General features: G+C 36.7%; 4 protein-coding genes, 1 long non-coding RNA gene and 2 pseudogenes across 5 annotated transcripts; 5 read left to right on the forward strand and 2 right to left on the reverse strand.

Annotated features, from left to right (window-relative positions):
• The first annotated feature begins 4,746 nt into the window (after nucleotides 1-4,746).
• LOC113342849 lies at nucleotides 4,747-34,273 on the forward strand (annotated as a pseudogene).
• On the forward strand, nucleotides 12,247-13,542 carry LOC113342869. Its single transcript, XR_003356890.1, has 2 exons — nucleotides 12,247-13,100; nucleotides 13,225-13,542. It is a non-coding gene; the product is annotated as an uncharacterized LOC113342869 (long non-coding RNA).
• A 2,627-nt stretch (nucleotides 34,274-36,900) lies between the features above and the next one.
• On the forward strand, nucleotides 36,901-41,727 carry LOC113342850 (annotated as a pseudogene).
• A 608-nt stretch (nucleotides 41,728-42,335) lies between these two features.
• On the forward strand, nucleotides 42,336-43,940 carry LOC113342851 (probable E3 ubiquitin-protein ligase ARI7). The gene has a single exon (XM_026587246.1). It carries the CDS (start codon nucleotides 42,336-42,338, stop codon nucleotides 43,938-43,940), a length of 1,605 nt encoding a protein of 534 aa, XP_026443031.1.
• A 407-nt stretch (nucleotides 43,941-44,347) lies between these two features.
• On the reverse strand, nucleotides 44,348-45,499 carry LOC113342828. The gene is made up of 2 exons (XM_026587235.1): nucleotides 44,555-45,499; nucleotides 44,348-44,489 (listed from the first exon to the last, which is right to left on the reverse strand). Exons 1-2 carry the CDS (start codon nucleotides 45,455-45,457, stop codon nucleotides 44,481-44,483), a joined length of 912 nt encoding a protein of 303 aa, XP_026443020.1. The 5' UTR covers nucleotides 45,458-45,499; the 3' UTR covers nucleotides 44,348-44,480.
• Nucleotides 45,500-67,772: 22,273 nt separating this feature from the next.
• LOC113342874 (cytochrome P450 94A1-like) lies at nucleotides 67,773-69,396 on the forward strand. Its single transcript, XM_026587267.1, has one exon. It carries the CDS (start codon nucleotides 67,801-67,803, stop codon nucleotides 69,304-69,306), a length of 1,506 nt encoding a protein of 501 aa, XP_026443052.1. The 5' UTR covers nucleotides 67,773-67,800; the 3' UTR covers nucleotides 69,307-69,396.
• An 848-nt stretch (nucleotides 69,397-70,244) lies between these two features.
• Nucleotides 70,245-71,153, reverse strand: LOC113342852 (metalloendoproteinase 1-MMP-like). Its single transcript, XM_026587247.1, has one exon. The coding sequence runs from the start codon at nucleotides 71,151-71,153 to the stop codon at nucleotides 70,245-70,247; it is 909 nt and encodes a 302-aa protein (XP_026443032.1).
• Nucleotides 71,154-144,179: the final 73,026 nt, after the last annotated feature.

The following is a 144,179-nucleotide window of genomic DNA, read 5'->3' on the forward strand; positions in this document are numbered from 1 at the left end:
TATCTGTATCTAACAGCAACTTTTTTTATATGCCCCGCGGTACAGAGTCTATAAGAATGCAATTTCTTGATTCCGTATAATAACACCAAATTTTATTACCCGAAATAACACCATTCCGGATTTTGGTAGGTTCAAGTTTAGGAAATCGAAATATCCATAAATACGGTTGTACCCCTACCACTCTGGAATTTTATTTACTTATGTTTTAGGTTTCACTTTTGACGGAACAGCGAAGAATTATACATCTCCCAAGATGAATACATACGGATTAAGAGAGGTTAGAGTTAAAAAATTAAAAAGATTACCAGAATATGAGTACGACGTTAAAAGCTTAAGGTCGAGAGAGGTTAGACCTAAAAGATCAAAAAGAGTCGATTCAGCCAACAAAAAAAAGAAGGAAAGTCGATTCAGAAATCAGTATGTCTGGAGATTCTGGTTTTATCACGTGGGGTACTTGGTTCAAGACTGGTTTCATCACTGAACCCCGATAAGACTTTGAATTTCTTACACTAAGTGAAGATTCAAATCCAAAAGATACATATCATTTATGTATTGATTTCTACGAAGATGTTTATTTCCAAACTAAGCGTTAACTACGTTGGCTTGATCCCACTCGGGTACGTATGCAGTCACTTTGGTGATGCGGCCACTCTGATTTAAAAGTTTTTTACTTTGTTGGATATTTTCGATATTGTTTGTCGCTATCCATGGGGCTCCGGGGGGGTGGGGGTGTCGTAGCTCCTAATGGATGACGACTTTTGATAGCGCCTGTTGAATATGAAACGACATCTCCAAAAGGCATGAAACCCTCTATAAATAGCGAAGGATTGTTCCCACTACAATCATCAAAAACTCTTTCTCTCTAAGCATCTTCAGAATCAATAACAGTGTGTTCTTGGTTGGATCAAATGAGTACAACCTTTGAATCCAACAACGTTGTTAGGGCTTCATTGTATCCTGACATCAATATTTCTATGACCGATTGTACTCGCCAATTTATTGGGAAGGGTCGAAATAATTGCTGAAAAGAATCGCAAGGCCTTGAATCTCCAGTGATACAACATTCTTTTCGTTCTTTGTTTTCATCCTCTATTACCCTGTATTTTCCAACAATCAATACAACATACCATGGGCCATTAATGGATAAATTTTGATGGTTGTTTTGAGCCATACTCAATAAACAAAAAATTGAGTCATTACTTATAGGGTATGGGTGCGCAACAGATGGGTGGGTGTGGATCTGGTATTACCTATGTCCAACTTATCTAAGTGGTGGATTTGAGATATTCACCCACGTCCTATTTATTATCCGTCGGATATAACACCCGCGGTTGAGCAGAAGAGCGCATTGGATACAGATGGATTTGCGGATCTAAAAAATTCTAAGCGTAAACGGATAAATTTTGAACATGAGTAATAACTTAGTTTTTAAAAACTTAGATTACTAAAATATAAGTACCTAACATAACAAGATTAACACAATATCTTTCCAACAACCAAAATTATAATATTATATGAAGGCCTCTGATTTGTTCCAAAATTGATAATATTGGAATATCACTGAGGATCTTTAACGCTTCTCAATAGAAAACGATAAATATTATCTAGGATTTATTTACATTAACTTTTGTGTATATATATATAATATTAACATTACCTTTAGGATCATGCGTCCGACGAGTGGAAGACGTCAACTCGTAAAACGACCAGTTTCAAAAATTCACATGCGTCCAACCCGTTAAGAAACAGATTGGGTGTCTGCCTGCTAAAATGTAGATTGGTTTGGTTAAAAACCTCAAATTTCGCATTTTTGCTCGCCCTTAATCATTAGGTAGTAAAGCCTAAAAGGAAGAAAATCAAGAAAGAATTTTTTTTTTTAAAGTTAAGTAAAAACAAAAAAATAGTAAATAACCAAATTAGTCAAAAATATCTAAGTGATTGAACTACTCTTACAACACACCTTATCTCTACGCTAGTGAGGATAATCATCTTGTATGCCTCCAAAGCTGGTAGCAGGGTTTCCCCTAAGATGATCACCTGTCCGCGGCAGGCTCGCATCCTGTATTTAGCCGCTTTGATGACTTCACATGTATATGTACACCCAATTTAATATAATCATCTATTGAAAGAGACTGAATTTTTTTGTATATGTATTGTTTTATCCGTATATATTCTTATACGAGTTTGTCCGTGATTTGTTAGAACTTGCAGTCACCCCACCGATTGTAGGAGATGTAAGGATTGATACATAGAATAACTTTTTAGCGAGACGAGCCGTATGAGATGAAAATCTCACGTACGATTCTGAAACGGGGATTCTTTGAAAAGAATAAACGAACTAACGAATGTCAGCTCAATCAACCTACCTTGGGGTAATTTCTTTTCTTTTTTTTTCTTTTTTTTTCTTGCTTAACTCTTATACATAGGGAATGAGTCTTAACCTTTCTACTGCTAATTTATGAGATATATTATTTCACTCAAAGAATTATCTGGTTTACCCACAAGTACTGGCGGAGGACCAAGAAACCACCCGACCCCGTGCATCTGTAACCGTTACAATGATATTGTTGAAACTTGCTTGAACATGAATAACTCACAAATGACGAAAATCTCTCTTTGCCTTCACCTATTCCTATGAGCCGAAACTAAAGATCTCATTTTCTGTTGAGTCATAGTTCGAGTAAGTCTTGAATGCGCCCCTCAAATTGTTGAGAAATTACATTCATAGTATATACATTTTAATGAGAAATACCATTAATTTTATAATGTATTGGCGCCTTAATATTTGAAAATTTGTTCGTGTTTGTGTCAGTGCTAGCTCCAATGTTTCGAGTATGCCTCAAAACAACCTTCCAAATTTCAGACATGACCCTAATTGCGTGTGAATGTGCGAAATTAATCATGATTTAAGGTCCAACTAAGGATGAGAAACGAGTAAAATACGTGGATTTGGTGTCGTCAGCACCCGACCCATCTAAATGACGGGTGCTACGTTTTCATCCACGTCCAATCCATAACCCACGGGTTTAATATCTGTGAATGCGCGGGTGGATAGATTGGATGCGGATGAATCCACTATTTTGTATTAAAAAAGTTAAGCTAATAAATTTTTTATTTCATTAATGAATTTTAACATCATAACTAAAAATCATCTTTGGATAAATATTCTTATATTCCCTATCCGCGATTGACGAGCATCATGTTGAACTAAGATTTTTACACATGAGGAATACGAAGTAGATACACTACAAAGTATAAATTAATAAATTTACCATCATACTTGCGTCGTTCAATAAAATTTTGAACCCACCAAATATCATGTCCAATGGATTTTCAAAAATGGATCCATATCCAATCCACCCATGAATGTGTTGGGTGTCCACCCGCACAATTATGGGTAGATTGGGTTGGATTCGCAGGGTTTTTTTTTTTTTTTGTAAATAAGATATTACATTAAAAACTAAGACTCCAAAAGAATCAAGGTTACAAGACGAGTAGAGCCATCCAATATGGGATGACGAGGGTTCCCGATATTAGATTTATCTACTAAAATTTATTGTCTACTACAAGTGGGAGGATGTAATCCCCATTCAAGATCAATTTAAATTTCTAACATGTTTGGTCAAAATATCCGCTACTTTGTTACCTAGTCTAGGAATGAAGTAAAAACCCAAAAAGTTGTCACAAGATTTGCTATTTTGTTAGCCTCCAAAATATAAGTTTTCGCTTTCCAAGAAATTTCTGCTTGTTTCCCATTGATGAAGTTGAATATACTCTCACAATCTCCCTCTATGCCGAAGTTCTGAATCTCTTTTTCTTTTGCCCAAAGAGCCGCTTGAAGTGTGCCTAAAGCCTCTGCGTCTTGTGGATCTGAGCTTGGTGTTTGTCTTGCTCTTCCTATTCCATTGTCTCCTGTATCATTTCTCAAGATGAAAGCATAAATACATGGTAGTGAATCAGAGATCCACGTAGCATCAACATTGATCTTTAAAGTGTCCTTAGATGGTGCCTTCCAAGTTGGATTTGGTTTTGTTTTCGTAACATGAGTTTTCTTAGGTGTTTTCTTTCTTCCCGTGTGTCAGAAATCTATGTGTCTTTGTATTTCTAAAGCTAAGCTCTTGGCATTCTTGGTTTTATGCTCAAAAATTCTATCACACCTTTCCTTCCAAGTAAACCACATCGTAGTGAATAAGAATTCAATAGAGATATCATTATTGGCATTAGCTAACCAAAATTTAAAGCAATCTAATATAGTATCGGAAGCATCAATATTAGGTATAACAAATTTTGGAATAAATTGCCAGACAGATTAAGCATAAGGACAAAAGAAAAACAGATGTTCATATGTTTCAATTTCATTATTGCACATGGTACAGAAAGGTGTTACTTCTTTAACTTTTTCAAACAATTTGGCATTAGTTGGTAGGGCATCCTTTAAACATTTCCATAGAAACGAGGGGTAGTCCAACAATTTGAATTCGCAAGTTAGACTACCCATACTCTCTCCCATAGGTACGACTATAAAAAGAAAAAAAAATCCACTGGTACAAACATCGTTAAAGAGTAAAGACGCACAACCCATATTATGACAACAACTTTTTTTTTATATGCCACGTGGTACAGATTCTATAATAATACAATTTCTTGATTTGGTTTAATAACACCAAATTTTATTACCCAAAACAACACCATTCCGGATTTTAGCGGGTTCAAGTTTAGGAAATCGGCATATCCATATATATATATATGGTTGTACCCTACCGCTCTGGAATTTTATTTACTTATGTTCTAGGATTCACTTTTGACGGAACAGCGAAGAATTATACATCTCCCAAGATGAATAAATACGGATTAAGAGAGGTTAGAGTTAAAAAATTAAAAAGATTACCAGAATATGAGTACGACGTTAAAAGCTTAAGGTCGAGAGAGGTTAGACCTAAAAGATCAAAAAGAGTCGATTCAGCCCAGAAAAAGAAAAGAAAAGTCGATTCAGAATACGAGGTTAAAAGATTGAAAAGAAAGGGTTCAGAAGACCTGTGCAAGGTTGATGACGGTGTTATAAAGATATTCGATAATGATGACGGTGATTATATTGATAAGTACGAGGTTAAAGGATTAAGAAGAACGGATTCAGAAGATGTGTTCAAGAGTGTTGACGGTGTTGTAAAGATCTTTGATGATGCTGATGAACGTGATTAAGGTGATGATATTGAAGATGAAGGTGATTGTAACGATGACGTTGGTGGTTTTGAGGAGGATGACGATCATGGGGTTGAGAGTGATTCAGATAAATCCGATGACGATCTCCGGGAGAAACGTTATACAGTTCTGATCGAGGAAGACATACGTCGGCAGCAGCAAGAAGATATCACACTGGCATCTAATACTCTTTTGATTTCAAGAGTATCAGCTACCATCTTGCTGCGACACTACAACTGGGATGTTGATAAAGCACATGAAGCATGGGTTACCAACGAAGAAAAAGTTCGCAAGGATGTTGGGTTGCTAGTGGAGCAAGTAGTTCGGATTCAGAACACAGAGAATATAACCAAGTGTAGTGTCTGCTTTGATGACTTCGATCGCGACGATATGTCTGCTGCTAATTGTGGTTATCTCTTTTGTAAATCGTGTTGGACACAGTATATTAGCCTGAAGATTAATGACGGACCTGAGTGTTTGATGTTGCGATGTCCTAATCCGTCTTGTCCTGTGGCTGTTGGTCAAGACATGGTTAATAAATTTGTTTCTGACGAAGATAAGGAGAAGTATTCTAATTACCTTTACAGATCATACGTCGAAGATAAGAGGAGGATGTCCAAATGGAGCCCTGGTCTAGGCTGTGAGTTTGCTATTGAATTCATCGCGGGCAGTTCAAATTACGATGTTATTTGCGGATGCGGACATAGGCATAACCAACTAGTATAAGATACGTCCATATTGATTGTGCAGATGATAATGCCGAATGAACAAGGCATAACCAACTAGTATAAGATACGTCCATATTGAGGAACACAAATGGACGTCAAAGAGAGGTTTCGTGGATGAAAAATAGTTTCGAAAAAGATTTTGAGGAAAACCCATTGGAATTGTGAATGGATTGTGATGAATAAATCCCTAACACATGGGACATGAGCAGGCTAGGAAAGAAACAAAGAGTTGAAGTTGATAACTCTTGAAAATAAAAATATGAGCACATGGAATAGCTGATCATGGATTTGGAAAGTATAAAGTATTCCGGAACTGTGAGCGTTCTTCACAAAGAGAAGAAACCAAAAAAAAATTCAACCGAATGTTCTTGACAAATTGAACAAACAAAAAATTTAACTACTATTGGAAATCAAATCCAAAAGATCACTACTTTCAGAGATGATAAAGGAAATATATTTGATATGAAATTATTGGACGTGTCATATATATATCCAACAAAAAATGGAGTACCAAAATAGCAAAAGAGAATTTGCTATATGCAAAATACATATGATATTGGATATAACTGCATCAAAACGACACATAATCATAGAAGAATTAACCTTGTTAAGGACACATAATCATAGAAGAATTAACCTTGTTAAGGAAAACGTTTGTGTTGCAATAATGCAAATGACATATTCATACCCATATTTCGGTTAAGACTTAACAAAGTAAACATTTCTGTTAAGACTTAACAAAGTAAATATAGGGAAACAAAAAACCGGAGAAATCAAGGTTAACAGATGATGTGCTGAGATATTGAGAGACATATACATGGTTTAATTAACCTGTGAGGATATCTGAAAAACCCCAAAGAGTACCATGTCTGAATGAGATAAGATAAAGACTTCTTTGTCAATGGCAAAAATGTGTAAACCGAACTTTGTTACTAACTTGGTCTTCTTTTGTTACCGTCTTCTTATGTGCACATGCCTTGAGTGCACCAGAGAAGGGTAATACAATTTTTTTTTTTTTCTTTTTTTTTTTTTTCTTTTTTGTCTTACCCTAACAGACGTGAGAGATATCTCAATCCCTTTGATTAAGATTTGCAGTGATTATATCGATTTTGGATAAAATAAAAACATCCTTCCAAAACGGATGATTATGAACGATTCTTGGAATAAAACCAACACCGAGAACATGAATACCATTTAGGTATTGATAAAAATAAAAAGAAATCTTGGGAATAATGGCAAGAAATCTTGATAGAAATTTTGTTGAAGCTAGAACTCGATAAAAACAATGGTGGTACAAAACAGAAACCACCAAGTTGAGATACACAGGACTTGCCTGGAACTTCACATCCTGTAGAGAAAGTGAAAGTTTCTGAAAGAACAGAACATGAATATCGCACAACGTATTCCCTGTTGATTGTTTGAGAACATGGAGACCCGTGCACAAGCAACTTTGATGAAACTTGATAAAGATGCTGAAAAATTTGATTTAGATGGGTAAACCCAGATGTTGATACCCTCTGAAAATAGAAGATCTGAACATCCAAATTATATTTGGAGAATAGAAAGATATAAATCCTTTCCAAATATCAATCATCAGTAGATAATACAAGAAGTTGACTGTATTGTACCCATTACAATAGGGTTGGATTGATTCGAACTCAAGTTCGAAAGAAATTGATTGAAACTGATAAAAAGAATCCCTGATAAAAATATGATCAGTAGATTATAATTTGATGATTAGGAAACCAAAGGTTCGTGATATGTAAGCCAAGTCTTGCCGTGAATAATGGCAAAGAATTTTTTTTTTTTTGTAGCATATTAACACATCTTGTTTCTCTCTGTGTTCACAGATCTCAAGAGAACACAAAAGGATGCCAATAGATGATATGATCCGTTAGGTACTGAAGAGCATAGTACCTCATGAAAACTGAAGCATAAGATGGATTGAAGTTCAGAGATAAAGGAAGAGTACAACTTGAAAAATCTCTGGAATAGAATTTTGTAACCCAAAACTATGTAGGTTGAACTTCGATCACCAATCACGGACATTGACACTTGAACAAAGGTACAGAAGCAGCAAATATATCTTCACAACCGTAGCACATAAAGTCTTGTCCCTCAGGGTTGAAAATATTGGCTGGATGAAACGATCAAATTGTTTTGTATAAGAATTGACAGAGAAACACAGATGTACATATGGGTATGAGAGTTTTCGTGAATGAAAAACACTGTTGTAAATGAGATCAGGAAACTAGAGAAAATCTTGGTATAAAATAGATTACCAAACTAAGGAAAAGAGACTACCATATATTGGCAGGATATCCTCGAAAATTATAGATATTTTCGGAAATAAATTCTCAGAAAAGAAGGAAAAGAGAATATTTAAGAAATAACCAAACATAACACATCTGACTTAATGGATTCCCATTAGTCACGGCTATAGATGAACATGAAATAGAGTTTTCGTGAAAGAAAACTGATCCCGAAAATTATGGTGTGTATAGATCATGAAAATACACACGTATATGGGAAATATTTGTAGCGAAGACAAATGACGATATAATTTCGCATGAAACAAATATTTGGAATACGAAAACAATTTTGGAAATAAAATCAATTTCCGTCAGTAAAATCTGCTTGACAACTCAGAGTGAGGAATTACTGGTTTTGACTGAGTAAACTAGAAATATAATAGATTTCGAAGATATGGAATATATTCCACAAATATTTTGATTACCAGAAATGGCAAGAAGTTCGAAAATAGAAAATATTTTCAGAATTGATTTGAATGTTCTTGAGAGAATGAACAAACAAATTTTGAGAACAAGATAAAACCTCGTTTAGATTGACAATCACTGAAAGTGATATGTACTGCATAGACTCAAAATCATACGTTGATGTACAGTACAATAATGATAAAGATTATAGAACCCACGAATCTTCTATGCCAAAACGTGAGTACTATACCACCTCTTTACTTGATACCCATTCTGATAACAAGGAAAGCAGATTTTATGAAGTTGCTTGTGATTTAAGATACTAACCCTAAGAAATCTGGGTAGTAGAGAAAGCACCATATAAACATCAAAATTAAAACAAAAAAGATGCCAGTAGATGCGGAATCGATGATACCCCATAATTATGAGAAAATCAATATGATAACAAAAAAGTATAGAAAGCGGAAGCATTTAAGCGGATCTCCCCGCTCTGATACCATAATAAATTATGAGTATCGAGACGGATCATCGATTACAGAAAACTAAATCAAAGACAAATTAAGAACACAAGAACTTAACGTGGTTCGGCACTAACGCCTACGTCCACGGACAGAAACCCCGTAGGGTGAATTAGATTATTGATCTCCAGAGAGTTTGATCATTCTGGGATAATTTTACATTTACATGTTGATCCTATTTATAGAGATGATAGAATCAGTAAACACTAGAAGATAACATCTTAACTATCTTATCTTGACTAGGTAACTTAAGCTTACCTAAGTATAACAACTAGCTACAAAATAGCTTACGGAGACTCGGTCTTCTTGACTATCTCTTCTGTTCAATCAACTTCTTTTGAACACGTCTTCTATCTTCTAATATTTCCCCCCTTAGTGCGGATTTTTATCTATCACACTTTTTGTGGCAGCAATTTTCTTTTCTTACAGGCGCAGCGCTTGCTGTTTGGGTTTTGCTAGTCTCAGAACTATGGGCCAAAGCTATGCAAATAATTTAAGCAAGGCTTGTGATGTGCCCATCTTTAGAGGTAGATCTATTTGAATTTAGGAGCTGCAAAAGAAAACCTGACTAACAAGAATAGACCAGGGTCGATTGAAACTCAAAATCCTAGAACTAAGTTCCAAACCTTTAATCAAGTTTGTGCGTATGAAAATATGATCAAAGGAGATGTCCTCACATTCCACTTGATAACTCGAGTAGTATCATCACTACAAGAAAACATGGCTTAAGCGACCAAAATCCCAGCAAGAGCCCATAATTTTAGTCACTTTAAGGGTTTAAGCATCCAAAGGTGCAATTGCCATAAAGTTTGGCGGCTACAAACCTGTGGCATCTAATATCTAGCCACGACTGAATGTGTTTGCTCGCTACATCACTCTTTCAAGTCATCTATAGCAGCTTGAAAAGTGCTCAGGTAGCTATTTACTTTGAGGCACCGACTCCTAGCAACTAACAAATGAATCGGTTGGTACAACCTCTCTATGAGCAACCAAGTTTAAGCGGCCACCACATGTTCAAAAGAGAAGTCAGTTTTGTAAGTAGGCATTTGAAACCAATAATGATCTCATTTTAGTTTCTTATTAGTTAGATTAGTGTCATACGGATCATGGTTGTTATCTTAGTTTACTATTAGGGGTGCACAATGGCATGTCGGTCTGGATTTTAGGAAAAACCATTGACCAAACCGTATACACCTCGGTTTTCGATTTCAAAACTGCCACTGAACTATTGATGGATCAGTTGCGTTTGAAACCGATCCCAGTCCGCTCGGTCATTTTCTGGCTACTACTGTTTTAACTGGTTTCAAATGAGAAGAAAAAAACAAACAAAAGAAACCAAAAAGCTATCCTACAACATGAAATAGATCTCGGAGCTTTACCGAACCCTTGAAAATTTAAAATTATATCGATAATTCCTTCGGTCAAAAAATATGTGGAACTTGGTCAATTATGCCGATTAACGCATCAGTTCTCATCTCGGTGAAAAATAGAAATCAGCTTGGCCAAGGTGAAATTTTTGGTCTCGGATAAATTAAGTGAACTAAATGGATATCTGAGTTGACTTAATAGTCAACCATATAAACGCATGGAATCCAAGAAAAATCGAGTAACTATTGAATAAATTTGATTAATAACGGGTGAAATTCGTTTGAAATTAATAGGCAATAATACAATTATACCCATGGAATCCAAGGAAAATCGTGTGGAGCGAGCGATGTTGGATAAGGTTAATATATAACAGGTGAAATTGACTAAAGAGTATGGACATTCGGTTAAAATTATCAATAACATGAGAAGCCGATGTAATACAAGAGAAAGTGGGTGAGGTCGACCGACATAAAGTAGAACTGACAGATAATTTTTTTTTTAAGTGTACTAAATGAAAATTCGATATGATTTAATAGTTAACCATATAAACCCATTGACTCCAGGAGCAATTGAGTGATATTGAATAAAATTGATTGATAACATGTGCAATTGACTATAGTCAATCGGCGCATACGGTTAAAATGATGAATAATTAGAAGAAAACCGATATATCTGATTGAAAATGAATGCGGCAACCAAATTTGGTACGATTAACCGGTAACAAATAAAATTAAATGAAGTGGACGGAAATTTGATTTGAATTAATCGGTAACCTTATAATTAAACCAATGGGAATCTAAGAGAAATTGAGTGAGGCCGAGAGAGATTGGATAACATTAATATATAACGGATGAAACCTTTTTCCGGCGACTTCGAAAAAGAAAGTGGCTCCAAGGTCGAAACCTAGTCGGGAGTGGACTACTATAAGTCGAAAACTATGTAAGAACGTACCAGTGTACAATATGCCAGAACATGATATTACTTAAAGACTTCTTGACGATATGTATTGAATCACTGCAAATTAAAAAATCGGGTAGGATCCATTGACATGGTTATATCGATATAATCTTCACATTTTAGCGTCATTTTTCTACTAAGCTCAACCTGCAATGAATTTGAAGCTAATTTTTTGTTAACATGTTCCTCATGCAAAATTCTATATTCCTACCAAAAATTAAAATATTCCGAAATACGAAACTTCACCATCCATAAATGAATGCCTTATGAAAGAAACACAAATCTACTTTAAAGAAACACGTCATTTTTTCTACTGAGCTCAAACGGAAATGAATTTGAAGCTAATATTTTGGTAACATGTTCCTCATGTAAAATTCTATATTCCTACAAAAAATGAAAATATTCCGAAATACGAAACTTCACCATCCACAAGTGATGCCTTACGAAAGAAACACAAATCTACTTAAAAGAAACACAAATCCATGAGGATCCACATGAGATTGTTCCAAACAATAGAGAACTAAAGTCTATAATCCTATGGATATCAACTTACAAAGAAATCTCATACGGATTTTGATAAAAATTAGTAGTGGACTAATGTCCCGTTGTTTCGAAACGTGGAAGATGAGATAAATCTCATCCATCAATTTGGTTTCTTCTCTATGCCATCCAACGGCCTGTAATTTTCCTTTCCACATAAAGTTTATAGGAAAACCTAATTCCTTTGGAGAACTCTTTTCATTCCTCTCTCTCGTAGAAGCAGCTGCGCCTCCTTCTCCTACTTTTCTCATCTTCTTCTTTCCTCCATCTTAGATTCTCAATAGATCTTGTTCTCATTGGGTTAATTGATAAAATTTGTTTGTTAATTGTTGTTCATTGGGTTGGATTTACTAATGAATGATTCAAAATTTTTGATTTTGTTATTAAGATATTTCTTTGTCTGCAATGATTGATTGTAGTAATAACAGTGTTTAGGTATTAAGGTTTCGTTTCTTATTCCTCTATATTGATCTGCATCTCTATGCCTCTCTCTTCATATCCATGTTTTCCTTTAAGATTTGTTACTAATCAGGGCTTCATGCTTTGATGTGTAAACAGAACAGTTATCTCTTTGCCGTTTTGGACCATAAATTAATTAAAATCTATATGAAATTGGTTGCATTAGGAGTTTTTGATTTTCTCAAATGGGTCTGATTTTTTTTTTCTATCTTTGAATAAATAAATTATCACAAATTATCAGATTTTATTGATAGGTTTCTTATTCAGTTGGTCTCGTTTATCCATTAAATGATTGAGTTTGTTAATTTGATTTTTATTTGTTTAGAATTTCTAATTCATCTTCCTCTGTATTAATCTGTATCTAGATGCATCTGTCATCTTTTCCATAAAGATTTGTTATTAATCAAGATTTCAAGCTTATTGTTCTCTTTATAAAGTTTTGTTGTCTACACTGATAATATGTCTTTGGTCGTTTGGACCATAAGTTACTTAACTCATCTATATATATAAATATGATTCTTTGATTTTTTTTTTCAATGGGTCAGATTTTTTTTTTCTTTGGTTCGGAATAAACAAATCAAGTGAAGTTTGCTCCTACGCATACTTTGAAGAAGGTAAAAAGTATCAGGTTTTGTTGATTTGTTTCTTAATCTAGTTTTTATCCTTTTTTTTTTCTTTTAGTTTGATTCCTGATTGTAGTTAGTTCCACTTTGAATTTGCTGGTTTGTATATATACAGGACCAAAGTTCACATTTTTGGGGAGGAAGAAACCAGATTTAGGATGAGTACTCTTATGATCTAGAAATCAGAGCTAAAAGAACAGATCGAAGGATGTTAGATTGCAGATCTATTTAAGATTGTCCTGTGAAATTCAAGAACTTTGATGGGTGCAGGTTGAAGTTGTTGTTTCAATGGTGCCATGTATCATTAGATTTTAATTTTCTTTCCCAGAGATTGTATTTCATTTTTGTAAAAATATGAGATTGTAAATTGACTAATAAATGATGTTGTAAATTGAATTTTGTGATAATAAATTAAAATTAATGTTGCATTAAATTTTGCTCATATTTGTCCCTATATTAATTTTAATTTTACTTTTATTCATCTGAGTCAAAATCTGTCCGTTGACCATTTATCCAATCAGAACATTCCCGTCGATGAAGAAAGAGAAACTAATCTCTGATAAGTTTAAAGCATTGGACAATTGAGTCTCCCTAAACCATTGTCAACTTAACATATTACTCAGTAGGATGGTTGAAATAAATTTAAAGCAATTATATTGGTTAGCCGTTGATGGTAGCTGAAACATATTTGGAGCGACTCATCTCAGAATAGTTGGAATAAAATTAAAGCAATCATATTAGTTAAATGCTGGTAGTAGTTGAAACATGCTTAGAGCGAGTGCCTAGCTGCTCTAGACTTGTTGAAATCCCACCTTTTGCAACTCCAGAACGAGAGCCAAATTAAGTCGCTTTAAGGGATAGAACGACTCAATATGGGCTTTTCCAACCAAAAATGCCTGGTCGCTTAATCCAACTTTTCTTGTAGTGCATATTGTAGCAATCAATGCGATCGCTAAACGAATTCTTTCCAGAATACTAAACACACAAGCTTTTCCGTGGAAAGACCACAGCAGTTAACATAAGCCAATTTGACTGAGAAAATCGTCTGGCCTGAATGGCGAAGCCAAAGGAATAATAGCCAACTTGACTGCACCATTTATCCTCCGAAACAAATATTTTGACAAATGATCCATTTTCCGTTTTTTCTATTTATTGAATCACTGATTTGGGGGACATAGAGATAGAGAAACAGTAGAGTCATAACATAACAAATTAAGGATCCATGATTAGATGTTCCCCTTTTTATCTTCACTGATAATCCCCGCCAGTCCAAGAGGTTACCCTTGGTGATTCATATCCGTGTCCACCCATATAGATCAAGGAAATCAGGAGCACCATTGTTTTAATAAAATAAGGAGTTTGACTATATGGAGTCTTTCCAGCCGACCCAACTTACCACCACGGGAGATGTGAATAGAAGTGTCAATTGGGCCGCGTCAGCACGACCATACCCACGCCTGCACGAGCATACCCACGTCAAAGTTTGAGCACAGCCCGGCACGGTCCAACACGTTACTTTTGTGGACTGGGCTAGCCTAATAAGCACAATGGCACAACACATTAAGTAATGAGTGGTGTGGCACAACATAGCTCATGGCGCGACACAATATAAGAAAAGTAGACGATAATATGCATAAAACTTTACAAAATACATCCAATTTTTGGTATATTTTTCAAAAGAGTCTTTGTTATTGTAGCCAAATTCTAACATTAGATAGTTCTTATATTGACTTATTTTTATAATAATATGTTAATATTTGAAAATTATTTATTTTAAGAAATACAAAATACATGTGTCCGACCCAGCACAGCCGACACAGTGCGGTACGTCTTAATAATCTCCGACACAGCACAACACGACATGCTAAGCACTTGATCTCGCGGGCTGGGCTGTGCTCTGCCGGCCCATTTTACAGCTCTGGACTTGAAGTTTGATAAGTACAGTACAGGGGTACAAGAATTTCGAATAACCACAAATTTATTGCCCAAATTAATAAATCCCGAATTTTTATAGATCTAAGGTCTTGGCTTCTTCAGGAAATTGGCACACACATATCAATACTTCTTCATATAAAGCCGAACGTTAATGCTGATGTGTCGTTCTCACATTAAATTTTGAACATTTGGTCCGACGTGTCATCACCATAATTTGCTGGAAAACATTGAGAGGAAATGTCACTTGGAATCATTTTATGAAGAGACACATAATGAGAATCCTCTGCCTCTTAGTTCCGAAGAGTTGCGTCCTATTGGCAAGTAACGAACTTTTATTTAACACAGGCAATCGTTCGACGCCATCTCAAAGTCAGGGAAATGTGTTGGAGAAGAATAAGATGAAGATTGATACGGACATATACTGTTTCCATACAAGTGTTTACCGTTAACAAAACTTTTGTTAAGAATTTTGTGTATATTATTTCATATCTCTTCATAACTGATTACAAGAATATATATATATGCGACCACATAATAGAGTCCTAATAGAAATACATTCCATATCAGTCTCGGTTTCCTAGAATAAGTCTTTCCTAGACTTTCCTAGTATAAACACATTCCATATCAGTCTCAGACTTTCCTAGTTTATGTTCTAAGAGACGTGTATATCTGAGACCTTCCTAATTAGTCTCAGACATATTCTCAATACCCCCCCTCAAGACGGAGCATGCAGGTCACAAATGCCCATCTTGGACAATAGACCATGAAACTGAGCTTTCCCCAACGACTTTGTGAATATATCCGCCAACTGTATTGTGGTAGGAGTATAAGAAGGTGAAATAATCTTCCTTATTATCGCATCCCTGACTAGATGACAGTCCACTTCAATGTGTTTCGTTCTTTCATGAAACACAGGGTTCTTCGCAATATATAACGCTGATTGACTATCACAAAGAAGACTCATTGCTTGTGTATGGTGAACTCCCAAATCTCGGAGTAATTGTTTCAACCATTTTAATTCACATGTAGCCGCCGCCATGGAACGATATTCTGCTTCTGCCGAGCTACGAGACACAGTTTGTTGCTTCTTAGTCTTCCAAGATACTGGTGAATCACCAAAAAGAACAAACCAACCCGTCAGTGAGCGTCTAGTTATAGGACAACTTGCCCAATCCGAATCACACCAACCTCTCAATTTGAAACTACTATCAGAGCGCAACAGAATTCCTTGTCCAGGATTCTTTTTCAAATATCTAACCACACGAAGTGCTGCTTCCCAATGCTCCAGTCTAGGTCGCTGCATAAACTGAGATAAGATATGCACTGAGTAAGCAAGATCTGGTCTGGTGACGGATAAATACATTAAACGCCCAACCAATCTTCTATATTTCTCTACATCACTAAGAAAATCTCCTGTTGCTAAGGCAAGACGATGATTTGTCTCCATAGGAAATTCTGCAGGTTTCGCACCCAATAAACCTGTTTCCATTATAATATCCAACGCATATTTTCTTTGGCATATGTAGAAACCCTTTTTACTACGTGCCACTTCCAATCCTAGGAAGTATTTCAACTTTCCTAAATCTTTCATCTTAAAACATTGACCCAAGTATGCTTTAAATTGTGTAAGCGCAACCAGATCATTTCCTGCAATAATCAAATCATCAACATACACCAGCACATTAAGTTGCATCTTTCCCTTTAGCATAGTAAAGAGAGAATAATCTGAGTACGATTGCCGAAACCCATAATTCTTCAATGCAGTGGACAGCTTCGCAAACCAACACCGCGGTGCTTGTTTTAGTCCATACAATGATTTCTTCATTTTACACACCATATTAGGATTACCCTTAGCAAATCCAGGTGGTATTTTCATATATACTTCCTCTTCCAAATCTCCATGTAGGAATGCATTATGCACATCCATCTGATGCACATCCCATTGCTTAGCCGCAGCAACAGCCAAAAACATACGAACAGTTGTCATCTTTGCCACTGGTGCAAACGTCTCATTGTAATCCAAACCTTCAACTTGATGATTTCCAAAAATCACAAGTCTTGCTTTTAAACGTACCAAAGTACCATTTTCATCATATTTTTCCGTATATATCCACTTACTTCCTAGAGCCTTCTTACCAGGTGGCAATTCGGTGATATCCCATGAGCCTTGTTCTTCTAAGGCCTGTATTTCTTCCTCCATTGCTTTCCTCCAACCTGGATGTGTCATTGCCTCTCTGAAATTTTTCGGCTCAGACTTTGCCGACAATGCAGCAATATAATTTTTATACATGTCAGAAAACCTGTCACAACTAACATAATATGTCAAAGGATAAGGTGTACCTGAGGATGATGACTGTGATGATTGAGAGTGAGATGGACTATTTTCTCGAATGGTGTGCGTCACAAAACCTTTCAGCCTACTTGATGGGATCTTCTGACGCTTGCCCTTACCCAAATCGTTGTTTACAGCAACGGTATTTGTGGGTTGTCCAACACCATTTACATCTGCCTTAATTTCTGACGCCGTAGACTTGTGCTTAACAGCGTTATCTTCAGCATATGTCGCAGTCTGTTCTGCTGCAGTTTCTACAGATGTCGCAGTCTGTTCTGCTGCAGTTTCTGCAGATGTCGCAGTCTGTTCTGCTGCAGTTTCTGCAGATGTCGCAGTCTGTTCTGCTGCAGTTTCTGCAGATGTCGCAGTCTGAACTGCAACATTTCCACCAGGCGCTGCAGTCTGTACAACGACATCTGCATCTGTCTGTCGTTGTATTTCTGCACCTTCTTCTCCGCCAGCTATTACTGAATCTTCATCACTATCATCACTCCATTCTTCACCAACACGATCTGTCTCATGTGTAGTGCCAACGACATCAGTCGTTATATGAGTTCTAGTTCCATCCAACTCGGTCTTATATGGAAATTGTGTCTCATAGAATTTTACATCTCTAGACACTATAAACCTTCTTGTGTCGAGATCGTACACTTGCCATGCCTTCTTACCGAATGGATATCCTAGAAACACACACCTTCTTCCTCGACTAGCAAACTTATCTCCTTTGCTACTTTGATCATATACATAACACAAACATCCAAAGACCTTCAACTGTTTATATAGAGGTGGTTTTCCAAACAATACTTCATATGGTGTTTTATTATTTAGGATAGGTGTAGGCGTACGATTGATCAAGTACGCCGCTGTCAATGCACACTCTCCCCAAAACCGTTTCGGCAAGCTTGCTTGAAATCTCAAAGCCCGTGCCACATTCATTATATGTTGATGTTTTCTCTCAACTCTTCCATTCTGTTGTGGAGTACCTACACAAGACGTCTCAAAGACTATTCCACTAGTCTTAAAATACCCACGTAATGCATTAAATTCCGTTCCATTATCACTTCTAACAATTTTAATATCCTTGTTAAATTGACGCTTCACAAGAGCAACAAATTCACGAAATATTGATTCAACTTCTGTTTTATTCCGAATTAAATAAATCCAAACACCTCTTGAAAAATCATCAACTATTGTTAGAAAATATTGTGCTCCACATGATGAATGGATCTTATAAGGACCCCATAAATCTATATGAACTAAATCAAAAATACAATTCGATTTACTCAAACTACTAGCAAAACTGCTTCTACGATGCTTTGCCCGGGGACAAATATCACAAGCATCATTATTCTTCTTAATTAATCTACTCACACCTTGCAATTTCTGCAAAACTTTTTCTGAAGGATGTCCCATACGCTGATGCCACAACTCATATGAATCTTCATGCACAGCCATAACTTCAACATGCGGCACACCACAGAAAATATATAGTCCACCTTGTCTCTCAGCCACTCCAATCATCCTCCTCGTAGACCGGTCCTGTATAAGACATAATTTGTTAGTACATTGAATAATACAACTCATCTCATCAATAAGTTGTGTGACTGAAATTAGGTTACAGGTTATCTGTGGTACATAAAGCACGTTTTCAAGTTTCAATCCACCAGGGAGAATCACGGTTCCAATTTTCTCAGAGTATGCATATTTTCCATTAGGCAATCCAACTGAACATGCCCTAATATCTCGTACACTCCTCATGTTAAGAAGTTCATACGTAACATGATTTGTTGCACCTGTGTCAACAATCCAGGATGTTTTATTCTTTTTACCTTGTAGATGAGAACCATACTTTCTTGAGTTTAAAAACTCCATCACCTCTTGAACTTGTGCTGCTGTAACTCCTACTAGACCCGTTCCATCAGCTGATGACGTACCAGCACCAGCACTCTCCCTTGCTGCCGAAATATGCAGGTTATGAGAACGAACAGGATTTCCTCCTTGTCCTCTACCTCCTCTTCCAGTACGTCCTCTTCCTCCAGCTCTTCCTCCTCTTCCATTCTTTGGTCTGTCTCCCCACCATTCTGGATATCCAATAATCTTAAAACATCCATCATCAGAGTGTCCTTGTCTGCTGCAAGTTTTGCAGTACTTGTTGGGATCATAAGCACTATTAAGTAGGCGTTGATCAGATTGCACCTTAAAAGCCATAACATTCTCTTGCATCTCTGTAGTCACTACTCCATCTCCAATTTTCAGGCGTTCTGAGTCCACAATTGTTTGATATGCAACATCCACAGACGGCAATGGTTCTCTTGCAAGCAATTATTCACGCAAAGAGATGTATACAGAATCTAACCCAATCAGAAAATAATGCAATAAATCTTCTTCTCTCAATAAACTTACCTGAGATGCAATATTACAGGTGCACTTTCCACACTTGCATTGGGGTATCTTCATATAAGTCACCATCTCATCCCATATTTTGTTCAATCTTCCAAAATATATAGCAACTTCCTCCGTTTTCTTCTGTTTGCAGTCACTTAAAGATGCTTTTAGTTGGCATATTCTTGTTCCACTAACAACGCAAAATCTTCTCTTCAAGTGTGCCCATAATAGACTTGCATCCTCATAATCTCCCAGAGTTGATCTCACTGATAACTCCAGTGTGTTACTGATCCATGAGACCAGCATTGATTGCACTGCTATCCATTCTTCCAACTGATACGGATCTTCAGGTCTTGTAACTGTTCCATCAATAAAACCAAATTTTCTTTTGGCTATTAACGATCTTCTTATGGCTCTAGCCCATTCATCATAATTATTTCCTCTCAAAGTTATTGGCGTGATGATATTTCCTGGTCCATCACTCGAACCTAGGTAATATACAGGGTTCTTCTTTTGTATATCATATTCCACCGTCTTTCCTTTGGATGATTCAATTTCGTTAACCATCTTTTTTTTTTTGTTTTTTTTAGGTTTCGAAACTGGCTCTTGATGCCATGTTAAGAATTTTGTGTATATTATTTCTTATCTCTTCATAACTGATTACAAGAATATATATATGTGCGACCACATAATAGAGTCCTAATAGAAATACATTCCATATCAGTCTCGGTTTCCTAGAATAAGTCTTTCCTAGACTTTCCTAGTATAAACACATTCCATATCAGTCTCAGACTTTCCTAGTTTATGTTCTAAGAGACGTGTATATCTGAGACCTTCCTAATTAGTCTCAGACATATTCTCAATAACTTTCTCTCTTTTGCAGATCATATCTTCTCTATATCAGGAAGGTTATCATCTATATGTAATAGATACACATATAAGGTTACCATCCCCATTGTACTGTTACATATTCTTAATAATAAAGAATCATCTCTTATCTCTTGTGGATGTAGGCTTAAAGGGACGAACCACGTTAATCCTTTGTGTCATTCAATCTTCACTTGTGCCAACTGAATCTTCATGGTATCATCGACCAAGAATCGGTCCTGTGATATTAATTTTTTATTTTTCCCTTCACTTTGTTCAGAGTACATTTTTTTTATAAGGTCTAAATGTCTGCAACGGAAGGCAATATCTCTTGGAGATTATCTCATGTGTTACTCAATAGTAAAAACTATGTTCTTTGGTCCCAAATAATATCCTTGGCTATTGGTGGAAAGAAGAAAGCGAGTTTTATCAATGGGAACTCCATTTGTTCCCGTCCAAAGAAGAATCCAAATATGAGGAGTGGGTATCAACAGATCAGACCATTTGATCTTGTTTTTTTAATTCCATCGAAGCTTCAATTTCAGAAGTTTTTACATTTTCTGATTCAGCGAGACGAAACTCATAAAAAATCTGTGAGTGCTGAGACGAAAGCTATTAAAGAGATGACTAACACAAGTGCTTTTCTTGTTGCAAAACAGGAAAAACGTACATCTTTTGCGACAGAAAAAGGTATGCAAATTTATTACAATAAGCACAAGAAAGAGAACTATCATTGTGATTATTGCAGGAGAACTAGACATACCAGGGATCGTTGCTGGTTATTACATCCTCATCTCAAGATTAGTTACGACAAGCATAAGAAAGATTACGCTGCCGTAGCCGACAATTTGATTTCGATAAACAACTTGGCTAAACTTTTCCTACAACAATTGAGTAAGTCCGTTCCATCTAAATTTGTTTCCTCTCCATTTACTGATGCTTTAGGTAGGTTACAAGCATACGTTATTTCATCTTCTAAAATTGATCCATGGATAGTTGATTCAGGAGCCACTGACCATATGGCTAATAACTCTACTGTTGTGCATAACTTTACACCGAAAGTAGGTAAGCATGATGTAGCTATAGCTAATGGATCGACTGTTCCTGTACAAGGGAGTGGAAATATTAATTTTTTCCCCAAAACCTCGTCTTCTGACGTTCTAGTGGTTCCATCTTTTCCTGTTCAACTCCTATCAGTTGGAAAAATAACGAATGCTTTGAATGTGATGTTATTTTCCACATTTCAGGATCGAAAGACGAAAACGATTATTGGTGAGGGAGTTTATTCTAATGGGCTTTACCTATATCAACCTCCTAATAAAGCATGTCATGCCACTAATTTAATTGAAAATCATACTCTCCATAAACGTCTTGGCCATCCATCAAATCGTATCTTACAACATCTTTTTCCTATTTTGTCATTTGAGTCTAGTGTTTGCGATGTTTGTCAATTTTCCAAGCAAACTCGTTTACCATTTCATAATTCATTGTCGGTATCGGCTAAACCTTTCGATCTAATTCATTCAGACTTGTGGTCATCACCTATTGAATCTTATGATGGTTTTAAATATTTCATTGTATTTGTTGATCATTACTCTCGTAGTACTTGGTTATATTTGTTGAAATCTAAAACTGAGGTTTTCTCTATTTTCCAAGTTTTTCATTGTATGCTAACTAACCAGTTTGATGCCAAGATTAAAATTTTTAGAATAGATAATGAAACTGAATTTTGCAAAGGATACATACCAGGATATCTTCGTGAAAATGGCATTGTGCACCAAACAAGCTGTGTGGGAACGCCACAACAAAATGGCGTGGATGAAAGAAAAAATAGGCATATTTTGGAAACAACACGGACGTTAATGCTTCAGACGAACGTTCCAAAAAATTACTGGTCTCATGGGGTGTTGGCTGCAACATATTTAATCAATCGCCTCCCTACTCGAGTACTTCAATTTAAATCTTCATTAGAAGTTTTAAAAGACCGGAAGATTGATTTGTCTCATTTACGAGTGTTCGGATGCGTCTGCTATGTTCATGTACAAGCACCTCGGCGGGATAAATTTGATCCGCGATCAGTTCGATGTGTATTCTTTGGGTACTCTTCCCCACAAAAAAGATATAAATTCTACGATGTTGCGGCACGTAAAATTCTTATCTCCAGAGACGTACGTTTTGATGAATGTGCACTATATTTTCAACTGAAAACAGACCAAAAAGACAGGCTTGGGGGGAGTATTTGTGTGATTTGGATCCTCTTGCACCCATGATAAATAGAGAATTAATAGCAAGAGATCCGTATATTGTGCCAACATGTTCGGGTTATCTCCACTTTGAATGAAGAGACGACAATACCTATTTCTGATCATCCTACTGAAACTAACGTTGAGGTTGACCCTGTTACTACTCCAGGTGTATCTCCTTATACACGTGGAGATGTTAATGCTTCTCAAATTAATGTACCAGCACAAACAATACCAACTGCAACTATTTCTCCAGCTGCTGCACAACCACAACAAATATCAATTATTACTTCTGAAGCTGCTGCACCAACTACTATTTCTCAATCTACTGCACCAATACAAAGAAGATCAACTAGACAAACAAAAACTCCAGAGAAACTAAAAGATTTCTTAACTTATCATGCAACCACATATCCTATACAAGAGCATTTATCATTTAATAATATTTCACAAACTCATTCTTCTTTTCTTACTTCCTTATCCAGGGAGGACGATCCAAAGAATTTCAAAGAAGCAAACGCACTTCCAGTTTGGAGGAACTCCATGGGGGAAGAGTTACAAGCTCACGACGAGAATGGAACTTGGGATATTGTTCGCCTACCACGAGGAAAAAAGGTTGTTGGTTGCCGATGGGTATACAAAATAAAGTACAGGAGTGATGGAACTATTGAACGACGGAAGTCAAGGCTCGTTGCAAGAGGATTCACTCAAACATATGGAGAAGACTATAAAGAAACATTTGCTCCAGTAGCGAAAATGAATACTTTTAGAGTTTTTAATGTAACTTGCCGCAAATCAAGGGTGGAAATTATTTCAGATGGATGTAAAGAATGCATTTTTACATGGAGATCTAAAATAAGAAGTATATATGAGTGTGCCACCGGGCCATCCTGCTGAAGGAAAACTAGGTGCAATATGTATACTTAAGAAGCGATATACGGACTAAAGCAATCACCACGGGCATGGTAAGCAAAGCTTAGCTCAGTTCTTATGATGAATGATCTCAAACAAAGTAACGCAAATCCAACATTATTTTTCAAACGAAGCGCGTCAGGTATTATTGTGGTTTTGGTATATGTGGATGATATAGTGATAACAGGTGATGATCATTCAAAGATTACAAGACTCAAAACTCTCTTGCACACCAAATTTTCTATAAAGGATCTAGGTATCCTAAAGTATTTTCTTGGTTTAGAAATTGCCTACTCTAAGAAAGGTATTTTTATAAATCAAAGAAAATATATATTGGATTTACTAAAGGAAACAGGAAACTTGGGGATAAAACCATCAGAGACGCCTATCGATTGTCGAGCAAAGATTGATGAAGATGGTGATTTGTTTCCAGATCGTGGTCAGTTTCAAAGGTTAGTGGGCAAGCTTATATATCTCACCATTACAAGACCAGACATTTCTTATGCCGTGAGTCTTGTAAGTAGATTTATGCATTCTCCTACGGTTCATCACATGAATGCTGTCCATAGAATTCTGCAATACCTTAAGGGCTCACCAGGAAGAGGTTTGTGGATGCGTAAAAATGAACATAGCTCTATTACTGGTGATTGTTCTATTTCCATTTCAGGCTACACAGACGCAGATTGGGCTGGATGCCCTGCTGATCGAAGATCGACAACGGGCTATTGTACTTTTGTTGGTGGAAATTTGGTAACATGGAGGAGCAAGAAACAAAATGTAGTTTACCGATCTAGTGCCGAAGCAGAATATCGAGCCATGGCACTAACAACTTGTGAAATAATTTGACTCCGAGCCTTATTGCGAGATTTGGGTTTTACATTGTCTCAACCAACCAAGATGTTTTGCGACAACCAAGCTGCTATGCATATTGCCTCAAATCCTGTCTTCCATGAGAGAACAAAACATATTGAAGTTGATTGCCACTTCGTTCGGGAAAACTTGAAAGTCAATGTTATCAGTACGCCTTTCGTTCCTAGTGCTTTGCAGTTGACTGACATATTTACAAAAGGACTATCCGCTGCTAAAATGAAAGAGATATTGGGCAAGTTGGGATCAATAGACATCTACGCACCAACTTGAGGGGGAGCGTTGGAAAAGAATAAGGTGAAGATTGATACGGACATATACTGTTTCCATACAAGTGTTTACCGTTAACAAAACTTTCTCTCTTTTTTACAGATAATATCTTCTCTATATCAGGAAGGTTATCATCTATATGTAATAGATACACATATAAGGTTACCATCCCCATTGTACTGTTATAGATTCTTAATAAGAAAGAATCATCTCTTCTCTCCTGTGGATGTAGGCTTAAAGAGCCGAATCACGTTAATCCTTTGTGTCATTCAATCTTCACTTGTGCCAACTGAATCTTCAAAATGCTATCATAAAATTATCATAAAACGAACAGGTCTAGATAAAGAACTTTTCATACAACACCGCCAAATGATTCAACTCCATCTTGAGGTCAGGGTGAAGGAAATTTGTAATTCGATTGCCATCTTAAGGTCAGGGTGAAGCAAATTTATAATTAGATCTTGAAAACAAGCAATCATGTTTGATTGTCTAAACGAATGGAGGGAGAAAGACACTGAAGGACGAATCACTTTGAAGGAATGTAATATTCCAAAATCCCATTATCTTTTTCCTTGGGACGTCAATTTCTTTATTTGAACTTACGTACCCAACTTACTCCACAGAAGGATGTTTCTTAATAGTTGACAATACGAGAAGACTGAGAGTATTCGTTTCCCTTCGCTAGAGAATCAGAGAAGATAAATGGATTTTGAAACGCCTATACGGAAAGATGCGTCTTTTGAACCCGTTTTTTAGGTTATTATCCATTGCTGATCTCATGGTTGAGATGGTCGGTATGAACATCCTGACATCTTCGTTGATCAACGTTTATAGTTCTAATTTGTCAGAGTTTTGATCATCTCGTTAATCGTAATAATTTGGATTACATGGTTTACTCTATCACTGACTGCATGCTACCTAATTTTATGTTTAGTTTTTTTTTTTTTTTAACATTGTTATTTGAAATCAATGGTGAAGATGAAATTTTAAGTCTAAGTTTTGGTAAAGGTAACGACGAAATATTTACGAGTGTAATGTTGTGTTGTTTGTTATGGCTAGGCTTCGGTTCTCAGGGAAGGTCCAGAAGAAAAAGAGAATAAAGGTTTGTAATTCATTTAACATCTACATGGTCGAATTGTGTGCACCGAACGATTGAAGGGAAAATGACTTGGATGTTGTTTGTCGTTAGGAAGTACATATATGAAAACGCCGGAAATTAACTTATCACTTATGCAGTAGTATTTCCGATTAAATGAACATGAAACGTATTGAATCAAAGGCGAAGACGTTCAATTTGTTTTTGAAAGATTGACAAGGCTTTACCATGCACATACATTGACTGGGAGACAGCCTTTACGACTTCCTTAGGCTACTCAACATACTAAAAGAGTCGCATGCTTTTGAGGAAATCAGGGGCATAAATGGAGCTGTTCATCAAACATTTTAAATTAGGTGTTTGAAGTTGGGTTTACTTGAGGATAACAATTTGCAACATGCACCAGTGGTGCATGGCAGGCACTTAAGGATTCCCTACATTTTTAGGGTTCTGCAAGACATTATTATTAACTTGCCTTAAAAAATCACAAGAGATTCGGCATGCTCACGGAGAGTCCTAGCTGATGATTCGGTGTGAATCGCGTGATTCAAATCTCTATAAGTTAATATGTTTTTCTTTACGGTTTCAATTCTAATCTGCTTCTTATAATTGCTCTTCCAGATACAGTGGCCAAAAAAAAAAAGATGTTACTGATGCTAGATTGTGGTGAATCACAAATCTATTACTCCCTCCGTCCCACTATTAAGTGACCTATTCTATAACTAAATTTACTAAATTTAGTTATAGAGAGGTCACTTGATAGTTATATATAATTTACTAATGTTATGGGTTTGTTTATTACTTACTATTTCACAGGAATTTTAATGTGGATTTTCTCATATTTGCCTTTTGATTTCCAGTTGTCTTGGGCCGAGCTGATAGTACAGATTTTATACTGAACAAAACCATGGTAAAAAGTTAGAAGTATCTTTTCTTGATAATCAAGTTTAAACGGTACTACGAGTACTTACCGGTAGACCACAAAAGAGAGGGTCCTTTAGCTGAGATATAGAATGCAAAGGATTTAATAATATTTGACAATCATTTTTCCTTATTCTTGAGAGTTCACAGTTTGGCGCAAGTGATCAAGGCGAGAATTTTAAGGAACGTAAGAAAACCTTTGGTTAGACTAGATAGGTGGTCTGTCACAAAATCATATGCTGGTAAGTCTCTTGGTTTCTTTTTCTATCTTACCACCAAAAGAAACCAAGATGTAAGGGCGGACCCACATGGAACGGTGGGTGTGAAATTGTCCACCCAGCCCCACCAACTCCCTAGCCGAATTATGATGATTTAAGCCAAATTTTCGGCATTTTAGCCCATTTGCACCAAAATATGTGCAAATTGATAACTTGCCCACCCATTTCATAAAACCTGGCTCCGCCCCATGCAGGACACATGCTCACTTTACATTAATGGCGTGATTTGATTAACATTTATTCTCATCTTTTATATGTTTACTAATATTTCCGTCTTTTTGTTTGCCAAGCAGTTTAAGTCTTACCTCATGAAGATTTCTTCCATAAATGCGAATCATTTGTAGATAATGTAATGTTTTAGATTGCGATGTATTTTATAGGCATAAGTAACCAACCACATATCTAATTTGTAAGATGATGAAATTGTTCAGATTTGCTATATCATGAAGTCAACAGAGGTTGTGGGCATCAAGGATGAAAATGTACACGAGGTTCACGGAACTGGAAATAAAAACATATGCGTTCTTAAAAATTTTAAACTTTTCCTTGGAATAGTATTGTAATAGTATTACACGTTTGATGGTCTGAATCTGTTGTATAAAATGTGGTCGCTCGAATTCGAATTGGGTTGACAAAATATTTCATGTAGGTTTTACGCGTTAACGGTCAACCCTAGGGGTTACATTTACCACTTTTCTTCTTGGTTCTGTTGGTAAACTATATACTAGCCCGTGCATTTGCACGGGTTTACATAACTTGTATATATATATATATAGAGTTGTATCCTTAAATTCAATTTACTTGTTACACTAGGTTTTAATGGCAACTGCAAGATGAAACTTAGCTTATATAAAGACAACTCTCTTTATTGATGTTTAGAAAATCTCTCAAAACTAAACACAAGCTCTAATCTTGCTCATATGATCAACCACAACTTTGGTGATCATATATATATAGAACTATGAATTCCTTTTCCTAGTCCTATTACCTTATTAAATGTCTTTCCTTTTCTTAGAACTAGATGACTTCTAATTCCCTTAGGATTACATCAGTTTCCTAATCTTGTCCTAACCAGCTTGTTAGTGACTTTTATGTTGAAGTTTAACCAACATTCTCCCCGTTAAGCTTCAACCTTACCCGTGAAATATCTTGTACTCCAATCAATTGTCTCATTTCTTCAAACTTGATCCGAGCTAATGCCTTTGTCACTATATCTGCTTTCTGCTCAGTTCCTGGTATGTGTTCAACGTTGATGATCTCCTTCTCGATACATTCTCGTCTTAAATGATACCTTTTGTGAATGTGTTTCGTCTTCCCATGAAACACTGGATTTTTAGTGAGTGCAATTGCAGAATTATTATCAATCTTGATGAGAACTTTTCCAGGTTCTCTTCCTTTGATTTCACCCAACAGTTCTTGAAGCCATATTGATTGTTTAGTTGCTTCTGTTGCAGCCATAAACTCAGCTTCACAGGATGAGAGGGCTACAATGTCTTGCTTCTGTGAACACCATGTAATAAGTGCTTCACCTAGATAAAATATATGACCAGTTGTACCTTTTCCATCATCCTGGTCAATATTATGATTGCTGTCACTATACCCAGCAATTCCTTTTGATCCTCCTCGACCATACTTCAATCGACAGCTGATTGTTCTTCTTAGATATCTCAATATCTGCTTTATTACATCACCATGAGACTTGCGTGGACTCTGCATATAACGGCTTGCTACTCCCACAAATAAAGCCAAATATGGTCTTGTGTGTAGTAAGTATCTGAGGCATCCAACATTTCTTCTATAACTCGTTGAATCAATCTATGCTTCTTCTTGTGCCTTTGAAACTTTAAGTCCAAACTCCATTAGTATCTTAGTTGGATTACAAGTTTCAAGTCCTGCTTCTTTCAGAATTCTCCTTGCATAAGCTTCTTGTTTAATCTGAATCCCATCTACTCCTTGATGGACTTCTATGCCAAGGTAATAAGTGAGTTTTCCGAGGTCTGACATCTCAAACTTTGATGACATTTCTCTCTTGAACTCATTGATCACCTTAAGGGAGTTGCCATTCAAAAATAGATCATCTACATAGACTACAATCACAAGAAGCGTTCCCTTTTCTTGTCTTCTGTATACTGATGTTTCTTTAGAGCACTTAACAAATCTGATTTCTCTTAAGATTTGATCTAACTTTGTATTCCAGGCTCGAGGAGCTTGTCTTAGACCATATAGAGCTTTTGATAACTTATAAACCTTATGCTCTTGTCCTTTTACTTCAAAACCTTCTGGTTGTTCAACATACACATATTCTCGCAATTCACCATGTAAGAATGCTGTCTTAACGTCTAAGTGGTGAATTTCCCATGAGTTTGATGCTGCTTCTGCTATTAAGAGGAGAATTGTCTCTAGTCTAGCAACTGGTGCGAAAACTTCATCAAAGTCTATGCCTGATTCTTGTACATATCCTTTAGATAGAAGCCTTACTTTGTATTTATTGACAGTACCATCAGCATTCCGTTTTATTTTGAAGATCCACTTAAGACCAATCACTTTTTCCCCACCTGGCTTATCAACTAGAAACTAAGTCTTGTTTCTGTTGATTGAAATAATTTCTTCTCTACATGCTTGTGTCCATTTAGTCGAGACCTTTGCTTCCTAAAAATTCCTTGGTTCATCATTAACATAAAGTAGCATAATCTCACATTCTTCTGCAGCTTGAAGAACATAATCCTCCAGATACTGTGGCTTTTGTATCTGTCTTGTTGATTTTCGCAGTGGAATGGGTTGAGTTATTTCATCGATCTCCTCTTCTTCTTCTTCTTATTCTTCTACTTCTTCGTTATTCCCAGTGTTTTCATTATTCTCTTCTTCTTCTTGATTAACATCATTGTTTCCATTTGTATTGATGATTATGGGTCCTTCGCCTTCATTAATTACTTGACCCCATCTCATGTGAAACATTCCTGGATCCCTACTTGGTCCATCATTAGTTTCTTTCCAGTTCCAGTTTTCTTTTTCATCGAATACCACATCTCGACTCACTATCACTCTTTTCGTTGTTGGATTGAATAATCTGTCAGCTTTGGATCCAGGCTCAATTCCTAGATTCACAAAAGTCTGAGATCGATCATCCAGTTTCTTAAGAGTTACATAATCAACTTTTGCGTATGCTTTGCAACCAAACACTCTTAAATGATTTATGTTTGGTTTTCTCTTTCGCAAAATTTCATATGGAGTCATGTCTTTCAGAGCTTTTGTAGGTATCCTGTTTATTAGGTATGTGGAGTGTCGTACAGCTTCTCCCCATAGATAATTAGGTACCTGCATAGCCTTTAAAGAACTTCTTGTCATCTCCATTAGAGTCCTGTTTCTCCTCTTCACCACTCCGTTTTGTTGTGGTGTATATGGTGTAATAGGACCACATAAATCAACATGAATAAATGGATTTGAGGCTCTGAATGTTGTTTCTTTTGGAATACCTTGACGCGTTTGTTTCCCAACTAAACATGATTCACAGATCCTTAATTCATCGTTTATCTGTGGTAGCCCTCGAACCATCTTGTTCTGAGACATAGTTTTTAAGGTTATGAAACTTATGTGTCCTAACCTTGCGTGCCAGTTCCATGTCTGATCTTCCAGTCTCATATTCAGACACAATGGATTTCCAATCATGAGACTTATCTTGTAGAGTTTATTCTGTGAGCGTGAGACTCTAACTAAAAGTCTTCCACTTGGGTCATGAACTGTTAGATAATCTTGTCGCATTCTAACATCACATCCAACTTCTGTAGCTTGTCCTAAACTTATAATGTTGCTTTGTAAGTTTGGATGAAGTAGATGTTTGTGACAAGCTTCTGTTCTCCGGTTTTGCTCTGGAATAGAATTGATCCTTTCCCTTCAATTTCTACAGAAGATCCATCCCCAAACTTCACTTGTCCTTTGATTTTCTCACTGAGTTCAGAAAAGCAGTGTCTCTTACCAGTCATGTGATTGCTGGCTCCATTATCCAAATACCAGATTCCTTCTTCTCCATCCTTTGATTCGTAGTTCTTTGGTATTAGTTTCCCCTCGTTTAAGAATACAACTTCGTGCATGAAAAGAGATGTATCTGCTTCCCTTGTTTCATTCTTGTTTGCTTCTTCCATCTTTTGTATTCTTTCAGGGCATACAGAGGAGAAGTGTCCTGGTTTATCACATCTGTAACAAATAATGTTTGATCTATCCTTCTTTTCTTTCCCTTGGTTATGATCATTCTGACTTGTTGTTCTATCTTGTGAGTTAAACCTTCCTCCCCTTCCTCGGCCTCTGTTTACTCTACCACCTCTTCCACGACCTCTTCCTCTTGTCGCAGAGTTTTGTTGGTAAGAGTTTGTGTACAAGAGTTTTCCTTGAGTTTCTCCATTGTTTTCTTCATCAAGGATTCTCTCTTCATATGCTTTCAATCTTCCAATTATATCTTCATAGCTAGTCTTCTTTAAATCTAAGACTTGTTCGAGAGAAGCTATGATATGAATATACTTGGATCTTGGTAAACTATTGAGAAACTTCTTTACCAGTTTATATTCATCAATGGATTTTCCAAGTGACGCAGCTTTTGGGGCTATCTCTGATAGCTTTCCTGCAAAGCTATCAATAGTATCAGTGTCTTTCATCTTCACTCTTTCAAATTCAGACATTAAGGTTTGCAAACGGTCTTCTTTAACTCGATTAGCTCCGAGATTACATGCCTTTATTGCATCCCAAATTTTCTTTGAAGTTTCCTGTTCACTAACTTGTAGAACAAGACATTCTGGTATTGCTTGAAAGAGTAATCCAATGACAACATTGTTTTTGTCTGGGTCCAATATACCAGGATCAATTGTTTCCCAAACTTTGTAGATTTTCATCAGTACCTTCATTCTCATGGCCCATACTGTGTAGTTTGTGGCGTTGAGGATTGGAACTTGTATTGATGGTGGCGTGAACTGTTTTGCACCCACAATGGTGGTTTCGTTTTCCATGGCTCAGAAACAAGTTCTGATACCAATTAATGGCAACTGTAAGATGAAATTTAGCTTATATAAAGACAACTCTCTTTATTGATGTTTAGAAAATCTCTCAAAACTAAACACAAGCTCTAATCTTCCTCATATGATCAACCACAACTTTGGTGATCATATATATAGAAATATGAATTACTTTTCCTAGTCCTATTGCCTTATTACATGTCTTTCTTTTTCTTAGAACTAGATGACTTCTAATTCCCTTAGGATTACATCAATTTTCTAATCTTGTCCTAACCAGCTTGTTAGTGACTTCTATGTTGAAGTTTAACCAACAGGTTTATCTTTATACGGCGCAATATAAATAGGTTTACGGTCAAGAATACTGGGTTCAGAAGATGAGTACTCGAGTGATGTAGACATGGTTGATGATGTTTCTCATGAGGATGATTATAATGATGGTGACCATTATGGAGATGATGTTTTTCTACCTAGTGATTCAGATGATGATTGTCTACCTAGTGATTCAGATTCAGATGATGATCGTTGGGAGAAACGGTATACCGTTTTGAAGGAGGAAGGTTTATGTAAGCTACAAGAAGAAGAGATCACAAAGACATCTGCTGGGATTTCCATTCCAAGAGTATCAGCAACCATCTTGCTACAATATTATAAATGGGATGATGATAAAGCGATGGACGCATGGTTTGCCGGAGAAGAAAAAGTTCGCAAGGAGGTAGGGTTGTTGGAAGTAGTTCCGATTCAAAACACAGAGAATACAATCAAGTGTAGGATCTGCTTTGATGAATTCCGCCGAGATGGTATGTGTGCAACTACTTGTGGTCATCTCTTTTGTAATTTTTGTTGGACACAATATGTCATCTCTTTTGTAATTGTTGAGATTATTAGTCCCACATTGTCTGGGCATCTAAGATCCTGCGATTTATTATCCCTTAGGGACTTTCCACTCATTGCCAATTGGTTTTGAGTTGGATGCCCGCAGACTTTAACATGATATCAGAGCAGGCTATTTACGACGAGTCATTGTACCGCGCCTTTACTCCGCGTCACCCGATTTATTCTACACGTGTTAGACCCAACGAGGCTACACGTGAGGGGACGTGTTGAAATTATTAGTCCCACATTGTCTGGGCATCTAAGATCCTGCGGTTTATTATCCCTTAGGGCCTCTCCACTCATCGCCAATTGGTTTTGAGTTGGATGCCCGCAGACTTTAACAGTAATTTCTGTGTTTAAGGTTGCTGTTGGTCAAGACATGGTTAATGCATTGGTTTCTGATGAAGATAAGGAAAAGTATTCTCGTTACCTTTTAAGATCTTACGTCGAAGATAGGAAAAACACCAAATGGTGCCCTGGTCCGGGCTGTGAGTATGTTGTTGACTTCGTCCCTGGTAGTTCTAGCTATGATGTTATTTGCAGTTGCTTACATAACTTTTACTGGAATTGTCTTGATGATGCACATCGTCCAGTGGACTGCGATACTGTGCACAATTGGGCCGTGAAGAATACTGCTGAATTTGAAAACGTAACTTGGATGTTGTCCAAAGTGCAAAAAACCAATTGAGAAAAATGAAGGGTGTATGCATGACATGCCATTGCAAATTTCAGTTCTGCTGGCTCTGCCTTGGAGATTGGAAAAAGCATGGGAAGAATACAGGGGGTTTTATGCGTGCAATGTATATGAGAAAGCAAAAGCATATAGTGAGGAAGAATTAATTAAAAAAAATGGCTAAAGATTACTTGGATAGATATATGTTTTACTTCGAAAGATACGCAGAAAACCAGAAGTCAAGGCTAAAGGCAGTAGAAAGCTTGAAGAAAATACAATCTGAGGATACAACGAAGCTTAGTGACAGATATGGCTTGCCTGAGACACAGCTTGAGTATATTATAGATGCTTGGCTACAGATCATCGAATGCAGGCGTGTTCTGAAGTGGACTTACGCCTATGGATATTACTTACCTCAAAGTGAACATGCAAAGAAAATCTTCTTTGACTACTCGCAAGGTGAAGCTGAGTCTTCGCTGGAAAGGCTCCATCAATGTGCAGAACAAGAATAACAAACATATCTCAAAGAAGATAAATCATCTTAGATTTTGATATGTAGATCCAAACTAAGATGAATATTATTATGGAAATCAGTGATTATGATAAATTAAACTACATATCAAAATCATAACATAAACTAAAATATAAAATGAGAGACAAACCGATATACGTGGTTCGGCACTAACGGCTACGTCCACGGAGAAACCCCGTAGGGTGAATTAGATTACATCTCAATACCTAAGATGATTGAGTGATTTACATTTACATTAAACTCCTATTTATAGAGTTTGCCGAGTTTACTAAACCTACGAGATAATAAAATGCGTTATCTCTTGTTTGACTAGGTATTACATTTGTAGATAACTGATTACGTAATTATCTAAATAAACTGCACACGGTCTTCACGGCTACATTAGCTCACTACACGTTCTCATCTTGATATATCCTGTAGATTGACTAAATATTCCAACAAATCAGATGATGCACCCAAAGTCTACTCATCCCAAGACTTCGAGCCTTTCCATCTACAGCTACTTAACCTTACTAAGGCCACAATTCAACGAAGTTTCAAACAATTGATGGGTATTTCATGACCGGATGAATCGGGCATACTTTGTAGATGATAAATTCTAAAGCTTCATTGATGACCAGTTGCTGTTAATTTGATGCCCAACAGTTAAATTTTTATGGTGTTGGTTATAAATGTATGTGAGTTGATTTGTTTGGCACGTTTGATTTGATTCACCACACCCAACATTCTGATTATTTTATTTGCGCTTCTTTGATCTAAGTTATTTTGTGTTTATAAAAAGAACATTGAATAGTTTTGTTGCTGTGAATAAAAAATCAACAGAAAAAAGGGGATGGAAATTGTTTGACACAACGTGCAAACAGATCACCTTTAGATTTTGTTTCTACAATGTTATTTTAGATTTGAATGAAGAAACAAAAGATTGTGGAAGTATTTCTGTGATTACAATAGCATGAACAACATTTGTCGCACTAACGGAATTGACAACTATCGTAACCGGTAAAAGGGCCGAGACAAGGTTAACTTTGTCCAACTCATACAAATTTATTAACTCGGTCCATATCAGTGAGTCAATCACGATTTTTCTCGGGATCCGTTTTTGCTCTCCCTCTAATAAAAATTTATTGGAGATGCCGCATATCCCATTTGACGCTTCTGTTGGAAGATGGATACCCAGAGGATGAAATTCCGAGAGCAGAAAAGAATGTCGTATCACTGACTTCGAGGACTTGTGGTTTTTTTAAGCAATTATTTAGTCCCTTCCAAAATACTTGGCGAGTACAATTGGTCAACGAAATATTGCTTTCAGTATATAATGAAGTCTTAAAAATGTTGTTGGATTCAAAAATTGTAATGTTTTTCCCAACTAAGAACATACAGTAATAAAAATTGAAGATGCTTAGAGAGAGAGAGAGTTTTGATGTGTTGAAATGGGAGAAAGCCTCCTCTAATCAAAGAGGATTTCATGCCTTTTGAAGATGTCTCTTCAATTTCAAAAGACGATTACAACATGCGTCAGTTAATGGTCTCTTCAAAAGAAACCCTACGGGAAGAGACACGTTAATAAAAATTTCTAGAAAACCGAAATAGATATTCAAATTCAAAACCTGAAAAAGTCTCTGCCAAGTGGCGGCCGGCCCCCTAGCCCTTTTTTAATAGCGGCGAATATTTACAGAAATATTCAATATTCTCTCCCTATTTTCAAAAATGAAAAAAAACGCAAAAACAAAGTAAACTTTTAAAAAAAAAAAATCAAAGTTGGGACATCACGAAAGTCAATGCCTATATACCGAGCGAGATAAAGAATACGTAGTTCACGCCCAGTTGGGAAATAAATGTCATCGAAGGAATCAATACATAAATAATAAGTATCTTTTGGGTTAAGACCTTCATTTATTGTAAGAAATTCGAGCTTTATGAGGATCAACGGTGAAAGCAGCTTTGAACCAAGTATCCCATGTGTTAAAAGCGATATCTCCCCGCATACTGATTTCAGAGATTGTGGGTTCTGCAGCCCTGTACATTAATGGCCCTCTAGCCCTGCACATTAATGCCCTTGTGCTTATCGTGGTTTCATGATTCTTCTCGTAGAGCGGTCTCTTTCTCTTTAAATCAAATTAATTTCTTCCTTTACTATATGAGCTGACGTACGCAAATGTTGTACAGTTACTTTTTGATATCTCTGTGCACTCCCTTTTAATCCTTCAGTTTAGCTCACGTTTGTCATCTTGGTGTGGCTACCGGATCTTGATCAGAACTTTACTTTTTGTTAACCACGAAACAAGAACGATACATTTGAGAATATTTTTGAATCCTTTACTCAAACTCATGATCGCGCTTTTGGCTCTACGAGGGTATCATTTTGACGAGTGCCCGTTGAAGTGGGTATGTGGAATCAATCATGATCGGAAGTCCATGATTCCGAAATTCAGTAGGTTTTGGTATTTTTCAAGTTTAGGAAATTGACGTATCCATATGGTTGTATCCCAATCACTATAGAAGTTTATTTACTTGTTACACTAGGTTTCACTTTTGACAGAGCAGCGAAATCCTATATATATATGCTGATAGATGCATAGGATTGAGATAGTTTAAAGATTAAGAAGAATGGATTCCGAAGATGAGTACAAGAGTGTTGACAGTGATTTCGAGACCTTTGATGATGTCGATAGTGATAACAGTGATTGTATTGATTCTGAAGATGAAAGTGTTTCCAGTGATGATGGTATTGCTTTTGATGTTGAGGAGGATGATGAGGTTGGTGATTTAGATGAACCTGATAGTGATCGCCATGAGAAGAGTTATACAGTTCTTGTAGAAGAGGATTATACGTCAGCAACAGCAACAAGATATTACACAGGTATCTAATACTCTTTCGATTTCAAGAGTATCAGCTACCATCTTGCTACGACACTACAACTGGGATGTGGAAAAAGCACATGAAGCATGGTTTTCTGACGAAGAAAAAATTTGCAAGGATATGTTGGGTTGTTAGAAGTAGTTCCAGTTCAATACAATGACAATACAATCAAGTGTGGGATCTGCTTTGATGAGTTCCCTCGCGACGATATGTGTGCTGCTTCTTGTGGTCATCTGTTTTGTAATTTTTGTTGGACACAATACCTTAGCATAAAGATTAGTGACGGACGTGGGTGCTTAATGCTGCGATGTCCTGAGCCGTCTTGTATTGTGGCTGTTGGTCAAGATATGGTTGATGAATTGGTTTCTGATGCAGCTAAAGAAAAGAATCATCGCTACCTTTATAAATCATACGTCGAAGATAGGAGAAAGACGTCCAAATGGTGCCCTGGTCCAGGCTGCGAGTTTGCTATCGAATTCGACACTGGTAGTTCAAGTTACGATGTTATTTGCGGTTGCGAACATAGCTTTTGCTGGAATTGCCTTGAAGATTTACATCGTCCAGTGAACTGCGACACTGTGCAGAAGTGGGCCGTGAAGAATACTGCCGAGTCTGAAAACTTAACTTGGATATTAGCCAACTCCAAATCTTGTCCAAAGTGCAAAAAACCAATTGAGAAAAACGATGGGTGCATGCATATGAAATGCACTTGCGGATTTCATTTCTGCTGGCTCTGCCTTGGCGCTTGGTCATCTCATGGGAAGCGTACAGGTGGTTATTTTGCGTGCAATGTGTATGAGAAAGCAAAAGCAGAGGGATTATACGATGAAGAAGAAAACTTAAAAGAAAAGGCCAAAAATTACTTGGATAGATATGCGTTTTACTTCGAAAGGTTTGTAGAAAACCAAAAGTCAAGGCTGAAGGCAGTTGAAAGTTTAAAGAAAATGCAATCTCAGGATTCAGGGAAGCTTATCGCCAAATACGGCTTGTCTGAAATGGAGATTCGGGTTATTAAGGATGCTTGGCTACAGATTATCGAATGCAGGCGTGTTCTATGGTGGACATATCCCTACGGATATTACTTACCTCAAAGTGAACATGCAAAGAAACAGTTCTTTGAGTACTTGCAAGGTGAAGCAGAGTCTGCGTTGGAAAGGCTCCATCAATGTGCAGAGCAGGAATTACAAACATATCTGGAAGAAGATGATTCACCCAAAGAATTCAAAGGTTTCCATACAAAGCTATTTGAACTGACCAAAACCACAAGGATCTACTTTGAAAACCTGGTTTGTGCTCTAGAGAACGGTCTTTTAGATGTAAACTCACACGACAATGGTATCGGCAAGAAAAAATGGCTCAATATTTCAGATAAAGGAATCGAAGGAAGAGGCGGGTCTAGTACGAGTTCGTGGCCGCAGCGATTTTCTTTTTGTACACGCGCAGTACTTGGTATTTGGGTTTTAGTTTTGTGTGTGCTAGATTTTAGAGGTAGATTTATTTGATTCCCGGGACCGCAAAAGAAAACCTAATTAACACGAATAGATTATGTGTCGATGAGAACAAATCAAAATATCAGAAATAAGTTCCAAACCTTTAGTCGATGACAGAATTTTGATTAAAACCATGGAGATGTCTCTACATCCCACTTGATTATTCTGGTACATCAAGTTTGTCTTATTGGAGCAACATATTCCACCTTCCGTCGCCAACTTGTTAATGAATTTCTTCCTGGTTTCTATGAATAAATATTTCAAAAAAATAGGTTGGTTTCCTAATAGGGAAAGTCAAGTGTTACTTTAATTTTCTGAAACCACTTTTGTCTTAATTTCTTTTGATGACAAGTGTCATAGGGACCATTTCAATTTATTTCTTTTGATGACAAGTGTCATGGGACCATCTCACTTCACTTCTTTTATTGACAAGTGTCACGAGGACCACTTTCTTAATTTCCTTAAATTTCTCTAAAAACAAAACCAGCCTATTAAAAAGGAACGGAGGGAGTATTATTTCAAGGTTACGATAACGGAAAAAGAGGTAGCAAATTTAACCAAACTGCTTCCTTCAGTTGAATTATTGTATTTTCAATTGGGATATACACTTTGTTTACAAGGGGTTAGTCCACGAGTGAGTTGGAGGGAGTTTAAGAGAGTATAGGGAGTTTAATGTATTTTGAATCTTGGGGATTTTGAGAGACTGTAAGAGAGTATATGGAGTTTGACAGAGTTTGGTGTTTTGAGTGTAGGGAGTTTGAAAGACTCTCCCAAAATCTCTACTTTTTTGAGAGATTTGTAGTGAGGCAAAAATACACTAGAAACTCCCTAGAACTCCCCAAAACAAACCAACTCCCTAGCATTAGTTTGTTTCAAACTCCCCCAGGGTTTTCTAGAGAGTTTGGGAGACTCTTCTAAACTCCCCCACGACTAACGGGGTTTTCTAGGGAGCTTGGGAGACTCTTCTAAACTCTTTTACGACTAACGGGGATTTTGAGAGACTCTTTCGAACTCCCCTACGACAAACGAGAGAAAAACCAACTACACCCAACTCCCTTGAGGACTAACACCCTATTAGTTTTTCTTCTCTTTCTTTTCTCTATTTATTATCTTCCACTTAAATGGGAATTACAGAGTTTTTAGCTGGTAGCCTAGCAACAAGCTGGGCACCAACCCCTTTTTGAATAACGACACCCAATCTGTGAAAAATAAAACTACCTAGACCACTACCAACGTCATGACTAATTAAACAATTCTTCAGACGCTTGAAAAAACATATAGTATCTTCACTAAGTTTCCTTAAGGTAGTTCCCCTAATGTAGGAAAAGCTAAAACACCTAAAGCATATATGATCTTCACTATCTTCCACTCCACCAATAAGGAATGTGGTAAAAAAAAAGGAATTACCTATAGATCCTATTATAATGGTATTAGTTAGTGGCAGGTCCACCCACTAAAGTCCAATAACCGGAGGTCCTTTTTTTATAAAAAGGAAAATTATGGACCCGTGTTTTTATCAACGGGTCCTCGCACACGTGTGAATTTTGGTCGAAATACCAATAATATCCTTAATATGTAGGAATATAAGAAAAATTCTTATCATAACCTTCTTTTCATTTCTCTCTGATCATTTTTCGTCTCGAAGGAGCTCTGGTAACTAATGTTTTATTGAGATCATGTGATTTTGCGAAATCAAGCTTCGATTGATTGTAACCTGTAAGTTGATTTTCCTATTATTGATCTTTAGTTCAGGTTTCTTCTTGATTCAATCTTAATCTGAGATCCAAATCTCTTGATTCCTTGAAGAGAAATTAAGAATTAAGATTTTCGGGTTGCGGAAAGAGGAATTGAACTCGGTTTTTTGTGTGTTTACGATCTTTATTCTTAATTCGTTAATTTTTTACTTCAATTTCTATAAAATACTTCGGATCTAGAAACATAACCATGTTTTAGGTTCATTTCATTAGTAGATCTGAATTTTTAGTTTCATTTTGTTGGTCTTTGGTTTGTTTTTAGTTTGCTTTTGTGTATTAATCATCAGTACGTATATGATGTACTGGTGGTTTTTGAAGAAAATAGTCCAGATCTAGTTATAAAATCATGTTTTATGTTCGTTTCATTTGTAGATCAGATATTTTAGTTTCATTTTGTTGGCTTTTGGTTTTGTTTCTGTTTGGTTTTGTGTATTAACCATCAGTACGTATATGACGTACTGATTTTCTGTGTTTACTATGCATCTATATGTTTTGCTTGTGTATTAACCATCAGTACGTATATGACGTACTGTTTTTATGAATCTTAATCGTAATTATTCGATTTTTTGATTAGATTATGATGTTTTTAACTTATTTGAACTCTCAATTTGATTTTCTTGATATTTTTGTTCTTTATTTTCTCAGAATGATGCTTGTTTATTGTTTCAGGGGTATTATCTAGCAGTACATATGTCGCATACTAATACAAACTACTTTTGATGCTGTTTTATTCTTAGTTTTATCATTTGTTGTTGTTTGATCCATAAGTACATATCTTTCATACTGAAATAATACTCTTTCGATTTTGTTTGTTTATAGATTCATTCCATCAAGTTGTTTTTTAGTTCATGAATCAGCAGTACATATGTGGCATACTGATACAAACTGCTTTTTGATTATGTTTTATTCTTAGTTTTATCACTTGTTGTTTCATCCATAGGTACATATATGCGATACTGAAATAAGACTCTCTCAAATTAGTTATTTTTCGTCATGGAGTCGTTTTAGACAGTGAATTAACAGTACATATATTGAATACTGAAAAAATTTCTCTTTGAATCTGTTTTATACATATATTTTAGTCAGTTATTTCTTATGATTTTGGCAGTACATATATGGAATACCGAAATAAAACTGAACCATCGTTAGGTAGTATTAATCTTGATGTTGTCATATTACTTGTACTATTCATTTTTGTCTGTTATTCATATATGGATTGTTGTTGTGTTTTAATTGTTACATTTTGGTCACATTTACAGGTTCAATATTTCTGATGTTAAGAGTGTTGGCGCTTTTGGGAGGAAGTGGTCCAATGAGAGCGGAGCACTAGAGAGATCCTGTTTTTCTAACCTGTAAGCAGTGTACCAGATATGTACTCAAATTATGTAAGCAGTGTAGAGGATATGTACTCAAATTATGTAAACAGTGTAGCAGATATGTACTCGATATAATGAGCATGTAGACACACACGTTTGGTAGTCAGGGTATTGTGGTCATTTCCATGTTTTAATTAATTTTGGACCTTCAGATAAAAGAAAATTCTGGTTGGACCCTATTATAAATAACCTTATGGGCTTAGGACCAAACAAGAAATTTACCTAAAAAAAAACTTTCTAGTGGACCCCATTTACAACCAGCTAAACCCGTGTAGAATGAGAGAATTGAGGCCCAAAAGAACTCCAATTAGGAAAGTTGATCTTTTGTATGTCAACCTCAAATTTATTCCCCAAAATAACATATTCCGAATTTTAGTAGGCCATGGTTTCATCGGGAAATTGCCGCATATATATAAAGTTGTAAAATCCCTCTGACTATCAAATTGTATTTACTTGTTATATACTAGGTTTCACTTTTCACGGCACAATATAAATAAATAGATACGTTCATAGGGTTTGTAGTTTTAGTTAATAAAAGAGATAGATACTAAGGTCAAGAATAATGGATTCAAAAGATGAGTATTTGAGTTCTAATGTAGAAGAGGAATTTGATGATGGTGATTGTGATGATGATCATATTGATTTTGATGATGAAGAGGATCAAGAGTTTGAAATTGATGATGATTCAGATGAAACCGGTGGTAAGGAGATATGTTATACCATTCTAAAGGAAGAAGATGTATGTAAGCGACAGGAAGAATATATTACACAGACATCTACTAGCCTTTCCATTCCAACAGAATCAGCAACCATCTTGCTGCAATACTATAACTGGGATGTTGATAAAGCCCAGGATGCTTGGTTTGCCGACGAAGACAAAGCTCGAAAGGATGTTGGGTTACAAGAAGTAGTTCCGATTCAGAACACGGAGAATATAATCAAGTGTAGGATCTGCTTTGATGAGTTCGAACGGGATGGTACGTGTGCTACTACTTGTGGTCATCTCTTTTGTAATATGTGCTGGGCACAATATGTTAGCATTAAAATTATTGACGGACCTGGGTGTTTAAGGTTGCGATGTCCTGAACCGTCTTGCGGGGTCGCTGTTGGTCAGGACATGGTTAATGAATTGGTTTCTGATGAAGATAAGGAGAAGTATTCTCGTTACCTTTTAAGATCTTACGTCGAAGATCAGAAAAACATCAAATGGTGCCCTTCTCCAGACTGTGAGTTTTCTGTTGAATTCGTTGCTGGTAGTTCAAGTTTCGATGTTGTTTGCGGTTCGGATCATAGCTTTTGCTGGAATTGTCTGGACGATGCGCATCGTCCAGTGGACTGCGACACAGTCCACAAGTGGGCCGTGAAGAATACTGCGGAGTCTGAAAACGTAACTTGGATATTAGCTAATTCAAAATCTTGTCCAAAGTGCAAGAAACCAATTCAGAAAAACAAGGGGTGTATGCATATGAGATGCCATTGCAATTTTGAGTTCTGCTGGCTCTGCCTTGGTGATTGGTCAACTCATGGGGACAAAACAGGTGGTTTTTATGCGTGTAATATCTATGAGAAAGCAAAATTGGAGGGACGCTACAAGGAGGAAGATAAACTGAAGGAGGCTAAAGATTACTTGGATAGATATACTTTTTACTACGAAAGGTTTGCAGAAAACCAGAAGTCCAGGCTAAAGGCTGCTGGAAGCTTGCAGAAAACCATATCTAGTGACTTTGCTAACCTTAGCGACAGATATAGGTTGACTGCTTCGAATCTTCAGGTTATTATAGATGCTTGGCAACAGATCATCGAATGCAGGCGTGTTCTGAAGTGGACTTATGCCTACGGATATTACTTACCTCAAAGTGAACATGCAAAGAAACAGTTCTTTCAGTATTTGCAAGGTGAAGCTGAGTCTGGGTTGGAAAGGCTCCATCATTGGGCGGAAGTGGAAATACAAAGATATATCAAGGAAGATGATGCACCCGAAGACTTCAACGATTTCAGTGTAAATCTACATTATCTGACCAAACACACAAGAACTTACTTCGAAAACCTAGTTGGTGCTCTAGAGAATGGTCTGTCAGAAGTAGACTCCGAGACTGCAGCAAGACAACCGGCTCATTTCGAAGAAAATTGTCAATGTAAGAGCAAGAGAGGCAGGAGACGCAAGTGAACAAATAACAACTGAATGCATAAATAGCTAACTGGTAGGAGTTTTAGCTTGATTTTCTACTTTATTATTGTTTTCATTGTCAGGAGTTTTATTGGAAATATAATTCTAACTAATTAGTAGCAATTGTACGATAGTGCATGCGTTTATATAATTACATAAGAAAACGTCCGTATTTTTAAAATTCAAGGAATTCTACATTTATATAATTACATAATGAAACTAACAATTAATCCAATCTCACCTTGCAAAGTTTACTCAAACAAAAATCTATACACAAAAATATACACATCACATAGACCAATCTAAGTAGTCCAAGAAAATGCAAAAAAAACTTTGATTGTTGGCCGGACGGGCATACCATGCCATCATGCAGATGCAGGAACCTGATATGTACAGGGATCTTTTAATTTATCGAGATAGTGTTATTTCCTTCTCCGGATCATTCTGTAAAGACCCGAAGCTTCCCTCGAGAAAGCTAATTCTCGGAAAGTTGTTGAAGCCCTCCCTTTATTATATAAGGCAGTACTCCTCGTATACTTCTTAACAGTTCTGCATACATTTAAAACAATTTGAGCATCCACGGCTAATTTATCAACTATCACTTTGCAACGTACCTTGTAAGCTGACATTGAAACAACTGGGTGATTTTCATTCTTAACTCCATAGGATATCCACATATAAATCACAAGAGGAGTCATCCCTTTACTTTGGCGATCCAATAAAGAATCACAGATGATAGGCGTTAGATTTATCCGCGAACCCATTAACACCGTCTGAATCATCGTTACATTTTCTGTTGGTTGCTGGTGGAAAGTCGGCACTAAATTATCCGATGAACAAAGAAGGGTGTCAGAGTAGTAGTATATAGATACCGAAAATCCTTTCTCGGAATAGTAACTTCCCGGTGCTCCTTTTGGGTTAGTCGCATTAATTGAGATGTTGATTTCTGGTGACACAATTAGATCATCAGAATATGTCGATGGTGTGAGATTCATACCTTTGATAGAGATACTAGTGACAGCATAGTTCGGTATATTTGGGTCCGGAATGATGAAACTGATAAAAAGCATCTGTATAAGTACAACAGGAACGGCTAAATAGAGGCCAAATTTGATGCAAATTTGACAAGTAGGATTAGTCCTACATGCATCTGCTCCGAATCGCTCTTCAAGATAATTCCATAGAGATCCGGAAGTAGGCAAACCTGCAACAACGTATGATGATAATACAGATTCAGAAATGGTTGAGTGAAGCCAAAGTAACAACCTTTGATCCTCATCTTGCCATTCAACATAATCTGGATTTACTGTTTGAGAACCCGGACTTTCGTCGTTTAAGAATTGGTTTGGAGTTCTGTATGATCCATCAACAAACCCAAGTACTTCATATTCATCCAAGACTGGTAGAACAAGAGACTTCCAAACAAGAAAATTGCCTTCTTGGAGCTTTACAGGAATGATAGTATTAGAAAGAGTATTCAATATTGGAATAGAATGCGAGGTCGGTGAAGAACCCATTAAAGTAATACTGGTGGAATCAGTAGCTCTCTCAAAATGAAATGTAAAGATGATATTGAATTTCGGTAGTTGTAGGCAACATGACAATATGAGAAACCGTCCACAAGGAATAGTCACTTAGACAGCTATCTGGGAACGGTTATAAGAATGTTTGTGTAAGTTAAGTCAAAACACAACTTTCTGCACAAGAAATAGTCTAAGATAAGAAAGTTGTGTTGCCTCTACAGAAAGCTAAAAGACTAATTAAGAGCCTTCTCCAGTAGATGTTTGCAGACGTTGGAACCAATAATTTTTTCTTTTACAAAAGAAATATTTTCTTATTTCAGGAAGTTTTTCTAACGTTTGACTCTTCCTACCAATCCTACTGAGTAAGCTGAAAAGCTATTTTTTATGTCTTATCTAGACATTTCTAGGCCAAACAAATAAATACATACGGGCTGTCACGTCTTGCATATTTCATCTGCTTGTTTTCATTCTAATTTCCCTGGTTACTTTAGGTAATCTAAACTTAAAAAAATCCGGTTCATGTCTTTTAGATGTTCTTATGAACATTGGGTTGGATTCGATCCAATGACTGCCTTGTGCTTTGATAGGCAAGAATTAGTAGAGCTACTACAACTTGTATGAACTTTTTATGATCTTGAAAAATCTCTGTAAGGTTTCTGATTTCCTTAATCCGCATTATCAATATATCTTACGAGGTTAGACTCTTTGATGGAAAAAAAACAAACAAATTAATTTAGAAATCTGACATTGTAACTTTTGTGAGAGTTGAGATTTTGAAAAGCTGAACTGAATTAATTAACTGACAAAGAATTCAATTTATTGAAAGGGTCATGGTTGACTATAATCACAGTAAGCCATTATCTTTAGGATTCTTATGTCAAGACAGATAGGCAAAACAAGAGGATGATGTTGTTATAAAATCAGGCAACCGGTTCGTAAATATGGGTGGTGTCGCAGTTGGCTAGCGTGTAGGTCTCATAGCTATACAAGTAATCTTAATCCTGCGGTAATTCAAACCTCTCTCACCCCACATGATCTTTTTGAATGAATTGAAACCTCATGCTACTATAGGAATAATAATCATGGAGAAGATGAAGAAGAAAGTTTACTTTTTTTGTTTACGATCCGCTGAAACAAACCTTCTATGGGTGAGTCTGTACGTGTTGTTCAACATGCAGATTTTGTCTGTTCAATATTTTAGAGCTCCGGAAAAAAGAGAAATTTCTTTTGTAAATTTAAGTAGAAAAAGTTTTTTTTTTTTTTGGAAAAAGTTATGTAAACTAATTTGAAGTAGAATAATACTCATGATTTTTCACCCAAAGACAACCATGGCAATTTTTTGGATACTAACTTTTCGACAACTAATAATATTTCAGTACAGATAACATGCGGACTGAAGAAAGATATCAAACGATAGTAATCATATAAAGCTTACTTAAATAAGATATACGTATTTAGGAGCACGTATACAAGCATCAAGATAGCGCACACTTCACTGATATAAGTCGTGACACCAACTTCGCGTTCTTGTTCTTCTTCTGTTTCGTTTTCGTCATTAACACTACGATCGGGAGAACTATCATCATCATCAGTACCTCCACCACTGAGCTTTCCTTTCAACTCATTTACTTCTATCTGAAGTAGATTGTGTTTTTCATTCACAAGTTCAATTTCAAGTTGTAGTTGAGTTACATTTTCTACCAACCACTCCACCTCTAATCCAAGGGCACTTTTCTCGGCTTCCTTCCTTTCAATTGTTTCATCACCAACATCCGACTCTAAGAGAGTTGATCTTTTTTGACCCTTCAATTCCATTTTGATCTGTGTTGAAGTGCTACAAGCAGTACGTTTGATCCCTTTATGTAGTAGTTTTCATAGTGTCGTATTATGAGTACATAACATGCATGTATGTTCAAAGTAGCAAATTGGGAAGATTCATTGGATAATCATATGCATCCTCCCGTACCATTCTTTATCGCTTGAAATTCCGATCCATTGCATGGTCTAATTACATCGAAGTCACGGTAATAGAGAGTTTTATTGAAACTAGATACTTAAGACTTTTGTTTTTCTGGGGATCGATTTCCAATAAAAGGTTCCATACATATGAAACTAGTTTAAGATAACCCCTAGTATAACATGAAGTTTAGAGAGGAAATCTTGGCAGCGGGAATTGTGCTTATGATATAGTATGGAATTTTGCAGCGGGAGTTTCACTTAAGATTATTTTGTTTTCTTTTGAGTATTCAGGCAAAATGGGGTAGTTTGAAGTTGAACGACTGGAGTTCATGGTTGTAACTATGCTTTAAAAAAAAAAAAAAAAAAAAACCTGATGGTCGTGCCAAGAGTTTGGAAAATATTAATTCTTTCTACATCTCAAAACCTCGCCAACAAAAAGCATAATCACAACAACATGTCACCGGCAACATGACAAGCCCAAGAAGAAGACCACAACATACGAAGAGTAATATCTCTGCAGTACCCATCCGATGATTTGGCCGTGGTGTATAAGATTCTTCCCTAGCAACTCCAGGTTTTAACTTTCGACCGCCGAGAATGGTATTGGTAGGATGATCGAAACTTTCCCAAACAGCTTCAGATTCTGAACCATATAATACAAAGTTGCCATTATCATGCATGATTGCATACGACGCTGGTTCTTGTATGTCAGGAGTTAGAAAAGGATTTTCTGGTGAATGCTTCCACACATTAATCGTGTAGATAGCAGATATATTTATAGGCAATGTATATCTCAATCTGTTACAATATACTTAACAACCTAAAGAGATTACACGCCATTATTGTAGGCTACAGACTTTGACAGAATACTTGGTCAGGGTCTTTTGTCTTGAGGCTTAATAGGCAAGTCTTATGGAGTCTTGCAAACACTCCCCCTCAAGTTGTACCGTGGATCGCGAAGTTGCAACTTGCTTCTTAGTAAATGAAACCTTGTCGCCAGTAACCCCTTACTGAAGATGTCTGCTATCTGATCTCTGGAACTGATGAACCTGACTTGAAGTTGCTTGGATGCTACACGCTCACGAACAAAGTGGTAGTCTATCTATATGTGCTTGGTACGAGCATGAAACAAATGATTAGAGGTTAAATACGTTGCTCCCAAATTGTCACACCAAAGTATAGGTGGCGAGGTTTGAACACCAAGTTCTTGAAGTAACGATTGGATCCAGATTATCTCCGAAGTGGCAATAGCAATGCCACGGTATTCTGCTTCTGTGCTGGACTTGGAGACCGTTTTCTGCTTTCTTGCACTCCAGGAAACCAGGTTTCCCCCAAAATAGACACAGTATCCACTAGTAGAGCGTCTGTCATCAAGACATCCATCCCAATCCGCATCAGAATAGGCTTGTAAGGAAATATCACTTGATGGTCGGAGATGCAGTCCATAATCAACTGTGTTTTTGAGATATCGAATGATTCGTTTCACCAGTTCCCAGTGCTCCTCATAAGGGTCATGCATATACTGACAGACCTTGTTGACCGCAACTGAGATGTCCGGTCTTGTCAAATGCAAATACTGCAGCGCACCCACAACGCTGCGATATAAACTCGAGTCATGAAATTTACTGGTACCTTGCTTCTGGATTTTAACATTTGCAGCCAATGGTGTGTTCACTGGTTTAACCCCATCCATCTTTGTCTTCCGAAGAAGATTTGTGACATACTTACGTTGGGTGAGAATCAGCTCATCTCCATGCCTGAGCACTTTTACCCCCAGAAAGAATGATAAATCACCCAAATATTTCAGTGCAAAGACTGCACTGAGATCAGCAATTAATGCAGATATTTCATCTGCATGGGATCCCGTAACTATCATGTCATATACATAACCAGAACATATAGAGTTGACCGTGATGATTGGCGAATAAATAGTGAGCTGTCCGCAATAGACCCCTTGAAGCCCAAACGAATTAGATAAGTGCTGAGCTTCGAAAACCAGGCCCTAGGCGCCTGTTTGAGGCCATAAAGATATTTTTGCAACTTGCAGACACGCGTGGGATAGTTTGCATCTACATATCCCTGAGGCTGCTGCATGTATACATCCTCCTCCAATGTGCCATGCAAAAACGCATTTTCCACATCCAACTGCTTGATTGGCCAGTGGTGCATAACTGCAATAGATATCACAATACGGATGGTGCATGGTTTAACCACTGGGGAAAAAGTTTCACCATAATCGATCCCCTGTTGTTGGCTGTAACCTTTGGCCACCAGACGGGCTTTCCTTTTGTTGATCGAACCATCTGGGTTCTGTTTGATTCTGTAAACCCATTTGGATCCCACAACATTCATACCTTGCTCATATTTGACAAGAGAGTAAGTCCCATTCCGAATCGGTGCATTAATCTGAACATCCATTGCCTCCCTCCAATCTGGATCTTTATGTGCAACAGAAAAGCAGGTAGGTTCCATGAAGGCTGCATCAGGCAAGGTATGTTTGGAGGAAATGAGACAGAGCTTTTGAATTGGCTTGTGGATGACAAATTTCGCTCGTGTCATCATTGGGTGCACATGGCCTCCACTGTGGTCTTCCTCAGAAACAAGAGCAGCTGTAATTGGCAATGTGGATTCATTAGGTGAAGATGGATTGGAGTGAGATGCAGCAGTGGATGATGAATCCAGCTCCATGTCAGGTGTATCAGCAGAGACAGAGGATGTAGCCTGAATTGGTGCAACTTCTGGAATTTGCTGAGCATGCACTTGTTGATGGTAGGCACCCTGTTGGACAGACCCACTACTATTGTGAAAAGGATGCTCAAAGAAAATACCCGTGCTAGAATGCACTATACCTGGATTTGGCATCGGTGACTGCTGCTTGAGGGATAAAAATGGGAATGTGTTTTCCTCAAATCTAACATGCCTAGAAGTATATATCATGTTTGTTTCTCTGTGTAAGCACATGTAACCCTTATGAGCAATACTGTAACCTATAAAGACGCAAGGAAGTGACCTAGGTTCTAGTTTGTCACTGTTATATTGCCTTAAGCAAGGATATGCCAAGCATCCAAAGACCTTGAGAAAGGAATGATTTGGTGGCCTGTTGAATAAAAGTTCAAGTGGAGTTTTTGAATCTGACCATGATTTTCGCAGTCTGTTAATGAGATAGCATGCAGTAAGAAAGGTATCTGCCCAGAATGATTTAGGCATATGTGCATGAAAAAGTAGAGCTAAACCAGACTCTGTGACATGTCTGATTCGACGCTCAGCCAGTCCATTTTGAGGAGACGTGTGAGGACATGAAAAACGATGTTGGATGCCTGAGTCATTTAGATAAGAAGTGAACTTCTTATATTCTAAAGCATTATCTGACTGAAATTTTTTTATTTTATTGTCTATAAGGTTTTCAACTTGCTTCCTAAACAGAAGAAATGTTTGCAATGCATCAGAACGCTGTACTAGCGGAAAAATCCATGTATAATGTGAGAATACATCCATAAACAAGATATAATAGCGAAAGCCAGTTCTTGACAATGATGGAGAGACCCAAATATCTGAGACAACTAAGCTCAAAGGTTTATTATAAGCAGTGTTACTAAGTGAGAAAGATAACTTCTTTCTTTTACTCACATGGCAAGAGTGACAGAACTCAAATTTTTTATTGCTAACTGGAAGGGAAAACTGATGACAAATTTTCGACACAGTGCTAAGCATAGGATGACCTAAACGTTGATGCCATATTGGAAGAGTTAAGGAAACCATTGCGGTTGGTTTTATTGAACACTTTGGCAAACTGACTCCATCAAACACATACAGCCCATTTTTATTGATCCCTTTTAGCAGCAGGCTCCCCGTGCGCTTTTCCTTTACAACAAAAAAACCAGAGTGAAACTCAAAAAAGACATTGTTGTCTTTACAAAATTGTGAAACTGATAGGAGATTAGTTTTAATCTAAGGAACATGATAGATATTGTTGAACGAAAAAATACGTGAGTTTAGTGTAAAGGAACCATTACCAACGTTGGAAATATCCAGTGCATTACCATTTCCCACATGAACTTGCTCAGTACCATGGTATTCATGGGGAATGGACAAGTTGCGCATGTCAGCTGTAAGGTGGTGAGTTGCTCCTGTGTCTGTCACCCATTCATTGTTTAGATGACCACCAGGGAAGGCAACATAGGCAGCAGGAGAACGATTGGAGTTGTTACTGGATTTCTCATAACGGAACCAACATATGTCTCCCAGATGTCCTTTCTTCTTACAAATATGGCACTTCTCTACAATCTGTTGATTGCGTTGATACTGCTGCGATCGATTGTTTGATGAGTTGTTGTTATACTGATAACCCTGATTGTTAAATCTCCTTGGATCTCCTCTGTTGAATGACCCTGTGTGGGTTACAGCCACATTTGCAACTGGGGTCTGTAATAATGATAACTGCTGCTCTTGACGCATCTCAAAGATAACTAGATGAGAGTAGAAGGAGTCGATATCCATGTCATCTACAATGCTTAACGTTGTGACAATGGTATCATAACTCTAATTGAGGCCATTACTGATGACTTGTTTTTTTTCATTTGTGGTAACAGCGCAGCCAGACTCTGCTAACTGAGAAAATAAGGATTTAGCATCATTCAAATAGGTTTTGTGTGTTTTGTTACCTTTGGACATGCAGTGAAGTTGTTTCTTTAGATTCATCTGATGATGAAACGTCTTAGGTGCATACTCCGATTAGAGTTTATCCCAAACCTCTTTTGCAGATGTGAGATGGGCTACATTGCTGAGAACTTCTGGAGTTAACGTTGAATTCAACTATCCAACAATTAAAGAGTCCTGATGTTCATATGCTGTGAACTCAGGATTAACAACATCACTGTTTGGTAATGTTTTTGCAGGAACTGGTTTGGTTCCATCCACAAATCCATTGAGGTCATACCCCTTTAAGATGGGTTTGAACTGTGCTTTCCACAGAATATGATTAGTTTCTGTATGTTTTAATGTTACTAAATGATGAATCTGGACCTGTCTGAGGGTATTTGTGGTGTCTGCCATAGATGGATTTTTTGTGTGTTTCTGGTTTTGTTGCAGAAGATGGCTTGGTTGGTTCTGATTGTAACAGCGGAAAGCGAAGGGATCAAACCCTTCTGATACCAAGTTAGAAAAGTATTTTCTGGTGAATGCTTCCACACATTAATCGTGTAGATAGCAGATATATTTATATGCAATGTATATCTCAATCTGTTACAATATACTTAACAACCTAAAGAGATTACACGCCATTATTGTAGGCTACAGACTTTGACAGAATACCTGTTCAGTGTCTTTGGTCTTGAGGCTTAATGGGCAAGTCTTATGGAGTCTTTCTAACACCAGGTATTAAGGGTTTCTCTTTATTATCAGGCATTATTCGCAGCACTAACTTTCCTTGGTTGGTGAAGAGAATTGAAGATGGTTTATATAATGGAAGAAGATTTTTACGATTAGCTGTCCAAACCAGGGTTTTTCCTGACCATATACCTACTGCATATGTATCACTGCAATCCAGTGAAGAGTATGTACATGGCAACTGGTAGAAGCCGAAAGCAAAGTTGCCGGAGGGAGAAAGCCAATAACGATTGGTAACATTCAAAGAAGTAGAAAGAGATGAACCTCTTGTTATGTTGCTGCTGACTAAAGTGTCATCCAAAGATGAAGAAGAATAGGATTCAACCATCAGTACTGATAATAATAACTAGTATAAAGTGAGAGTTACCTGTGAAACTTCATGTTTTGTCGAAACAAAACCAAAAGAGTTGAATTTTGGGAGGACAAGCATAATTGAAAAGTAGATTGTTTGTAGTTATAGGGTAGTCGCTTCCTTACTTATATAGGTTCCGATGCAATAGAACTTTGAAACTAAGACGGAACTACTAAATTCCAAGGATTATGAATAACAAATCGAATCTAATTAGGATTCAAACCGATGCTTGGGATTTAGCAGCAAAATTTATATTACTAGTAGGTGTTCGCCTGTGAATTGCACGGCCTCTGATTGGTTTTCAAAAGAATAGTTCTTGCACGACTCCTAAATTGAAACAAAAATATGGTAGCCTGTTTTGCATGGCTTAATTTAAAGACATAAATGCCTAGACAAAAATGCCTACGTTGTATAGTGAGGAAACCCTCGCTTTTGGAAAAATTATTTATGATTTTAGTTTTGTAAATCGAGCGTTTTGGTGAACACACTTAGCAACGTATGAGTGGTTTCAAAGAATATGAAAAAAATAAAAAACACAAACCAAATTCAATAGTTAAGTAAGGACACTTGGTAAACGTATGATTGGTTTAAAAATTACAAGCTTAAAAGGAAAACCTAATTTACCATATTTAGAATTTTGTGGAAGTCGGAACTCAAGTTGGAAATCGAATAACTATTACATGATGACTCTTTTTTCCTAATTAATATATATAAAGGAAAAAAACTTCACATATTTTCTGCTAAAATAAAAGTAAGAAATAAATAAAATCTGCACATATTCTCCACCTATTCAATGTATTTTCGACGCCACACAAAATAAAAAATATATCGTCACAGGGAGGGGGGAAGCCCTGCGTACACCAAGTCAAAAATGCATAGCCACGGGGCGGGGCGAAATGCGGCGCACCAAATTAAAACAAAAATAAATAAATAAAATACGCACTTATCCTCCACCTATTTAATGTATTTGTTCCGCCACAACAAATCTAAAATACATCGCCATGAGGCGGGGAGAAGCCCGGCGCACACCAAATTAAAAATGCATCGCCAGAGGCGGGGCGAAACCCCACGCACATCAAATCAAAAATATGTTGGCACGGGCAGGGCGAAGCCCTGCACACCAAATTAAAAGAAAAAACACGGGCACAAACCTAGTTATAGGTAAAAACTACTACTATGGGGTATCTTTTATCCTATATGTAGCGAATTCGTTGCACGGCTAGTGAGTGGCCACCACAATATTGTCAGAAACCTAGTTTCCGTTATTTACTAGAAATAACCCTTGCCATAACGGCACCTCATGAGAGGGAATGATATTTGGTCATAATTATTTAAATAAATACTACAACTATGATAAGACTTAGTTAAACTTAGCTATGAAACTCTTAAATATTTGTCATCCAAATAATTCTAAACTAGGCTACACTTGCAATTTCTTAAGATAATAATTTTTCTGATAAAAATGCTAGGTAAATTATTTTATTTTCCCCTAAAATAATAATTTTTTAGTCGATCCCAAATATTGGTGGTCTTTCATAATGATTTGTGTTGTATTCCAATCTTTATACTGAGTCTTTAATTATCGGATGAGCAATAAATATATTTACATCCTCCCGAAAATTCTTCCTCGATTGCTGGCACTATCGTCATATGTTCGTTATCCATACTCTTGTGATTTCATTTATGTATGATTCCAAATCATCTCCATTGCGTGCTTTTGGCGAAGCCACAAATTTATTCTCTCGTTCTCTTCATCGATCATCAATAGTTTCGTGTACATACAATGCATAAAGTATGGTTTTCCTTCATTTTACTCCTTAAAAGGGACCTCGATATTCTCTCGTCGATATCGTTGTTTCAATTACTCACAAAATTCTTCAGCAACCTCGATAAATTTCGTTATCCCTTTGTCAGATTTATATTTAGACGTCTCCAAAGGGTGTCAAGGTCTAAATTATAGCAGGAGAACCATTCTTTTTATCTCATCTTGGTTCACAGATTCCAAGTATTTGTATACCTCATTGTTCATTGCAAAGTCTTGGACATATAATTATCATAACCGCGGTTTCTTATTTGATATCTTTTGATTTCTTTCCGTCATCCTAGACACTTAGTTTATCTAAATTTCCGAGCTTTTGGGTTTTTCTAAGAATGTGTTAATCATAAAGCAGTCGTCTTAACTGCTAAGTATTTCAATGAAATAAATTATGATGGTAAATTAGTGAGTATAAGTGGATAATAGGTGTATGTGGGGAGGATAATTAAGGGGATGGGGAGTATAATCAAGTGAAGAAAACCGATAATAGAGAGAAAGATCATAGGAATTAAATTATGTTCAAGACATTGCTTTTAGCCTCAAGTCTACCCTGTCCTTATTTCGGCCATAAATATATGACCATATTTGTCTCTGATCTACTTAAAATAGGAAAATAGTGACTTTTATAAACCTTAATTATGCAACGCATGTCCTAAATTATGATTCCAATGTTTGTAACTTCTTTTGTGGAGTAAGTTCTAAAAAGGCTAGCATTCAAAGAGACCAAGATACAAAATGACCGATTTAGAGAAATTAAAACAGTTAAATGCAGAGAATCGGGTTTCGTTTCGTTCAATAATGCTTAGAATTATGAAGGTATTTCTTGTTGAATTAAATTTACTAAATCTCTTATTTTTCTCCCTAAAAATAATACCAAATCAGGAGGTGAATCATGAGAATAAAGAAGGATTTGGTGATAGTGGCGGGTCAGTATTTCAAGGTTTAGATGGGACACTCAATCGTGTTGTTATGGACGAAAATACAATGAGAATCCAGAAGATAAAAAAATAAATTTATCAGATGCAAAGGAAAAAGGAAACCACCCAAAACTGCATGATGGTTTATGAAAAGATTGCGGTTCAATTTCAGTGTAGCTTTGAAAATGAATGCGATTCCAATCTAGATTGTTGTCTAATTTGCAACGTTTCAAAGCTTCCAAGCTTGCTAGTCTTCATGGGTTGAAAATAGTATTTCTTTTTTCGCTAAAATTAAAATTAAGCCTGTGATTGAAGTGAAAAGTTTTGGTGATTCGTTGTTTGGATATATATCAATTGTATGTATTTTATTTTATTTATTTATTTATTTTTCTTTTTTTTTGTATTTTTAACATCATGTTCTTTGCAGGTTGATGAAGGGCAGTTAATTTATTTCAATGCGGATATAAGGGTTTTACATGTTGTAACCGCAAGTGCTCAAATATTATTTGTTGTAGGTTGATGAAGGTGGGATAATTATTATTTTATTTTTAATCTGAAATAGAAAATATGAGTTTTAGATACCATATATATGTGAGGAACCGATCCTAGTACCTAGTCAACCGAACTTTTGGGAAGCTAGTGTGACTATGCACAATACTCACATGGAGGTAGAACGGAAACTTTTTTTGGTAGAACCGTAAACTCATGATTGTGATTGAATGTTGGTTTGATCAATCACATAGTTCTTGAAAGTCATATGAACCAATTCTAAACTTGTTTGGAAGTGTGGCAAATCGGTTTCAAGGTTGTAAGTGTGAAAGAGAACATACAAAGTTAAGATGTCGACAAACTTTGAACACGTGCTATGAATGTTTATTTCTATGATTGTTCAAAGATATTCCTTAACGGATAAGGGAAGAGAATCCCAGGATCAAAACATAAGTAAGTTAAGAATCTTTTAATTAAGGTTATTAATTGCATTTTGTAGGGAAATTACAGAATTAGTAATGTGCATTTACTAATTAGATTTTCCGAGAGATTTCGATCGTTATTTTTGGACAGAGCATTTCCAGGAATTATGAAAACCAAATCTGTGCTTTTATGAATATCTTGAGAATATTTTCATTTTTGGAAATTCCTTGGTGTCCAAACTTCCTTGTCTATAAATACACGAAGTTTTCCTTTCTAGCAAACTAATCCTTCGTAACAACAAACTTCCTCTTTTGTCTTTGTTACTGGTGTAGACGCCTATCGGAGAGGAGAGTAATCTAATTAGGTGAAATCTCTAACGGACCCTCGTTTTAAAGTCTTATTTGGGATTGAGAAGCTCTAGTGCGACCCGTTGGTGGAAACTAGATAATTGCGGTTTTTCTTTGTTTTCGATTGATTTGATTGACTAACGGTGGTTTAAATCTGATTGCACCTAGTTTGTTTATTATTGGGAATCTTCTCTTCTGATATAAGATTCACTCAAACTAGTTCAGAGTTTCGAAATGGATCTTTAGACTGTTGTTAGTTCTAAAGACGATCTTGTGATAATCCATTGTTAACAGACTCCGTTCTGTGCGTGATTGATCACAATAGATTCAAGTGATTGTGTGCAGGTTTTTATTGAAGATTTAAGAAGATTTGAATACAAAGAAGATATTGAAGATCTGACTTGGGTTTTATAATCATTGGTGTGCACAATACTTGTTTCGGTAAAATAGGATCCAAATAATATTCGGTTTATCCTTGTGGTAGATTGGATTTATTAATTGAGTAGATCGGCATCAACACGATTCTTCGGATTAAAGATGTCGTTGGCTTAATCTTAAACAATTACCTTTGGGTGATTGAACATAAGATAGATCTAAGGACCTGACGAAGGAGTTTATGTTAAGATAAACGGAAGAGCCTTTGTCCAACTCATATCACTTGGTTGGATAGAATTTATACCAAAAAGATTTGTTGTTCCTTTACTGTTTGGAATACTAACCAAAGGAATTCTTCTAAGTACGTGACTTATTCATAAGTCGGAGGCGTGGGAATACGGACGGAACTAAGTGAACTATAGGGTTAGTTACTTGGTCTCAACTATACAAAGTTAGGTGTAATTTTGTGTAGCGGCTTAATCCTGAGAGTACCCAATTCTGGACAAGGTCCCGGGGGTTTTCTGCATTTGCGGTTTCCTCGTTAAGAAAATCTTGCTGTGTCATTTACTTTTATTTTCCGCATTATAATTTTTTTATTATAATTAAAGTAAATCACACAAACGTTAATTCCTATTTACTTGATAAGCAATCCTATTGTGTTTGGTTAAGTCCGAACCTTTGTATCAAGTAAACATACTTCGTTGTTGTATTGTCTCGATCTCGTATCCATAGACGATCACACGAAGTGTGAACCGATTAGTTGTATTGTCTCGACTCAGTCCATAGACAATCACTTTCGGAGAAAGGACTTATAGGTAGGAAAAGTTTTATCTTGAGGTATATTTGGGTACCCTCTCCTTTTCAATTGGTATCAGAGCAGGCAAACACGAAAAGATCTAAGAATCTGTGTTTGGTGCGATCCAACTATTAAGAATTGAATCTAATGCCTTTCAGTTAACATTATGAAAGAGTATGAATACTCAAATGTTGAAGATGTTACCACATCGTTAACTCATGATCCTGGAGTTACGATAGCATCTATGTCTATCTATGATGAAAGAGAAGAAGCTGACAAAGAGTTGGGAAGACTCCTAAAGCCTATACAGTCTTTGTCTTCTAAAATGCTCATTTTAAAGACATAGTCAAATTTTCTTAAACAGGAGATCATAGAAAAAGACATTCAACTGAACTGTCTAGCCAAAGAAAAAATAGATTTGGCTGTCAAACTAGAAGCTCTTGGTAAAATTCTTACAGATAAAGAGACACATCCTATGATTCTGACTAATGATGATGTTGTGATTTCTTCTGATGAGGAAACAAAAATTCCTTGCTCGAATTTTACAGATTGTGACAAAACCGGGTTGATCACATCTGAAACAGATCAAAATGATGGTAGTTTTCCTAACCACATCAAGTTAGAAGAGGATGAGAAACCAGATTCTAAATCTACTGATGATCAAACGAAATCTTGTCCGAAGGAAACTTTGAACCGATTCCATGATGAATCTAACGAGTACAACCTTCAGTCACTTGACAGGAAACTTATACTTCTTCAACATATGGTGGTAAAATTTTTGAAAGAAGTTTATTGTCTTAAAAAACTGAAAGATTATTCCTCAGTAGAAAGACAGATTATACTACATCCCAATAAGATCAACTCAAAGGAGTCAGAGGAAAGAGTTGATAATCTCTTCTGGTAAAAGGTTCCTCCGCACCCATATCGAAACAATTCTGGTTTTGATGAGAAACGACTTCAGAAGGAAGGGAAAGGGTGAATCTCTGCCAAAAGAAACAATTAGGATTTTCCGATAGTTGTTTCAGATGATCACACTAATTTGAATAATAAGGAAGTCCTTAGAATGAGAAAATCATATGAAAATCTTATTGAAAGAATTAAGAGAGATCTATCTATCTCCGAGAATTCTCACGTTAGTACATTTTCTCCACATGATCATATTTCTAGGGTTAGAAAAGATCATCATCTTGGGAGAAAATATTTTGGGCAAAAATTCCCTAAAAGAGACATGAACTATGTTTCTGATATTCACTGTAAGCTGGAAAAAGCGTACTCCGATGCAACTTAGTTGTATCATATGTTGTGCTTTCTCATCCTTTTGTGCTCATAATCTTGGATGGGAAAGGCACAACAAAACAGGACCACTTGTACCTTGTGTAGTTGTTCATCAGAAAAACTCTGTGATAGTATATGGGTTGCTGCAAATCCATGGTAGTCAAAAATGTTCATGTTTATCACGACTTTCCAAAATAAGTGATTATTTGGAATTTTCGGATTTTTAACAATCCTTCCATCTTGAGAATTTCGGATTATGGAAACGAAATATATTTTATATTTTCGGTTGTTCCAGAGGTCTTTTGGTCCGAAAGTTGTCCCTTTTAAAGGGAAAAACTTTCTATTGTATGTGTTCGAAACCCTGAGGATTATTTTTTATATTATTCATAACCGCGCATGCCTCCAGTAACTCGCAGTGTCTCAAATACTAATAAGAAGGTTGAGGATTGTCAGGGAACCGATACAGAGAAAAAGAAGAAAGACATTATGTCTGATTATGACTCTGATAGCTTATTTAGATCACAAGATGATTAATGTTTGTTGGCTTACAACCTTCAAGATCCAACCAAAACCATGTGGATTCGTTCTGATAGTATGTCTCAATATATCCAAGGTTTTGATGAACTAGAAACCAATCTTGCTATGACTATTCGACATCAAGATTGGGTAAAAGAGAAGTATGAAGGAACAAGAGAAATTCTTGCTGAGCTCAACGCTCTAATTGAAGATCTTGAAAAACAAGAAGTGGTTGCAGACAAGTCTATTGAGACATGCTTTAAGAGTTTCACCACTGAAGAGACCTCGGTGAACAACAAGAGCACCACTAGAGATTAAGTTATTTGTTGTATTACTTAATGTCGTTTAATAGACATTAATTTTGATTTCTTTCATTGATTATATTGGTCTATTATGAATAAAACTATTATGAATAAAATTATTTGATTAGTAATTTTTCTTGTGATAGTTTTCGGTTTACATAGCATGTGCTTAATTTCTCTTACCTTATTGCTATGTATGTTTATGGGATGTTTGATTTCGGTTTTACTACCATAATATTCGATCTCATATTTTGTGAACCCTCATGGTTTGGGTGACTTTATGATTTTGCGGGATTAAGTTCTAGCCCTAGTAGGTAGGCTTTATCAAAGGATTATTAGGGGTTTTAATAGAAACAATATGTGAAAAAGTCACAATATGTTGAATCGGTTTTGGTTTAGCATAAAAGCATATGTGTTTCGACGGTTTTCAACTTTTGCTTGCAATAGTTAAAACCAGTTTTCAACCTTTCTCGTGTAAAGGTTGAGGTGTGTTGTTATTCTTTTGTTCACGCATAAGGATGACAACGTAGTGATATTTCGATATCAATTCTCCCTGGACGAAGATGCAATCATATTGGAGAAGTGGATGCGAAATTTGAGGTAACAATCTTGTTAGTTAATTGTTTTCCTGTTTAAGAAAAGCCTGAGTTTATATTATATATATTTGTTGCTTTTTCTTAACAAAATTTCGGTTCAATTGATGTTTATTCCATGATGTGTGTGTGGAAGTGTGATTCGATTGGTTCCGGTTAAGAAAAACTATTGTTATCTTGCTTTATTGTGTGGTATCAATTGTTTAGGCTATAAAATTTCGGTACAATTGATGTCTGTGTGTGATTCAATTCGTTTCGGTTAAGAAAAACTATTATTATCTTGATTTTGTATGGTATCAATCGTTTAGGTTTACAAAATTACGGTGCAATTCCGGTGCTTATAATGTCTATGTTGTTTCAATTTTTCTCGGTTGAGGTGAATAATTATGCAAGTTGAATTTATTTTGGTTTGTATGAATTATTTATGGCTTAACGAAATAATATGTATATGGGATGAGTTGCTTAGTCCAATTCGATTTCGGATAAGAAACTAAGTTAATTCTAATCTTAGTTAGACTTATCGAAGTGATGTTTCGGTTATTCAAGTCTAATCGAATTCCTAAACAAGAAATGTTAGTTAACTAACCTAGTACTTGTCTTGTTTAAAATTGAAAGGTCTAAGTTTATGGATAATTAGAAACTTATGAGAAAAATGGAGTTTATCTTTATTTTGGTCTTATCGAATTAAGCGGTAGTTTTTGAAAAATCTTTTTAGCAAAGGAACTAATATGCTTAGTTGTTTTTGGTTTGCTAAAATAAATCGGAAAAATTGTGTCGGACAATTGTTTCCTTGGTAACATATCAAAATAAGACTACTTGTAGTTTCGTTTTTGATATTTGTTATCAGAACATGATGTGTGGAACCCTCGTGCCTAACTCTACAGGTTTGCAAGTCTATTCTGAGATTTGTAAGATTCTTTTCGTGTTTTCCTTTATTTTTTCGTTTATTTGTCATTTTTGTGACAAAAAGGGGGAGAAATATATGGAGTAAACATGTGATGCTGGCATTGATATTTTATATTGATTGGCATCGCTAGGGAAAAGAACATTGGTACTTGAATGTTTTATCTAATGAAAGAGTGAAAGCACAGACTAAGAGGGAGTCACATGTCATATGATTGGTATAACAAAGACGTGCGTATTGAATATCTAATTATCTTTCTTAGGGGGAGTAATAGCTTTGTTATTATAATGTCAACAACGACATTTTGAAGGATTGAATGTAAGCAGTTTCGTTGTGCTGTTGAATCGGGAACCAAATGGATTGTAATGAATTATTGTAATTTGTTTATCCATATGATGTAAGAGTTTTGTCACTAAAATTGACAAAGGAGGAGATTGTTAGAGCATGGATCAGTTGAACCCACCAAGCGTTGGTATGTCAAGTTTGGTTGTCATATTTTAGTGAATCAAAACTCATGTTAAGAGTCGCTTGATTATGTACTAGAGTTAAACTTCGTATAGGTTAGCTTGAAAGTATTAGGATATGAGACATTATTGCGAAAACTTGAAGATGTGAAGAGGCAAGGAGATACAACGACAACAATCATCCTTACACTTGAGGTTAGTGATATTTGACTTGAACTGTTTCATTCCCCAACGTATCTTTCAAGTCGTGCATATTGAAAATATAACTGCGAAGCATATTTGAAATCTATATAGACATAGTATTAAGGAATACAATACGAGGTTTATTGCTTAACCATTAAACTTTGTAAATAAGATATCGCCATAATTATTTGAATGCTATTGTGATTATGTATGGGTATGAGGTGACGATTTCACCCTAAGGAACAATGTTTAAATGTGTTCTAAGGAAGTAAGTTCATAAACTTGTTTGTGAACCGAAAAGGAAAGTGCCAGGTGTTATTGGTTTTGTTATTCATTGCTTATCTTATGAACAACCAATATGTGTGATAGAGTATAACCGCTCACAATTTGTTGTGTTCTTGGTAAAACTGTTGACAAAGGCATGACTTATGTATTGGTATAACTTTTATTAGTAAAACCGATCTTAAGTAATCACCTGTGGTATGATCGGATGTTGTACGTCTGACCTTGTAAGGGAAAGGGAACTGATACTAGTAAGGGAAAGGGAACCGATACTAGTAAGTGGTGCAGTACATCAAAGGGAACCGATCCTTGTATGGGGTGCAACAAGGTTTATAGCAGAAAGGGGAACCGATCCTATGGACATGTGCAACACATATAAGTTAGATACCATATATATGTAAGGAACCGATCCTAGTACCTATTCAACCGAACTTTTGGGAAGCTAGTGTGACTATGCACAGTACTCACATGGAGGTAGAACCGAAACTTGTTTTGGTAGAACTGTAAACCCATGATTATGATTGAATGTTGGTTTGATCAACCACATAGTTCTTGAAAGTCAGATGAACCAATTCTAAACTTGTTTGGAAGTGTGGAAAATCGGTTTCAAGGTTGTAAGTGTGAAAAAGAACTTACAAAGTTAAGATGTCGACAAACTTTGAACACGTGCTATGAATGTTTATTTCTATAATTGTTCAAAAATATTCCTTAACGGCTAAGGGAAGAGAATCACATGATCGAAACATAAGTAAGTTAAGAATCTTTTAATTAAGGTTATTAATTTCATTTTATGTTAAGATAAACGGAAGAGCCTTTGTCCAACTCATATCACTTGTTTGAATAGAGTTTATAGCAAACAGATTTTTTGTTCCTTTACTGTTTGGAATACGAACCAAAGGAATCGTTCCAAGTACGTGACTTATTCATAAGTCGGAGGCGTGGGAATATAGACGGAACTAAGTGAACTATAGGGTTAGTTACTTGGTCTCAACTATACAAAGTTAGGTGTAATTTTGTGTAGCGGCTTAATCCTGAGAGTATTCAATTCTAGAAAAGGTCACGGGGTTTTTCTGCATTTGCGGTTTCCTCGTTAACAAAATCTTGCTGTGTCATTTAATTTTATTTTCCGCATTATAATTGCTATATTATAATTAAAGTAAATCACACAAACGTTAATTCCTATTTACTTGATAAGCAATCGTATTGTGTTTGGTTAAGTCCGAACCTTTGTATCAAGTAAACATACTTCGTTGTTGTATTGTCTCGATCTCGTATCCATAGACGATCACACGAAGTGTGAAACGATTAGTTGTATTATCTCGACTTAGTCCATAGACAATCACTTTCGGAGAAAGGACTTATAAGTAGGAAAAGTTTTAGCTTGAGGTATATTTGGGTACCCTCGCCTTTTCAAATGGTATCAGAGCAGGCAAACACGAAAAGATTTAAGAATCTGTGTTTGGTGCGATCCAACCTATAAGAATCGAATCTAATGCCTGATTCAGTTAACGTTATGCAAGAGTATGAATACTCAAATGTTGAAGATGTTACCACTTCGTTAACTCATGATCCTAGAGTTACGAAAGCATCTATGTCTATCTCTGATGAAAGAGAAGAATCTGAAAAAGAGTTGGTAAGACTCCTAAAGCCTATACAGTCTTTGTCTTCTAAAATGCTCATTTTAAAAACATAGTCAAATTTTCTTAAACAGGAGATCAGAGAAAAACACATTCAACTGAACTGTCTAGCCAAAGAGAAAATAGATCTGGCTGTCAAACTAGAAGCTCTTGGTAAAATTCTTATAGATAAAGAGACACATCCCATGATTCTGACTAATGATGATGTTGTGATTTATTCTGATGAGGAAACTACATCCGGCATACTACGAATCATGTTTATAAAGCTATGTCCAGTTATTACTCTAAGGTACCTAGAAAAGTCTCTAGATATTGGCCAGCAAGCAAAATACCACTACATAAAATCATAGATTTTGAAATATTAAGAACATGATTCATTTTGGTTATTATCAGCATGAAAACACTACCCAATCGTTATAATCATACAAGAATCACATAAAGGGTTTACCTTGATCAATGAGTTTGTTTAACATCCTCATGAATAACTCCTTCATAAACATCACCCAAAAAATATAACTATATCACCATTAATTTCATTAATCTCATCATTTCCTTCTCTAGACAATCAACATCCTTCCTTAATTGGTTACTAAACTTCTGAGCATTCTCAAATATGTTACACTCTTTCTAATAACATCTCATAAATCACCTCCATCAATTATTCATACTAACTCTCATAAGAATCATATCTAACTCTTTGTATCACAACTTATTTCTCTTCCTTGCTCTCAAAACTCTCCTTCTCTATTTCCTTCTTCAAACCAACTTATAACGATACCACCTCCACCTGAGTTCGCATGACTCACTGCTTCATAAACCACATCACAACCCCTCCTCCTCTTTTAATACAAGATAAACTTGTATAGACCATAGAGATAAGTTTCCCTCTTTTAGGAGCTGCTAGAAATTACTACGGACTGACCTTTTACTTATCTAAATGTCCGATTAATTCACAGGTACGGTCAACTCAGGTTGACTTCGTAGTCAAGATCAAGAGAAGTTGATTAATTTCCGACTCCATTTTCCGAGCATCATATAGCCTTCTTTCGGTATTTGATTTGCGCGTTCTTGTAGTCCATTTCGCATAGTACTAAATTTGTGTCTATATTATTGTTAGATTAATTTCTATAAGTTAATATTCATGTTAAACTAATCGAGTCATTAGCGGCTAAATCGTCTCTTGACGGGTCTAATAGCGTTGACGAGCTTGAGGGTCTTTACAAAATGCCCTTCCGAACCCCCGGATAGCGATAAACATTTATGAAAATACTCAACAAATGCGTCATAGTTTTCCTAGGTCAACTTGACATTTTCTGGCGACGAGTTATATAAATTTTTTCGGCTGCATGGCTCAACATAGGTCTGCATGGAATATGCACGGCTTGTTTTTAGGTCATGAATTTTTGGTCATAATGCATATAGACCACATTGGAGTCCCGTTAATTGAGATTTTGGCTTTTTGTTCAAGGTGAGATCATCCTGGTGCATCTTGTTTCACGATCGAGTTTTAAACAGGTCTTATTATAAAATGAACTTTTTTTCCTCCTCTTGAAATTGCTTTAACTTTCTTGAAAAAATACCATCAACTATCTAGGGATTTCTGTTAAAGTCTACAGACATCCAACTCAAAATCAATTGGCAATGAATAGAGTGGTCCTTTCATATTATATTTAAGTTAATTAAGGAGATATTAACAATGTGAGACAATTGTCATTCCACAATCCCCTCACATGTAAGGTCATTAACTTGGCCTTCCACAATCTGGGATTTGACTCTAATATCATGCTAGAATCTGCGGGCATCCAACTCAAAACCAATTGACAATGAGTGAAGAGGTCCTTCCATATTAATTAAAGGGATATTAGCAATGTGGGACTATTTTCCTTCCACTCATTGCCAATATTTTAAATAATTGTGGATGGACAATAGTCTAACATTGCTAATATCCCTTAATTAACTTAAATATAATATGGAAGGGTCGGTCCACTCATTTCCAATTGGTTTTGAGCTGGATGCCCACAGACTTTAACATGGTAGCAGATCTAGGCTCGTACGCGGAGTGTAAGCCCGATTTTGGCTACCATGACCAAATTTGTCACTTGTGCACCCATGACCCGACTTTGGTCATTACGTACGTAGGTCCACGTGTTAGTCCGAGTTAATGGCCTTAAACGTGAGAGGGTGTGTGGAAGGAAAATAGTCCAACACTGCTAATATCCCCTTAATTAACTTAAATATAATATGGAAGGGTCGCTCCATTCGTTTTCAATTGGTTTTGGATTGGATGCCCGTAAACTTTAAGATGGTAGAGCCAAACCCCAGACCCAGACATGGTGTACGCAGGATGCAGGCCGATCGAGTTACTGGCCGAAATGTATCGATTTTGTCACTTGTACATCCGAGGTGTAGGCCGAATTACTTGTCGAGGTGTACCGATTTACTCAGCTGTACACATGTTACCAATTTACTGATCACTTATATGTAGGTCCATATATTAGGCCGAATGACTGGCTTTATAGTGAGGGGCGTGTGAAAGGACAACAATCCCACATTGCTAGATTTCGCATAATTAACTTAGATTCCGCATAATCACTCCAAATTGATTTTTAGTCGGATGCCCGCAGATTTTAACAGTTTCCCTTGCAAACAGTCGGACACGAAGGACCCAGGAAAAAGTGAAAAAAAAAAGTAGAATCACCGTACTTTCTTTGTATCTCCTATCCGTAATCCATAAATAAATCCTCCCCCAACCAACCACCTACCACACCATTTTGTCACTGAAGAAATCTTACAAAGTTACAAACTCAGTACTCATGAGTACACAAATGCCAGTAATGTGTGTCACTAATTTTCCTCGGTCAGCAAAACATTTTTCTGGCAATGCGACATATTTTAGGCTACATGGCTCACCATACACATATGTCATGCTACATCGCTTTTCAAGTAACTTGTTGCCCACAATCCGTAATTTAGAGTTCCAGGAATGCATGGCAGATGTAGGGCTTGTTTTTAGGTCATGCTGAATACTAGGCATGTATGCTAGGGATGTTGTTCTAAGAAGTCCGTCAATGCTATCCAAACCTACATTCAATACAGCAATTGTTTGGAGTTTCCCATGCAGAAAGTCGGATATGAAGGAATCACAAAAAGAAGCAGAATTACCTAACCGAAACCATACTTTCTTTTTCTCTCCTCCATAGATAAATCCGCCACCAACCACCATTACCACACAATTTTGTCAGTTTGGAAGGAATCATAAAAAACAGAATCCTACACCTCCCTTGTCTACTCATATATTGAAGTTAATACTTATTTTTGTGTCATGGTAGACCATGGATCTTTACTCTCATGGTTTCCTTACATCTTCCTCCCTTTCTTCACCTTCCTCTTGTTCTTCTGTAAGAAGTCTTCATCATCTTCGATTTCTAGATTGCCAAAATCATACCCATTAATCGGTTCTTCTTTCGCCCTTCTTGCAAATAGTGAACGGTATAATCAATGGGTAGCGGAGGTTCTTAATTTTTGCCCGACCAACACCTATGTGATTCGAAACCTCGGCGCTTCTATTGTAACCACTGCTTATCCTGAAAATGTTAAACACATTCTCAAGTGTCACTTCTCTAACTACCCAAAAGGTGGAGTCATGAGAAACATCCTTAGTGATTTTCTAGGCAATGGGATTTTCAATGCAGATGGTGATAGCTGGAAGTTTCAAAGAAAAATATCAAGTCATGAATTCAACACCACGTCTCTTCGTAAGTTCATCGAAGAAATTGTTAAGATCGAGATATTCCGCCGATTGATTCCCATTCTCTCGATGACAGCTGAAAAGAATTCTGAGCTAGATCTCCTCCAAAGGTTTGCTTTAGATAATATTTGCAAGATCTCGTTCGGCTATGATCCCAGCTACCTTTCAATATCACTGGAAAAAAAAGAATTTTCGGTTGCATTCGAAGATGCTACTAGGATAATGAGTGAACGTATCGGTCATATTATCCATTTAGTTTGGACACTTAAGCGATTTCTCGACATAGGATCCGAAAAGAGACTAAAACAAGCTACCGCAACAATCAGGGAATCTGCAAGAAATATTGTAAGGCAGAAGAAACACGAACTGAAGGAGAAATCTTCTCTAGAGACTAGTGATCTCCTATCAAGGTTTGTTAAAGACGATGATTTAGATGAAGATTTCGTGATTGATATTGTCATAAGTTTCATTTTAGCAGGTCAAGATACTATTTCAGCGGCCTTGGCATGGTTTTTCTGGTTGGTTTCTTGCAATCCACGAGTAGAGTATGAAATACTGAAGGAGATAAACCAAACATCTGAAGAACCTAGTTATGACGATGTCAAGGACATGGTTTACATCCATGCTTCACTTTGTGAGAGCATGAGATTGTACCCACCAGTCCCGCTCGACAGTAAAGAAGCAGCAAGTGATGACATTTTACCGGATGGAACAGTTATAAAGAATGGAATGAGAGTGTCATTTTCTATTTATGCAATGGGTAGGATGGAACATATGTGGGGTTCAGATTGCAATGAGTTTAAGCCAGAGAGATGGTTAGAAAAAGAAAATGTTACAGGAAAATTAAGCTTCATGGGCAAGGATCCTTATACGTATCCGATATTTCAAGCAGGTCCAAGGATCTGCTTGGGTAAAGAAATGGCATTCTTACAAATGAAGATGGTAGCCGTAGAAGTTCTACGCCGATTTCATGTGGTTCCAACTGCAAACAAGAATAATTATGCACCAGTTTATGTTTCTTATCTGGCTTCAAAAATGAAAGGTGACTTCCCTGTTAAGATAGAAAAGAGGACTACATAAGTCTATTGCTAAGTGTGACTTCGAAATCCCGTCTGTTAAAAATTTAGTGATTTGAAATAAACTAATAAGAACTAGTAATAGCAAAACTGTTTTCTATGGTACTTACAAATTGGTTCGTCCTATAAAGGTCATTTTTATGCTAACCTTGTGTATTCGATACTACTTCCGTCCCATAAAAAGTGGGTCTTCCAGTTTTTCTTTTCTGCCTCAGGGCCCCGAATAGTTTGTGCTACGGCCCTGTTTCTAAATCTCTCACATTCCCACCTATTGGTTTCTATAAAAATCTAGCATTGTTCACTCAGTTCCATTTTACCTTTGTACCTGTCTCCCTAATAAACCCTACAGTATGTTCCCATTCCCTAGTGTTTCTAACATTGCTCACACATTGTGTAGTGTGTGAAGACACGTTCACTGTTTGTATGATTAATGGTGATGCGATAACCATGTAAGATTCCTTGTTCATTAATCTGGTCCTGCTCATCAAAAGTCATGAAAGAAATTTTAAAGCGATTTATGATGTAAATATAATACAGACATTTTCCTTCATTTGCTATACGTATATATATGAACCTAATAATTCTTGTTTTGCTTGAAGAAACTGTAGTGCTCAAATTTTTGCTTGATGAAATTTATTTATTTATGATAAAGAGAACATGGAAGAATTTATTAAGAAGTGAACTCAACAGCCAAAAAACAAACAACAAAATTCAACCTAATTGCACGACAAATGAGTCCTGTAAGACTCGGTTGTTTCATAGGTACATACATCACTCACGAGTCATACTTCTCTAATTTCCAGTTTTATTCGTAGCATTTACTAGTTCCTGCATAGGATCACAAACCAATTTCCGTCGTAGATAAATTGGATTTGATCCGTATTATAACGTACTTATATATTATGATTCCCTCAATAGCTACTAACCTGATTATTTGATCGATCAGGAACCATATATAGCTCTTAAGGCTTTAACGTCATTGACCTGCACTTGCCTCTTAGTGCTTCCAGGTTGGAATACCGGGTACATGATTGCGTTTTGTTCGAAAATATGTTCTAGTCCTAATAAATGTCCAATTTCATGTGCAGCAACAGATTCTAAGTCCATTGTGTCTGATTCTGGATGGGTACTCCATTTATCCCCTGCGTCGAAGTAAAACCTTCCATCATTTGGTGGAAATGCATGTGCGACTACTCCCATTTGACCATCAAATTTAGATCCATCACCAAGATCACCTTTGTGGAACCCAATAACCATGTCAGCACCTATATCTTCATTGGTCTCCTCAGTGAACTTGAAGTTACTCACAGCTTCCCATTTCGCAAAAGCTTGTGAAATAGCATATTTAAGGGTTTCGGTGTCAACTTTGTCTAAGATTGTACTATTTGAGCTAAATCGATAAGTGAGGTGAGAGCTTGACCATTTTTCTGGGGCGCTAGCTGCAAGTACATCTTGGTCATTCTTCCTCTTTCCGGGTTCAGCGTGGACAACGTCTTCTCTACCACATCGAGGCATCATCATTTGTCTCACTGTTTCGGCGTCCAAACTCCCGGTGGCATTTATACCATAATTGAGTTGATAAGTTTTGATTTCATACTCTAAGACGTCATCAAACACGTCATCGTATGCATGTTCAGCACTAGGATTCACATCATTCAAGTATCCAAATCTTTTAAGATATTTCTTAACATTATGCAAACCTGGTGCGGTCTGACCAATGTGAACTCCTTTGAGATCTTGAAGAAACTCGAATGGCTCAGCAGATAGAGTTGGGTTTGGGAGAGTGGCGAACAAGGTGAGAAGAACAAATGGCACAAGTTGAAAATATTGAACAGCTTTGGTGGTCTGCATTGTGTTTACAATAAGTTTTCTTGTCTTTGATTTGTGCTCTATTCCTAATACTATCTCAACTATTTATAGAGAGATATAGATGCACTAATGAATTTCATAATCATACAGAACAAATTAAAACCATTAATTGAAGTTCCCTGCCCTAGAGATCTAAGGCATCACAGAGAGTGGTCCTTTGCATAAAGTTGATGTGATAAGTTCACCAAATTGATTTATTAAGCATCTAACAACCGAATCTAACACTTAATGATGCATACAGCAACTCAAAATCTTACTCTTAAATGGTTGAAAAGACCCATACATTTACCAATTTAAATTCAATTCAAGCTGTAGTTTCTTCTTCTGATAATGTAGTCCAAGGGTCTCTTTTTTTGTTTTCTAAATTGGACTCTTTTGATTGGTATATCGCGGATTGCATCATATACTATATGCCACAATACAACTCTATCACATATGAAGCTATGAAGGCGGACTGCGTACACTGAGACAATAGAACAATAAAACACACAAACTGAAACGGAGACAAGCTCCGGTCTTGAGTTTCCCTTGAAATCAAGAAAATCTGGAACAAAATCTACAAAAATTTTACGCGTCTTGGTGGAAAGAAGAATAGGGCATGTCTTTGCAATGAATACTCTAAGGTCTGTGGTTTAAGTTAATCGTGTGTGCCTAAAACTTTATACTTCTGAGTGAGTTAGATAAATAATTATTTTCGGCAGAAATAATTAGGATCGACATATTGCAGATGTGAAGTTGCTCATTAACATTAAAGCAACTCTATACAACTGGGGTTCCATTTATAAAGAGCTTAGAATCTTTACTTTTGATGAGTTCATGTGTAGATGGGAAAAAATTTAAGATAACATGTAATCCCGTCGCTCAACTATTGTTAACTCTTATACTTTGTAGTTTTCTTGTGCTTTCTCAGCACTCTTGGAATGAATTTTGCTATTTCGAAAAAAAAAAGACATATTGCAGATGTGAAAGATTATGAAAGATTAAAAAGATGCATTAAATATTTTTATTGCGTTTATACGATTATGAAAAATTAAATAGATTAAGTAGTCCAGCATTAAGTTTTTTTTTGCTCAAACATAAATGAAGATAAATATCATCATCAAAAGAATAAATATAGTTGTTAACAAGTTGGCATCATACCTTCATTTTCATGAACAACTATCTTTACTCATTGCACATGCACTAACATGTTAACAAGTTTCTTTATAAACCCGAATCTTTACAAGAATACAACAATGGGTCCTAAAGATTTTTTTTCTGGTTTCTTTGGTTAACATGTATTTATCCATTAACACCAAATGTTGCTCCGAGGATTGTTATCTGATGCAAACATTACCAAGAACGATTTCAAATTGAAAACCACAATCCACAATTAAAAAAGAACCGATCACTCAGCAATGCAGAAAGTAATCTAGCCAAGCTACACGTTCAAAAGCCAACAACTGTCTAGCACAGTGGTTAAGGCCCCCTTTTTCTCCATAGTGAGGGGAATCGATTTCTACTAGGGAAGGTTGGATCCCAATTAATTTTACCAAATTTTTTATAGGTAGAGTTGAAATTGAGTCTTTTGGCGGTTGGATTAGTATTGAGGCTCGTCCAGGTTGCTAGGTCTGCCCAAGGGATGAGCCTAGCTGTGCCGTACTTAGAAAAGAAAAGAAAATCATTTTGGGTGAATTTACAAATCACTGAAAATGATCATTTTATAATACGAAGTGAAAAGTCATACTCATCAAGTTTTGGATCAGAGGAAAAATAGTCATTTTACCAAAATTAAACCTAAAAGGGCACAACGATCATTTTGGGATTTTTCCACATTACTTGATTGTCAAAATATTTTACTACTATGTTCCCTAACTGAACTCCTAAATCTTACCTGACATTTATGTTCCTTCTCAGCTAGGGCATGATATCTCAATTCCTATTGATCGAGACTAAACCTAGCCAAGCTAGGAGTTAATCAATCTTGTAGTCAGTGGACACAAAACCCTAATCAAGGTTGAAATTGGTGCAAATTGGATTAGAGATAAAATTGTGGCAGGCTATGTCAGTCACGGAAGGATGTTGGCCGCGCCACTTGACCGGCTAATTTGAGTGGCTCTACGCCTACCATGCTGGACCAATCAGGTGTCATGGTCACTACTTATCACCCATCTACTTTCCAGAATAATAAGATCGCTTCTAACCTACCTGCTCCGCCCCCAGTAGCAGGACAAATAGGAAAGTCGAGCTTTCTAATTCTATTTAAAATTTAATCCTTACCTCCCAGGTCAATACCGGAGCACAACTATTTAACTTGGTCGGCCTATCCTACTAGCTTAGCCAACCTTCTCCACTCTCAGTAGCCGGCGAAAGTAGGCTAGCCGAGATGCATAATTTTATTTAAAATTAGATCCTGACTGCCGAGGTCAATCGCGGAAATGATCACGACTACCCAACTTGGCCGGTCAATCTAGCTAGCCCAACTCCTACCCTGCTCGACCAATCAGGCAGTATGACCCCTACCTATCGCCCATCTACTTTCCCGACCAATTAGATCGCTCATAGTTTACGTGCTTCTCTCTTAGTGGTCATCCGTAGAGGGCTAGTCGAGATATCTAAAAACCTTATTACGTTAAATCTTACCGTTCATGAAAAGACGAGGGTACTCAAATATACCTCAATCTAAAACTTTTCCATCTATAAGTCCTTTCTCAGAAAGTAATTGTCTATGGATTTGAGTCGAGATAATATAACTAATCGGTTCACACTTCGTGTGACCGTCTATGGATACGAGATGGAGACAATACGACAACAATATAACTTGAGTGATTGACTATGGATACAAGATCGAGACAATACAACAACGATGTATGTTTACTTGATAATAGGTTCGAACTTAACCAAACACAATAGGATTGCTATCAAGTAAATATGAACTGACGTTTGTGTATTTTACTTCTAATTATGATAAAAACAATTATAATTGCGGAAATAGAAAAGTAAAAAACACAGCAAGATTTTGTTAACGAGGAAACCGCAAATGCAGAAAAACCACGGGACCTTGTCCAGAATTGAATACTCTCATGACTAAGCCGCTATACAAAATCTAAACCAACTTGTATAGTTAAGACCAAGCAACTAAACTTATAGTTCACCTAGTTCCATTTGTATCCAAATTGCAATAAGTCACGCACTTGGAACAATTTCTTTGGTTCGTATTCCAAACAGTAAAGGAACAACAAATCTGTTCGATAACAACTCTTTTCAAACAACGTGATATGAGTTTGACAAAAGTATTTTCCGTTTATCCCAATAAACTCTTTTGTCAGGTTCTTAGATCTATCTATCAACAATTACCAAAGTAATTGTTTAGACTATGCAATCAATACTTCGAATCACAAAGAAATGTATTGACGTCGATCTACTCAATTAATAAATCAAGGTTATCACAAAGATAAACCGATTATAGTTGGACCCCAGCCGATCAAGTTTTGTGCACACCAAAGATTATGAACCCAAATCAGAAATCTTTTTTGTCTTCCAATCTTCTTAGATCTTCAATAAACACCTGCACACAATCAACTTGAATCTCTCGTGATCAATCACACACAGAACGGAGTCTGTTAACAATGGATTATCACACGAAATCTTTAGATCTACAAACAGTCTAAAGATCCTCATCGAAACTTCGATCTAGTTTGAGTGAATTTTATATCAGAAGAGAAGATTTTCAAGCATAAACAAACTAGGTGCAATCAAAGTTCAACAATCGTTACTCAATCAAATCAATCGAAAACTAATAATAAACTAAAATGATCTAGTTTCTCACCAACGGTACTCGTAGCGCTTCCCAATCCCAAAGAAGTCTTTAAAACGAGCGGTAAGAGATTTCGCCTAATTAGGGTACTTTCCTCTCCGAATATACGGCTCCACCAGTAACAAGACAACTAGGTAGTTTTACTGGCTCTGAGGATTAATTTGGTCGAAATGCAAACTTCAATATTTATAGACCAAGTAAGTTTGGACACCAAGAAATTTCCAAAAACGAAAATATTCTTAAGATATGCAATATATTTCCAAATTCGGTTTCCATAATTCCTGGAAATGCTTTGTCCAAATATTGATCGAAATTTCAGTAGAAAATCTCCCATTAGTAACTGCACATTAACAATTTTATTTCCTAAAGATATGCATTTTAATTGCTGGAAATTCAAAGCATATAAAACTAAAAACCTCAATTAAAAGATTCTCAATTTATTTCGATCCAGGATTCTACTTTAGCTATTAAGGAATATCTTTGAACAATAAAGGATAAGAGTTACTGCACATGTCCAAAGTATGTCGACATCTTTACTTTGTAAATCCTTTTTCATATTTACAATCTTGGAACCGATTTGCCACACTTCAAACAAGTTTAGAATTGGTGCATTTGACTTCCAAAAATTATGTGATTGATTATCCTATCAAAACACCATTAATGGATTTCACGGTTCTACGAAAACAAGTTTCGGTTCTACCTCCATGTGGGTACTAGGATTAGTCACACTAGCTTTCCAAAAATTGGTTGACTAGGTACTAGGATCGGTTACTAATATCTAAGGATCGGTTCCCCAATGTCTAGAGTTGGTCATACCAATTACAGCATATCGATCATACCATCTCAGGTGATTACTTAAGATCGGTTCCACTAATAAAAGTCATACCAATACAAAAGTCAGGCCTTGGGATAGTTTTACCAAGATACATAAACAAGTTATGAACGGTTATACTAAACAAACATATTGTTAGTCCAAAGATTTGCAATGAATAACAATACCAATAATCCTAGCGATTTCCCTTTCGATTCATAAAACAAGTTTATAAATTGTACTTCCTTTAAACGAATGTAAAACATTGTTTCCTAGGACGAAATCTTCACCCATACCCACACATAATCACAATATTCATACAATTATGTCGATGTCTTATATACAAAGTTCAAAAGATAGACGTTATACTTCGTATTGTAATTCCTTAATACTATGTCTAACTAGAGTATAATCATTCACAGCTTCGCAGTTATGTTTTCAATATGCACGACTTGAAAGATACGTTAGGAATGAAACAGTTCAAGTCAAATATTATTAACCTCAAGAGGAAGAATGATGTCGTCGTTGTATCTCTTTACTTCTTCACATTCTTCAAGTCTTCACGTAATACTTGTAAGTCTCGTATACTAGTTACTTTCTAGCTAACCCATACGAAGCTGGCTCTAATAAAAAATCAAGTGAATCTTTAAATGATTTTTGATTCACTAAAATATGGCAATGAAACTTGACATACCAACGCTTGGCGGGTTCAACCGAGCAATGCTCTAACAGTCCAAGTCAGACGCGGATCGATCCCAACCGCTCGACTTGGCTACTCGTCTAGCTTCAATTTTGATCGACTAATCAGGTAGCATGAATGCTACATACTGCCTCTCTTCTCAGTGGGACAACCAAGTCATCCATAGCTTACTTGTACAACTTCCAGTGACCGGTTAAAGAGAGCTTCTTGAAGCATGTCAACTGCACATGCGGCTTTCTATGTGCGTCGCATGTGACAAATATTTTTTAATTAGTAAAGGACCTGCGACTGATCCAAGCCTTTTGTAATACATGCATGGTCCATGAACGATACTTTACATGTATCGGTTAACTTTAGATGACTTATTTAATAACATTGTTTAAATAAGAGGATTCAATTAAATACCTTAATGGCGTATGTAATCAAGAGCACCAAGTGCTGGTTTATTGAGTACTTCTCCTGGAAAATCATATGAGATCTGACTTACTACTAACTACCGGCAGCATACCTCGTCCATGATTGGTCGAAACATACAGGTCTCACATACACGATCAACAACACATACTTAGTTATTGAATGATCATGTATCCTCTTCTCCACTTCTCATGACCAGTTTTAGCATGTCAAGATGTCAAGGAGGGGTGTTGGATAACCACGTTCCACATGACGCAACTTGCTAGCCTAGTCATACAGGTCAACCTACACATATAGGTCAGCCTAGTCATGCAGGTCAGGAAAGTAATGCAAGTCAAATACTTTTATAAAATCCTATTTACCCTTGAATTACATCTCCTTGGTGGGGAAGGTAAATGATCCAACAATCCTGAAAATGATGTAACGATTCAAAAACGGGATCGAAGAACCTTAAGAATGTTGTAGAAGGTCGATTTTCTACCAACCAAAAACCCCAAAAAATTTGAAATGGTGAACCTTTTTTGGGAAATGATATAACGAACCTGAAAGCAGTGTAACGATCCTGAACCAAACAAGATGAACCTGAAAAATGATGTAGAAAATCAATGTGGCAATAAGTAAAGGGCAAATATGTAAAGTAAATTACTCTTAACTAACACTAGATGGAGAAACTAACGTGGGGTTACTTTAACAAATTTCAAATTACGGGGGCATTTTTTTTAGGTTCCTAAAAGAGGGGTACTTTCTCAAAATTCTCTTTTATATTTTTTCGCTCGAGACGACAACAATGTCACAAATTCCGGATATTTATCAAGGTATTGGTCTGACGGTCTATAGCGTGTGGTGCGCAACACACCTTTTACGAGAAAGTGTCAGGAAGAGCGAACAACTGATAGGTAGAGGAGTAATGTGTACATAACCGTCTAGTACGTCCTATCAAAAAAATAGGGAAACGATTTCCATCATATTCACGCGATATCCACTCTGTATCCACTCCACAACCTCCACTTCCTATGAGATCAGGGTGTTCGAATGTGACTTGATATAAATAGATTCTTAGTCTATTCACAATCAACACAAGTATCTAAAAAATACAAAGAACATACAACTTACACTTTACAAGAAAATTCCAACTTTTGAAACATAGTCATAAATAACCACGCCTTACAGAATTCATCATTCTGATCTCAACATCTTTTCTGTTTCCCTCTCTAATATCAACCATTCACCTTCTTTTGTGACTGAAGCAAGACTGGATCGACCATTTCTTAGTTTAGGACAGAATTGCATATATTGATCTCTGGAATTTAAAGTACTTATGTGCAGTACATTTATTTAGGTTTTAGACTCTTTTCTCATCAACCCATCCTATTTTACCATTTTCAGCTGAATCAGTTTTTACCCTAATACAAATTAGCGAACATGGTGGGAAATCAATCACTTGGTTGTAAAGTTAACTTTCCAATGTCATAATTTTTCAAAGGTAGTTCGGATTAGGTTTGGTTCAAAAAATCTTAAATGGAAATACGATTCATATTTCTGCAATCAACAAGCAATTTTTGTCCATTCAGTTATAGCTGGGGAGTCAGTCTAATGGCGAAGAATGTGAAGCCGAAAATAAACTTAGGACTTGTTAGATGCAAGGGATATACAAATATCTTAAATAAAGAGATATAATTTTCTATATTCACGGAGTGGCTTCCATATGATGCCCAAATTTCACAAATATACGAAGAAATTTTGCAACCACATGCATTTCATCTTTTCTGATGACTACACCCAAGTAGATCTAACGACTATAAAACTACTAAAATTTAAGATTCAAAGATAAACAAGATGTAAAGAACATGAAAGTAAAGATGAACAAAACTAAATAATGTGGTTCGGCCTTGTATACCTGCATCCACTGAGAAGAAACTATATCTTTATTATTAGAGGTCTTACCCTTAAATGAATTACAAATATCATTTAGACTTCTCACTCTTTTTTTCTCTAATTAAATCTCTCTCTAGAATTCTCTTTAGAAAGACCATCTAAGATTACAATTTCATTTCCTTCTACATGGACATGTATTTATAGACAAATTAGACTCGTAAAGACATGATCCGGTACGGCTAAGCTGGTGACCCTATCATACATCTTTTCATCGCTCGGATTATTCTTATTTGGAAGGTATCATCCAATCCTTGCTTTCGAGTTATATCTTATCGCTCCATTCATCGCATTGCTCCTTCTCGGGAAGCACCATGTTGCATCTTCTTCGGATCGTAATGTTGATCATCTTTCGTTTGACCTTCCGACACGATGTACTTTCGTCCACAGCTGTATTGCACCTCTTCTGATTCTCATTAAATGCCTTGTTCTCTTTTTATAATTGATCGTCTGAGTGATTTAACTACTCCTTACATGTGTCCTTCATGCGGCTATGTAGCGGTTATCTTGGTTTAGATGCAATCATCATTTGAAACATGATTCGGTGCACCCTTTTTACTATCTTATCATGAGACCACCTTCTGATATGTTGACACGTGGAGATTGGCCATTTTTCCCTCACAATTTGCTCATTTTATTTTCGTCTTTCTAAGGGTACGATGGGAAGAAAATGTGTGACCGTTTCGTTTTTTTTGCCACATCCCGAGAATTTCACCACGTCCTCGCTTTTAATGTGCTTTTACCTGTTGGATTTGAGGCGTCGGTTGATTGTCCAAAGGTTTTTATCTCCTATAAAATTTTCTTAGGATAAAGAATCATGCTTTTATTTTTCTATTCCCTTTGCAAAGTTCAGAACTTTTTTGTTCCCTTTTTCCTCTGTCTTTTCCTGTTCCTCCTTAACTTCTTGATCTTCATAAAAATCTAATTATATCTGGAAGAAACTCTGTATCTCGACCTCCAAGATGGTAAAAGTTATTATTTTTCCTTTTTTAAGATTCTTTTTTCCATTAATGGCCTTTGTCACTGTTATTGGTTTGTTTTGTTGGTTCGTCATCGTCCCAGAACTTTTATAATTTGTAGTTTCATCATCTCTTTATTTTTAGTCTATGATTCTGATGTTTCTTTCCTTTTGGGTGTCGTTGTTTCTTGTTCTTTTTCGAACTTTATAGAGCTGATAAGAGGTCGGTGACTGTTAGACCTTCTAGTTCCTGTAGGGAATCCGAGATGACTGATGCTGACTATTTAGAGAATTTGAAGGCTAAGTACCGCATGCAGAGATTCAAAGTCTCCTTTTATAGCACTGAGGGACAAGCCGGTGTTCGGACTAAGAAGTTCGCCGAGCTACCTTGTGGCCCAAACGAGATAATCGTAACTGAGGGACAATTAGAGACGGTTCGTCTTCCCTTGTACTGTCCTTTGGATTCATTCCAGTACGAGGTGCTCTGTTATCTCAATCCTCAGCGAGGCGTGTTCTAGCCCAATGGTAACTTCTGGTGGATCGTACGAGAGTGTGCTCGCTGAAGTAAAGGTAAAGTTACTGAGCATGAGAAGAACGAATTTATTCCAGCTCAACGAGATTTATAAACTGTCGAGAACATCGTGGACAACTATTTGTGTCAGCAACTTGAAAAGTTTGATGGCTTCGGTGGATTTCAAGGTCTCGTCGTGCTTTGAAGGGTCCTCTGCTCATTTCCGATCTGGATACTCCAAATGCCAGCAATCTTACAATTCGTAAGATAAACGATCCGAAGTGGTTTTTAGTTCCCCATAGTGTTGTAGGTCCTTATTGAAAAAGTGGGGGTACAACAACCTCACCCAATATTTCTCTTAGCAATCTGTATGGACTAACTCCAATATTCTTTTAAGAGAATCAACTATACAGTCATACTTAATCTTAATATAAGTATATCAAAGAGTTATATCTCAATTTCCCGATTCAATCCTTACTCAAACAAATAGAAATCTGCAAGCCTGATTGAATACAAGAGAAATAACTTGAACGGTACCAAAGACCAATGTTCAAGGTTCAATCAATTTCAATCAACAACCAAAGGTTGGATTTACCAATTGATCGATTGAACACACAACTTGTGATATTTCAATTATATAAAAAAAATATAATGCGGAAAAGAAATAACACAGACACCAGAAGTTTTATTAACGAGGAAACCTCAAATGCAGAATAACCTCGGGACCTAGTACATATTGAACACACACTATATTAAGCCGCTACAGATACTAGTCTACTACAAACTAACTTCGGTATGGACTGTAGTTGAACCCCAATCAGTCTCACACTGATCCAAGGTACAGTTGCGCTCCTTACGTCTCTGATCTCAACAGGATACTATGCACTTGATTCCCTTAGCATATCTCACCCTGTAGATGGTGGATTTTCGACAAAGTCTAAATTCGTAAACTCATAATTATACGAAACTATGATTCAGAAATCGGACGTGAGTATCGAGACACGAGTCTCTCATCGAATTCTGAACAGAGAGTACTTTCTCTCATAGTACATGTAGATATGTAGTCTCACGACTGGACAACGGCATATCTCATGAATATGAATACTTTCAGTGATTATTTTTATATATATAGCATCACGAGATAGACGACTCCTAGACAGCTTGCTCTTCTAGTATAGAGCGATAACGTTTTCAGGAACAAACAACCAGTTTACCCTGACTATATAAAGTATATGACTTACCAGCAAGCTCATATTGGGATGATTAATGCTCCTAGACATCTTGCTCTGCTAGTATAGAGACAGAAAGTTAATTATTCCTAATTACAATCGCTCATATTCCATGGTCGAATCCACGACTGGTTCCATGGAATGACAATAACAATTGTTCTGATTCTATGATCGAATCCACAGCTTGATCTCATAGAATAGCAATAACTATATTATCTCATTACTCCGATTTCATGATCGAATCCACAACTGGTCTCATAAATGGTAATATATAAACCTTAATTACTCTAATTTTATGGTCGAATCTACGATCCCATGGAATGGTAATGCTCATTTTATTATTCTGAATTCGCAGTCGAATCCTCAGCTGATCCTATGAATTAATAATAAACATCTTATTACTCAGTTTTGTGAATTATTCTCCATTGAATTCCACAATTAGTGACAAATAATCAACAACCGGGCGTCTGAGCTACCTCTAAGTAAGCCCCGATTCAAATGATGAAGGTGTATTTAACGATGATACACTAACGGTCACAACACGATCGAGTATTTCAAAAATACAACGAAACGATGAACCTATGCAAAATAGAGAAGAAAATAATAAATAATTAAAAATATTGATCAGGATGCTGGGAGCACGGACACACGACCGACTGACCGTGTCTTGGTCAGTCCCACGCCAGTTTTATATTTTTAATGCATTTTTATTATTTTCCATGATTTGATGAAAATCCTCTCATTTTATCAAATCTCCTTCGTCTCGAGGAAACTCCTCGGTTTCATGGTACTTCCATAAATCCATAAAAAATAATATAAAATTAAGGAAAGGAGTGTGGGGCGTGACCATTGGCCAACAGGCCCCACACCCACGGTTCCTTATTATTTTATTATTATTATTATTATTTCTCTAATTTCATGAAAAAACTCCTTGATTTCATGGTATTTTTACACAAATCATCAAATAATAATAAAATTAATAAATTATGAAAACTTGTGGGACCGGGCCTTGGCCGGACAGCCATGCCCTAGCCGGTCCCACACGCCCCTTTATTTTATTATTAGTTTTCCTTGAATCATCAAATTCCTTGATTTCATGGTATTTCTCTCAAATTAGGAAAAATTCCCTCAAATCATCAAAAATACCTAACAAAATATTAAAAAATTATGAAAATGTGGGACCGAGCCCAAGCTGGCCGGTCATGCCTCCACGGTCCCGCACGCCCTTGTTTTTATTATTTTAATATTTTTTGCTTCCCTGAACTCATTAAAACTCCTTCAGTTCATGGAAACTCCTTAAATTCATCAAATTTCTCAAAATACATGAATTTTTCATAAAATCATTATAAAATTAGGGAAACTTGTGGGACAGGGCCCAAGCCGGACGGTCATGCCTTCCACGGCCCCACACGCCCTTGTTTTATTATTTTAATATCTTTTGCTTCCTTGAACTCATGAAAACTCCTTCACTTCATGGAAACTCCCTAAATTCATCAAATTTCTCAAAATTCATGAATTTTTCATAAAATCATCAAAATATTATAAAATTAAGGAAAAGGCACCACGGGACCGTGGTCATGACCGGCCGACCATGCCTTGACCACGACGGTCCCACGCCTCCTCATTCCTTATTTTTTAATTATTTTTTCATCATCTCATGGTGTTTACCTCAATTTCGTCGAAACCCTAATTTTGGCATATTTTCTCGAATGGATGCTCAATTGCATGCCAGAAATTATCAAAATTCTCAGGACTGAGACGCGGACACCTTGGGGACATGATCACACTATCTTGACCGACCAAGATTGGCTCTTCGGCTCACGGAATCCGGTCCTATCAATTTTCAAAGTTTTGACCTAATTTGCGCAATTACTCGTATTAGGTCCAAAACTCTTCCAAACACTTTGGATTTTCACGAAGTGATCGTCAGACGGTCACGTGACAACCCAGGGCCGGTTTCATGACTCCATGGTCGGTCCCTCGCCTCGTCATAATTAATTAGGTTTTCTCACCTAAGGCTCGGACGAGCATTTTTGAATAAATGATTAAATCAGCATTTGTTCATTCTTTCACCAACAAATCGTCAACTCTTCAGGAGTTCTTTGTATTTGCTCACGTGAGCATATGGACACTACATGGTTGATCCACGGTCCTATATAGTCGCTCCCTCCTTCGTGCCATGGTTAAAATTCTGACGAACCATGAATTGATCATCAATGGATCAAATTAGGGTTTTTGAATCCAATGATCATCATTCCATATTCCAACCTTAATAATTTTACGACGACCTCATGATCATTAATCTTATTAATTATGCTCGGTTCAAGAACCATTACTTTAATTAATATTCTGGTCACGCTGCCAATAATCCATCAGATGAGCAACACTTGCTTAGACGATCAAATATTCAACAATTCATCACATGAGCAACACTTTCTCAGATGATAAATATTTTCTCAAACCAAGGAATATTGGTTCAACAATCAATATTCAACGATCCATCGAATGAGCAATACTTGCTCACTTCATCATAAGAACTATACCTCTGTCTCATGACATGTTCAATTCATGAATTTCAGAACATCATGTTCAACTCAACAACTACATGGACTCATCGTCCCATCAAACCACGAAGTCATCAATTGACTAACAAACCACGAGATGTAAATTGTGTCACTTGGGGGGATATCACTTAGGGTTTTAGTCTGGTGGTCTACGGCACGTGTGTTCAAACACACGATGGAATGTGAGCAAGTCGTACAATCAGTTGAAGGAATTCACGAGGTAGTGGGTGGAAAATCGACAAAGTTTCCACACGTTGAGAAACTGGTTTCAAACACGATCTCCACTTCCCCACTCCTTGATTCCATCAACTGTCACACTTCATGGAATCATGGTGTCTACAATTCCAGCAATATAAATAAGCCTCTAAATCATGATTGAATCATCATCAGTATCATCAATCTCACGTCAAAATGACAACACGAGATCATGAACACATCAATTGAGCAACTACTCTCAATTGAGCAATTTCAATCACTCAGAGCTTATCGTGTTCATAATTCACACACCCACAATCTTTTATTATCATTGGTTCCTCTCTTGTGACCGAATTTACTCATGAACGGTCATTGTCTTGATTTAGGCCGGAGTACTACAGATTGATCTCTCGAATCTAAAGCACCCCCCTTTGCAGCGGTACATCTGTGTGAGGTTTAACATTGCGCTCGGTTCGAGGAGAATCCTCCGTACGGTCGTCTCCTCAATTCCTTAAAAACCAGCAAATCCATTTTCCCCATCTACAGATTGGAGACCACAGTGGGAGATCATTCTCTCGGTTGCAATCTCACAATTTCATAATATGGTTGATCTAAGATCAGGTTCAGTTACGAATCCTAACACAAACCGTGCTAGCACTAGCAACAACAACAATCAGAATATCCCAACGACAATTCCGACCTCCAACACTGATGGTGGTGACACTACTCCTCCTCACGCCGAAGGTCATCCACTGTCCGGACGACACCCTGAAGAAGTCAAAGGAGGTCCATCGCCTACCATTGCTGATCTTATCAAAGCGCAGGAGACTCTTGCAAAGAACCAGACTGACATGGCTGCTACACAGAAGGAGCTGTGTAATTATCTTAAAAATCTTACTGACAAGATGTCAGAGAAGACTCAAGAGAAGGGAAAGGAGAAGGAGAAATCCCCGTACGACGGTCCTGAAGTAATTCCAATCCATACAGTAGAAGACGACGAAGTCCACAAAACTGCTGCAGACAACTCATCAGCGAAGGGATCACCGAATTTCATCACTCGCGAGGATCTAGAGCACCTCTTAGAGAACCATGGAAAAGGCAAGACATCGCATGACCATCGTCATCAACCTCCTTATCCTGCCGCTATGCAGAGGATTCCACTCCCCAAGGCTACGTTTCTCCAAATTTCACCTTGTTTGATGGAACTGGCAATGCTCGGGAACATGTCTCTCGTTTTCTCGAAGTCTTGGGAGAACATGAACATAATCATGTCGTCCGTCTCAAGGAATTCTCAAAATCTCTGAAAGGCAAGGCATACATCTGGTATAACAGCATCACACCAGAGACCATCAACAATTGGGGAGAAATGGTTAACGCATTTTACAGGAAATACTTCTTCGTTTCAGAACAAGTCACCCTCTCCGACCTTGGAAGAATGTTTCAAAGGGTCAGTGAAAATCCCAATGATTATGTGAAAAGGTTCAGAGTCCAAGACCTGGATTGTCATGACCCAAACGTCACGGAACAACAACTGGTGGACTTGTGCATCAATGGCATGCTCCCGGTCTACAGGGCCTTCCTAGAAAACCTTCGATTCCAGACTTCCTCAGAGCTTCAAGAAGCTGCGAAGAGGTCGGCAACCACTGCACCCGCTCCTTTGGAAAGAGCAAAGTCTACAAAGACCAAAGATTCAAAAGACACTCGAGGAAGCTGGTGTTATAGTAATTTTTAATGCGGTAAATAAGAGTTCATTGCTCGTACTTGTAAAGATTTAAAAACATAAAAATATATACAAACATTTGTCACAGGATCAAGAGATACTGGGACTCAGGATTTCACCAATTCTTATACTCATGCGATTCAATTATTAATTCTAGACAATTAAAGCTTATATTGATAACAAATATCGACTCTTACTTTGCCAAAAATAGATTTTGTAAGTATTATATGTAAATCATAAGCATGATGCATCAAGAATCTCATGGATTAAGCATACATCATCAGACAAAATCACAAATAATCAATAAAAATCATAATTTCATTCATAATAGTGCAAATAGTCATAAAAGAATTAAATAAAAATTACTCATGCATAAAGAATGGTTTTTTCCATCATCCCAGTATTGGGGTTTAGCTATTCATATTAATCATACACTCAAAATATTAATTCAAAGATCAAAGTATGATCAAAAGAGTCAAAAGTTATAAAAAAGTGGTTCTGTGACCCACATAATACGTCCAGAAAGAAAGGATACCAGGGAACTGCAGTAAAGTAACGATACTCCGCTGCTGCTTTTGACGCTGAGGAAAATAAGACTGCTCTGTGCAGTCTGTTCTTCGTGTTCTTCAAGGTCCTCTAATGGCAGCAGCAACTACATGTGGGAATTGTTGTTAATCCTTCTTCTTCGCTCCTCTGCGTCCCAAACCTTCCCCAAACTCTTGATCCCCTTTCTCTGACCTCCAAGGACTCCATTTTAAGCCGAAGCATGCATCGAATCTCCTCCATAACTCCACAAATCCTCGGCAGTGAAAGAAAATATTTTCGGATATTTTCTTTCCTGTTTTAGCTTTTCACGCGTTTTCTCTGGTCCAGCACGCTCCAATTCGATTACACATGCTCCAACAGGTTGCTCGATGCATGAAACACGAGCAGAACACACACAAAATCTTCCAGAAGTCGTAGAGAAACTCTTCTGCATGTGTTTTACCTGTTTTGAGCCCGTGAATTGGCTAGCCAATTCTAGCCAAATTTGAGCTAAGAGAACACTCACAACATCTTTTCCATGTTAAATCACAACTTCTCACCAATTTTCAGCGATTGAATCGCACTAGAACACCTTCATTTTGCTGATTGAAAATCTGTCATGAGTGAAAATGGTTTTCCCGCCAAAACACGAATTTGAATGTTGAAGATGATATGCCCCCTATCCTTAAATGGGGTGCGAATAGAAGATGTCTTGGGGGTGACCTGGGGTGCCCCTTAGTAATTAGGTTACCCCTTATCCAAAAGCGAGAGTCCGAATAACAGTTGTCCTCCGGGTGCAAAAATCAACTTTTCGAGCCGAATTTTCCAAAAATGTTTAAACACCTACAAATAAATAAAACACCATCATAAGTACAAAAATGAGCACTAACATTATATACAAATGAGATATATTAAACACATAAATGCGTCTATCAAATACCCCCAAACTTATTATTTGCTAGTCCCGAGCAAATCAAAACTACAAAATAAAATCCTAACTCACTTTTACAGGCATCATCGATTGCATTTAGCATATGCAATAAGCCTTTAAACCCCTAGGTGTCCCTACTGGCCGAGTTATAGTCTCGGGAGGTCTTACCAGAGATATACCCACAAAATCATTACTCCAGACCCTAGCTATCTACGCAGAACCTTGGAAGGCACTAAAGAATCTCCTTGGTTGGCATACTTATTGACTACAAGAGGAAGTATCCTGATGCGAAATTCCAATTGATGTATACGAGTTTTCACTCAAGCATACTAAAATTCATATATAAGTGACAGAGATCTACACATATAGTTGCACTATGGACATCATATTCGGAGTCAAACTAATCACATCGAAAGATTAAGAGATGGATATAGAAAAAACATAGATGGTGTTGATGTTGACCAAATGATCGATGTTTCACATATCTGTCTGAAGGCCACTGCTAAAATGAACCTATCATAATGGACCGAGATACCAGTCTGACTAATATCAACACTGCTGGCATATACAAGGGAACCAGAGGCCGATAACCTAAATCTAGATCAACGAACTGGCATATACAAGGGAACCGGTGGTTGACTATATAAAATAATAACCTTTTTTCTCGATTTTTTTTTTAACGGCATGAATAGATTTTTTGGATCCAAGCGCATGCTTCTTGTCAGCATATTACACGATAGTTCCCACGGGTCCTGCATTCCACGCTTGCTTAGGCGACGGAAACAGGGAGAACACACGCATATTGCTATCCAAGTGTTAATATTTATTCCGATTGGTCTAATTGGTCCGGTCTCAACTTTTTTTTTTTTTTGTATATAGTAACTCCATCACACTAATTCACCCTAGCAGTGGTAACAACTTGAATCGTGTGCCCCACCTAATCACTTAGAGAAACATAGTTTAAAATGAAAAAAATAAGAAATAAAAATAGAAGTGAAAAGGACTCAACGAAATATGGTGAAACTATCATGTTATTTCTAACACCTGAGCTCTGTGCTTTTATGAATAGACTCTTTAGATGTTTCCATCTATTCAGATTGGTTCCTCAACTCCTACGATCAAAATGCTTCCATCCACTTAGATTAGTTATGCAATCCTAAATAGGCATAAATTTCTAAGCTCTGCTGTTTATTTATTGCAACTAAAAAGTTTCTCCCATACCCCTAAACTTAGACCTAATATTGTCCTCAATGTTCTAAAGATAAAATTAAAAACATGAACAAGGAGAAACTGTTACCAATGAAGCAAAAGAGATAAGGAAAGATATTACCGTGTCGCAAGAATATTGGGTTACCTCCCAAGAAGTGCTAAGTTTAAAGTCTTCAGCCAGACATCGGAAAAAATTAGTCACCTCATATAATCATATAGAAGTAGTCGGAATAACTGTGGGTCATCTGGATCAAAAAGTATTACCCACAAGAAGAGGAAACTGCAACAGACCAAAAAGATGTCGAACATACCCTTGTTTAAGACAACTACATCTAGTTGTGGCTCAGTTTCAGGTTCTATAACTGGGTCTAGATAACAGGTTTTCATCGGTTGGATTTCCTCATAGCTAAGATCCGGTTCAGGTATTAGAGTCTGGAAAAACTCAACTAAGAACTTATAAGAACATAACAACAACCTGAATAACTGGGGATCCTCTAAGTCAGTCAGATTTGACTCACACAGCTGACCACAACGAAAGAGGTGGTCTTCCTTAAGAAAATGTGTCGACCCTAATATCCTAAAGTGATTAGGTTTAGTCTCAAAACTTAATAACCGACACATCTTAAAATCAAAAGTTCCCATAATTAGTTGAAAAGTTTTTGGTGGGAAAACAAAGTCAATCTTGGTATCATAGACTGGGTTAACCACATCAACCAGAGGATGGGTTTCTAACAACTGAGCTTCTTTCTGGACATCATTAGGTTCGGGAAGACGTGTATGAAGATAATCTTGTAATATGGTTGAGACACAAATGTAAAGTCCTACAGGAGGGTACTTTCTAAGAGTTAAAGCACACGGAGAATGATAATCACCCCAAAACATAGAGTTTTATGTGTCTCTAGAAAGACTAGTCACAACTTCCCTAATTTCTAGGTCATCAGATTCCTGGAAATGGTCAATTGATTCTTCTAAGTCAAGTTCATCCTCACTCATCTCTACGAGTTCATATTCTTCGTCTAAGACTATTGTTTCTAAATCGCTAGACTCTAAAACATTATTCTCAGAATAAACTCGTTCCTCTAAATCATTATCGGATTTGTAAACAGGAAATACTACATCGTCTAAAACGAGGGTATCTCTAGTCAAATCCTCGTCCTTTTGAATAGGTGAATAATTATTAAAATTATTTGGATTTGAACTAGAAATAATATTATCATTGTAAATCTCAATTGGAGTAACCATTTCCTGATCACTATTCCTACATAAGTATGACTCTCCATCAACACTATCCTCATCATAATAACATGAAAAATATTGAACCTCATCAAAACAAGTAGTGTTACCAATTCTAACCTCGTCATCTTGATTATCAAAATAACTATCCTCATTTTTAAGGGTATTATTGGAAACACTATATTGGAAAGTAAGATTATTTCGAGCAAGTCTTTCGTTCGTCTCAGCCATCAGCTTGAGGAATTCCTCTATAGAAAGTTCACTCATTATTGTAGTTCTTTCGTCTATAATTACACTATTCATCTCAGCTAACTTACGCGTCGACTCAGCTAACTCCCTGAGGGACTCTTCTAAAGGAGGAATAGAAACAGAGGGATCATAAAAAGGACTACTTTTCAGTAGTTTGATTGTATCCTCTAGAGACGAAGAACTAGTACTATAATCTTCTTGCTCGTAAGACTGATGCATGTGTGGATAGTAATTGGGATCACTAGGGTATGACCCATATCCTTCCAAAGGATGGCGTTCCCAACCACTATTCCCAACATGGTCATAAAAAGGATGATGTCCATATTCAAATTCAGGTCGATAATCATTGTATTGGCTTCTATCATACCAGTTCGACATTCTTAATTGCAAGGGAATTCTACATAATCACAAACAAGGCTGACTCGACCAAATCAAACCTATAAAATCTAGCAAACAACAAGCATGATGGCTCCACTTAGATTGTTTCTAGACTTGGTTCTATCTCTCGAAGGGGAATTCGTTACAATTTAAGCAAACCCCTCTGGAATCAATCTGAGTCAAAGTAAGTTGAATTGAGGCGAGGGAAGCTCAGTGGAGCTTTGATACCCAAGGCCTCACCGCTATCACAAGGCGACGCAGTCACGCATTCAACTCACAGAAACCATTATGAACTTCAAGGTGTGCTTAAGAAAGTAACCAATATCCTTCGAAAATTATTCCTAATAAGCGCGTTACCCTATCGATCTCGTTCTAGTCAAGTTTTAAGCTTGGGTTCGCGTTAGGTTTCGTTTTCCTAAGGCAGGCAAGAAGGGAGCGGTGATGAAATCCGAAACCTTATCTTGTATTGTCCAGGCCTTTCCCTTTACTAGGAATTTAAAAAAAGTCCAAATTCGTCCTCAATCAATGAATCACCTTAAGGAATACAGTAACTCGCTTATAGGAGATTCGCGAGTGCTTCGATGGACTTACCTCCCGTACCAGACGGGGGATGAACCATTGAAGTCGACTCGGGCCACGACTCCTATGTCATGTACGAACCCGAGGGGCCGAGATGATATAGTAATCGTCGTCCTTCCCTGCACACAGTTTATATAATTTTTTTTTATTTTTTTTTTAATAATACCCTTCCGTAGGGTTAAAAAAAAAAGTCCTATTGTTTAAAGTCCAAACTCCAAAATAAATAAAAAAAAATTACAGTTTTCCTCACACACTCTAAAAAAAATTAAAAATTAAATCCTAAAATTGTCCTTTTTTCTTCTCTTTTCGCTTTAAGCTTTTTCCTCTCCAAGTCCTTAGTGATCCACTTCGAACCTGTAAATCAAAGAAAACAAAGACAAAGTAAAAAGGAACAAATAATAAAATAAATAAATAAATCTATATACAAGTCCGCGTCGGCGGCGCCATTTTGTTATAGTAATTTTTAATGCGGTAAATAAGAGTTCGTTGCTCAGACTTGTAAAGATTTAAAAACATACAAATATATACAAACATTTGTCACGGGATCAAGAGATACTGGGACTCAGGATTTCACCAATTCTTATACTCATGCGATTCAATTATTAAATCTAGACAATTAAAGCTTATATTGATAACAAATATCGACTCTTACTTTGCCAAAAATAGATTTTGTAAGTATTATATGTAAATCATAAGCATGATGCATCAAGAATCTCATGGATTAAGCATACATCATCAGACAAAATCACAAATAATCAATAAAAATCATAATTCCATTCATAATAGTGCAAATAGTCATAAAAGAATTAAATAAAAATTACTCATGCATAAAGAATGGTTTCTTCCATCATCCCAGTATTGGGGTTTAGCTATTCATATTAATCATACACTCAAAATATTAATTCAAAGATCAAAGTATGATTAAAAGAGTCAAAAGTTATAAAACAGTGGTTGTGTGACCCACATAATACGTCCAGAAAGAAAGGATACCAGGAAATTGCAGTAAAGTAACGATACTCCGCTGCTGCTGTTGACGCTGCGGAAAATAAGACTTCTCTGTGCAGTCTGTTCTTCGTGTTCTTCAAGGTCCTCTAATGGCAGCAGCAGCAGCAGGTGGGAATTGTTGTTAATCCTTCTTCTTCGCTCCTCTGCGTCCCAAACCTTCCCCAAACTCTTGATCCCCTTTCTCTGACCTCCAAGGACTCCATTTTAAGCCGAACCATGCATCGAATCTCCTCCATAACTCCACAAATCCTCGGCAGTGAAAGAAAATATTTTCGGATATTTTCTTTCCTGTTTTAGCTTTTCACGCGTTTTCTCTGGTCCATCACGCTCCAATTCGATTACACATGCTCCAAAAGGTTGCTCGATGCATGAAACACGAGCAGAACACACACAAAATCTTCCAGAAGTCGTAGAGAAACTCTTCTGCATGTGTTTTACCTGTTTTGAGCCCGTGAATTGGCTAGCCAATTCTAGCCAAATTTGAGCTAAGAGAACACTCACAACATCTTTTCCATGTTAAATCACAACTTCTCACCAATTTTCAGCGATTGAATCGCACTAGAACACCTTCATTTTGCTGATTGAAAATCTGTCATGTGTGAAAATGGTTTTCCCGCCAAAACACGAATTTGAATGTTGAAGATGATATGCCCCCTGTCCTGAACTGGGGTGCGAATAGCAGATGCCTTGGGGGTGACCTGGGGGTTCTCCTTAGTAATTAGGTTACCCCTTACCCAAAAGCGAGAGTCCGAATAACACTTGTCCTCCGGGTGCCAAAATTTACTTTTCGAGCCGAATTTTCCAAAAATGTTTAAATACCTACAAATAAATAAAACACTATGATAAGTACAAAAATGGGCACTAACAGTATATACAAATGAGATATATTAGACACATAAATGCGTCTATCAGCAGGTGTCTAATCAACAAGCAGTATAACCTGTAACCTTCAACAAATACTGTCGCGGAAGGGAGTAAGCGAAAAGCATAACCACAACAAAAGCAGACTTCCTCCACCCCTTCAAATATACACAAGAAGGATAATTCGAAAATACCTCCTCAGCATACGGAAGATCCAGAAGCACCTGATTTTCCATGTTCAATGGAAGAAGCTAATGAACTACTCGATGTCTGGATTCAAGACGCCGCAATCAAATTTCCTTATGTCAAGAAGGAACCAACTGAAGAGGCCATGGAAAATCCTCGGTATTGTCGCTTCCATAGATACGTCAGCCATCCCACGAGTGATTGCAAAATTTTGAAGCGCATATTCAAAGAAAAGGTCGAATCAGGAGAGCTCAACCTGGGGACTGAGGGGGTGCACAAAAACCCCCTCCCATTCAGAACTCTTACCATCTCCGAACCTCCTGTTAAGGAAACGGTCCAATCTCTGATCGAACATGTCTGCGAGATGTTGTATCTTTCGAAATCTCAAAGGAAAGACATGTTTGCTGCACTGAACCACATCGTGTCCGGAAGACGTCCGCTGATCCAAGAGACTACCACCGGACCTTCAGCCACCGACACAGAAATGTATGACTGGGGACTGCTCACCACAGTGCACATTAAAGGAAATGAGTTCAAGAGGGCGTCCATCGATTTTGGTACCGCCGTCAACATAATCCCTTTGAAAACTCTCAGAGCTGCTGGTATTACTTGACGGGAAGCCACCCACGCTCCCAAAGCAATCGGGGACCACGAAGGAATCTCCAGAAACGCATACGGCTTCATCACTCTCAAAGTTACAGAAAGATCGGTCTGCACTGAGGCCAAGTTTTTCATAATCCTGGAAGACCCTGGATACGACATGGTCCTTGGGAGAACTCGGATTCATGCTGAAAGGACAACGATGCCTTCAACACATCCTGTCATCGACAAGGATTCCGATTCGGAAGACGAAGCAGAGGACACACCACCGTTTGAGCATCTGGAAGAAGTAAAAACTCTGATGGGACTTACGCAGGAACTTGGAGATAATCCGCACACCTTTGTCAGAAGGTTTCGAGCTCAGGCAAGTTTTATTCCTCCTCTTGCTCCAATATTACCAATGTTCAAATACGCTACTATGGTCCATGGACTTCTCCCCATGAATAATTTAGCAGTCATCAAAAGCTACGAGTGGGTAACTTCACCTCAGCAACATTACACTCAATGGTTGGGTTCAGAACTTCTTCAAAACGGTCACTCCATCGAGAGGTTTATTGCTGGAGACTTGGCTAAACATGATCAACACTATGCTGGATACTCTCTTTCGCGCGAGTGTCCATACGGGCCACAATCCTGGAATTCCATCAAACAAGAAATTCCGAATCAGCAGAAGATATTCAAGGAACGATCGACCAAGCCCAGCAAGTTTCATGAACGGGACCTGGTTCTCAAAGCAGTTCAACGCGGTCTTCATTCTACAAGGAACTCCAATTTGTAAGGACCATTCATGGTCGCTGAGTCTGTGGCCGTAGGATACTACAAATTAACCAACACAGATGGCAGAACCCTACTAGTAATTCACGAAAATTGGCTCAAGGTGTTTATCTGAAATTATTGGATATTTAAGGTATTGGGCGTTTGAAGCACTCATGGCGTTGGGATTTAACATTTAGGATTTTCTTTCATTTGTATTTCAATTCCTCCAAAACATTTGCAATACTTGTAGTATTTGAATTCATCAATTTATCAAAATTCAGTTTAGATTTCGTAAAAGAAAATCTCTATCAAATCTACAAGAAAATATTTAACCATTAGTCAATCCAAAACCATTTAAATATCAAAACCCAAGTATAAACCTCACATCTCTCAGAAGTTCAGAAGTTCAAGAGATCAGCAAGAAAAGGCTTTCGCTCATTAGCATCCTTCAAGATTTCCAAAGCCGCCTTCTCCTTGTTCAACTCCTCGGTCAGCTTGGCAATCTTGTCCTCCTTCTCCCTCACAGCATCGTTTGGAAAGGGTATTTTCTTCTCACATGAATCCTTGATAACGTTTATTTGCTTACGAAGCCATTTAACGTTGAGGCCAAGTCTTTCTGAATTCTCCAAGTTAAACTCCCAATCAAAGAGTATATCTGGAGTCACGGTATTCCTAGGTCTCGTATGCATATCACTCACTACACGCAAGATAACGCCTACTTGCATGGTTAAAGCATAAGCAAGCCCAGGGTTCCTGTCAACGATCATGTGGACGAACTTCTTCCATATCGTCTCGTACAAGCATGCATATCCAATGGGAACACTGAATCCACCGACCAGGTCATGGTACGGGAGTGAAGTGTTAAATGAAGGATCGAAATCAACCCCCGCAGTTGGATATTCATACACTATTATACGGTTCTCAATCACTGGAGCGACTTCCACGACCAAAGCAACAATCCCTTTGGTATTCTCCGCTGCTATCTGGGTTTCTTCTATCATTGAGGAAACAACCATCTGGTTTTCCATAACATCAGTAGCGACCTTCTCATGGCCTCGAAGTGCGGGGATAGCCGTCTCTTCATCAATAACTTCGGACGGGTTAGAGTTATTATCATTGGCTCCAGTATCCTCAACTTCAGTATTTAGCACCTAATACGAAGATTACATGAGGTTAGAGTCACGAAGCCAAAGGAGATTATGAAACACAGTATACCCGCAAGGCAAAATCATCAAAGTTCATCATACTTCATTCAAGACACGAGCAAATAGTATGAAAGTCATGAAAACACGTTTTACGATGAGTCCGTCTGAAGAAACTGAACTCTTCCTTGTACTAAGAGACGTACTGGGAGAAATATAAATAGAATCTGAGGATGGGTCATATGCCATTCGCTTCATATGGATGTCCTCTATGACATGCCAAACTATCAAGTGATGCACAATCTGAAAAAGTTCTGGAAGTCTCCTGGAAGTTTACTATTTCGCCTTTTTCAAGCTCTGAACGTGCTCAAAACTTAAAAAGATTCTTTGTCAAAGCTTGGAAATTTTCCGGGCTTGAATTTGCACATGCAGATCATCAAAAGCCGACTCCGGACGAAGATTCTACAGCGTTTTTACTAAAAGCTGGGTTCTGAATTTTCTGACGACGAAGTTCGACTAAGTTTTCATATATTCACATGGGTTCTCATTCATTCATTCACAAGTCAGGACTTTTATACTTCTATGAAGAATATACAGGATATATACTTACTTGAGGAGTCTCCAAAGTGTCCAAGGGGTTGGAATTGTCCACATCAACGACAAAAGGAACATCACTTCCATCCGGTTCCGAATCTTGGGAATTACCTCCATTCCCCTTCCCAGAGGATGATTGAGTTCCATAATTCTCCATCTCCATGACGACATCCTCCTGTACACGTCCTTTACAATCAATATTTTCATCCATGAAGCACCACATTTGAACATGTGAAGAAATACTTACAGTTTCCTCGTCACTCAAATCAGCAATTTCTTGTTCAGTAGCAGAGAATTGAAGACCTTCAAGACTCGATGGAGTAAAATTCTGAACAAAATTAACAACATTGGCTTCATGATTCTAATGTTAATAGCAATGAAAGTCATGGTGAGAAATATGGGGAACTCACCAAAGTACCAACTGGGGACTTTACGGTGTTGGGTATCAGCTTATAACCTTTATGCATGCCTTCTCCGCCATGAATAACCGCCTCAATCTCTGAGAAATCGACACCGATTTGAGGTCGTCTATTACGACCGTCCTGTGGTGAAATCCAGTAATATAATCAGAATACAGTTCTTATATTTCGGGAAGATTATATAAAAAAAACACATACCTGAGAGCATCCTGGAGACGACTTTCGTTTATCACTAGAAAGATACTTCAATCTTGGTCGACTGGAAATCATCTCAGCCGAAGGAAGATCCTTGAATGGAGATCTGGGAAATCTTACAAAGCCACGCAAACGCCCAAGTTGCTGATCCCAGAACTCTACATAACCTGGGGTTACATAGGAGAATCTATCAGAACCAAGAAACCAGTAGCTACTCCCATCCACGTGGGTATGATCCAAATGAGTCCTGAGTTGCTCAACTGATGGATTCCTTCTCCGTATGGTTGGAAAACACTAATCCATACCCATTTGTCGAGCTGCTCTATCAATGTTATACTCCTACACTGAAAGCTCTCCAAACGTGGCTGATAGCAAATGACCAGGGGTGCAACTCAACATGAAACATCTTTCTCCATCACTCAGATGCACACCAGACGTCAAACTCGTGCTTTCTCCAATATTTAAAGTCATCGTCTGAGAAACATAATCAGGGACTGACACCCACGGGCGAAAATTGAACTCGGATTCTTCATCTAACACATCAATAAAGCATATTTTATAACGAGGCTGCTTTGTGGACCAACGCATGATCCTAGGATTATCTTTCTCAGGGAAAGTATGGCGCGCATCAGTATTCAGTCCTTGCAGAACAATACGTAGAGTAGGTGCATAATTCTTAAAATTCTCCCACATCAAAGCTTGAAGAAACATCGTGTTGGCATAACACTCAATCTTCATAGATCCGTTCGACACACTGGAGTCTATAATCAAGGATTCCAGGTTGTAATATAAGGAGCCTAAGAATAAACTACCTATCGGAAGTTGCTCACCTTGAGCCATCCTAATAGAAAAGGGAATCACAAAAGGCTTCAACAAGTGTTCACTGTCTTCAAAAACGTCTCTGGACAACCATAAACATAAGAAAGCAGCAATGGGTAACATACCGTCGATGGGTTTATCAGAAACCTCGTATTTAGGCCACCAGTGTGTCAACCAGGAAGCATAGCATCCTTTACTACCATCCTTATTCGCTTTCTCCATTGCAGCTGTCAAGACATGAGAAACGGCGGTCTCCTCATCTGAAAGATCCCCAGGAAGATTGCCCTTGATCGGGAGATGCATCAGAGACGCCACGTCTTCCAAGGTAATGGTAAACTCTTCCCACCTAATTATGAAAGTGTGAGTGGGAATGCACCAGCGAGAAAACAGAGACACAATACCACTTGCGTCATGATAAATGAACAACTCTCCAGAAGCTTGAATAGCTCTCGTCACCTGCTCCTGGTCTAGCATAGTCCTCACATGGGGAAAACCCAACATATGCCTCGCCCAGCCGGCAAATTTCTCCAAAGGTCGTCGAGAAAGATTGAACTCTATGATTGATGAGGCGAAGACCCCTCGTTCAAGACAAAATCGAATCATTGTTTTAGGAGTCACCAATTTATTCTGAGTAACAATTCTGGGATTTATCAAAAGACGATACACCAGAGATTTCAAATGTTACTCAGCTCCTGGGATATCTTTTTCAAGGATTTCGTATTCGTCTCCCCCAACGGAAGTTTCATCCATGCATGTCTCATATCTGGAGATACCATCATCAACGCACATCTCTTCCCTAGAGGCGCTGTCGACTTGGGAATTGGACATCTTTGCTAAGTGGCTGAAAAGGTTCACACTACATTCTACTTCAGTATGCCGTCCAGATATAAATCAAAGAAATACAAGAAAAAATGGTAACTCTTAACTCTTACCTTTTATACTTCCACTAACAATAGTGATATTAATTCTAGAGTTAACACCTCAAAATCGTTCGTCTCTTCGAAAACTGCAAAAACGAACGAAACTTTATTTAATTTCCGAAACTGATTTTTCATGAAATCACGGATACAATTTTCATAATGTGAACATTCACACAACTGACCTATGAAGTTTACAACAATAAAATATTTCATCATAAATATATTGTCTATCTTCAAAGGTTCCTCAAAACACACGCTTTGATTTTTCAAAAAAAAAAGCAGCAATTAATGCAACTTGCATACATAAACTCTCAAGGATTTTATTTAATGAAAACAAATTCATAAAATTAAAATATATCATCATATTTTGCACAATATATGTCACGGCTGCATATACATATATATAAAAAAAATATTTTTCCTTCGTATCGTCGTTATTTGTCTTTAGAACGAAGGTTTATTTCAAAAAAATATTGTGAAAGCTCACATCTCATACATATGATAAAGTTTTGTATTAACATGAAAGCTCATAAGAAAAATCTTATCTCTGGACACATGTTCATCATACATATTTTCCTTCGTGTCATCGTTATTTGTCTTTAAAACGAAGGATTATTCCGATTTCATGAAAATTCACTTCTTTTATGATAAAACCTTGATTCACAAGAAAGATCATAAACTAAGTTTTATCACTGAACCTAGGTTCATATACTAAAAAAAAATCTCTCTTAAATCAGGGATTATAGTTAGTTTACAAAACTAACGATCGAACGAACATACGTTTTCAAAAACGAGGGTTTTCATAAAACTCACACTAATATGCACACATGTATATAACTTCATCATGATCAAAGAATTAACAACTTATGAGGATTATAAACATCAGCAAAAAAAAAAAAATAGACGTACTTGGTCGGCCGGAATTTGGCCGGCGGCGAACGAAAGACGACTGGTGGCGGCGGGGCCCGACTGTCTTCTCCTGCTGCTGGCGTGAAGGTGCTGAGGTGGTGGAGAGCTGGTCATGTGAGGGAAAAAATAAGGATTAATCCCTTTTATATCAATTTTATTTCCAAAACCTAATTTTCTACGGATTTCCTTATTGGGCCCGACCCGCAAATCCTAACCGATCACGGACTCGTCATCCAAACCAGCGGTCCAAGACCAATTTATGCTCATCAAACGATGCTCCAATCATGACATTGAAGCCTTCATCAAGTCGTGGTTTGCTCATGCTCTCTAAATCCGGTAACGCCTCAACTTACGACTAAGTTCAATTACTGAAAAAGTGGGGGTACAACAACCTCACCCAATATTTCTCTTAGCAATCTGTATGGACTAACTCCAATATTCTTATAAGAGAATCAACTATACAGTCATACTTAATCTTAATAAAAGTATATCAAAGAGTTATATCTCAATTTCCCGGTTCAATCCTTACTCAAACAAATAGAAATCTGCAAGCCTGATTGAATACAAGAGAAATAACTTGAATGGTACCAAAGACCAATGTTCAAGGTTCAATCAATTTCAATCAACAACCAAAGGTTGGATTTACCAATTGATTGATTGAACACACAACTTGTGATATTTTCAATTATATAAAAAAATATAATGCGGAAAAGAAATAACACAGACACTAGAAGTTTTATTAACGAGGAAACCTCAAATGCAGAATAACCCCGGGACCTAGTAAATATTGAACACACATTGTATTAAGCCGCTACAGACACTAGCCTACTACAAACTAACTTCGGTATGGACTGTAGTTGAACCCCAATCAGTCTCACACTGATCCAAGGTACAGTTGCGCTCCTTACGTCTCTGATCTCAGCAGGATATTATGCACTTGATTTCCTTAGAAGATCTCACCCAGTAGATGGTGGATTTTCGACAAAGGATAAATTCGTAAACTCATAATTATACGAAACTCTGATGCAGCAATCAGACGTGAGTATCGAGACACGTGTCTTTCATCGAATTCTCGACAGAGAGTACTTTCTCTTAGAGTACATGTATATATGTAGTCTCACGCCTGTACAACGACATATCTCATGAATACTGAATACTTTCAGTGATTATTTCTATATAGCATTACGAGATGGACGGCTCCTAGACAGCTTGCTATGCTAGTATAGAGCGATAACGTCTTCAGGAACAAACAACCAGTTTACCCTAACTATATAAAGGATATTACTTACCGGCAAGATCATATCGGGATGATTAATGCTCCTAGACAGCTTGCTCTGCTAGTATAGAGCCACAAAGTTAATTATTCCTAATTACAATCGCTCCTATTCCATGGTCGAATCCACGACTGGTTCCATGGAATGACAATAACAATTGTTCTGATTCTATGATCGAATCCACAACTTGATCTCATAGAATAGCAATAACTATATTATCTCATTACTCCGATTTCATGATCGAATCCACAACTGGTCTCATAAATGGTAATAGATAAACCTTAATTATTCTGATTTTATGGTCGAATCTACGATCCCATGGAATGGTAATTCTCACTTTATTATTCTGAATCCGCAGTCGAATCCTCATCTGATCCTATGAATTAATAATAAACATCTTATTACTCAGTTTTGTGAATTATTCTCCATTAAATTCTACAATTAGTAATAAATAATCAACAACCGGGCGTCTTTGCTACCTCTAAGTAAGCCCCGATTCAAATGATGAAGGTGTATTCAACGATGATACACTAACAGTCACCGCACGAACGAGTATTTCAAAAATACAACGAAACGATGAACCTATGCAAAATAGAGAAGAAAATAATAAATAATTAAAAATATTAACCAGGATGCTGGGATAACGGACACACGACCGACCGACCGTGTCGTGGTCAGTCCCACGCCAGTTTTATATTTTTAATGCATTTTTGTTATTTTCCATGATTTGATGAAAATCCTCTCCTTTTATCAAATCTCCTTCATCTCGAGGAAACTCCTCGGTTTCATGGTACTTCGGAAGGGTTAGAGTTATCATGATATATTTAATGCAACTTGCATACATAAACTCTCAAGGATTTTATTTAATGAAAACAAATTCATGAAAATAAAATATATCATCAAATTTTGCACAATATATGTCACGGCTGCATATACATATATAAAAAAAATTATTTTTCCTTCGTATCGTCGTTATTTGTCTTTAAAACGAAGGTTTGTTTCAAAAAAATATTGTGAAAGCTCACATCTCATACATATGATAAAGTTTTGTATTAACATGAAATCTCATAAGCAAAATCTTATCACTGGTCACATGTTCATCATACATATTTTCCTTCGTGTCATCGCTATTTGTCTTTAAAACGAAGGATTATTCCGATTTCATGAAAATTCACTTCTTTTATGATAAAACCTTGATACACATGAAAGCTCATAAACTAAGTTTTATCACTGAACCTAGGTTCATATACTAAAAAAAAATCTCTCTTAAATCAGGGATTATAGTTAGTTTACAAAACTAACGATCGAACGAACATATGTTTTCAAAAATGAGGGTTTTCATAAAACTCACACTAATATGCACACATGTATATAACTTCATCATGATCAAAGCATGAAAAACTTATGAGGATCATAAACATCAGCAAAAAAAAAATACACGTACTTGGTCGGCGGAGAACGGACGATGACTGGCGGCGGCGGGGCCCGGCGGTCTTCTCCTGTTGCTGGCGTGAAGGCGCTGAATTGGTGGAGAGCTGGTCGTGTGAGGAAAGAAAAAAAAATAAGAGGATTAATCCCTTTTATATCAATTTTATTTCCAAAACCTAATTTTCTAAGGATTTCCTTATTGGGCCGACCCGCAAATCCTAACCGATCACGGACTCGTCATCCAAACCAGCGGTCCAAGAACAATTTATGCTCATCAAACGATGCTCCAATCATGACATTGAATCCTTCATCAAGTCGTGGTTTGCTCATGCTCTCTAAATCCGGTAACGCCTCAACTTACGATTAAGTTCAATTACTGAAAAAGTGGGGGTACAACAACCTCACTCAATATTTCTCTTAGCAATCTGTATGGACTAACTCCAATATTCTTTTAATAGAATCAACTATACAGTCATACTTAATCTTAATAAAAGTATATCAACGAGTTATATCTCAATTTCCCGATTCAATCCTTAAACAAATAGAAATCTGCAAGCCTGATTGAATACAAGAGAAATAACTTGAACGATACCAAAGACCGATGTTCAAGGTTCAATCAATTTCAATCAACAAACAAAGGTTGGATTTACCAATTGATCGATTGAACACACAACTTGTGATATTTCAATTATATAAAAAAATATAATGCGGAAAAGAAATAACACAGACACCAGAAGTTTTATTAACGAGGAAACCTCAAATGCAGAATAACCCCGGGACCTAGTACATATTGAGCACACACTATATTAAGCCGCTACATACACTAGCCTACAACAAAATAACTTCGGTATGGACTGTAGTTGAACCCCAATCAGTCTCACATTGATCCAAGGTACAGTTGCGCTCCTTACGTCTCTGATCTCATCAGGATACTATGCACTTGATTCCCTTAGAAGATATCACCCTGTAGATGGTGGATTTTCGACAAAGGCTAAATTCGTAAACTCATAATTATACGAAACTCTGATTCAGCAATCAGACGTGGGTATCGAGACACGAGTCTCTCATCGAATTCTCAACAGAGAGTACTTTCTCTTAGAGTACATGTAGATATATAGTCTCACGACTGTACAACGTCATATCTCATGAATACTGAATACTTTCAATGATTATTTCTATATAGCATCACGAGATGGACGGCTCCTAGACAGCTTTCTCTGCTAGTATAGAGCGATAACGTCTTCAGGAAAAAACAACCAGTTTACCCTGACTATATAAAGGATATGACTTACCGGTAAGCTCATATCGGAATGATTAATGCTCCTAGACAGCTTGCTCTGCTAGTATATAGCCACAAAGTTAATTATTCCTAATTACAATCGTTCCTATTCCATGGTCGAATCCATGACTGGTTCCATGGAATGACAATAACAGTTGTTCTGATTCTATGATCGAATCCACAGCTTGATCTCATAGAATAGCAATAACTATATTATCTCATTACTACGATTTCATGATAGAATCCACAACTGGTCTCATAAATGGTAATAGATAAACCTTAATTACTCTGATTCTATGGTCGAATCTAAGGTCCCATGGAATGGTAATGCTCACTTTATTATTCTGAATCCGCATTCGAATCCTCAGCTGATCCTATGAATTAATAATAAACATCTTATTACCCAGTTTTGTGAATTATTCTCCATTGAATTCCACAATTAGTAATAAATAATCAACAACCGGGCGTCTGAGCTACCTCTAAGTAAGCCCCTATTCAAATGATGAAGGTGTATTCAACGATGATACACTAACGGTCACAACACGAACGAGTATTTCAAAAAATAAAACGAAACGATGAACCTATGCAAAATAGAGAAGAAAATAATAAATAATTAAAAATATTGACCAGGATGCTGGGAGCACGAACACACGAACGACCGATCGTGTCGTGGTCAGTCCCACGCCAGTTTTATATTTTTAATGCATTTTTATTATTTTCCATGATTTGATGAAAATCCTCTCATTTTATCAAATCTCCTTCGTCTCGAGGAAACTCCTCGGTTTCATGGTACTTCCATAAATCCATATAAAACAATATAAAATTAAGGAAAGGAGTGTGAGGCGTGACCATTGGCCAACCGGCCCCACACCCACGGTTCCTTATTATTTTTTTATTATTGTTATTTCTCTAATTTCATGAAAAAACTCCTTGATTTCATGGTATTTTTTCACAAATCATCAAATAATAATAAAATTAATAAATTATGAAAACTTGTGGGACCGGACCTTGGCCGGCAGGACATGCCCTAGCCGATCCCACATGCCCCTTTGTTTTATTATTTTATTATTAGTTTTCCTTGAATTCATCAAATTCCTTGATTTCATGGTATTTCTCTCAAATTAGGAAAAATTCCCTCAAATCATCAAAAATACCTAACAAAATATTAAAAAATTATGAAAACTTGTGGGACCGGGCCCAAGCCGGCCGGTCATGCCTCCAGGGTCCCGCACTCCCTTGTTTTTATCATTTTAATATTTTTTGCTTCCCTGAACTCATGAAAACTCCTTCAGTTCATGGAAACTCCCTAAATTCATCAAATTTCTCAAAATTCATGATTTTTTCATAAAATCATTATAAAATTAGGTAAACTTGTGGGACTAGGCCCAAGCCGGCCGGTCATGCCTTCTAAGGCCCCACACGCCCTTGTTTTATTATTTTAATATCTTTTGCTTCCTTGAACTCATGAAAACTCCTTCACTTCATGGAAACTCCCTAAATTCATCAAATTTCTCAAAATTCATGAATTTTTCATAAAATCATCAAAATATTATAAAATTAATGAAAAGGAACCATGGGACCGTGGTCACGACCGGCCGACCATGCCTTAACTACGGCGGTCCCACGCCTCCTCATTCCTTATTTTTTAATTATTTTTTCATCATCTCATGGTTTTTTCCTCAGTTTCGTCGAAACCCTAATTTTGGCATATTTTCTCGAATGGATGCTCAATTGCACGCCAGAAATTATCAAAATTCTTAGGACTGAGACGCGGACACCTTGGGGACATGAGAACACTATCTTGACCGACCAAGATTGGCTCTTCGGCTCACGGAAGCCGGTCCCATCAATTTTCACAGTTTTGACCTAATTTGCACAATTGCTCGTATTAGGTCGAAAACTTTTCCAAACACTTTGGATTTTCATGAAGTGATCGTCAGAGGGTCACGTGACAACCCAGGGCCGGTTTCATGACTCCATGGTCGGTCCCTCGCCTCGTCATAATTAATTAGGTTTTCTCACCTAAGGCTCAGACGAGCATTTTCGAATAAATGATTAAATCAGCATTTGATCATTCTTTCACCAACAAATCTTCAACTCTTCAGGAGTTATTTGTATTTGCTCACATGAGCATATGGACACTACATGGTTGATCCACGATTCCATGTAGTCGCTCCCTCCTTCGTCCCATGGTTAAAATTCTAACGAACCATGAATTGATCATCAATGGATCAAATTAGGGTTTTTGAATCCAAGGATCATCATTCCAGATTCCAACCTTAATAATTTTACGACGACCTCATAATCATTAATATTATTAATTATGCTTGGTTCAACAACCAGTACTTTAATTAATATTTTGGTCACGCTGCCAATAATCCATCAGATGAGCAACACTTGCTCAGACGATCAAATATTCAACAATTCATCACATGAGCAACACTTTCTCATATGATAAATATTTGCTCAAACCAAGGAATATTGGTTCAACAATCAATATTCAACGATCCATCGAATGAGCAATGCTTGCTCACTTCATCATAAGCATTATACCTCTGTCTCATGACATGTTCAATTCATGAGTTTCGGAACATCATGTTCAACTCAACAACTACATGGACTCATCGTCCCATCAAACCACGAAGTCATCAATTGACTAACAAACCACGAGACGTCAATCGTGTCACTTGGGGGGATATCACTTAGGGTTTTGGTCTGGCGGTCTATGGCACGTGTGTTCAAACACACGATTGAATGTGAGCAAGTCGTGCAATCAGTTGAAGGAATTCACGAGGTAGTGGGTGGAAAATCGACCAAGTCTCCACACGTTGAGCAACTAGTTTCAAACACGATCTCCACTTCCCCACTCCTTTATTCCATCAACTGTCACACTTCATGGAATCATGGTGTCTACAATTCCAGCAATATGAATAAGCCTATGAATCATGATTGAATCATCATCAGTATCATCAATCTCACGTCAAACTGACAACACGAGATCATCAACTCATCAATTGAGCAACTAATCTCAATTGAGCAATTTCAATCACTGAGAGCTTATCGTGTTCGGAATTCACACACCCACAATCTTTGATTACCATTGATTCCACATATTTCTCAGCTTCCCTCCTACATATCAACCCATCCTCTCTTGTGACCGAATTTACTCTGGAATGGTCATTGTCTTGATTTAGGCCGGAGTACTACAGATTGATCTCTCGAATCTAATGCACCCCCTTTTCAGCGGTGCATCTGTGTGAGGTTTAACATTGCGCTCGGTTCGAGGAGTATCCTCCGTACGTTCGTCTCTTCAATTTCTTAAAAACCAGCAAATCGTTTTTCCCCATCTACACACCCACAACTAAGAGTTGCTGCGACCCAAAGTCGAAGACTTTAATAAACAAATTTGTATCACACAGAGAAGTCTATAGGAATATATACATTTGTCTCCCACAAAAATACCTATGAGTTTTGTTCTGTCTTTTGATAAATCAAGGTGAACATGAATCAATTGATATATCAGACTTATATTCCCGAAGAACAACTTAAAAATATCAATCCCCTCACAATAATCTTCATCAACTAGCGAAACAAGATATTGTGGAACCACAAATGATGAGATGACGATGTTTGTGACTACTTTTATATCTGGCCTATAGGAGAAATTAATCTCAAGCCAATTTACGATTGCACTAAATCACGATAGCAAAAACAAGATCAGATCACGCAACTACAGAGAAAATAGTTGGGTCTGGCTTCACAATTCAATGAAGTCTTCAAGTCGTTAACCTACATGGTCTCGATAGAAATCTAAGGTTAAAGGAGAATCGACTCTAGCTTATACGACTAGTATCACATATGAGGTATGGAGATTAGGTTTCCCAATTGCTAGAGTTCTCCTTTATATAGTCTCCAAATCAGGGTTTGGAATCTAAGTTACCTTGGTAACAAAGCACTCAATATTCACCGTTATATGAAAACCTGATTAGACTCAAGCTAATATCTTTCAACCGCTAGATCGAACTTAGCTTGTTATACACACATGAAATGTATCTTCATTTAGATTTGAGTAACCATACCTAAACGTGTAAAATTTGTTGGTTCAACAGTAGTTAATGAATGGTTATCCATATAAGTACTTTCATATCAACCTTATTCATCTTCACCATAACTAGATCAAATGACTCAAAAGAAATAGTTAGAGATTTGTTCAGTTTCTTAGATCTCATAGAAGTATACAAGACACAATCGAAGTAAAAACGATTTTGATTCAATCGAATCGACTCATGAACATTATAGACACGGTTTGGAAATGTTGCATTCCTTAGTTTATATATGTCTTAGTTCACGAATAAACTGTTTTTAGAAAATAACCCACCCAAGTATGCATACCAGTACCCATACTTAAGTACCTGGATTGAGTTTGTTTTCAGTTCACAAACTCCAGAAGAAATTCACGTGATGTGAACTTCCGGCAGTACGCGTATGGGTACGCGGACTTAGCTTCCGGACATCCTGAACCAGTAATGTACGTATACTTTAGTTCAAGGATTTTGGACTGTTAAAGCCTAGCTCAGTTTAACCCACCAAGCATTGGTATGTCAAGTTTGGTTCTCATATTTTAGTGAATCAAAACTCATTTTAAGAGTCGCTTGATTATGTACTGGAGTCAACTTCATATAGGTTAGCATGAAAGTATTAGGATATGAGACATTAAAAGTATTGCGAAGACTTGAAGAAGTAAATAAGTAAGAATGTACAACGAAAACATCATCCTTTACTTGAGGTTAGTGATATTTGACTTGAACTATTTCATTCCCTAACGTATCTTTCAAGTCGTGCATATTAAAAACAAAACTGCGAAGCATGAACACTCTAGATAGACATAGTATTTAGGAATACAATACGAGGTTTACTGCTTAACCATTAAACTTTGTAGATAAGACATCGGCATAATCGATTAAATGCTATTGAGATTATGTATGGGTATGAGGTGAGGATTTCTTCCTAGAAAACAATGTTTTACATGTGTTTTAAGGAAATAAATTCATAAACTTGTTTATGAATCGAAAAGAAAATCTTCAGGCGTTATTCGTATTGTTATTCATTGCATATCTTGTGAACAACCAATATGTGTGATTTAGTATAACCGCTCATGACTTGTTTGTGTTCTTGCTAAAACTATTCACAAATTCCTGGTATGACTTTTATTAGTGAAACTGATCTTAAATAATCACCTGAGATGATATGATCGAGTTTGTGATTTGTGTATGGGTAAAGGGGAACCGATCCTAGTAAGAGGTGCAACACATCACAAAGGGGAATCTATCCTTATATGAGGTGCATCCAGTTTGTAACAGAAAGGGGAACCGATCCTATGGACATGTGCAACACGTTTTTTGGCAAAGGGGAACCGATCCTATGGACATGTGCAACACATATAACTTAGATATCATAAATATGTGGGGAACCGATCCTAGTACCTAGTCAACCGGATTTTGGAAAGCTAGTGTGACTATGCACATTACTCACATGGAGGTAGAACCGAAACTTGTTTTGGTAGAACCGTTAAACACATGATTTGTGATTGAGTGTTCTTGATCAATCACATAGTTATTGAAAGCCAGATGAACCAATTCTAAACTTGTTTGGAAGTGTGGAAAATCTGTTTCAAGGTCGTAAGTATGAAATAGTACTTACAATGTAAGGATGTCGACATACTTTGAACACGTACAGTAATGTTTATCTTTTATTGTTCAATGTTATTCCTTAATATCTAAAAGAACAAAATCCCAGGATCGAAATATAAATAAGTTAAGAATCTTTTATTTAAGGTTGTTAATTTAAACTTAGGAAAATGAGAATTAGTAATGTGCATTTACTAGTTGATATTTTCCAAAGAGATTTTCGGTCAATATTTTGGACAGAGCATTTACAGGAATTATGGAAACCGAATTTGGAATATATTGCATATCTTGAGAATATTTTCGGTTTTGGAAATTCCTTGGTGTCCAAACTTCCTTGTCTATAAATACTTGAAGTTTGTATTTCTAGCAAACTAATCCTTCGTGACAGCAAACTTCCTCGGTTGTGTTGTTGCTGGTGAAGCCGCCTATTCGGAGAGGAGAGTGACCTAATTAGGCGAAATCTCTTACGGCCGCTCAGTTTATATTCTTCTTTGGGATTGAGAAGCTATATTAGTACCGTTGGTGAGAAACTAGGTAATTGTGGTTTATCTTGTATTTTCAATTGATTTGATTGACTAACAGTGGTTGAACTTTGATTGAACCTAGTTTGTTTATTCTTGAGAATCTTCTCTTCTGATATAAGATTCACTCAAACTAGATCGAAGTTTCGGCAGGGCTCTTTACACTATTTTTAGTTCAAAAGACGATCTTGTGATAATCCATTGTTAACGAACTTTGTTTTGTACGTGATTGATTACAAGAGATTCAAGTTGTTGTGTCCAGGTGCTTATTGAAGATCTAAGAAGATTTGAAGACAAAAAAGATATTGAAGATTTCTGATTTGGGGTTCATAATCTTTGGTGTGCACAATACTTGTTTCGGTATAAGAGGATCCAACTATAATCGGTTTATCTTTTTGGTAGATTGGATTGATTAGTTGTGTAGATCAGCATAAATACAATTCTTTGTGATTAAAAGTATTAATTGCAAAATCTTAACAATTACCTTTGGTAGTTGAGAATAAGATAGATCTAAGAACCTGACGAAGGAATTTATTTGAGTTAAACAGAAGAGCCTTTGTCGAACTCACATCACTTGGTTGAAGAAAGTTGATACCAAACATATTTGTTTTTCCTTTACTGTTTGGAATACGAACCAAAGGAATTGTTCCAAGTACGTGACTTATTCATATGTTGGAGGCGTGGGAATACAGACGGAACTAGGTGAACTGTAGGTTTAGTTGCTTGGTCTCAATTATAAGAAGTTGGTTTAATTTTGTGTAGTGGCTTAATCCTGAGAGTATTCAATTCTGGACAAGGTCCCGAGGTTTAAGATTATTGTGAGGGGATTGATATTTTTAAGTTGCTAGGTTCCACAATATCTTGTTTCGCTAGTTGATGAAAAAACCTATGAGTTTTGTTCTGTCTTTTGATAAATCAAGGTGAACATGAATCAACTGATATATCAGACTTATATTCCCGAAGAACAACTTAAAAATATCAATCCCCTCACAATAATCTTCATCACCTAGCGAAACAAGATATTGTGGAACCTAGCAATATTGTGAAACAAGTTGCTAGGTTTAAGATTATCCCGAGAGTATTCAATCGTAAATTGGTTTTGGGAAAAGTGATACTTTCGTCCCGAACAACCACTGTTATCAGTACAAGGTCCCGGGGTTTTTCTGCATTTGTGGTTTCCTCGTTAACAAAATCTTGTTGTGTCATTTACTTTATATTTCCGCATTATAATTGTTTTATTATAATTAAAGTAAATTACACAAACGTTAATTCTTATTTACTTGATAAGCAATTCTATTGTGTTTGGTTAAGTACGAACCTTTTTATCAAATAAACATACTTCGTTGTTGTATTGTCTCGATCTCGTATCCATAGACGATCACACGAAGTGTAAACCTATTAGTTGCATTGTCTCGACTCAGTCCATAGACAATCACTTTCGGAAAAAGGAATTATCGGTAGGAAAAGTTTTAGCTTAAGGTATATTTGGGTACCCTCGCCTTTTCAATTGGTATCTGAGCAGGAAAACACGAAAATATCTAACAATCTGTGTTTGGTGCGATCCAACCTATAAGAATTTGAATCTATGTATGATTCAGTTAACGTTGTGAAAGAGTTTGACTACTCAAAAGTTGAAGATGTTACTACTTCGTTGACTCATGATCCAGGAGTTGCGAAAACATCTATGTCTATCTTTTATGGAAAGGAAGATGCTGATAAAGAGTTGGTAAAACTCTTCAAGCCTATAAAATCTCTATCTACTAAATTAGTGTTATTAAAGACAATGACAAATCTTCTTAAACAGAAGATCAGAGATCATGACATTCAACTGAATTATCTAGCTAAAGAGAATATGGATCTCACTGTCAAACTAGAATTTCTTAGGAAATCTCTTACTTTTGTTAAAGAGACACGTCCTACAACTCTGACTAATGATGCTGTTGTGATTTCTTCTGATGTTGAGGAAACTAAAAGTCCTTGCTCGACTTTTACAAACTGTGATAAAACCGGTTTAGTCACATCTGAAACAGATCAAGATGATGTAGTGTGCCTAACTACATCAAGTCAGAAGAGGACGAAAACCAAGCTTCTAGATCTACTGATGATCAAACGAAATCTTGTGCAAAGCAAACTTTGAACCGATTCCGTGAAAGTGATCTTAAGGAATACAATTTTCAGTCACTTGACAGGAAACTTATACTTCTTCAACATACGGTGGTAAAAATATTGAAGGAAGTTTTTTGTCTTAAAAAACTGAAAGACCATTAAGATCACTGCCCAATAAGATCAACTCAAACGAATTAGAGGAAATAGTTGATAATCACTTATGGAAAAAGGTTCCTCCTCACCTATATCGAAACAATCCTTGTTTTGATAAAGAACGACTCCAGAAGAAAGGGAAAAAGAAAATCTCTACCAAAAGAAACAATCAGGAGTTTCCGATAATTGTTTCAGATAAACACACTGATGTGAATCATAAGGAAGTACTTAGAATGAGAAAATCCTACGAAAATCTCATTGAAAGAATTAAAAGAGATCTATCTATCTCCAAAAATTCTCACGTTAGAACAGTTTCTCCACATGATCATATCTCTAGAGTTAGAAAAGATCATCGTCTTGGGAGAAATTGTTTTGGGCAGAAATTCCCTAAGAGAAACATGAACTATGTTTCTGATATTCACTGTAAGCTAGAAAAAGCATACTCCGATGCAACCTAGTTGTATCAAAATTGTGCATTCCCATCCTCTTTCGTTCTCTGATTCATGGATGGGAAAGGCACAGTAAATATGGAGCACATTTGATTGTGTAGTTGTTTATCAGAAAAGTTGTGAAACTTTATCGATAGCTGTGAATCCATAGTTGTGTAAAAATATTCATGTTTATCATGATCTTCCAAAAATAGGTTATATTTGGAATTTTCGAATTTTAATAAACCTTCCAACTTGAGAAGTTCGGACAAAGGAAACGAAATATATTGTTTAATATTTTCGGTTTCCCCTGATATCTTTCAGTCCGGAAGTTGTCTCTTTTTAAAGGGGAACTATCTCTTGTATGTATTCTGATTCCCTGATCAATCCTTTTATATGTATATATATATGTATATATATATATATATATGAGCAAACATGCCTCCAATAACTCTCAATATCTCAAAGGCTAATAAGGAGGAAGCTAAAAAGGTTAAAGATTGTCAAGGAATCAATACAGAGAGGAAGAAGAAAATCATATTAAAAGTCATGTATGATTATGATTCTGATAGTTCAGTTGGATCACAAGATGAATCATGTTTGTTGGATTACAAGAAACAAGATCCAACAAAAACTAAGTGGATTCGTTCTGATAGTATGTGTCAATATATCCAAGGTTTTGAAGAACTGGAAACCAATCTTGTTATTACTGTTCGATATCAAGATTAGGTAAAAGAAAAGATTGAAGGGACAAGAGGAGTTCTTGCTGAAGTTAAGGTTCTAATTGAAGAGCTTGGAAAACAAGAAGTGGCTGCTGACAAGTCTCTTCAGACATGCTTTAAAAGTTTGAACACTGAAGAAACCTTAGTGAACAACAAGAGCACCACTAGAGATTAAGTTATATGATGTACTACTTAATTCAAGAAAATAGACATCAATTTTGGATTTCTTTCAATGATTGTATTAGGTCTATTTTGAATAAAACTATTATGAATAAAATTATTTGATTTATAATTTTTCTTGTGATAGTTTTTGATTTACATATCCCGTGCTTGAATGCTTTACTATTTCTATGGATGTTTATGGGATGTTTGATTTCGGTTTTATTATCTTGATATGCAACATAGCAAAAGTATCACTTTTCCCAAAACCGAGCGAAAGTATCACTTTTCCCTAAACGGGACGAAAGTATCACTTTTCCCGAAACGGCGCGAAAGTATCACTTTTCCCGAAATGGGGAGAAATAATCACTTTTCCTGAAACGGAATGTGAAAGTATTACTTTTTCTGAAATGGAAAATTAGTCGATCGATAAACCAAAATATGGTTGCATGATGTGTTATGCATCCTTTGTGGTGGTTTGCATAATGTCTATGCATTTAATTTTCGAGAATTATGCTTAAAATGAAAGTATCACTTTTCTTGAAACGGAGGGAGTACATCATTTTATTAGTTGCAGCGGAAAATTAGTTGATGGATAAACCAAAATATGGCTAAATAAAGTATTATGTATCCTTTATGGTTCCTAAAATGATAAATACCTCCGAATTTTTCGTAAAAACTCAAAATTTGATATTGTTGTTTGTACTCATTGCATAGCTTTTTTTATTACCTTTCTAACGAGATAAAATTTGTAAAATTCCAAGACATGGATTTTTAGATATGTTATATTAAAGTTTTCTTTCCAATTATACCCCTAAAAATAGGATATATAAGGAGTTATCGTAATTGGACTAAAAGGGAGGGATAATTGTGTCAAGTGAAAAAAACCAACCATGGACACCAAATCCAATATTTTTATTTCAATTGATGACTTAGGATTTACAAAAAAATGGTCATATAAAGATCCTCCCATGCTTCGCTCGGTCGGCCCAATAAGATAACCCCTATAATATTCTACAGCCGCACTCCCCACGAAGATTTGGCAATTAAGCACAAGTTTAATTAAGAACTCTCCCCCATAGAATGTCATTGCCGAAAGAACAACATGAGCGACCTTACTTTCTCAAGAAAAGAAGGATTTATTTGGACATCAACAAATCACATAAGAATATGATTTTGTATCCAAAAACCTCAATTAAATTAACTACAAGAGAACCCATGATTAATTCAATCGGAAATGCTCAACATAAGAGAACTTACGGAGCCGCACATTATATACATAAAAATATGGATCAGGGAAGATCAATACTGCGGAATAAATAAAGATTCATTCTATCTTTCATCACTATTTGCACAATGACATACAATAGACTTAATCTTTGTAAACAAAAGCTCATCCTTTAGTCCATCAATATTTGCATAATGACATAAAAGGCTTAAACTATGTTTGTCAAAAGTTCATTCAATCTTTTATCAATACATGCATATTGACGTATGAAAGATTTAACTTTTGACCACGTATGGGACAATCATAGTTCACAGACACAAACACACATATCCCATAACAAGTTTCAATATATAAAATCATAAGATTAATACTGCAAAAACAATCTTTTCCCTTAGAATGTATAAACAATCTTTTTCGCCTGGATTTACACCAATAATATCTACCAAAGGCGTATAAAACGATTTTCAAAGGAGACCATACAAAGTCATTAAAGACCATGCATCATAGTTCACATAAGATGATTGCGAACATTCAAGAATCCCATAGCAATGCGTAATACTGCCCATTCTTGAACTTCCTTCTTTGTGATTCACCAACAACATTCTTGTAAAATCCACAAATGATCTTAGAAGAGTTGTACTCCAAGAATCCAAGAGTCCAAGTCCAAGAAAAGTGGAACAAGTGCGATGAAATGGAGCAAAACACTCAAAAACAAGACACGGGACAAAGACCAATCTGAACTCACCCAAATTCAATAATTCTCATCTCAAATTTTAATAGAATGCAAATAGGAAGAGAATGAAAAACAAATGGGGTCATTCCGAGTTTGGACGAAGAAATTACGGCCAAAACAAGTTTACTGAATATCGACGTCTACATGCAAGTATGCATACGGGTTTGCAAACGAATTTTCATGACCTGGAGAAGTATGCAAACGGTTATGCGTACTAAAACCCCTAGATTTTGATTTTAAATGATGATATGCATACCTGGTAGGTGTACCATGAAGTCCAAACATCCCGAACTACTATTTTCAAACCTAAACGTATAAGAACCTTAAACATAGATCAAGTTAGGTAGAAATGAACAATAAGCAAGGTACATGGATCATTATAAGTACTCTAAGCAAATAAAAAAACTAATATTTCTCAAGTTTATAGACATATCTTTTTAGAAGAATCCAGTCGAATTCTACAGCCTTACCGAACATAATCTGTGTGCTCCAATTCTCGTGGTTCCCTCACCGTATACATAGCAGAGCATTCCTTGGTGAGGATGCACTTACAACACAATCAAGTTGTGTTGGGTGAACAATGTCTTTCTCACCACAAGTGACATTTGGATTATCATGAAATAGATCGCTTTTAGAACCTTTCACATCCAATTCGATTTTCCAAAAAACTTGTTAAGTTCCAACATCATAGATACTGTCTTCTCCATAGTCATGGAATTTTATGGAAGATCATTCCTTTTCACACTCAAAGCATCATTAGATTTCTTTGGTACCCACTTCTGAGTGCATTTAGTAACAACCATAACCTTCTTCCCATTACTCTCTTCAAGATTTCTCGGAAGATAATTGGATTAACTATTCTTTTGCAAGTTAGTATTTCTCCAATTGGGAGCATCAGATCTTTTCTTAGTCTTTACGAAGCTATCCTTTTGATAACCATTACGATTGTGAAAAGGATTCGTATGACGTTCATAGGCAAATCTAGATTTATCACATTACTGATTCCTTTACCTAAAGGTTGGACATTTACAACCTGTAGAATTAAGGGGATTAGTCTTAGCATATGATCTTGGTTTCACGACTTCTTGTGATGCCCAAATAAGAACATCATGAAGTTTCCCATTCCTTATACGGAAACAACATCTCCTTTACAGGTGACCTTTATTTCCGCAATAATGGCAAATATAAGTAATGTTCTTACCTTGATCCGTGTGTGTTGACTTTGGAGGTTGATATACTTTGCTCTTTCGAACCTTAACCGCCGGTAAAGGTATTTCAGTTTTTTCATCAGTGGAAATCTTTTGTTGAGAAGAATCACTAGCCTTGACAAATTTTACCTCTTTGCTAATACTTGGAGCATTTATTCCCTTATAGCCCAATCCTATTTTTACTTGCTCCTAGCATAGTGGTTAACTTTCTTGAACTAGTATTTAACTTTTTCAAGTCATCTTCTAACATTTTGGTTTATCAAGAGCAGCAGCTAAATCTTCCTTAAGGCGTTTTTCTCGAGCGAGATAAGCGCTTTATCTGTCATCAAAACTTTCTTGCTGGGAGTTTATCCTGGTTTCAATTTATGCAAGTTTCTCTTCTAACAAGAAGTATTTTTCATAAACACAATCACGTTCAAGTGACTTTTTACTCAGGTTTTCCTCGGTATCTTTGAGGATCGATTCGCAAGAGCGATTCAAACCATAAAGGCCTCCGTAAATCCTTTTCAATTTCTTGTTTTTTCGACAAAGAGGAGTCAGAAGAGGTGTGACATGAGAAGTTGTAATCTTCTTCATTTTCAATGAATCCAAAATCTTAACATACTCTGAGACTTCCTCATTAACATCTTTATCAATATCTGAATCACCTTCATCAAAAAGTTTATCCAACTGTTCTTCTAGGCGTGTTTCCAATCAACATTTTCTACATTCAGAGAATGTTTAGATACTGACTTAGATGTGACAGTTCACTCAGGTGAATTCAAGCTTTGAAAATTATCTGGTAAGTTATGACCTGGTACGTTATTAGAGATAGACTCGTCCATAATCAGATCACTACAAACATAGAGGTCTTAAACGTGTTTGCCTGCTCTGATACCAATTGAAAAAGTGGGGGTGAAAAAGCGGGGGTACAACAACCACACCCAATATTTCGAATATCAATCTGTATGGACTAACTCCAATATACTTTCAAGAGAATCAACTAGACTCAATCTTAATAAAGTATATCAAAGAGTTATATCTCTCTTTCTCGATTCAATTCTTACTCAAGAAAATAGAAATATGCGAGTCTAATTGAATACAAGAGAAATCACTTCAACGGTACCAAAGACCAATGTTCAAGGATCAATCAATTTCAATCAACAACCAAAGGTCGGATTTCCCAATTGATTGATGCAAACGCACAACCTGTGATATTTCAATTATAAAGATAAATAATATAATGCAGAAAAGAAATAACACAGACACCAGAAGTGTTTTCTTGACAGAGAGGACCCGTATACTTTCTCAAGCAAGCAGTCATCCTTGTTTCCTCCAATTCATGATTAAACAGCTTGATGTATTGAGAAACTTCCTCATCAAGACTCTGTCCTTCTTCAGAATCACTATAATCCGAGAGATCATCCAAATGTTCATTAAGAGATTTCCTCCAGTTGAATTTAGATTCGGCTGAAGGAGACGAGAAGGAGTTTTCCTCAGTGGTTTCAGATCTTTGAAACTTATCTGAGTAGACCTGTACTGATGTTGCGTTGTCAGAGATAGTTATCTTGTCCATAGAGCCAGATCGCTACAAACACGGACTTGTTAGGTCTTAAACGTGTTTGCCTACTCTGATACCAATTGAAAAAGCGGGGGTCTAAAAACACCACCCAATATTTCGCTTAGCAATCTATATGGACTAACCCCGAAATACTTTGCTAGATAATCAACTAGACAGTCAGACTCAATCTAGATAAAAGTATCTCAAGGAGTTAATATCTCTCTCTTGATTTGATTTTTACTCAAGCTAAAAACAACAGCGAGTCTTTATCAAATACAAGGAATAACTTGGACGGTACCAAAGACCAATGTCCAAGGATCAATCAATATCAATCAACAACCAAAGGTTGGATTTCCAATTGATGATCACGAACGCACAACCTGTATTATTTCAACTATATAAAATATAATGCGGAAAAGAAATAACACAGACACCAGAAGTTTTGTTAACGAGGAAACCGCAAATGCATAAAATCCCCGGGAGCTAGTCCAGATTGAACACACATTGTATTAAGCCTCTACAGACACTATCCTAATACAAACTAACTTCGGCCTAGACTGTAGTTGAACCCCAATCAATCTCACACTGATCCAAGGTACAGGTGCGCTCCTTACGTCTCTGATCCCAGCAGGATAGTACGCAGTTGATTCCCTTAGCTGATCTTGAAAAGGCGGGGGTCTAACAAAACCACCCAATATTTCGCTTAGTAATCTGTATGGACTAACTCCGAAATACTTTGCTAGAGAATCAACTAGACAGTGAGACTCTATCTAGATAAAAGTATCTCAAGGAGTTAATATCTCCCTCTTGATTTGATTTTTACTCAAGCTAAAAACAATTGCGAGTTTTTATCAAATACAAGGAATAACTTGGAAGGTACCAAAAACCAATGTCCGAGGATCAATCAATATCAATCAACAACCAAAGGTTTGATTTCCAATTGATGATCACGAACACAGAACCTGTATTATTTCAATTATATAAAATATAATGCGGAAAAGAAATAACACATACACCAGAAGTTTTGTTAACGAGGAAAACGCAAATGCAGAAACACCCCGGGACCTAGTCCAGATTGAATACGCACTGTATTAAGCCACTACAGACACTAGCCTACTCCAAGCTAACTTCGGACTGGACTATAGTTGAACCCCAATCAGTCTCCCACCGACCTAAGGTACATTTGTACTCTGTTAGAGCATATCTCGGTCAACCTCTCATGCGTTGCTATATCAAGCATGTTTGTCAATGTTAGTGATAAAAACAATAAAGTCTTGATTTCTATCATATTAGCTAAGTCTCGGACTAGGATAGGAAAAGTGTAGTTGAGCTCAAGGACTTCATGGTGATTCAATGACAACGATGAAGATCTACACCAAGGAACCGTGGAACTTCATCAACAAAAATGTATTTGAATACTTGAACTTATCTATCACTCGAAAGTCTATCTAATCTTCTCCTACTTCTTATGAGACAAAAGTCGTATGCTATATAGACTAGATCATATACACTTGATATTTCGAGTTGAGTATTCATTTCTTATCTTTTAATCGAAATCATGTGTTGGTAAAGCGTTTCGCTTTGATCAGGTTTATCTCCACCTAGTGACGAAAGACATGAAAGTTTCAATCACTTTGGAAATTTCTATGACGAGAAAGGTCTGTTGTTCTTCACGACTGAATATCGCCCTCTGAGAATGTTTCAATGACTGAAATGAGAGTTTAGATTATATAACCATGTATTCCTTGAATCAGAGTTTTCGAACTTTGTTGATCAAGAGAAATTGGTAGGATTGTGGAATTGGCTTGCCAAGTCCGCGAACCCAGTCCGCAGACTCAGTCCGCGCACTGACGGAAGTTCTCGACCGAGAATTTCTTCTGGGATTTCCAAAACTCGTTTGTGTGCTAAGTCCGCGAACTCAGTCCGCGAAATGGCGGAAGTTCTCGACCCGAGAATTTCTTCGGAGTTTGGACAACTCAACCGATTAACTTAAGTCCGCGAACTTGTTTATGAAATTAAGAGGTTATAATCTAAATATGTGCTATGAACACGAAACATTAATTATTAAGGAATGCTTTATGCAAACCGTGGCTATAATGTTCATGAGACGATTCTAATCGAATCAAATCATCTTTGTTTCAATTGTGTCTTGTGTAGTTACATAAGATCTCATAATAATTGAACAACTCTTAAATAGTTCATTTGAGTCAATTCAACTAGTTATGGTGAAGAAGAACATGATTAATATGAGATGCTCATATGTTTGACCTTTTGGGTTATCATGTTGAACCAACATATGTGTACTCATTTGGGCATGGTTTTATCAAACCCAGTAAACGTGTACCCAAGTGTGTGTGACAAGCTATGTATTTCGATCTAACGGTTGAGAGATATTGGCTTGAATCTAAATCAGGTTTTCATCTAACGGTGGATAGAGTTTTCTTTGTACCTAAGGAAAAACCCTGATTTGAAAGGCTATATATAGGAGACATCTAGGATTGAGCAAACCTAATACCCACACGTCTGTATGCTACTACTGCGCTCGCTAGAGTCGATCTCCATTAACTCTTGAGTTTCTTCTCTAAACTCGAGTTAACGACTTAAAGACTTCATTGGGATTGTGAAGCCCGACCGATACTACTTTTATCGTAGTTTTGTGATCTAATCTTGCACCTTCTATCGTACGAGTACAATCAATTGATTGGCTTGAGATCGTGAGAGTTCTCCGATAGGCAAAATAACAAAGTCACAAACATCTTCGTATCACTGTTCGTGATTCCTCAACAATCCGCTTGTGTAGTCAGGAAGGATTGTAGAGAGGTGATTGATTAATCTAGGATGTTCTTCGGGAATATAAGTCTGGATTATCAATTGGTTCCTGTTACCTTTTGATAGACTTTTATGTGTGAGACAGATTCGTTTATTATCAAGTCTGTGATTTTGGGTTGCAGCAACTCTTAGTTGTGGGTGAGATCAGCTAAGGGAATCAAGTACGCAGTGTCCTGCTGGCATCAGAGGCGTAGGAGTACAACTGTACCTTGTCTTTGTGGGAGATTGGTAGTGGTTCAACTATAGATCAGTCTGAAGTTAGCTTGGAGTAGGCTAGTGTCTGTAGCGGCTTAATACATTGTGTATTCAATCTGGTCTAGGTCCCGAGGTTTTTCTGCATTTACGGTTTCCTCGTTAACAAAACTTCTGGTGTCTGTGTTATTTCTTTTCCGAATTATATTTTATATAATAAAAATAATACAGGTTGTGCGTTAAGATCATCAACTTCTCTAATCCAACTTTTGGTTGTTGATTGTAGTTGATTGATCCTTGTACATTGGTCTTTGGTACCGTCCAACTTATCTCTCTTTGATAAAGACTCACAGATTTCTATTTTCTTGAGTAAAGATCAAATCGAGAGATTGAGATAATAACTCCTTGAGATACTTTTTATCTAGATTTAGTCTGACTGTCTAGTTGATTCTCTATCAAAGTATTTCGGAGTTAGTCCATACAGATTGCTAAGAGAAATATTGGGTGGTGTTGTTAGACCCCCGTTTTTTCAATTGGTATCAGAGCTGGCAAACACGTTAAAGACCTCATCAGTCTGTGTTTGTAGCAATCTGACTATATGGATCATAGTATCTCTGATAAACACGTCACCAGTAATAAAGATTCTCTCTCGTCGAAATCTATTAAATAGAAAAGCTATTTTATCTCGAATATAGAAAAACCTGGTGGGTTGACGAGACAGACAAAACTTGACATGGATGCTCCTGTTTTCCACTCGAAAGAGACCAGTTCTTTTAATGAATGGGATATAGCTGAAGAGAGTAAATTGATTCTAAATCTGATTAGAATTCAAGTTGTTAGGTTGAAACAGTTAAAATTCCATGTCAATAACCTTCCTGGTATTGTAAAAGATTGCAAAATCCATGGCAACGCTGAAGATCAATCTCTTGAGAGCAGCCTCGAAGAAGATAACTTGGATATTGAACGCCGTTTGAATAAACTCTCTGTTCAAGGTTGTTCAAAGCAATCTAATATATCAGGAACTTCTGAAGTTTTGCTTTCAGAAGTAAAAACAGGTGTTCCCAATTTTTCCACCAAACCTGGGTCATACTTTAAAAGAGACAAACCTTCTGATCAAAAGGTATGTCTTGTTTGTGAGACCAAAAGTTCAGTTAAATAAAAGAGAAACTATAAGTTGAATAAAGATTCCTTAGTTCAACTAAAACACACGCTAGATTTGATTCTCAAAGGTGTGACTTACATGCTTATGATTGAGGCTATTGGCTTTCGTACCTATCCTGTGTATGCTACCAGGAAAGTCAGTACAGTGAGTTCCTCCAATGTTCAAAGGCAGAATAGACGTCTGAATAAACATCGTTCGAAGGATGTTTAACACCGTGAATGCAACAATGTTCTTGTTGATAAAGTCATCCCAGAAGAAAGGAAAGTCGATGAGATAAGAAACGATATTAAGGAGATAATTGTGAGGTATAAAGAGCTTGTCGACAGAATATCCCCTTCCTCATGTCAAGGCGCTTCTGGTAAGGAGTCTAACCATGTCTCTTATTTTGATGGCAGTAAATTTTATGATAATTTTTTATGTCATACAGGATTTCTCTCTAAGACTAAGAGGAAAACCCAACTTAACCAAAGACAGAAACCTCGTAATGAGCCTTTGGATCGTACTTGTGCTAATTAATCTCAAGGTTCGATAACTTACTCATATAAAATCCTGTTGAGTAAGTTGTGTTAAATAACATGTATATATACTTGTTGCTTGCATCTGTTGAGTTAAGCTATTGTCTTATCGTCCATAGCTAAACTTGTTGACAGAACCGCTAATTTCAAGTATTGGTTAAGTCAAAAGAAGATGTTACATATTGCCTTAAAATTTGTTTTAGGTCATGTTTCAAAATGTTTGAAGGACTTTATTTCCTGGGTATTTGTTTATCTTGAACGGATTCCGTTCCGGCCCGAGCCAACAGCTTATTTGAAACCCTAAATTGCTGACCCCAAGGATAAATATCAAACCTTTTAGGGTTACAAGTCACGTACGTGTACTCCGGGTAGTTTTGGATTTTTGAGAATGTCTTCCTCCTTTTCTTGCTATGGTGGTTTTGGAAAAGGATTCCTTGACAAAGGTATTGAGCTTGATTCCAAGAAGAAGAGAACTCTTGTAGATGAAGATCATCCCAATGCCTCATGCTTCTTTGCATATACTCATGAAGATGCTGAGAAGGATGATATGATCTCTGCTTAAGTTGTTCATCACTTTCTTAAGTACTTTGGGGAAGCAAAACTGCAGCTTGTTGATACTCTTAATGGTCTTGATAAGTTGAAAACTGAGTTGGAAATGGTTGTGTCTGACCTTGGTCTCATAAAATCTCAAATCAAGGACCTTCGAAAAGAGAATCATCTCTCCGTTGATGCTGAGAAGGCTGTAGATCACAAGCTCATTGACTTCATGTCTCGTGAGGATCCTGAACCTCCCGCGTTTCTCTTCGCTGTTGAGGATACGTCGGATTCCGTTTAAGCTTGTCATCTAGTTTTGTTGCCTAGTATGTGATTAATATTTTTTGATGATGTTGTAGTAATGAGGTTCAAACTATCGGACTTGTGAAGATTAAATTTAAAGATTTAATAAAATATATACAAAAATATTAACAAAGTGGGCATAGGTAACCAATACACTAGATTCCACTATGACGCAAAATTGAATGATACATATTTCAAAACTCTAATTATCTTTTAAGACTCTTATTTCTTAATTCACAAATAATCTGGAAAATTCTCAAAAATTAATTGTATCCCCTAAGCATAGATTATCTAAACAAAGCATAAGCTATCTAATTGAATCACAACTAATGAAGAAATTTTTTGCAAACAATTAAAAACTCTGCAAAAGCAGTGATTGAGTGAATTATAAATTATAAATTAGAGAGAATAAATGATTACAAATTATTCATGCGTAAATAGCTTCCTCACTGCCTTAGTTGTGGGAGAAATTAGCCTCTCATCATGTTGGAAACACGCTCAAAAGTTGATTTCATTTCTGCTCAAAGATGGGTTTACAAATAATGAAAAGGGAGAAATAATTCAAAACCGGGTTTGTAACAATTATATTTGTTACAAACCAGAGAACTATGACCCTCGGCTGTCACTGTAACAAATAAGACTGTCCTGCGACAGTCGTTGAAACTGTAACTCTTAAGACTGTTCTATAACAGTCGCAATCACTACATCATAAACGACACAAGGGTGTGCGTCTTATGTTCTTCGTGTTCTTCAGCAGAAGCAGCAGCAGCAGAAAAATGGTAGCTCTGCAACTCGTGATTTCTTCATTTTGTAGCCTCCAAAACTTCCCCAAACTCTCCACACCCCTTCTATGATAACTCAAGACCCTTTTTATACACCTACAGCACAAGAAATCTCCTCCATAACTCGAGATAATCCTCTCTTTACTCGGGTGATAAAAAAATATTTTCGGGAAGATTTTCTTCCCTGGTTTATGATTTTCACGCGTTCTCAGCTATGTTTATTTCCTTTTATACCTTCTTCACGCTCCAGAATATTGATTAAGTCTTCCAATCACGAGCAGTACACGTTTAAACTCGTGTAAGTTTGTGTTTATCCTCCAACTCACTGTTTGGATTAAACCAAGTTATCCAGCCAAATTTGATCGAAACAAACACCCATACCAGCTTTTCTATGACATATCACATCTACCCATGAAGTTTCAGCGATTGAATCGCACAAAAACTCCTCCAAAATCCGATCGAAAAATTTGCCTGTGAAAAGAAATATTTTCCCGCCAAAATATTTTTTTGAATTTGTGAAGAAGGTCACCCATTATCCAGTGGTCGCCCCTTACCCTTGCTGGAGCCCGAATAACACATGTTCTTTGGGGTGCCTTAAGTAACTTTTCTGGGGTGTTTCCAGCATTTTTTCTGGGTTCCTCCGGCGCATTTTTAGGGTGTTTTTAGTCTCTATCCTGGGGTGTAAAACAACACTTTTCGAGCCAATTTCGCCGCAAGAGCTTATTTTTCCAAAAACATCTACAAAAACATAAAATAACACAATCAGTATTTAACCGAGTCTAACAATACAGAACATTGAGAACAAAATAGACACATAAATGCGTCTATCAGTATGTCTTCCTTTTGGATTAATTGGAAGAATAACTACTGTTTTGAATAGCGATGATTGTGACTACACATAGTTATTTTTGTTTCATCTTCTTATCTTATTTTTTAGGTTTATTATTTTTAAATTCTAAAAATATTTGGAGGATGATGTTATTGCAGTATTTTAATGGTTTGTTATATTGCAATATTTTTATGGGATATGTATTGTTTGCGTCCATGAACTTGAAGGTCTCATATTGCGGTCAAAAGTAAAGTTTTTGATGAATCAGTATTCGTATTGATGAAAGGACGAATGGACTTTTGACATAAACAAAAGCTATGCCTATGCAATCATATATTTGATGGAAAATATGATTAAATCTTTTGTGTGACAAGGATAAAGTCTATTATGTTGTTATCATATAATGATGCAAAGATAAAATAGATCATTGTATGTTATCCACGGTATTGATCTTCATTGATCCATCTTGCTATGTGTTACCGTGAAGGCTCCATTGTGTGTCTTTTGTTGAGCACCTTACAACTAAGTCGATTAACCTTAGCTTTGTTGGTTGTTCCGTAAGATGTTATATGTTGAGCATTATGAATTAAATTAATCATCCTTGGTTATTTAGTTTTGTACTCCATAAGTCTTCTTTCTTATGTTCAGTACATGTACGGTTAAGGTTGTCATGTCTTATGATAATCTTAGTCGGGGTTCCATAATCTCTTATGTTGATCCCAAAAATAATGAAATTGATTACCTCGGTGATTAGTTTGGTTATTTGTTTGTATTCCGATTAGATTAATTATAGGTTCTCTTGTAATTAATATAATTGAGTTTTCATATATTCCACAAGTTCTTGTGTTGAGTATATGAACGGCTACACTATCATGTTTTATTGGTTAATGTAGTCACGTATTCCGTAAGGTTCTCCTTATGTTGAGTACTTGAACGGTTAAGTTAGTCACCTCCATATGAATAACTTATTCGTAGCCTGTTGCTCCATGAGTTTACTTATGTTGAGAACTTTCAATTAAATTGATCACTTTTGTGGTTTTGATTTAATTGCGTATTCCAATTAGAATATTCATGGGTTTACTTGTGAGTATTTTGGTTGAGTTTTGGATATAAAAAATCATTCACTTGGTCTTTGGTGTCCAAATAAAAATCCTTCTTTTCTTTTGAAATTAAGGTCGCTCTTGTTGTTCCTTTGGGAATGACATCAAATGGGGGAGAGTTCTTTTGAACTTGTGCTTAATGGTAATATCTTGCGGGGAGTGCGGCTGTGGAATTTTATAGGGGTTATCTTGCATCTTAAAACTCCTTGATGAATGTTGTTAGCTTCGGCTATAAGATTGCATCTAAATTAAGATGATATGTTGTCTTTCTTTTGGTCATGAAATGTCTCTTCTGGAAATTTCATTATGAACCCATTCTTGTACCTTTGCCAATTTTATTGACAAAAAGGGGGAGAAATATTGTAGGTCACACTACAAATACATATGGTTTTCGGATTATTGTGTAAGGGGGAGTGGTTTCCATGATCGAGATGGAGTATTGACTAAGGGGGAGTGATACATATCACCGTAGTATTATTGTTAAAGTCGTGATGCAATTGGATTTTGAAGTTCATAATAATACTATGACACTGTATAATAATGATCGAGAATCTCGATTTCTCTTATTGTTATTGCTACGGATCTTCAAAAACGGTGATACTGAACTTACAACCTTTGGGATCATTGGAGTACTTGGAAGGACGAAGATTTCAAGGAAAGTTGAAGATTGGATTATGGAATAGAAGCCACTAAAGTTTATCTTTTTTGTATTCCATATGTATTAATAGTTTTGTCACTAAAATTGACAAAGGGGGAGATTGTTAGAGCATAGCTCGGTCAACCTCGCATGCGTTGCTATATCAAGCATGTTCGTCAATGTTAGTGATCAAAACTATAAAGTCTTGATTTCTAGCCTATTATCTAAGTCTCGGACTAGGATAGGAAAAGTGTAGTTGAGCTCAAGGACTTCATGGTGATTCAACGACAACGACGAAGATCTACACCAACGAACCGTGGAACTTCATCAACAAAAAGGTATGTGAAGAATTGAACTTATCTATCACTCGAAAGTATATATTCTTCTCCTACTTCTTATGAGACAAAAGTCGTATACTATATAGACTAGATCATATACACTTGATATTTCGAGCTGAGTATTCATTGCTTATCTTTTACTCGAAATCAGGTGTTGGTAAAGTGTTTCGCTTTGATCAAGTTTATCTTCACCTAGTAACTAAAGTCATGAAAGTTTCAATCACTTTGGAAATTGCTCTGACGAGAGGTTTATTGTTCTTCACGACTAAATATCGTCCTCTGAGAATGTTTCAATGATTGAAATGAGAGTTTAGATTATATAACCATGTATTCCTTGAATCGAAGTTTTCGAACTTTGTTGATCAAGAGAAATCAGTAGGATTGTGGAATTGGCTTGCCAAGTCCGCGAACCCATTCCGCAGACTCAGTCCGTGAACTGACGGAAGTTCTCGACTAAGAATTTCTGCTGGGATTGCCAAAACTCGTTTGTGTGCTAAGTCCGCGAACTCAGTCCGCGAACCCAGTCCGCGAACTGGCGGAAGTTCTTGACCCGAGAATTTCTGCTGAGTTTGGAAAAATCAACCGATCAACTTAAGTCCGCGAACTTGTTTGTGAACTTAAGAGGTTATGATCTAAGGATGTGCTATGAACATGAAACATTAATTATTAAGGAATGCTTTATGCAAACCGTGCCTATAATGTTCATGAGCCGATTCTAATCGAATCGAATCATCTTTGTTTCGATTGTGTCTTGTGTAGTTACATAAGATCTCATAGCAATTGAAAAACTCTTAACTAGTTCATTTGAGTCAATTGAACTAGTTATGGCGAAGAAGAATATGATTAATATGAGATGCTCATATGTTTGACCTTTTGGGTTATCATGTTGAACCAACATACGTGTACTCGTTTGGGCATGGTTTTCTCAAACCCAATAAACGTGTACCCAAGTGTGTGTGACAAGATATGTCTTTCGATCTAACTGTTGATAGATATTGGCTTGAATCTAAATCAGGTTTTCATCTAACGGTGGATAGAGTTTGCTTTGTACCTAAGGAAAAACCCTGATTTGAAAGGTTATATATTGGAGACATCTAGCATTGATCAAACCTAATCTAAATCAGGTTTTCATCCGATACTACATTTATCGTAGTTGTGTGATCTGATCTTGCATCTTCTATCGTATGAGTACAATCGATTGATTTGCTTGAGATCGTGAGAGTTCTCCGATAGGCAAGATAAAGAAGTCACAAACATCTTCATCTCACTGTTTGTGATTCCTCGAAAATCCGCTTGTGTAGTCAGGAAGGATTGTAGAGAAGTGATTGATTAATCTAGGTTGTTCTTCGGGAATATAAGTCCGGATTATCAATTGGTTCCTGTTACCTTGATTTTATATCTAAAGACGGAACAAAACCTAGGGTTTATATGTGCAAGACAGATTTATCCTTTCGATAGAATTTTCTGTGTGAGACAGATTCGTTTATTATCAAGTCTGTGATTTTGGGTTGTAGCAACTCTTAGTTGTGGGTGAGATCAACTAAGAGAATCAAGTACGCAGTGTCCTGCTGGGATCAGAGGCGTAGAAGTACAACTATACCTTGTATCAGTAGGAGATTGGTAGTGGTTCAACTATAGATCAGTCTGAAGTTAGCTTGGAGTAGGCTAGTGTCTGTAGCGGCTTAATACAGTGTGTATTCAATCTGGACTAGGTCCCGGGGTTTTTCTGCATTTTCGGTTTCCTCTTTAACAAAACTTCTGGTGTCTGTGTTATTTCTTTTCCGCATTATATTTTATATAATAGAAATAATACAGGTTGTGCATTAAGATCACCAACTTCTCTAATTCAACTTTTGGTTGTTGATTGTAGTTGATTGATCCTTGGACATTGGTCTTTGGTACCGTCCAAGTTATCTCTCTTTGATAAATACTCGCAGATTTCTATTTGCTTGAGTAAAGATCAAATCGAGAGATTTAGATAATAACTCCTTGAGATACTTTTTATCTAGATTGGGTCTGACTGTCTAGTTGATTCTCTAGCAAAGTATTTCGAACTTAGTCCATACAGATTGTTAAGCGAAATATTGGGTAGTGTTGTTAGACCCCCACTTTTTATTATACTCATACGCCTCTGATCCCAGCAGGATACCGCGCACTTGATTCCCTTAGCTGATCTCACCCACAACCAAGAGTTGCTGCAACCCAAAATCGCAGACTTGATAATAAACAAATCTGTCTCACACAGAAAAGTCTATCAAAGGATAAATTTGTCTCCCATAGATAAACCCTAAGTTTTGTTCCGTCCTAAGATATGAAATCAAGTTGAACAGGAACCAATTGATAATACGGTCTTATATTCCCGAAGAACAACCTAGATTAATCAATAACCTCTCTACAATCCTTACTGACTACATAGGAGGTTTGTCGAGGAATCACAAATAGTGAGACGAAGATGTTTGTGACTTCTTTATCTTTCCTATCGGAGAACTCTCACGATATCAAGCCAATCAAAGATTATACTCGTACGATAAAAGATGCAAGATCAGATCACAAAACTACGATAAAAGTAGTATCGGTCTGGCTTCACAATCCCAATGAAGTCTTTAAGTCGTTAACCTGGTTTTAGAGAAGAAAACCAAAGGTTAAAGAAGAATCGACTCTAGCGAGCGCACTAGTATCACACAGACGTGTGGGGATTAATTTTCCACAATGCTAGATGTCTCCTTTATATAGCCTTCAATCATATTTTTGCCTTAGTTACAAAGCAATCCATATTCACCGTTGGATGAAAACCTGTTTTAGATTCAAGCTATATTTCTCAACCGTTAGATCAAAAACTTAGCTTGTCACACACATTTGGGTAGACGTTTACTGGGTTTGTGAAAACCATACCCAAACGTGTACGTGTATGTTGGTTCAACATAGTAACCCAAAAGGTTAACCATAAGAGCATTTCATATTAACCATGTTCTTCTTCACCATAACTAGTTCAATTGACTCAAATGAACTAGTTAAAGAGTTGTTCAATTGCTATGAGATCTTATGTAACTACACAAGACACAATTGAAACAAAGATGATTCGATTGGATTGAATCGGATCATGAACATTATAGGCACATCCTTAGATCATAACCACTTAAGCTCACAAACAAGTTCGCGGACTTAAGACAAGCGGTTGAGTTTTCCAAACTCAACAGAAAATCTTGGCAAGGAGACTTTAGCCATTTCGTGGACTAGGTTCGCGGACTTGCACGCAAACGAGTTGTTGGAAAATCCCAGCACAAATTCTCGGTCGAGAACTTCCGTCAGTTCGCGGACTGATTTCGCGGACTTGGCAAAGCCAATTCCTCCGGTTTCTCTTAATCAACAAAGTTCGAAAACTTCGTATTAAGGAATACATGGTTATGTAATATAAACTCTCATTCCAATCATTGATACATTCTCATAGGATGTTATATAGCCGTTATTCACAGACCGTTTCACGTCAGAGCAATTCTCAAAGTAATTGAAACTTTTCATGACTTTCGTCATTAGGTGAAGATAAACTTGATCGAAGTGAAACGCTTTACCAACACATGATTTCGAGATATAGATAGGAGAGATATACTCGGCTCGAAATATCAAATGTGTATGATCTAGTCTATGTAACATACGACTTTTGTCTCATAAGAAGTAGGATATAGAAGAGATAGACTTTTGAGTGATAAATAAGTTCAAGTCTCCACATACCTTTTTGTTGACGAAGTTCCACGGTTCCTTGAGTAGATATTCGTCGTTGTATGATTAATCACCATGAAGTCCTTGAGCTCAACTGCACTTTTCTATCCTAGTCCGAGACTTAGCTATGTAGGCTAGAAATCAAGACTCATAGTTTTGATCACTAACATTGACAAACATGCTTGAGATAGCAACTCATGCGAGGTCGACCGAACTATGCTCTAACAATCTCCCCCTTTATCAATTTTAGTGACAAAACTATTAATACATATGGATTACAAAAAAGATAAACTTTAGTGGCTCCTATTCCATAATATAATCTTCAATGTTCCCTGAAATCTTCGTCATTCCAAGTACTCCAATGATCCCAAAGGTTGTAAGTTTAGCATCACCGTTGTTGAAGATCCGTAGCTATAACAATGAGAGAAATCGAGATTTTCGATCATTATTATACAGTGTCATAAGATTTTATAATGTAACATCAAAGTCCAATTATATCACGACTTTAACAATAATTCTACGGTGATATGTATCACTCCCTCTTAGTCAATACTCCATCTCGATCATGGAAACCACTCCCCCTTACACAATGATCCGAAATCCATATGTATTTGTAGTGTGAACTACAATATTTCTCCCCCTTTTGGTAAATAAAATTGGCAAAAGTACAAGAACGGGATCATAATGAAATTTCCACAAGAGACATTTCATAGACTAAAAGAAAAATACATACCAACTTAATTTAGATGCAATCATAAAGCCGAAGCTAAATGCATTCATCAAGGAGTTTTAAGATACAAGATAACCCCTATAAAATTCCACAGCCGCACACCCAGCAAGATATTTCCATTAAGCACAAGTTCAAAAGAACTCTCCCCATTGGACACCAAAAACCATAGAAATGATTTTCTATATCCAAAACTCAACCAAATTAATCACAAGAAAACCCATGATTAATTTAATTGGGATACGCAACTAAATCAAACCACAAAAGTGATCAATTTAATTGAAAGTTCTCAACCTATGTAAACTTACGGAGCTACGACTAAAGTAATCATACGTAGATGACTAACTTAATCGTTCACATACTCAACATAAGGAAAACCTTACGAAATATACGACTATTTAACCAATAGAACATGATTTGTATAGCTGTTCATATACTTAACACAAGAACTAGTGGAATATATGAAAACTCAACTAGACTAATTACAAGAGAACTTATAATTAATCTAATTGGAAAACAAACAACCAAACTAATCACAAAAGTAATTAATTTAATTGTCAAAGGATTTGATCGACAAAAGAAGATTTTCGGAGCAAACAACTAAATAACCAATCAAGATGATTAATTTAGTCCAAGAATGCTCAACATATAGCATCTAATGGAACAACCAACAAGGCCAATATTAATGGACATAGTTCTAAGGTGCTCAACATAAGACACGCAATGGAGCTTTCACGGTAAAACATAACAAAATGGATCAATGAAGATCAATACCGTGGATAACATACAAGGATCTATTCTATTTTCCATCACTATTTTCATAACGACATAATAGACTTTATCCTTGTCAAACAAAAGATTTCATCCTATTTTCCATCAAATAAATGACTGCATAGGCATAACTTTTGAATTTGTCAAAAGTCCATTCGTCCTTTCATCAATACGAATATCAATTCATGAACGACTTTACTTTTGACAACATATGGGACCTTCAAGTTCACAGACGCAAACAATACATATCCCATAATCAAATTGCAACATCACAAAATCATAACGATTAATACTGCAATAACATCATCCTCCAAATATTTTTAGAATTAATACCAATAAACCTAAAAAATAACATAAGAAGATGAAAACAAAAATAGTTATGTGTAGTCACAATCCTCGCTATTGAAAGCACTAGTTATTCTTCCGACGAATCCAAACAGAAGACATACTAGGCAACCAACTAGAACCAAGATCAGACGAAAAACTAAATCCTTTCTGCAACCAGGGATTGAACAAGAACGAGTTCCTGGGTTTCCTTCCTTAGTTCGTCTCTTAGGTAGTCTAGATTATGTGTTGCGATACCAAGTTGTTAGCGTGCGACCTTAAAGTCTCCAAGAAGATTTCCTAACTGTTGTGAAGAAATATGAACTGGCAGTTTGTCTTCGTTTTCATGAAAGCATGAGATATCAATAGGTCATAGCTCAACATCATCAACCTTGTTGCTTCCCCCCATTGTGCACCAAAGAGACTTTTAAAAAATCTTTTTACACCTCTGGAACACATTATATACAAGGAATTCCATCAAACCCTAGGAAACATGACGTTCGTAAGGGTTGGTGCGTGTACTAGAGAAACGGGCCTAAGATAGACCAGGAAGCACAAAAAGGTAAAAAAGTTAGATTTTGAGGAGAAAACGGAATAAAGTAACATCGAATGCAGTACAATCCTGACGGCTTTCTCAAGATGAAAATCTTGAGAATCAAGAGCATCCCTTTTTAACAAGACAAAAATTAAAAAGAGATGCAACATGAACATGTCAGGGTGTAATAATATGAGCATCTTTCTCATCATTATTCGCTTATTCTTTTTCCTTTTAATCAGTATTTAAAAAACTACCTGGTTTAGTTGAAGAAGTATTATCAAGAGAAGATTTAGAACTTCTTGGGTTAACAGCGTTCCATGTTTTCTTGATATTCCTTCTTAGTTTGTTTATGCGAATCTTCAGATCAGAGACTCGATTGTTGACATGTAAGAAATCTGAATTGGATTCACAGTAATTTTTGAGAAAATTAGAGGAACTTCACTCGCTTTTCTTTCTCCTGTTCCTTTTTCTCCTTCCAGACTGATTTACAAAACCTATCACACTTTTGTTGTTTTTCCTTCCATCATTGTAGGCATCCTTCGGTTTGAAGACATAATTAGGAAAGGCTTTATCACAGTATATCCCTTGAGATCTAACAGGGTTGGTTCCAATCTGTGATATAGGTTTAACAAAATCTTTAGACATCCAATTAAGAATGTTGTGAAGTTTTTCATTCCTTATCCGAAGACGACACCTTCGCTCAGAGTGTCCTTTGTTTCCGAAGTAATAGCATTTGAAGGACTTACGTTCAGTTGTTCTCTTTTGAGCAGATTTAGAAGATGTAGAATCCTTATCTTTGGAAGCTGACACATGTTCTTCACATGGAGAAATATTAACAGCTTTAACAAACTTAGTCTTACCACTGTTAGGAGCGTCTATTTCTTTATATCCCAGACCACATTTGTCATTATGTTCTTTACAGGCTCCCAGCATAGAAGACAGTTTTGTAGAGATAGAACTGAACCTATTTAGATACTCTTCCAGTGATTTTACCTTATTATGAGCAGCAGTGAGTTTGGTTTCCAAGGATTTCTCTCTGATAAGAAAACTGGGTTCTTTGTCATTGAAACACTTCTGTTGAGATTCACATCTTGCTTCAGTTTCGGCAAGCCTCTCTTTTAATATAAAGAGGTTACGAAGAATATTATCACTTTCAGTTTTTTTTGAGCGAACCTCTTCTTCATGATCTTTGACGGTAGATTGTAACAGTTTGTATCCACCATCATAACCTTTGAAGAGTTTTCTCAACTTTCTGTTTTCTTGACAGAGAGGGCACATATACTTTCTCAAGCAAGCAGTCGTGCTTGTTTCCTTCAATTCACGATTAAACAGCTTGATGTATTGAGAAACTTCCTCATCAAGACTCTGTCCTTCTTCAGAATCCACTACAAGAAAATCGGCCATCAGCGACATATGCCAACGTCGCCAAAACAAGGTGTTTCGTCGCTAAGTGTTTTTGGCGGCCAAAATTTGTTGTAGTAAAAATCGTCGGCAATAGTAGGTCGCAGAATGTATACAACGACATTTGATTTATTTTCTTCGGCAAATATCTTTCAGCGACAAAACCAAATCCTGTGGCCGAAAGGTTCTGTTTCCTTGACATTATACAATTTGGTCGCATAATTTTTGTTATTAGCGACAACATTTTTCTCTCGCTTAATTATTTGTGACGACAAGTATTTTTGGTCGAAAAATTTGTTCTTTTAGTGACTAATTCTTGCTGTAGCTAAACCATACATTTAGGATTTCTTTGTTGGCGTACAATGTTGAGGCATTTTTGTGAACCGGAAAAATAATAATTTACACGCAGAAGGAAAATAGAAAATGCTGATGATCGGTTTTGATTAATGACTCACTAATCGATTACATCAAGTTTTGCATCTTAGAAAAATATTGAGATTAAAAAACACCATAAGTATTTGAAATTACAAACAGATATATATAACCAAGGCATAATCGACTACATCACTATCTTTGAAACTCAAGAGTCACCAAGTCAACTTAATTTTCCTAGCATGATGTAGATAACTTATCATAAAGGTGCAGGAGATGGAGGGAAAAGTATGACAGTTCCATTGCAAGCATGTCAGAACCCATATTGGCGGTGGCAAGAAGTATACAAAATGGATTCGTTTTCTTATACGATAACATTATAGCTTCAATCTCAAGTAACAATAATTAAATGTACAAGAAGTCACCTTCATGTCACCCATTGCACATCCAATCACAACGCCACAATTATCTTGATCTAACTCAATCAGGACATCTTCTTTCACCACAACATCTGCAAAGGATATTTTGCCCGCAATAAGAATGTAAAGCACCAAATGTTGTGCCTAGCCACATCTGAAACGAATAAAAAAAATTAGTGCAAAAAGCATAATGAGGTGATATGTAGGAGATGGAGAAGTTTTAACCCTACAAATGCATCTTAGAAGACATATCACCTTACGAGTCGTAGCCGTCGTTGCCCACGAGCTAGTCATGTAAATACACGATGTCACAGCTGTTGCAGGTACAAGCAGTAGCCATGGTACTTGTTCAAATGTTGCAACTTCCAACGATTTGGTATACAATAACACCAATGTGGAAGTAGAAAATCTTGGTAGTGCTACCTACGCATTCCTCATGAAAGGCATCCCCTTCGCGCACTCCTAAGAGTATCCTCAAGCTTTGACTTATCTGACTTGTCAAACCAAATCCCACGACTTGACATCCAATAGATTTGAGCACTTCTCAGATGAAGGAACAAATGTAAAAGACACATAAAATTCAATAACCAAACAAATATAACTTGAATCAAAACATAAACTGAACAACAAACGCTCGATGATTTTCACAGCTTCAAAAAAAATATACAACCAATGCCACAGGAATTGTAGGAAAACGTAAAACATGGAAACAAAATTTTATCAATCCAACAAAAACAAAACGGAGCAAAAATGTTGGGTTTATAGCATGAGCCGAGTTATCTAGAAATAAACTATCAAACATGACGAGCTTCATACAGTGCAAAGAGAACAAAACTCCATGAGTCGGAAGGAACTAGTTTAATTAAATCCAATAGTTTAAAAGGAAAATCAAGTATTCAAAACAACAAACAACACCCATTTATTCTTTAGTCTATTGCGTGGTGGCATTTGGTCAAATCTGCGTACAAAGAAACATTCCACGACCTGGTATAACTTAGATAAGAATCCAAAAAAAGGAGGCAATATGTATATTCAAGGTGGAGCACATAATAAATTCATATAACAGTTCACAACAAGGTTGAATACACAACACTAAAACAAGATTAATTAATTTAATTTCCATCTGTACTAGCCTACTATGCTTATAGCTAGCTGTTGAAACATGGTATGCATATGTAGGGTAGAAATCAGGTGACTGTATTCATAGAATTTATCACATTAGAATCTTGTCAAAGTGAATCTTTGCATAATGATAAACTAAATTCAATGGTGAAAGTATGACTCAAATAAATTCATACAATACGCTGACATACTTAACAAACATATGAAATTATAATCAGGAGAGCATTTCAACCTTAATCAAGGAATGACAACCAGAAAGGCTACCTGTTTATCAGACTCTTATTATCCGACCACTAGTATATGGAATAAAAGAGAGGGGCATTACTTTATCCATTCGTATGATCTGATTATCCATCAACCTAATTGACACTGTAAAGAAATAAAAACCAGTAAATGTTAAAGGTTCCAAACTACGAAATACATGTGACTTAAACAGAATTCAGAAATTGATTTTACCTTGGTAAGATTCTCGCATTACTTAAATCTTCGATTCAGAACAATTGAAAAAACCGCTCATATACGATGTCATTCGCAGCAGATTGAAAAGTCTTCAGAATAACAATCACCCTTTTCAACATTTATATGATTCTTATTTTTCTTCATAGATCCATCTCATACTCCTATTCTCTAGACCCAAAAAAATAAAAATAAAAAATCTAATTCACTACTACCTATGAAACTAATTTGAATGAATTAGACATTAAACATAGTATCATGATTGAAAAGAATTAACACCTCACTTCATATCATGAATTAGAGATTACACACAAGTTAGTAAGAAATCCCCAATTTTGTTCAAAACCCCAATTTAAAATTGCACAATATCGACCTGTTAAACATGAGTCCATGATGATTGTTTGCTGCATCTTCCTCGATTTCAAGGAACTTCATCATCATTTGCAAGCTTATTCAACAAATCAATTCGGTAAAGCAACCCTAATTTCAATTCGAAAATGAAATCAAAGAAAACTCATTACCTCTTTAAGCCAAGCATCTAATAATCCATATCAGAATCCTCTTCTCAATTCATTGATTTTCTTAAATCTAGAGAAGATGAGTTTCGGTTGAGAAACAGAAGGAGAAACGAAGATAGAAACCCAAACTAAAACTCCAATTACTATTTTTATTTTGCGATCGAGAGAATGGAATTCAAAACCTAGCATTCGAATGATATGTGAGTGAATAGAGGGAGGACTAAGGAGATATGAAATCAGTTTCACGGGAGGTGAAAGAGGGAATATGATGAGATCGTGTTTTGGGAGTGGTGTTCTAATTTTCGGTAGGTGATAAAAAAGATTCCGGATTAAGATATGACATGGTTTTAAGAGCAACCACAGTCACGACCAAATTTGGGGACTATACCCAAATTTAGCACAAAAGTGATCCGCAGTGGAAGGGACTAAAGCCATATATGATCTGGAAAACTAGGGTTTGAGACTAAATGTAGTCGTCAATCCATACTAAATCAACATATAGTGGGGCATAGATGTTAAGTGCGTGTGAGGTTAGGCGCAAGTATAGTGAACGTTTCTATCCGGGCGTAAGTATAATTTACGTATGAGACTGCAACGGTGATGAAATGAACGTCTGAGTGGGGCGGAGTTATAAACTACGCCAAGAATAACACATGTAATACCTACGCTTGATGTGAGGCGTGGTTATTAAATCCTCCCAATTGAGAACTGCCTCTGTCATGATTTAAACTAGTTTAATTGATTCCAGACGTGGTTAACAAAACTAAGATTTAATAATCAATCTTTGATGAGCGTGGTTATTATCTTCGTTTCATTCCAGGCGGTTTTAATACTCACGCCCCTCTCCCGACGTGCATAATACTCACGTCCCACACATACGTTTGTTATAACCACGCCTCACCATCATGCGCTCGTTATATTTACGCTCAATTTGGGACGCTGTTATATAGTCCGTCACACTAAATATTAGTCTTTCACCGCTGCATTTCACCTCCACTATAACCAAACTTTTTTAGCTTTTGGTATAGCTTTTAGTATTTAGTCCCCTCCATGACTGTGGTTTCTCTAAAGGGTCCATAGTTTAAGAGCATGAGCTATATCCATTGTGAACAGACTACCCATATGAACGGGGGAAGCTACTATGGGAGACGTGTTTCTAAAAATATTTTCTATTGGTAAAGAATTTGGTGGCTTCTAAAAGCTTTTAGAATGTTAAATTTAATGGTTAAAATAATTTGATGTTTTAACTTGAAAGGAAAAATAGTGTGCTACATACAATCTATTTTTTTTGGAAACGGCTGATCATATGTCGTCTAGTGTTCACTTTTTGACCACTCTTTCGCCTAAAGGAGCATATGGTAGTATTTAGAGTGAAGGAGGGCTGAAAGACCCACATAGTAGGGGAAAATTATCCCAAATTGGTAGTCTCATTCATTTCGAAAGAGTGACACGACCCGGAGGATTAGCTCCAAGAAGAAAACTGGCTTCACCGTAGCTCGATGTGTCTAAATGTCAGTCTAACTCATCGCTAAAAGTAAACCCTTCGGCGACGTAAATGAATTACGTCCCTAAAATTATCTTTTAGCAACCACTAATATCGTCGCCAATATATAATTTTGGCTATGATATTAATTTAGGTCGTTGTTCAAAAGATTTAGCTACCACATTAAACTCGGTCGACGTTTATATGATTTAGCGACCATCTTTGCTACGAATTATTCAACTTGTCGCTGAAATTATTATTTGACGACGAGATTTTTAATTGTCGTTGTTTATTATATATAGCGACGAAATTCCATGCGTCGCCAGGATTTTCATCGCTAATGCCATGGTTTCTTGTAGTGATCACTATAATCCGAGAGATCATCCAACTGTTCATCAAGAGATTTCCTCCAGTTGAATGTAGATTCGGCTGAAGGAGACGAGAAGGAGTTTTCCTCAGTGGTTTCAGATCTTTGAAACTTATCTGAGTAGACCTGTACTGATGTTGCATTGTCAGAGATAGTTATCTTGTCCATAGAGCCAGATCGCTACAAACACGGACTTGTTAGGCCTTAAACGTGTTTGCCTGCTCTGATAACAATTGAAAAAGCGGGGGTCTAACAACACCACCCAATATTTCGCTTAGCAATCTTTATGGACTAACCCCGAAATACTTTGCTAGATAATCAACTAGACAGTCAGACTCAATCTAGATAAAAGTATCTCAAGAAGTTAATACCTCTCTCTTGATTTGATTTTTACTCAATCTAAAAACAATAGCGAGTCTTTATCAAATACAAGGAATAACTTGGACGGTACCACCAATGTCCAAGGATCAATCAATATCAATCAACAACCAAAGGTTGGATTTCCAATTGATGATCACGAACGCACGACCTGTATTATTCCAACTATATAAAATATAATGTGAAAAAGAAATAACACAGACACCAGAAGTTTTGTTAACGAGGAAACCGAAAATGCAGAAAACCCCCGGGACCTAGTCCAGATTGAATACACACTGTATTAAACTGCTACAAACACTAGCCTACTCCTATCTAACTTCGGACTGGTCTATAGTTGAACCCCAATCAGTTTCCCACCGATCCAAGGTACAGTTGTACTCCTACGCCTCTGATTCCTGCAGGATATTGCGCACTTTGTCCCTTAGCTGATCTCACCCACAACCAAGAGTTGTTGCAACCCAAAATCGCACACTTAATAATAAACAAATCGGTCTCACACGGAAAAGTCTATCAAAGGATAAATCTGTCTCCCACAGATAAACCCTAGGTTTTGTTCCGTCTTAAGATATGAAATCAAGGTGAACAGGAATCAATTGATAATCTGGTCTTATATTTCCGAAGAACAGCCTAGATTAATCAATCACCTCTCTACAATCCTTCCTGACTACACAGGAGATTTGTCGAGGAATCACAAACAGTGAGACGAAGATGTTTGTGACTTCTTTATCTTGCCTATCGGAGAACTCTCACGATCTCAATCCAATCAAAGATTGTACTCGTACGATAAAATATGCAATATCAGATCACACAACTACGATAAAAGTAGTATCGGTCTGGCTTCACAATTTCAATGAAGTCTTTAAGTCGTTAACCTGGTTTTAGAGAAGAAACCAAAGGTCAAATAAGAATCGACTCTAGCGAGCCTACTAGTATCACACAGACGTGTGGGGATTAGTTTTGCACAATGCTAGATGTCTCCTTTATATAGCCTTCAAATTAGGGTTTTGCCTTAGTTACAAAACAATCCATATTCACCGTTGGATGAAAACCTGATTTAGATTCAAGCTAATATTTCTCAACCGTTAGATCGAAAACTTAGGTTGTCACACACACATGGGTAGACGTTTACTGGGTTTGTGAAAACCATGCCCAAACGTGTACATGTATGTTGGTTGAACATAGTAACCCAAAAGGTTAACCATATGAGCGTTTCATATTAACCTTGTTCTTCTTCACCATAACTAGATCAATCGAATCAAATGAACTAGTTAAAGAGTTGTTCAATTGATATGAGATCTTATGTAACTACACAAGACACAATCGAAACAAAGATGATTTGATTCAATTGAATCTTCTCATGAACTTTATAGCCACGGTTTGCATAAAGCATTCCTTAGTAATTTAAGTTTCATGTTCAGAGAACATCTTTAGATCATAACCACTTAAGCTCACAAACAAGTTCGCGGACTTAAGACAACCGATGGAGTTTTCCAAACTCGGCAGAAAATCTCGGCAAGGAGACTTTTGCTAGTTCGCAGACTAGGTTCGCGGACTGATTTCGCGGACTTGCACACTAAGGAGTTGTTGGAAAATCGCAGCAGAAAATCTCGGTCGAGAACTTCCACTAGTTCGCGGACTTGGCAAAGCCAATTCCTCCGGTTTCTCTCAATCAACAAAGTTCGAAAACTTCGGATTAAGGAATACATGGTTATGTAATCTAAACTCTCATTCTAATCATTGATACATTCTCAGAGGACGTTATGTAGTCGTAATTCACAGACCATTTCGCGTCAGAGCAATTCTCAAAGTAATTGAAACTTCTCATGACTTTCGTCACTAGGTGAAGATAAACTTGATCAAAGCGAAACGCTTTACCAACACATGATTTCGAGATATAGATAGGTGAGATATACTCGGCTCGAAATATCAAATATATATGATCCAGTCTATATAGCATACGACTTTTGTCTCATAAGAAGTAGGAGATAGAAGAGATAGACTTTTGAGTGATAGATAAGTTCAAGTCTCCACATACCTTTTTGTTGATGAAGTTCCATGGTTCCTTGAGTAGATCTTCGTCGTTGTATAATGAATCGCCATGAAGTCCTTGAGATCAACTACACTTTTCTATCCTAGTCCGAGACTTAGCTATGTAGGCTAGAAATCAAGATTCATAGGTTTGATCACTAACATTGAAAAATATGCTTGAGATAACAATGCATGCGAGGTCGACCGAGCTATGCTCTAACAGATCTCACCCACAACTAAGAGTTGCTACGAACCAAAATCGAAGACTTTAATAAACAAATCTGTATCACACAGAAAAGTCTACGGTAATAGATAAATTTGTCTCCCACAGAAATACCTACAAGTTTTATTTCGTCTTTTGATAAATCAAGGTGAACATGAACCAATTGATAAACCAGACTTATATTCCCGAAGAACAGCTTAGTATTATCAATCACCTCACAATAATCTTAATCGAAGCGGCGAAAGAAGATATTGTGGAATCATAAACGATGAGACGAAGATGTTTTTGATTACTTTTATATCTTGCCTATCGGAGATATCAATATCAAGCCAATCGTTACGATTGTAATCAATACGATAGAAATAACAAGATAAGATCACACAACTACAAGAAAGTAGTATAGTTCTGGCTTCACAATCCCAATGAAGTCTTCAAGTTGTTAACCTACAGGGTCTCGGTATAACCCTAAGGTTAAAGGAGAATCGACTCTATCTTATACAACTAGTATCACACAGGAGGTGTGGGGATTAGGTTTACCAGTTTATAAAGTTCTCCTTTATATAGTCTTTCAAATCAGTGTTTGCAATCAATGTTAGCTTAGTAACAAAGCATTCAATATTCACCATTAGATGAAAAACTGATTAGATTCAAGCTAATATCTTTCAAACGTTAGATCGAAAACTTAGCTTGTTACACACAAATGAAATGCACGTTTTAGGTTTGTTTAACCGTACCCAAACATGTACATCTGTTGGTTCAACAATAGTTAACCAAATGGTTAGCCATATGATCACTTTCATATCAACCATATTCTTCTTTACCATAACTAGTTCAAATGACTCAAATGAACTAGTTAGAGAGTTGTTCAATTGCTTAGATATTATATATGTATACAAGACACAATCAAAGTAAAAACGATTTGATTCACTCGAATCGATTCAAGAACTTTATAGCCACGGTTTGCAAACTTGTATTCCTTAATTAATATAAGTATAAGTTCACGAATAATCATTTTTAGAAAATAACCAACCTAAGTACGCGGACTTAAGTACCCGGAATAAGTTTGTAAATAGTTCACAAACTCCATCAGATTTTCTCGGGAAGAGAACCTCCGACAGTACGCGGACTGGGTTCGCGGACTCTGTTCCGGTTTTCCTGATCAACAAAGTACGCATACTTTGTTTCAAGGAATAAGGACTTATACATGTATGTGCTTCCACACAATGCTTATATCCAACAATGGTTATATAATGTAAACTCTCATTTCAATCATTGAAACATTCTTAGAGGACGTTATATAGTTGTTAATCACAAACCATTTTTCGTCAAAGCCATTTTCAAGTGATTGAAACTTAACATGACTTTTGTCACTGGGTAAAGATGAACTTGTCCCAAGCGAAAGCTTACCAACTCATATTTCGAGAAATAGATAAGCGAAACTCGACTCGAAATAGCAAATGTGTATAATGAAAGTCTATATAGCAAAATGATTTTTGTCTCAAGATAGGAGATAGAGTAAATAGACTTTTGAGTGCTAGATAAGTTCAAGTTTCCACATACCTTTTAGTCGATGATGTTCCACCAGTTCCTTGAGTAGTTCTTCGTCTTGTATGATGATCTCCATGGAGTTCTTGAATTCAACTAAACTTTCTATCCTAGTCCGAGACTTAGCTATAGTAGACTAGAAATCAAGACTTATAGTTTTGATCACTAACATTGACAAACATGCTTGATATAGCAATGCATGCGAGTTCGACCGAGCAGTGCTCTAACAGGGGGTACAACAACCTCACCCAATATTTCTCTTAGCAATCTATATGGACTAACTCCAATATACTTTTAAGAGAATCAACTAGACAATCAGACTCAATCGTAATAAAAATTATATCTAGGAGTTATATCTCAATTCTCGATTTAATACTCAAACAAATAGAAATCTGCGAGACTGGTTGAATACAAGAGAAATAACTTGAACGGTACCAAAGACCATTGTTCAAGGTTCAGTCAATTTCAATCAACAACCAAAGGTTGGATTTACCAATTGATCGATTCAACGCACAACCTGTGATATTTAGTTTATATAACAAAATATAATGTGGAAAATAAATAACAAAGACAGCAGAAGTTTTGTTAACGA

Source organism: Papaver somniferum, unplaced genomic scaffold (assembly GCF_003573695.1).
Source record: "Papaver somniferum cultivar HN1 unplaced genomic scaffold, ASM357369v1 unplaced-scaffold_48, whole genome shotgun sequence".
Classification (NCBI taxonomy): Eukaryota; Viridiplantae; Streptophyta; class Magnoliopsida; order Ranunculales; family Papaveraceae; genus Papaver; species Papaver somniferum.

What these genes read in the sequence shown, in the direction of transcription:
- LOC113342851 (XM_026587246.1), top strand. Translation starts at nt 42,336, where the DNA reads ATGGATTCAAAAGATGAGTATTTGAGTTCTAATGTAGAAGAGGAATTT.
- LOC113342828 (XM_026587235.1), bottom strand. Translation starts at nt 45,457, where the DNA reads ATGGGTTCTTCACCGACCTCGCATTCTATTCCAATATTGAATACTCTT.
- LOC113342874 (XM_026587267.1), top strand. Translation starts at nt 67,801, where the DNA reads ATGGTAGACCATGGATCTTTACTCTCATGGTTTCCTTACATCTTCCTC.
- LOC113342852 (XM_026587247.1), bottom strand. Translation starts at nt 71,153, where the DNA reads ATGCAGACCACCAAAGCTGTTCAATATTTTCAACTTGTGCCATTTGTT.